The 134872-nt window shown below is 48.2% G+C and overlaps 1 protein-coding gene, 1 long non-coding RNA gene and 1 pseudogene across 7 annotated transcripts; 2 read left to right on the forward strand and 1 right to left on the reverse strand.

The window, feature by feature from the left end:
* The first annotated feature begins 912 nt into the window (after positions 1 to 912).
* Positions 913 to 16719, forward strand: LOC108584754. 4 transcript variants are annotated; one of them, XR_001900274.3, is made up of 3 exons: positions 913 to 2026; positions 4842 to 4974; positions 16538 to 16719. It is a non-coding gene; the product is annotated as an uncharacterized LOC108584754 (long non-coding RNA). The 4 variants fall into 4 exon arrangements; XR_002520655.2 differs by lacking the exon at positions 16538 to 16719 and adding an exon at positions 12701 to 12791; XR_001900273.3 differs by lacking the exon at positions 16538 to 16719 and adding an exon at positions 5678 to 5921.
* Positions 16720 to 19931: 3212 nt separating this feature from the next.
* On the forward strand, positions 19932 to 81597 carry BDH1 (3-hydroxybutyrate dehydrogenase 1). 3 transcript variants are annotated; one of them, XM_031663909.1, is made up of 7 exons: positions 19932 to 20085; positions 46351 to 46476; positions 58475 to 58547; positions 59782 to 59892; positions 71436 to 71577; positions 78680 to 78832; positions 80582 to 81597. In XM_031663909.1, exons 2-7 carry the CDS (start codon positions 46394 to 46396, stop codon positions 81049 to 81051), a joined length of 1032 nt encoding a protein of 343 aa, XP_031519769.1. In that variant the 5' UTR covers positions 19932 to 20085; positions 46351 to 46393; the 3' UTR covers positions 81052 to 81597. The 3 variants fall into 3 exon arrangements, with proteins under 3 accessions (XP_031519769.1, XP_031519770.1, XP_031519768.1); XM_031663910.1 differs by lacking the exon at positions 19932 to 20085 and adding an exon at positions 20140 to 20157; XM_031663908.1 differs by lacking the exon at positions 19932 to 20085 and adding an exon at positions 37228 to 37396.
* LOC101015315 lies at positions 36705 to 38114 on the reverse strand (annotated as a pseudogene).
* Positions 81598 to 134872: the final 53275 nt, after the last annotated feature.

Raw genomic sequence — 134872 nt, forward strand, 5'->3', positions numbered from 1 at the left:
ATCACTAAACAGGAGAGCTGGTCACAGAGCTGGGCTCACTGCTACCCATGGCAATGAAGCCCCTCCGCCCCCAGTCATAGAGGCCAGGCGGTGGCCTTCGGCTTCCAGATGCCAGGAGGTCACAATTACCACAATGACCTGCAGAGTCAGTCATGCAGCCAACCGGGCCCCGCCCACAGGGAGCTGTGGTCCGCAGAGCACAGCATCTCCCGGGGCAGAATAAATGGATAACCTACGCAGGTGCCGCTTAACGTCTCCAGCCAGCAAGAGGCACGAGTGGAGACGTAGGAGGCCCAGAGCCCTCAAACAAACTGACAGTCCCTTGCTCAGTTGTTTGGACCTAAGCCAGTTTTCCGACCTGGAACACAGGGACTGAAGAGGCGGCTGGGTCTCTAAGGAAGAACTCCGCAGCACTGGCAAGAAAAGACTGTAATGATTCCCCCAATCTTTCCCTAGGCGGACCCAAGGCCATGTACTTGGGTGACCATACACGGAAGAGAAAGGAATCCCCAGATGTCTGGAGGGCTACTCGATGTAGTGTCTGAGTTGAAACGGATACCTGGACACCCAAAGCATCATTGTGGTCTCCTTGCTAGACTGAGGGTCTATGGAGGTTAGTCAATCAATGAAACTAGTGGCAGAATGGCCTGGAAGAGGCAGTCATCAGCAAAGAGGACATTTACTCCAGGAGATAAAACATTCAGGGCCAGGCGTGGTGGCTCATGACTGTAATCCCAGCACTTTGGGAGGCCAAGGCGGGTGGATCACAACGTCGGGAGTCTGAGACCAGCCCGGCCAATATGGTGAAACTCCATCTCTACTAAAAATGCAAAAATCAGCCAGGCCTGGTGGCGCACGCCTGTAATCCCAGCTTCTCGGGAGGCTGAGGCAGGAGAATCGCTTGAACCCAGGAAGGGGAGGTTGCAGTGAGCTCCAGCCTGGGTGACAGAGTGAGACTCTGTCTCAAAAACAAACAAACAAAAAACATTCCCCACCTGAGATGGCTGCAGGGGAGCGTAACAGTTCTGTTACGGCAGGAAAGGGAGGAGAATAGAATTTTGTTGTATTTTATTAGTCACCTTTATTTCTACATTTTCTGGGATAAGCTTTCAATATTAGTGTGAACCAGTCATCAGGAGCTTCTCATCCGGTGCGTTTTCCTGGATGCACAGTGCAGATCCGGCAAAAGGACACCCCCTTCGGAAAGGTGAAGGTCAAACCCGACGGAAGCAGCCCACGAGCAGCTAGCTCTTTGCGGAGGTGTGGAAAGTGGCAGGGGAAGAGACAGGCCCTGATGGCAACTCAACAAACACCACCCATGTGCCAGGCACTGTCCCAAGAACCGGGATACAGAGATTAATCCAACCAAACCTCTGGTCTTTGAAGTCCAGAAGCCCCCGGACCAATAATCCATCACTAGCCACGGGGGACTTCTCACTAGGGAAGAGGCCACCTCTGCGGGCCCCTCTCAGAACTGGGGATGTTGGTGTTTACTCATTGCTGGGAAGGGCTGACCTTTGAGTTGTTTTCCCAGTCGCAGAAAGTCCTCTGATCCGCCACCTGCATGGGTGAGATTCGGCCGGGTGAGGGCAGAGCTCCTCCCTGAGCCTGTGGGGCGCTGGGCCTGCTATGTGTAAACCAGCAGAGCGGCTTCTCACCCACTGCCCAGGCTGGCAGCCTTCTAGGGAAATCCGTGAAGAAAACACATTTGGGGGTGTGGCATATTTTCTACTGGCTTCCTGTAGGGTTCCTGCTATCTTGGAAACAAAGACGGAGAACTAACTGGCAGCAACTGGCTGAACAAAATTCCACGGGCCTGGAAAGGCAGCTCTCTGACTTGTGGTTGGGTAGCCCCGTGCCTGGTGCAATGCCTGCAATGTGAGATGCTTCTAGTTGCTGGTGTTGATGGAGGCTAGAGGCTGTTACCAGATGTGTCTGAGAAATTTTACTCAGTGTATTTTTTGGTTATTGTTTTTATTATGAAGTACCAAATGCTCTGACAAATTTGAACAGACAGAAGTGTGAGGTAAGAACTGCCCCATCTATCCCTTCTCTTAGTAACCAGAGGTAGTAACTCTCTTGTAATTCCTTCTAGAAAGTTTCTTAGCAAATGTAAGCATAAACATATATATACACTCACACAGAGCTATAGATAGATATAGGTATGTAGATGTACACACAGTTGGTCGTCGTATACATCAGATCCTTAATTAACTTTTCTCAAAAATATATATTAAAGATCTTTCACACAAGCCTGTCACTCCTGGAAAGAGACCCTCCCGCCTCAACCTCTCGAGTAGCTAGAACTACAGGCACACATCACCACGCCCAGCTATTTTATTTTATTTATTTATTTTTTGAGACAGAGTTTTGCTCTTGTTGCCCAGACTGGAGTGCAATGGCACGATCTCGGCTCACCACAACCTCCGCCTCCCAGATTCAAGCAATTCTCCTGCCTCAGTCTCCCGAGTAGCTGGGATTACAGGCATGTACCACCACACCCAGCTAATTTTGTATTTTTAGTAGAGACAGGGTTTCTCCATGTTGAGGCTGGTCTCAAACTCCTGACCTCAGGTGATCCACCCACCTCGGCCTCCCAAAGTACTGGGATTACAGGCGTGAGCTACAGGGCCCGGCCTATTTTATTTTTTGTAGAGGCACAATCTCTCTGTTACCCAGGCTGGTCTCAAACCCCTAGGCTCAAGCAATCCTCCCACCTGGCCTCCCAAAATGTGGGGATTACAGGCGTGCACTGCACCTGGCCTGTTTGCATGATTTGTAGTTTTTCGCTATGTAATTGTATGACACATGGGTACGCGTTTGTACTGCTGCTTTAACCCTGCAAAGGTTAGGGGTGGGTCACTTCTAAATTTCCAGTCTCTGTCAACCTGCTGGCGAAAAATGGTACATATAACTTTGTGTATTTTAAACAATTAATACAGTTGAGCACCTTTATGTATGTTTCTTAGCCATTTGCATTTTTTCCCATGCACTACCTGTTTATATCCTTTGCTCATTTCTTTCTTTTTAACATTTATTTTTGTTTATTTAGTTTTTTTTGAGACAGAGTCTTGCACTGTCGCCCAGGCTGGAGTGCAGTGGCGCAATCTTGGCTCATTGCAACCTCCACCTCCCAGGTTGACACGATTCTCCTGCCTCAGCCTCCCAAGTAGCTGGGATTACAGGTGCCCGCCACCACGCCCAGCTAATGTTTTTGTATTTTTAGGAGAGACAGGGTTTCACCATGTTGACCAGGCTGATCTTGAACTCCTGACCTCGTGATCCACCTGCCTTGGCCTCCCAAAGTGCTGGGATTACAGGCGTGAGCCACCACGCCCGGCCCAACATTTTTTTATCTTTGTGTATTAAGCGTTCTTCATGTATTAAGTTAATTAGCTCTTCGTCGTTTGTGTTGCAAATATTCTCCTCCCCTCTTTTTGTCATTTATCTCTTGATTTCCTTTAGGATATATCTAAAATATACAAGTATATAAAATATAAATATTCACATACATAAATATATAGTATATATTTATAACATGTAAAAATATTTATAAGTGTAACTATAACACACGTTAAAATTTATTTTTTCCCATATAAATGTTTAAATATTTTCTGCTTTCAAATTTATTCATCGTTTTTCTTCTTTTCTCTTCTTTCTTTCTTCTTCTCCTTTTTACATTTTTATTTATTTATTTTAAAGACAGGTATTGCTCTGTCCCCCAGGCTGGAGTGTAGTGGTGTGCTCGTAGCTCACTGCAATCTCCCAGGCTCAAGTGATCCTCCCACCTCCGCCTCCCACATAACTAGAACCACAGGCCCACGCCACCATGCCCGGCTAGTTTTTGTATTTGTAGAAATGAGACATTGCCATTTTGCCCAGGGTAGCCTTGAACTCCTGGGCTCAAGCAATCCTCCTGCCTTGGCCTCCCAAAGTGCTGGGATTACAGGCATGAGCCACTGTGCCTGGCCAGCTACCTTTCAATTTTTTTGTAGAGACAGCATCTCATTGTGTTACCCAGGCTGATCTCTCAAACTTCCTGGCCTCAAGCAATCCTCTTGCCTCAGCCTCTTCTTTTTTAAAAATAGCAGTTATTTACATGCTACTTATATTTTTTTTTAAAAACCTAATTTTAGCCAATGTGACTTCCTTAAAAAAAAAAAAACTAAACTAACTCAATGAGAGATCATTTTTAAAAGAAAAACACATGCTTTTTTCCAGCACATTTTAGACATATCATTACATATGGACCAGTCAAAAATCAGTTTCAGGGAGAGTAAAAGGAAGACAGAACAGAAAAATATATTTGAAGAAATAATGGCAAAAAAATCCAAATTTGATTAAAACTACAGACCCACAGATACAAGCAGCTCAATGAACCCCAAGCATAAGAAACGTGAAGAAAATGACACCAAGGGACATCATAATCAAATTGCTCAAAATCAATGATCAATAGAAAACCTTAAAAAGAACCAAGGGAACATTTAGGACAAATGTATAGATGAACAAAGATTAAGATGACACCAGATTTCCCATTGGAAAAACACATGAGCAAGAAAACAGTGGAAAGCCTGGTGCATTGGCACACCCCTGTGGTCCCAGCGACTCGGGGGGCTGAGGCGGGAAGATCACTTGAGCCCAGGAGTTGTGGCCAGCCTCGGCAATACATGAAACCCTGTATGTCGAAAAGAAAAGACAAGAAAAGGCAGAAGAAAAGAAAATCCTTAAGCAAAATCCTTAAAGTACAGCAAGAAAAAAAAAATCCTGTTAACTAGAATTCCATAACCAGCTTAAATATCCTTTATAAACGAAGGAGGTGAAATAAAGTCTTTTTTTTCCAGACATGCAAAAGCTGAAAGAATTTATCCCAAGTGGCCACACAAGAAAGGTTAAAGGAAGTCCTTCAGGCAGAAGGAAAGTGATACCAGATGAAAATACGAGTATATACAAAGGAATGAAGGGCAACTTACATGGGTAAGTAGAGAAGTTCTTTTCCTTATTATCTAATGTTGCGTAGGCTTTGTAGCGTAAGTAAATGTAAAAATGGCAGCAGAAAGGTCAAGAGGGGAGGAATTAGATTATTGTATGGTTGGTTTTTTTTTTGAGATGGAGTCTCACTGTGTCACCCAGGCTGGAGTGCGGTGGCGCGATCTCGGCTCACTGCAATCTCCGCCTCCCAGGTTCAAGAGATTCCCCTGCCTCAGCCTCCCGCGTAGCTGGGACTACAGGCGTGCACCCCCACGCCCAGCTAATTTTTTGTATTTTAGTAAGGACAGAGTTTCTCCATGTTGGGTTCTTATACTCTAGTGTACACCATAATATCACTTGAAGATAGACTGGTAAGTTAAAGATAGATGCTATAAATCCTTTCCATTTCCTTTCTGGTAAACTGGACACATGTAGTTTAATGATTACCTATTCCTACTCATAAAAAAAAAAAGTTCTTTTGTAAACAGATCAACATAATGCCGTTTCAGCTGCCCTCCCCACCACAGTCTGTCTGCAGCCACAGATACAGTCCTGTAATAGCTAACTCATAAGGTAAAGGCAGTGTTTACTTACTGACAGTAAAAAGTAAAAATGAGCAACTCATTTTGCTTCAACTTTACTTATTTTTCTCTCCTTCTCTCTCTCTCTGTTTTGTTTTTTCTGTCTCTATTACCTGTGTGGGGAAAAGACAGAATCCTAACTCTCCAGGTTAGCGGCTTCCAGTAGGTAAAATCCTTGCCAAGTTGCCTGAGTTCTGCTTGCAGGGCTGAAAAGAACCTGGAGGAACAGCCCACAAGTTACGGAGGTGGAAGGTTCCAGAGACCAGACCAAAAGATGTGAACTAGGGCCAGGTGCGGTGGTTCACTGTAATCCTCGCACTTTGGGAGGCCAAGGTGGGTGGATCACCTGAGGTCAAGAGTTCGAGACCAGCCTGACCAACATGTTGAAACCCCATCTCTACTAAAAATACAAAATTAGCCAGGCGTGGTGGTGGGCGCCTGTAATCCCAGCTACTTAGGAGGCTGAGGCAGAAGAATCGTTTGAACCCGGGACAGGGAGGTTGCAGTGAGCCAAGATCGTGCCATTGCACCACTCCAGCCTGGGCAAAAAGAGCAAACTCAGTCTCAAAAAAAAAAAAAAAAAAAAAGTGTGAACTGCTTACCGGTGCTGAAGGGAGCACAGCCAGACAGACCAGGCTGAAGGTTTCATTGGAGTTTGTATGTCACGCTCTGGAAATCTGGGTCCTAATTGATACGCCTTCCCGCTCTTGTCAAGCGCATCGGTGATTTCCGCATGCTGTTAAATTCAGAGGTCAATTTTCAGTCCTCATGTTTTGTCATATCAGCAGCACCTGAAGCACCCGATCACTTCTGCTTCTTTGACATACGTTGCTCACCTGGCTTCAGGGCGTTCTTTCTTGGTTCTTCTCTTACCTCTCGGCCTGTTCCTTTTTTGTCTCTTTTGTCAGTTCTCTCTCGTCTCTCAGACTTCTAAATATCAGAGGGCTTCAGGGATCCACTCTAGAGCCACTTCTTTTCTCTCCTACAGTCACTCCCTTGGTGACCCAATCCAGGTCCAAGAATTTATCATTTCTTGCCCAGACCTCTTCCAGACTGAATTCCAGGCTCCATCCCTCCCTTTGGATGTATAAACATCTCAAACTTAACATGTTCAAAACTAAACTCTAATTTTCTACTTAAAATCGGCTCTCAGATTCCAAATTGTCCTCTTCTGGGCACGGAGGTTTACGCCTGTAATCCCAGCACTTTGGGAGGCTGAGGAGGGTGGATCACCTGAGGTCACAAGTTCAAGATCAGCCTGGCCAACATGGTGAAAACCCATCTCTACTAAAAAATACAAAAAAAAAAAACTGGATATGGTGGCGGGAGCCTGTAATCGTAGCTACTCAGGAGGCTGAGGCAAGAGAATCTCTTGAACCCGGGAGGCAGAGTTTGCCATGAGCCGAGATCGCGCCACTGCACTCCAGCCTAGGCAACTGAATGTGACTCCGTTTCAAAAAACAAAAACAATTTTTCCTCTTCTCAGTTAATGGAAATACGTCCTTCCAGTTACTTAGGACAAAATCTTCAGAGTCATCCTTGATGTCTCTCTTTCTCCTTTACCCAGAAAGGATCCAGTAGCAAATCCTGTGGACTTTATCTTCTGAGCGTGTTCAGAATGAGCTACTTCTCACTCCCCTGCTGCCTCCACCCTGGCTTGAGCCACCGTCTGCTCTCTCCCAAGTTATTCCAGTTAGCTCCTAACTGGTCTCCTGCTTCCATCCTTGACCTGCTTCAGCATATTCTCCAACTAGCAGCTAGAGGGATTCTTTTAAAATCAAAGTCAGCTCATATTACTCCTCTGCTCAAAAACTGCCAGTGTGGGAGCAATGGCTCACACCTGTCATCCCAGCACTCTGGGAGGCCCAGGTAGGAGGATCGCTTGAGCCCAGGAGTCTGAGACCAGCCTAGGTACATAGTGAGACCCCATCTCTACAAAAAATAAAATGTTAGCCGGGTGTAGTGGTGCCTGCCTGTAGTCCCTGTTACTCAGGAGGTTGAGGTGGGAGGATGACTTGATCTGGGAGGTCAAGGCTGCAATGAGCCAAGATGGTGCCACTGAAGACATCCTATGTAATCTGGCCTCCACTACCTCTCTGATCATGCCTCCTCCTCCACAGCCTCTCATTTGTGCGCTCCAGCTACCCTGGCTTCCTGGTGCTGTTCTCACTCATGGTGCATGCTCCTTACACAAGCTCCTGCCCTTAGAACTCGCTGTTCTTTCTGCGTGGGACACTATTCTTCCAGCAGAAGCAGAATTACCAATAAACTAATGCAGCATAAACTTCCCACCCTTTACCAACATGGGTCCTCTCAAGGCCTTGTACCTACTTTTGTATTGATAATTTCATATTCTATTTCTTAACGAGGCTCTCGAAGTTGTATCAACATTGGGTCCCACAAATCTTGGATCTATTCCTGTCCCCCAGATATCTGCGTGGCTCACTACTCTATCTCCTTCAAGTCTTTGTTCAAATATTGCCTCTGGACTGAGACTGTTTAAAACTGCACCCCCAGCCCTTCATCTCTAGTAACTTCCTATTGTCCTTTCCTGCTTCGTTTTTATCCTTAGAATTTATTATTACCATTTGCAGTGTTAATCTTGATTTATTTATCTTGTTGATTTTCTGTCTCCCTCATTAGAATTTAAGCTCCACAAATGCACAGATTTGTGTGTTTTTTTTTACAGCTATCCCCAGTGCTTAGACTAATATTTGGCAAATAGTAAGTGCTCAATAAATTTGTGTTGAATGAATGAAGCTCTCCTTTTGGTGTAAGGGAGTGAAATAAAAGAATTGGTATTTGTAGACCCCCCAAAGGGACAGCATGACTTTAGCAGGAGGACAGAGGCAGGAGGAATGGAAAAGGCAGGTGGTTCTGTGTTTGCCAGGGACCTGATACCTAAGTCCTGCTGACAACATTTCGAGGTTGGTGTTTGGTCTGGAGGTGCTGGGGCCAGTGGAATGTGGATATTCTGTAAGGGGCAGATGCCCAGAAGCGGGGGCAGACTTGAGGGCCTGTTGCTGCTGCATCGTCTCTAAGGCACCTCACTGTGAACGGACGCTCCTTTTCCGAGCAGGGCCCCTGATGTCCCTCTGCTTCAGAGATCTCTCCCATGACAAGAAACCCCTCTTCCTCTCCCCAGTACGGCTCAGAACACTTGCAAGGCCTGGGAACACCTGGAAGGAACTGGGTAGAATGAATGCAAAAATGTGACAAAGGGTGAAAAGCATTAGGTTTAAAGAGAAAGATTAGGCTGGTCGTGGTGGCTCATGCCTGTAATTCCAGCACTTTGGGAGGCTGAGGCAGGTGGATCACCTGAGGTCAGGAGTTCGAGATCAGCCTGGCCAACATGGTGAAACCCTGTCTCCACTAAAAATACAAAAATTAGCAGGGTGTGGTGGCGCGCGCCTGTAATCCCAGCTACTAGGGAGGCTGAGGCAGGAGAATCACTTGAACCTGGGAAGAGGAGGTTATAGTGAGCTGAGATCACGCCACTACACTCCAGTCTGGGTGACAGAGTGAGACTCCATCCCCCCCTCAAAAAATAATAAAACAACACACATACAAGAGTAGGTTAGATTAGTCCAAAGACAGTAAAATAAGACATGAGCTGGGAAGTTTAGGACCGATTAGCATGGACTTGGAGACAGGTCAGGATGCATGACTCTGGACAAATGCCACGAGTAGTGCAGGAGTATTCCAAGCTCATTAGTAAATGGTACAGGCTACATCGTTCAGGGGCCAGGTGGCTCGGTAGTGGCAGGAAGCACAGATGCATCTTGCAGAAGAAGCTGCCAAGCCCTGACTCTCCTGCCAGCTGGCCCTGCCACCATAGACGTGGATCTTGGAGAGAGTCACTGCCTTTCCAGAGTAGTCCTTTGGCCTGGGTCTCAAAGACCTTTAAAACCTAGCTTGGGCCTGGCGCAGTGGCTCATGCCTGTAATCCCAGCACTTTGGGAGGCCAAGGCAGGTGGATCACAAGGTCAGGAGTTCAAGACCAGCCTGGCCAGCATGGTGAAACCCCATCTCTACTAAAAATACAAAAAATTAGCCAGGCGTGGTGGCGGGCACCTGTAATCCCAACTACTCGGGAGGCTGAGGCAGAGAATTGCTTGAACCCAGGAGGTGGAGGTTGCAGTGAGCTGAGGTTGCACCACTGCACTCCAGCCTGGTTGACAGAGCGAGACTCCGTCTCAGAAAACAAACAAACAGAAAAGGAAACAAAAATACAGCTTGGAGTATCCAAAGGACTTGAGAGAGAGAGTAGCGGTCAAGAAAGCAGGGTCATAAACACCCTGTAAGGATTGGGGTTGCTACTAAATTCCATTGAGCATTCAGAAGCAAAATGGTGCATTTTAATACAGTAATTCTAATAAAAGAAGAAGTATCCACCACTGTGTGGCACCCGTATTTGTTCAGCCGTAGATTTTAGAGGCAACTTGCAAAGCCTGCTTCTAATTAATTCAAGTCTATTAGATGAAATGTGTTACTGTTCCTGGCCACACTAAGTTGTCACAGTCAGATTAATTTCTCCTAGCAGAGTGGCAAAGCAATTACGACGGCAAATATGGCAAGTCACTCCTCACCAGAGGAAGCTATTGATATTTGAGGGAGTTTTTGTTTGTTTGTTTGTTTGTTTGTTTGTTTGTTTGTTTTTTGAGACAGAGTCTCGCTCTGCCGCCCAGGCTGGAGTGCAGTGGCGTGATCTTGGCTCACTGCAAGCTCCGCCTCCCGGGTTCACGCCATTCTCCTGCCTCAGCCTCCCGAGTAGCCGGGACTACAGGCGCCGCCACCTCGCCCGGCTAGTTTTTTTTGTATTTTTTAGTAGAGACGGGGTTTCACCGTGTCAGCCAGGAGATCGAGTCTCGATCCTCGCTGACACTTGTGATCCGCCCGTCTCGGCCTCCCAAAGTGCTGGGATTACAGGCTTGAGCCACCGCGCCCGGCCGAGGGAGTCTTATTTAACTAAAATGTTCAGCGATAAATTGTTCGATAATAATATTTAATTAGACAATTAACTCAACATGCAGCATAAGTATCAGTTAAATGGAGAGCTCCACCCTGTCACCGGTTTGGTTCACTGCAGTTTCTCCCGAGCACTGGTTCCTGTTGGGAATGGATGCTTGGCTCCTTGTGGCCTTTCTGTCTTGTCTCCAGCTCAGATGCCCAAGATACGCAGCTCTTGGGAACTTGAACAGGCATCAGGCTGGCAAAAAATGATGGGAATCATGGCCAGGTGTGGTGGCTCACACCTGTAATCACAGCGTTTTGGGAGGCTGAGGTAGGCGGATCACTTGAGGTCAGGAGTTTGAAACCAGCCTGACCAACATGCTGAAACCCGTCTCTACTAAAAACACAAAAACAGCCAGGTGTGGTGGCGCACGCCTGTAATCCCAGCTACTTGGTAGGCCAAGGCAAGAGAATCACTTGAACCCGGCAGGTGGAGGTTGCAGTGAGCAGAGACTGTGCCACTGCACTCTGCCTGGGCGACAGATTGAGACTCCATCTCCAAAAAAAAAAAAAAAAAAAAAGGGAATGAGAACTCTGAGAACTCTGAGCAATCTTCAGTCTTACCGAAGCCTGGCTTGTCATTCTGTGAACACAGAGCTGGAGGTCCGGGGGAGAGGTTTAAGGCCACACAGCTAGATAGTGGCAGAAACTGGATGCCACTTTTTGACTTGAGAAGTGTGTAGATCTACTGAATTGTTAATTTTTTTGGTTTTTTTTTTGTTTTTTGAGATGGAGTCTCACTCTGTCTCCCAGGCCAGAGTGCAGTGGTATGATCTCGGCTCACTGCAACCTCCGCCTCCCGAGTTCAAGCGATTCTCCTGCCTTAGCCTCCTGAGTAGCTGGGATTATAGATAGGTGTGTGCCACCATGCCCGGCTAATTTTTGTATTTTCAGTAGAGAGAGAGTTTCACCATGTTGGCCAGGCTGGTCTCGAACTCCTGACCTCAGGTGATCCACCCAGCTCGGCCTTCCAAAGTGCTGGGATGACAGGCGTGAGCCACCATGCCTGGCCGTTCATTTATTCTTAGACTCCAGAGTAGGACTTTTTCACAACTTTGTCCCTGTGATGTGCTGCCCTTGAAGATCCTTTCCCTCAGATAACTGACAGATAGTAACGAACAGCTAGGAAGAGTGGGCTCTACCGTTCTTCAGGGCTTGCCTTTGGCTTTCTGCCCTCAGGACAAGGAAAAAGTGGTGAACACTCGCTTTTTGTCTCACCCAGCCGTAGGGAGCAGAAATGCTAGAGAAATCTCAAAAGCTTGGGTAAAGATGGGCATAGATAGGAGTGGTTGTCCCCAGGAACTTCTCCGCATTAGACTCCTCTTGTGGCATCCCTCAGGTCACTCCATTGCTTTCACCTCCAGAATCACAGGCTGTCTTACCGCATGTGTGAGATTCCCTTCAGTTAGCTCTGAGCCTTTGGCCAAGACTGGGCAAATGTCTTAGCCTGGTTTCAGAACAACTCTGCCCTCCCAGGCCCCATTCAAATGAGGTCTGCACCTGTGCCTGGGTGGAAAGGTAGTGGGGAGCAGTCCCTCCTGAGATCAGCTTGGGGTGGTAGTAGCAATGCAGGGGATACCTAAGGGGAGGGGAACTCTGGAGGTAAGAGTTGGGGCCACCATATTCCCCAAATGTCAAATTTTTTGCTCCTCTGATTACCTTGGAGAATCTTGGTGGATATTTTTTTTGGTGCCTCAGTGAATGGGGGAGGGAGGGAAATGTGGCTTCTAAGAGGCCTCCTATCCTGAGCTCAGGCTCCCTCGTGAGCTTAATATTTTACATCTTTAGATTGGCTCTCTTTCTCATTGGCTCTGATTGGCCTGCCATGGATCAAGGGAACACTAGAATTAATCAGCTGTGGCCAGGAAGGTAGAGTTGTTCCAAAAGAATCATGTACAGAGGGTTGGGGGATGGAGAAGGCCAGGACGCAAGGAAGGGCCATCCCAGAAGAGCAGCCTGATGGGCAGATTAAACATTCCATTATTAAGTTATTTTCCATTTTTTTTCTGTTGCACCGAATACCTATGTATGCTCATCTTTGTGAAGTATGTTACTATTTTTGTAGGCTAGAGTCCTAGAATGGAATTGCTGAGTCAATGGGTATCATGCCGCTAAATTATTTTCAAAAAATATTGCAGTTTTCGCTCTTCCAATGCATCAGCCATCGGAGAGCAGCAGCCATGGCTCTGTACTACCCCATGGCTGAGGGCCTCAGTGAGGGCACAGGTGGATCAGCGATGTGAGCAAGCTCAGGCACACTCACCAAGTTCAGCAGGACATGATCCGAGAGCTCTGTGGCTTTGCCCTGAATGAGCGCCATGCCACGGACTTGCTCAAGGTCTCCAAAGACAAATGGGCCCTCACGTTCATCAAGAAAAGGGTGGGGCCACACATCCGCACCAAGAGGAGGTAAGAGGAGCTGAGTGACGTCCTGGCCACAGTGAGGAAAGCAGCTGCCAAGGATTGAGCTCCCCTTGCTCTGCATAACAAAACCTCTACAGAACCAAACTCGGCGATTTTCACTCCTGCCAGCACCTCGTTTTCTCTCCAGAATGTTTTCTCTCCAGTATTTCTAATCTTCACCAATTTGATTTACAAAAAAATTTGTTTTTTATTTTGCATTTTAAAAATTACGGTTCATCATAATTCCTTAGGTTTATCAGTGATGCTTTTCTTTTTTGTGATTTATCTATCCTTTGTGTATTTTTTCAATTAGATTGTTTCTTCTTATTCATATGTAGAAACACTTTATATTTTGTGAATTTTTGGCTCTTATATTTTCTATATGTTGCAAATGTTTTCTCCCTGGCAATGATTTGGATGGCAGCGCTCTTGCACAGAAGTTTAGGTTTCTGAGTGGTTGAATCTTTTGCTTTTCTTTATGCCTCCTGGATATTGTGTTAGAGTTAGCAAATCCTTTCCAGCCTCAAGATTATAGAAATAGTCTCATATTTTCTCATAGTATTTTTATAGTCTTAGTTTTTATTTTTTGATCTTTAATTCATGTAGAACTTATTAGGTGTATGGTATATAAATGTACAATTGTTTCTACACCATTCAACAATCTTTTTCATTGGTAATGCCACTCTACTTGTGTTTTAAATTTTCATTAATTTGTGGATCTGTTTCTGAACTGCCTATTTGTTTCATTAATCTGCTTTTTCTATACATGTACCAGCACCATGTCATTGTCTTTTTAATTAAAAAATGTTTTATTTAAAAAATGCTTTTACATACTTGTCTAATTAGCTTAGTTTTGTAGTATGTTTTTATCTTATGATGCATTTAAAAATGTTTTCCTGCTTAACTTTGCATATTTATCCATCAAAATCAATTGATCATGTTTCCCTCTGCCACTCCCACCCCCAAGCTGCACTGAATTCTAGATAAATATGGGGGGAAATCCATCTTTTATAGTGTTGCTTTCCTATCTGAAAACATGGTTTATCTCCTTCTTTTTCCTTTTTCTTTCTTTCTTTTTTTTTTGACATGGAGTCTCACTTTGTCGCCCAGGCTGAGTGCAGTTGCATGATCTCGACTTACCACAACCTCTGCCTCCCGGATTCAAGAGACTCTCCTGCCTCAGCCTCGCGAGTAGCTGGGATTATGGGTATGCGCCACCACGCCCGGCTAATTTTCATATTTTTAGTAGAGACAGAATCTCTCCGTGTTGGTCATGGCTGGTCTGGAACTCCCGACCTCGGGTGATCTCCCAAAGTGCTGGGATTACAGGCGTGAGCCACCGTGCCCGGCCCATCTCCTTATTTTTCAATTCATCTTTCATGTCTGTCAGTAATGACATACATTCTTTATGACTCTACATTTTCTTGTTGTCTTTAGGTTTTATTGCTATTGTGACTTTTATGATTTCTTCTACTGTATATTCTGAAAGGGAAAGCTTTTAATTTTTCCCTGCATTTGTTTTGTATTCAACCAACTTACTGAAATCCATTATTATTCTAATAATTTTAGCGCTTACTTTCCTAAATATTCTGGGGTAACAATAGTAGTTAGTACCTGCAATAATGGTGGTTTGACTTCTTTTATTTATACTTCATTTCTTTTTCCTGCCTTTTGTCCTCGCCATTGCAGAGTCTTGATGGGATGTCTCTCTTTGGCACCCTTTGGGATATGACTCTGAACCCTGCCTTCCAGCTGCAGAGTCCCCTCAACTCTGGAGGGAGCTCTATTATTTGTGTGGGGGGTGGGAGCTTATCTCCTGAGCCAGCCTCTGCTTGTCAGAACACACTCTTCCTGCAAGCATGGTTTCCACGCTCCCCTCCTGTGGCAGCCACAGCCTCACATCACGAAGATGATAAGCAGCCATTCAAGGGATGATCTCTAAGGACAGCCTGGCATGCCTGAAAGTCAGCAAACATGAGGGCCCATCATAGCTCACTTCTTTTCCCACTGCCAGTTGGGCCTTGCCTTCTAGCTCAGTCAGCATTGGGAGACTAGGCTGCTCAATCTGGTGGTCTTTTGTTTCCAGCTCTCCCCAGTATCCCTATTGTGCATTCCTCATGCCCCATGCTCTCCTTGGCTTTCCCTAATTGACCCCAACTTGTGTCCTACATCCTTCACCTCCCCAGACCTGACCTAGTGGTTGGGTAGAGGAAGCAGGATGTTGAGACATGGAAGCTAAATTTCTCCTGCACTGGAGGCTGGCAGCAGAACCTGGGGAAGTCGGAGGGGCGAAGAAGCAAGAGAGGTTCCAGCAACCTTTAGTCTGCCTCAAGAAGTCTCCAGCTAGGAGGCAATGCTAAGCCAGGACAACCTAGAGATACCCTGGCTGGCCAGGGCTTCCTAAAAAAGACATGTTGCTAGGTGGTTACGCTGCCTTAAGAGCACACCCATCACTCAGTGAATCTGCTGTGAGTCAAAGGGACGCCCCTGAAGACACATTGCCTGGAGGAGATAAGCCCCCCAGGGTCCCCCACAGCCATTCCCCAGCCTCTTCTCTTCAGCTTCTTCATTTCTACATGCTCCTCCTTCCAGTTTGGCCACTGGCTCAGGCCACAGCTGATGCCCTGTTCACAGCCTGCATCACCCTCCTGAGACAGGGCCTTCTCCAAGTGTTTGCCTTTGGGCAGGTCCCAAGGCTACCACCTGGAGCTGCTGGAGAGGGTAGTCCTGACAGCAACCCCCCGGCGACCCGGTCCTTACTAGCTCCTCCCTGACCTCCTTGTAATGCTGGGTGCAGAGGGATGGACCAGGGCGCTGCATGTAAGTGGTGAACAGGAGGGCGTCTGGGTGACTGAAAGGGGAGAAGGGAGGGGAAAGGATGGGAGACGCTGCAGCAAACATCTCTGAGGAAAATGGGTAATGACAGAGCTGGTAGACAATGGTGAAAGAAGGAAGGATGGCACCGAAAGTAGTCATGCTCCTTTTTATTTCATTGAGATTTTCTTTTTCTCTTTTTGCCAATTAATAATACGTTTTGGTCTGGGGGATGCTTGGGAAGGCCCCATTGTTCAAAATATCTCTTTCAGGAACCTGGAACACCACCATTTGAGACTCACGTCTTTAGGTCTTGAAGGTTTTTTGGTCTTTGAGATGCTTTTATGTAAAGTTAATGCACCTCCAGTGCCCTCTGAACAGAGGCCACTGAACGTGGACTGAGCTTCCCTGGCCGTCCTTATCTCCTGCTGCTCACCCTCCTTCCTGCCCCAGCCTGAAGGAGCAGCTCCTTCCTGGTCAAGAGCTCCATGGCTTCACCTAATTTACGTCACCCTCCCCAAGCTGTAGGGAGAGTTCCCCCACCGTCCCAGAGCTCCATGGCTATGCCTAACTTGCCTCACCAGCCGAAGCTGTCCTGGAAGGGAAGAAGCTGCAGAGTGCCTGTTCCCTTCCTTGGGCTGTGAGCACCTGGACAGCAGGGACTGCAGAGACCTCAGGGGTTGGAGGGGGTGAAAAGCAAGTCTCACATGTCCTGCTTTGGCCTGAGACCAGGCCCCTACCTCTGACCTATGCTGCAGGTCCTGGATAGACCAATTCCACAGCAGAGGAATCTATTTCAATGCTGTATCAGAGTCCTGTCCAGGAAGCAGACCACGCTGAGTGAGTATATCAGTCAGGGTTCCCCAGAGAAACAGAACCAATCTATATACAGTGAGGTGTGTGTGTGTGTGTGTGTGTGTGTGTGTGTGTGTGTATGTGCATATAGAGAAAGACAGAAAGAAAGAGAGAGTTTAAGGAACTGGCTCATGTGACTGTAGAGGCCTTGTCAGAGGCATTTGAACCAGAGCAATGCCATCTTGAATAGGGGCTTGGTAAAATAAGGCTGAGACCTACCGGGCTGCATTCCCAGATGGTTAGGCATTCTAAGTCACAGGATGAGATAGGAGGTCACAAGATACACGTCATAAAGACCTTGCTGATAAAACAGGTTGCAGTAAAGAAAAACAGGTTGCAGTAAAGAAGCCGGTTAGATCCCACCAAAACCAAGATGGCCATGAGAGTGACCTCTGGTGGTCCTCACTGCTACACGCCCACAAGCACCATGACAGTTTACAAATGTCATGGCAACGTCAGGAAGTTACCCTATATAGTCTAAAAAGGGGAGGCATGAATAGTCCACCCTTTGTTTAGCATATCATCAAGAAATCACCAAAAAAAAAAAAGGCGGTGGGGGCAAAACCAGCAGCCCTCAGGGCTGTTCTGCTTATGGAGTAGCCATTTTTAAAAATCATTTACTTTCCTAATGAACTTGCTTTCATTTTACTCTATGGACTTGCCTTGAATTCTTTCTTGCATGATATCCAAGAACCTGCTCCTGGGGCCTGCATTGGGACCCCTTTCCTGTAACAGCATGGTAAGTCCAAAATCTGTAGGGTAGGCTAAGAGGCTGGAGACTCAGGGAGGAGTTACAGTTTGAATCTGAAGGCAATCTGCTTGCAGAATTTCTTGCTTTCCTGGGGAAGTCAGTCTTTTTCCATTAAGGCCTTTAGCTGATTAAACGTTATAGAGGTAACTGCTTTACTCAAATTCCATCAGTCAAATCTCACTCAAAAAACACCTTCACAAAAACATCCAGAATAACGTTTTCATGTAGGATTTTTCTTCTTGGTCACTTTGCAAGCTGGGAATCCCGAGCTGGTGATGCCCTGCCCGGGCCTTACTCAGCCAGGTTGGCATGCCCCAGCTTGCCTGTATTATAGCTCGTATCTACATACGATGGTTCCCGAGCTCTTGTACCACAACCAAGAAGAATGAGGATACGCTGGCCATTGAAGGGTGAGGGGGTGGAGAAGTATTTTATTGAGTGGCAGAACAGTTATCAGCAGAGAGGGGAGGCAGGGGGCAGTTCCCCACCCCCACAGTCGGTTCTCACCTCCCCAAGTGGCTGGGTCTGGGGCTTTTTATGGGCTCAGAATAGGGGTGGGGCAGGCCAATAGGTAGTATTGGAAAAGGCAACACTCAATTGGTTAAAAGACGTTATTCAGAAGAATCAATCAGGAAAGGGTGGGAAAACAGGAATAGAAGTTCTAAGTCTGAGTCATGGATTTCATCTGGGACCAGCAGTCCAGTCTTTCAGCTCTGTTTTTGGTGTGAAGGTGGGGAGAAACCCCAGGGACCCACCCCAACCTGACTATGCATTTGACTGCATCCCATCACTATCAGTTTGACCAAATATCTGGGTACTGGGTCGCCATGAGGAAAGCAGCTGCCAAGAACTGAGCCCCTCCTCTGCATAATAAAACCTTTACAGAAAAAAATTTACAATTTCCACTCCTACCGAGTTGACACATAAAATTAACCATCACCAGTCCACTCCTTGTCAATTTGGGACCCACACATATCTCCTTAAATCATACTTAACCTTCAAAAAAAGACAATAACAAGATTGCAGTTCTGTCTAACATGACACAACTATGCTTCCTACAACTGCATCCTACTGCGCTAATCCTCTTCCCAGAAGAGGGTACAAAGTCCTTAGGTGTGTGAAGGGAAAATCAATCTTGGGGCCCCAAAATCACTAAGCTAAAGGGAAAAGTCAAGCTGGGAACTGCTTAAGGCGAACCTGCTTCCCATTCTATTCAAAGTCACCCCTCTGCTCACTGAGATAAATGCATATTCTGATTGCCCCATTTGGAGAAGCTAATCAGAAACTCAAAAGAATGCAACCATTTGTCTCTTATCTACCTATGACCTGGAAGCCCCTCCCTGCTTCAAGTTATTGCACCTTTCCAGACAGAACCAATGTTCATCTTACATACGTTGATTGATGTCTCTTGTCTCCCTAGAATGTATAAAACCAAGCTGTGCTCTGACCACCTTGGGCACCTGTCCTCAGGATTTCCCGAGGCTGTGTCACAAGTGTGTGTCCTTAACTTTGGTAAAATAAACTTCCTAAATTGACTGAGACTTATCTCATTTTGGGGGTTCACAGGTGATATTTACTCTTCTTGAGATCCTGTAACTTAAACACTATGATGTGAGGTTAGCAATATTAAATTCTATGAGATCAAGTAAGGCATCTTATGTAACACGATAAAGGAATACGAAAGGGAAGAAAACAAAGGTGCTATACACACACTAACATATTCATAACAAAATAAGGCATACACACTCATGACAATTACAGTTCTTGTTTTTATAACTGGTCATGTAGTTGTAGCTGGTATTGATAACTATCTTATTTCACTACTCATTCCATATTCCCTTTGCCCTCAGCAAGCACCTGAGCTGGTCATGGATTGTTGACTGGTGAGGTGACTGGAACCTTCATTCCTAAAGGGTTTGGGTCATTAGTAGTCCTGCCTGGATTGGGTTGTTGTAATTTTCCATTGACTTTAATCACAGGGCATGGGAATACTAAGAGATGTCCTAAAGGATCTCCTGTATTTCAGACATACTCTTCCTTACCACCATTGTGATATTCAAGGCGTATGGCTTTGGCCCTATCTCCTTGAATCTGCCTTCAGATTCAAACTGTAACTCCTCCCTGAGTCCCAGCCTCTTCTTGCAAATGGCCCTATCTAAAGCCACTTGGCTATTTTGAAATCTTTCTCAGGTCCTGATTCTGGCTTATGCTCAGGGCAGTCTCTGAAGATTTCTCATCCTGTTCAGGCCAGTTCCTGTGCTAATTTATGCCCACACATACCTGGCAGGGAGAGCTAAAGATGGAGTCAGCGGGAGCTGCCCTTTGGCATCATTTATTTTTAATATATTCCTAAGCAGCAGCATCTGTCCTTGACCCTTTGCTTGTCAGAGGGCCAAACTCACAGACATTTTAAGCTTAAAACAAGCAGTTACAAAGCTGTTGAACTTTGCCTGTGCAAAGACAAACACAAAAACATCCCAGCCCCGCCCCCCCACCTTTACTTATCACACATATGTGAGAATTTCCATTCTCAGCTAAAGGTAAGCATTGAAAGAATATACAGAAAGCCTGGAAAAGGTTTCCAGGAGTGTCTATACACCCTGTCAACTGAGAATTAAGAGGATCTGGCTGGTCACTTACCTGGAGAGGATCCTGCGTGCTGATAGTGCTGAGGGAACCCTGTAGCACCCACCGGCTAAGGTGAGAGACAGCTGAACTTGAACGTGAGGGCTGTCACTGAGAGCTGTCGGCAGAAGAAAATTCGAGCCATGGGTAAGGATGGTAGAAAGGGAGGAGGTTGGAGAGGAGTGAATAGGCCTTTGGAAAGAGGTGCTGTTAACCCAAAACAGAGAGGCAGCAGCTTTGCAATTAGATTTTCTTTTTGAAATAGTAGGCTCTGTCCCTGGTAGCAATAGGGAGAAATAAAAAATAATATGTATTCATTGGGAAAAGAACTGGAAAGAGAATTAGGCAAAATAAGCATGTGGTTTTGTATCTTGTTTTTTAAAGCAGCTTATTGTAATACATTAGATATTCTTTGAAAAAACCAGAATTTGAAGTTTGGAAAATCAAATCAGTTTTAGGGGTTGAGAATCTCATTACATACTTTTGTCTTTCAAAACGGTTTATTTGTTTATTTAGAAATGTGGTCTTGTCCAGGCTGGCGTGTAGTGGTACAGTCATACCTCACTGCAGCCTCAAACGCCTGGGCTCAAGGGATCCTCCTGCCTCAGTCTCCTGAGTAGCTGGGACTATAGGCAGGCACACCTCACCTTGTTCCCAGACCAAACTTTGGGTTGGGCTGCTTATTCTTGCAGCCCAGTAATGAGATGCAGATGAACTGGGAAAGAAGGGAGTTTATTGTCGTAACTGGGTCCAGGGAGAAGGTCTGGAAAATATCACCAGAACAATTCAAAATTACAAAGTTTTCCAGAGCTTATATACCTTCTAAGCTATATGTCTATGTGTACGTGTGCATTCATCTAAAGACGTAAGTGATTAACTTCTTCTAATCTAACTAAGATCTGAGTCCTGAAGGCCTTCCTCTGGAGCCTTAGTAAATTCACTTCATCTAAATGGGTCTAGGTGCTGGGGCGATTACCCTTATCTTGTGTCCTGCTAAATCACAGAGTTTTGGGGAGTTCCTTTAGTCCCCAGTAAAGCTTGCCTAAGAAGGTCTGGGGAGGTCCTTAAGATCCACAAGAAAACTTGTTTAATCTTAAATGAGTCCTGTTAAGAATTCCTTCATTATTTTGTCATGCTTCAAGGCCCAGGAAAGGCCTAGGCAAAACTCTTGGTGGGCTATTTTTACATTCAAGCCTTTGTATAGGGCACTGACTCTATCAGCTTTTAACACTTAACTTCAGCACTCAGTCAGTGCGGAAACAGTTGTTATGGAGGCCTACCTGTTCAGCCATTATGGAGACCTGGCCTGCCACAATGTTGCCTGGCTAATTTTTAAATTTTTTGCAGAAACAAGGTCTCGCTGTTTTGCCCAGGCTGGTCTTGAACTCCTGGGCTCAAGTGATCCTCCCATCTTGTCCTCTCAAAGTGTTGAGATTACAGGCATGAGCTGCTATGCTTGGCCATCATTCAAAGTTTATATGTGTATTAGTCTATTTTCTTATTGCTGATGAAGACATACCTAAGAATGAGTAATTTATAAAGAAAAAGAGGTTTAATGGACTCACAGTTGCACATGGCTGGAGAGGCCTCACAATTATGGTGGAAGGCAAAAGGCACATCGTACATGGGGAGGCAAGAGAGAGAATGAAACCCAAGTGAAAGGGGTTTCCCCTTATAAAACCATTAGATCTCATGAGACTTATTCACTAGCATGTGAAAACTATGGGGGGAACCACCTCCACAATTCAATTATCTCCCACTGGGTCCCTCCCACATCACATGGGAATTATGGGAGCTAAATTCAAGATGAGATTTGGGTGGGGACACAGCCAAAACATATCAATATAATCAACTAGAACCTATAACTTTTCCTCATTGAAGACATCAGAAATTGCCATCTGTATTGTACTCATTGAATGAAATTTCTGTGTAACAAAGCAATTCATTTCTGTTGGACTATCCACATGAATGATGCCCAGCTGATTATAAAAAATTCTGTACTCCATGCTGAGTTCCTGTAACTCTAGAAAAAGAAAAAAAAAATCTGTACTCCAAATAGCCACAGAAACCGGGATTTTAAAAATCCCTTTCTTCAAAGAAAGAACCTCAGGACAATTGGTGGTGTGCTTAAAGCAAAGCATTTGGAGTAGGACAGACTTGGATGGGATCTGTCTTTGCCAATTCCTGGTTGTATTGTTGTGGGCAAGTTATTTGAACCTGCTAACTGTCAATGTTTTCAGTTGCAAATGGGAATAATCTTAGGCTACTTTTAGAATTGTTGCAAAAGTAAGTGAAATGATGCATAGAGGGCACTTGGCACAGTGGCTGGTACATAGAAATCAACCGTTTATTGCTAAATTGTAGTATTATTGCAAACAGGGAGCCTGCTTTATGATTTATGATTCCACTCTAAGAATATAGCACAATCACTGGGACATCATAAGGACTCGATCAGTGCAAACTGAATGAATGAATAAATTGTATGGGTTGCTGTAGCTTAGGGTAGGATGGGCACAGGTGTTTTTTTTAAAATCAAATATCCTCATATTGTTCCCTTTTCCAAGATCCCAATTCCTCAAAAGAACATTGCTTAAATTTACAGACAACCCATTCCTATGCACAAAAAGCTTGTGCTTAAACAAACACTCATCTTAATGAACTTGTAAGAGTTAAGAGATAGAAAGTGGGTGGGGATGCCTAACACTCCCCATCTTTTCCCCTTGAGGTCAAGCACTTGTTTTACTTGCTCATTCACTGCAAGGAAAAGGCAGCTCCTCCAGTTCTCATTAATCCACAGAATTCAGTATTACAGTCACGTTAAGATCAGTTGTCAAAGGCTCTTTTCAACACACTAGATTCTGAGCACCACAGCTTGTTTTAGAAGCAGCACAGAATAATATACTGGGCTTCTTTCCTTTGCTGTCAATTGTAGAAAAAGCTACTCAATACCTCTAAAATTCTGCAGATTAAGGGTGTGATTTCTAGCAAAAAAACAAAACAAAACAACAACAAAAAAACAACCCACAAAACTTTAATAAAATTCAATTGCATCAAAACAAACAGAGGATTGTGGGGTTTGGGGCAGTAGATAGTGTTTTTATTCTCTACCCCCCAGCAGAACTCAGCAAAGCAGGTTGCACACTGGCTCTGTGAGGACTTGGAGGTGGCGGCCTAACGGCAGGATTTAACCTGTGAGGACTTGGAGGTGGCGGCCCAAGGGCAGGAATTAACACTTAACACTGAGAACTTAATACTGAGGGCAGAGAAGACCAGGGGCATTCAGACCCTGGGCAGGGCCAGATCCAGCAAGGGAAGGGCTAGGAATGATTAAATTCAGCTGGTATTGGAGGAGAGTGAGCTAGGAGGCGAACAGACAGGAGAGAACACCATGGTCTCTCAGGTCAAGGGTCTCTTTTAGGGTATATCATTCTGACTGAGAATCTTTCAGGATACTACCTCTTCTACAAAGCCTGTCCTGAACTCTTATTAGAACTCTGATGACACTTATTTGTCCCTCTTTTAGAAGACTTACAGGACTTCTAATGATTCATTTAGCTTACATACATGCCTCATTTCCCTCCATGAACCCCCAAAATCTCAGACAGGTCTCTCAGTTAATTTAGAAAGTTTATTTTGCAAAGGTTTAGGATGTGCACCTGTAACACAGCCTCAGGAGGTCCTGATGACATGTGCCCAAGGTGGTCAGAGCACAGCTTGATTTTCTACATTTTAGGGAGACATGAGACATCAATCAACATATGTAAAATGAACACTGGTTTGGCCTAGAAAGGTGGGACAACTGGAGTTAAAAGCAGGACAGGGATGGGGCTTCCAGGTCACAGGTAGATGAGAGACAAACAATTGCACTCTTTTGAGTTTCTGATTAGCCTTTCCAAAGGAGGCAATTTGATATGCATTTTTCTCAGTGAGCAGAGGGATGACTTTGAATAGAACGGGGAGGCAGGTTGGCCCTAAGCAGTTCCCAGCTTGACTCTTCCCTTAGCTTAGTGATTTTGGGGGCCCCAAGATTTATGTTCCTTTCACATTTCCCTCCTTTTCTTTTTAAAAATCTCTTGGAGAAAGCATTTTAGGAGAAAATGAGTCTCTCGTCCCAGGTTTCATCTGGTGTCTCATGGCTAGGATGGTTTATTCCTAGATAGGTAGGTCCCAAGTTATTAGGAAAGCTCATATGTAGAAGGTGGTGAAGTCTCTTGTCGTATGAAGAGAAAATAGGGGGAGGAAGGTAGAAAAACAACAACAAATGAAAAAACAATCCTGGAAAATTGTTATAAGCCACATTACTCTGAAGTTTTATACATCAGTAGGCAGGTATGAAAGTCGCTAATGTATGTAAATAAGGTTGCTGTTATTTTCTTCTGAAGTTGTCTAGCTTCAATTTTTGGGGCTTTATGAAAGTACAGCTCAGTTTTCAGTGACTCCAAATTAGGAAAAATGGGGAAAAAAAGAAGAAAAAAAAGTAAAACAAAGTGACAAAAATTACTTTGAAGACTTGGAGCCAAGAAAAATTAGAATTCAGTTCAAACTGTAAAAAATAATAAAAATCAAGAAACATTAGGAAGACTGGAATCTAACAACTGCTGTACTATAGTTTTGAATCATAATGTTTCTCTCTCCAGTTTCCCATTTTTATACAAAAGAAAAATCATGGTAGGGCTGGTTTGCTTTATTACACATGGCCTAATTATTTGTATACAGTGCAGCAAGAATAATTATTTTTTAACATAGGCTTTTAAATTGGCTTTGATGGAACTTTGTTCCATAGAAGGAATCTCAGATAAGACATTTTTTTAAAGCCGAGCCCAGCTATGGATTTGTGCCATCAAGTACCTGTAAGTTGAGTGATCCTTTCCTCTTGAGGTTCCAAGATAAACTTGGGGTTCCTGGGCCTGTCAGAAAGTGACACTCTTTACTTACCAGATGTCAGGAACCCTGTACAGTGGCTGTGTAGACAAAGGTATCAGAGCAGTTTATCCAATGGGCTTTTATTGGCTGCATAAGTCAAGTTTGAATCTTTAAAGGAAAGCACACCATTCCAGTCAAAACCTTAGTAAAATAGCCAGTTTCTCCAATTGTGTCCTGTTACAAATGAAAACAGATTCTTATTGCACTTATACAAATAACTGTATTGGCATAAGTTAAGAATACTCACACATAGTTCCCAAATTTTGGAGAAAGCATGTAGAGAGAAACAAATATGCTCTAAATTTTGTTCATAGGAGTATACTTTACTCAATTGTTAAAAGCTGTAAATAGCTTAATGTCTTCTTGTTTCTGAGAAACAAAACAAAGGATCAGCAACATTTTAAGCAAAAAGTTAAAAAGATTACTTTAGTCTTTTATTAGCTCAGCTCATGCAGTTAACTTTTGTCCTGATATTCATGAATATTTCAGTTCTCCATGAGAGTCCTGAAAGTTTTTTTCTCCATTGTAATGTTCCAATCTCCAAAGTTATTAGAAATCCGCATCTAGGAACACCTGTTAGAGTTCTATAGTTGATTATAAAACCACTTTCTAAGGAGGACCAAAACAAGACAATTGTTTGTGGATGACAAAAGGATTTAGGGCAGCCACAGTCAAAGACACAACTGACAAAGAAACTTACTATCTCTGTGGCAACGATAATTTAACGTAACAATTATAATTATTACTGATAACGTACACGAAGTCATATCAAAATTATAGGAGTTTCCCCTGATTTTGAAACACATACCAATAACATATTTATAAAAATACAGCCCAAAGAAAGCCAAACTCCATTTCATATTTGACAAAGTTTCCTGTATAATTTTTATACCAAATAAGCCAAATTACGTCATTTTGGACTTTAGGAAACCTAATATCTTAAAGGATTCATTTGATCAGAAAAAGACATAATTTATAATTTGATTTTGTAAAGGTTACAAATATCAAAGGTTTAAAACACTTGACATCACAAGTTATTGTGAAATAAGTCAATCATTTGACCAAAGTGATAACTCAAGGATTTTTTAAAAAGGCAAAAACCTTCTCTTTGAGGGAAGAAGGTTCATTTTCAAAACAATAAGCCCTAGTAAAAACAGCAGGAAGCTGGCTGGGGGTGGTGGCTCATGGCTGTAATCCCAGCACTTTGGGAGGCTGAGGCAGGTTGGTCACCTGAGGTTGGGAGTTTGAGACCAGCCTGACCAATATGGAGAAACCCCATCTCTACTAAAAATACGAAATTAGCCAGGCATGGTGGTGCATGCCTGTAATCCCAGCTACTCGGGAGGCTGAGGCAAGAGAATCACTTGAACCTGGGAGGCGGAGGTTGCAGTGAGCGGAGATCGTGCCATTGCACCCTAGCCTGGGCAACAAGAGTGAAACTTTGTCTAAAAACACACACACACACACACACACACACACACACACAAAAAAACACAGCAGGAAGCCAATTAAATTTGTTTTCTAAAATTTTATAAACCATCCATAAAATTTTAATCTTGACCATAAGCTATAACTTCCATAAGCCTTTCATAACATTTATAACCTTTACTTAGGAGTTGGTTAATGCTTCATAAAAACCTTTTAAATTTGATATGAGCTCATATGCTGGTGTTGCATCAGTGTGCCTTTGACATTAATGATTAATTTATAGAGAAACTGAACTTATTTTATCTCTCATCATTGGCCCTTACAGTCTCACATGCCCACCTTTCCTGAGATACTCCCTGGGCCTAGAGAAGTTGAATAACTTGAATTTTTGGCCCTGTGTTTCAGAAGTGCAGTTTATTTTGATTGGCATCTTCTACCAAGACTAAAGATGGAACTTGAATTGCTGTCAGTGTTCAAAATTTAGCAGGACTTGGTATCTGTTTTACACTCAAGAGTTAAAGCCCAGTAACTAAATGTCACAAGTACTTTAAAAGCTCATACAGAGATATATATGGGTGTAACAACCTTAACTTAAAAAAATTTAATCTCAGTTTTTTCCCTAAGCAAACCAAAACTTAATAATAATATGACAACTTGATCACATAGAAGATTTTTAAAAAATAAATCCTCTTATTGTGACTTACACAGACTGTTCATGACATGCTTGGACTTTCTGGTTTGTCCTGAACATCCATCTCTCTTTCTTAAACAACCAGTCATTTTACTCTAGGACTAAATTTAGCATGTAAGACTTTTTCTTATATGAAATTATTTCTCTTTAAGCTTTCTTACCAAAAAAAAACCTCTTTATTTTTATAACTGTCTTTTTTTTTTGAGACAAAGTCTTGCTGTTGCCCAGGCTAGAGTGCAGTGGCAAGATCTCAGTTCACTGCAATCTCTGCCTCCTGGGTTCAAGCAATTCTGCCTCAGCTTTCCAAGTAGCTGTGATTACAGGTGCCCACCAGCATGCCTGGCTAATTTTTGCATTTTTAGTAGAGATAGGATTTTACCATGTTGACCTGGCTGGTCTCAAACTCATGACCTCAAGTGATCTGCCTGCCTCAGCCTCCCAAAGTGCTGGGATTACAAGTGTGAGCCACTGCTCCCAGCCATAACTTTCTCTCTATCTCTTTTATTTCCTGGTTCCTTTTATCTTGTTTTATACATGACCTTTAAATAAGCTTTGAATTAGACAAAAACTGTACATGTTTTTAAAAATGACACACTTTTTTTAAAAAGAATGTTTTCCTACAAATATATTTTTATTGAAAAATACCCGTATAATGAAATATCTGTTACTTAATATAACTTTAGATTCTGAATTATGATGTTTGTCTACAAGTATTTATCCTATTACATTCACCTAATTATTTTATTTTAATTGTTTTAGATTATTTATGAAAACTGTGATAGTCATCATTTAAAGTTATGGAATCATCATTGCAAAATTATAACAGAGACAGTGAAAAAGATTTGACCTAACTGACTCCATCTTGCTTTAAACCTCCAAATTCTCTTTGTTCATTCCTGGGCATAGACTAAACTAACTTTGGGAAGAACTTAGTCTATACTTTAGTTTTGAAACAAAGACTATAAAAAACCTTACTCCCTGTGGACTAGACTGCCTAAAGCCACAAGATTAGAAGTTATGGTTGGTAATTTTTTTTTTTTTTTTTTTTTTTAGATGGAGTCTTGCTATGTCACCCAGGCTGGAGTGCAGTGGCACCATCTCGGCTCACTGCAAGCTCTGCCTCCCGGGTTCATGCCATTCTCCTGCCTCAGCCTCCTGAGTAGCTGGGACTACAGGTGCCCGCCAACACATCCAGCTAATTTTTTTGTATTTTTAGTAGAGACGGAGTTTCACCATGTTAGCCAGGATGGTCTCGATCTCCTGACCTCGTGACCCGCCCATCTCAGCCTCCCAAAGTGCTGGGATTACAGGCATGAGCCACCATGCCTGGCCAAGTTATAGTAATCTTACTAAACTTAAGATGTAGCTATTTTTATTAAACCAGTATCAATGTCTTATTTATTAAAGATTACACAAGCAAAGATCATTCTGTTTTGGGCTAGGTTTATAGTTTTGTAACACCTATGCCAAATTTTGACACCTTATAGTATTCGGCAGGGACAGGTATGAAATTGCTTGATTAGTAAATGCAAACAAAAATGTATGCTGGCAAATTCTTAAGACATTTCTAATATTATTTTACCAATAATTTTAAAGCCAGCTTATTTATTAAAGATTTTACTTAAGTCACATGAACTTGAAAAAACATTTGATGGCCGGGCACGGTGGCTCACGCCTGTAATCCCAGCACTTTTGGAGGCCAAGGTGGGCAGATCACGAGGTCAGGAGATCAAGACTATCCTGGCTAACACAGTGAAACCCTGTCTTTACTAACCATACAAAAAAAGTATCCAAGTGTGGTGGTGGGCACCTTAGTCCCAGCTACTAGGGAGGCTGAGGCAGGAGAATTGTGTGAACCCAGGAGGCGGAGCTTGCAGTGAGCAGAGATGGCGCCACTGCACTCCAGCCTGAGTGACAAATCAAGACTCCGTCTCAAAAAAAAAAAAAGAAAAAGAAAAAGAAAAAGCATTTGACTAGTCTTTTTTTAAATATACATTTGGTTTAAGTGCTTTTATTTTATTTTTCAGCCAATTAATTAGAGCTCTTTTGTGTGTTTTTAGTAGTGAAATATTGTGTACACAACACATAAATATATACACCTATTAGGCATGCCAATAGAAGCACTTTTTTTTGAGACAGAATCTCACTCTGTCACCCAGGCTGGAGTGCAGTGGAGCAATCTTAGCTCACTGCAACCTGCATCTCGCAGGTTCAAGTGATTCTCTTGCCTCAGCCTCCTCAGTAGCTGGGATTACAGGCACGTGCCACCACACCTGGCTAGTTTCTGTATTTTTAGTAGAGACAGGGTTTCACCATGTTGGCCAGACTGGTCTCCAACTCCTGACCTCAGGCGATCTGCCTGCTTCAGCCTCCCAAAGTGCTGGGATTACAGGCGTGAGCCACTCTGCCCACCTGAAATATATCTTATAGGTTCATAAAGACCTCCTTTTTTCCCCCTGCTTTTTTTTTTTCTACCTTACCCTAGGTAGTTGTCAGCTAAATAGCCTTAAAATTGCATATTAAAGGAAACAACTCAGGTAAAAGTCAGACAGCAAAATTTACATCATAAAGTACAAAGTGAAAGTCTGGTGAGCTAGAGGGAAATTAAAATGAATTTAATTAACAATTGAACATAAAATTAGAGACATCTATTATAAAGGCCTTCAAATATATACACACGTACATGTACATACACCCACACACGCAAATTCTATAACTTTTACTCCAGTACTTTAGCCATGAGATAAATACAAATTTGCCAGCTTGCAAGAAAAACCCAAAAAACTGTTAGATCCAAACAGTGGTTTTATCTCAGTAGAAAAATAACAGCAGATTTAAAGCAGGCAGAAAGGAAAATAGAGAAAAAGGGACTAGGAACTCTAGAATTCGCAGGTTGACCTTAGGGCTCTTTTTCCTTAATGCACATTTGCACAAAGACTATATGACTTCCATTTTACTCTGGCAAATAGAGGTGCCATAAAACCAATAAGGTACTCTAAAGGGGGTCATTCTCCTTGTTTTCTCCTCATTCTCGGATTATGCGTTTCCCACTTCTTTTTTTGTCTTAAAAAGAAGAAGTGAGCTGTGGCCTAGGGTTTTTGTGTGGTGGATCGATGTGAGCTGCTTGTGGACAGGACTCCACAGTGTGTCATCACTGAGTTGTTTCCAGCCTCTTATGCATCTCAGTTTCTCTCTTCAGAGGCCTATGACCTCTGAGAGGGCTCAGAATGCCAGGTGATCAGCCCTTATATGTGTTTCCTGGATGACCTATTTTTAAAATTAATTTTTGTTGGGGATTTCCCTGCAGGGCCACTGCATGTTGCAGGGGGTCAACTCCCCAGACACTCCCACGAGGACCCTGGTCACCCAGGGGTGCCTTTCGCTGGGAAGAGCAAATGTCCTTTCTCTTTGGAGCTGAGAAAACTTAGTTTCTCATTTGCCTAGGAAAACAACAGTTCAGTTCCTCACACAAATGCACACAGACAAACCGAACTGATATTAATTTTGGGAGAAAAAGCAATAGAGAAGACCATTTAGAATGTATCTCCGAACTACAATTAGGATCCTTAAACAACAATTTCCTAGGAGAGAAAAGAAAAGAAACCAGCCAAGACCACTTCCTATAAACTGTGCTCAGCCACCCATAACTTTGTAGTTCTTGTCTGCCGTGATATGCTCCAAGGTCAAATCCTCTCACAGTGCAAAGTCATCTCTGGTTCCCCCAGAGCCAAAGAGGTCAGGTCATGCAATACAGGAAAACAGAGCTTAAAACCTAAGAAGAATCTGCCCATGACTCTTGAAACTTCACAAAGAAAACAGAACACTCTCAAAGGGGTGAGTGGCCCCTTTGTTCTGAATTCTTTAAAGGGGTTCAAGTCATTAGAAACCTTCTCTAGATTTTTTTGGTACTGCAGATGGCAAAGGCGGAAGGAGGTATGGGGGGAAGAAAAGTAAATGAAAGAAAGTTGTTTTTTTTTAAGTCAGGAAGCAAACACAGAAACCAGGTGCATGTTTTTATGTTGTTGTTGTTTTGTTTTTTGTTTTCTTTAGCTGCGAGAAATTTCAGCCAGATTAGAGAGGTTTTGTTACCCATAATTTGGAATTCTCACTTAGATTGGGCCAAGTCTGTTAGAGTTGGTCAGAACAAACAACAACAACAAAACCCCAACAATATGATCACTGAGCACTCTCATGGTGAGGAGAAATTCAGACCAGCTGGTTGGTACACTTGAACCAAGACAAAACCCCAGTTTAGCTACTTGCCTAGGGATGGGTCTCAGGCTGAAGACTGCTTTTTGCCATCCTAGAAGCAGGAAAAAAGTCGAATTCATCTTCCCTGCTGGGAGTGAGCTCAAGCTCCCTAAAGGAGTTGTTGGCCTTCTATCATCCTGGGAAGAGGAAATCTTGCCTTCCTTGTTGGAAGAAAATAAAACTCCAAAAAAAAAAAAAAAAAAAAAAAAAAAAAGGTGGGGGGAAGTTGTACAGAAAAATAAACTCTAGATCTTGACCAAATTTGGGGAGATCAAGGATTCTCTGGAGTGGGTGCTCCCAGACCTCAGCAAATTGTCCTATTGGTTTGAGCCGTAAGGTTAGCACATGTTGCTACCATGCACCAATAGATCTGTCAAAGGTCAGGGGCATCTCCACTCAGAATCCCTCCATGGTTACCAAAATGTGAACCCCTCAAATCTGAGACAGGTCTCAGTGAATTTAGAAGGTTTATTTTGCCAAGGTTGAAGATGCACACCCGTGACACAGCCTCAGCAGGTCCTGATGACACGTGCCAAGGTGGTCAGAGCACAGCTTGGTTTCATGCATTTTAGGGAGACATGTGACATCAATCAACATATGTAAAATGAACGTTGATTTGTCCTAGAAAGGTGGGACAACTTGAAGTAAAAGTGGGACAGGGAGGTGGGTTCCAGGTTGCAAGTAGATGAGAGACAAATGGTTGCATTCTTTTGAGTTTCTGATCAGCCTCTCCAAAGGAGGCAATCAGATATGCATTTATCTCAGTGAGCAGGGGGAAAACGGAATAGAATGGGAGGCTGGGTTGCCCTAAGCCGGTCCCAGTTTGACTTTCTCCTTTAGCTTAGTGATGTGGGGGCCCCAAGATATTTTCCTTTCATACCTCAGTTTGAAATGCTTGTTTCTTAGTACCATAAAGAAATAGCACTTGAACACAAATTTAATTTCCTCAGCAAGGCCTTTTTTTTTTTTTTGAGACGGAGTCTTGCTCTGTCTCCCAGGCTGGAGCGCAGTGGCGCAATCTCTGCTTTGCAAGCTCTGCCTCCCGGATTCACACCATTCTCCTGCCTCAGCCTCCCAAGTAGCTGGGACTACAGGCACCCGCCACCATGCCTGGCTAATTTTTTTGTATTTTTAGTAGAGACGGGATTTCACCATATTAGCCAGGAAGGTCTCGATCTCCTGACCTTGTGATCTGCCCGCCATGGCCTCCCAAAGTACTGGGAGTACAGCGTGAGCCACTGCAAGCAAGGTCATTTTTATACTTTCTGCAGAAAGGGTACACTCGCCAGCAGTTTTGCCACGAGCGTACACCGAACAAAGGAGACAGGGTCATTTATAACCTAACGCATCCGCCCTACTGATGTGTCCTGGCTGGAACGGGACACATTCTGTATTTGTCCCAATTGGCTAGTAACTTAGAACTTTTCAAAAGAGGCAAAGGCAGAGGAGAACAAAGGAAGGAGGAATTAATTAAATGCTGGGAAAGGCAAAAACACCTTCAAATGAGGAAGAGGAAGAGGCTATGACCTAATGCTTGCTTGGACCAGTATAAGCACGCCAGGGCAAATATTTAAGCTAAATTGTGGGAGCTAAGAACATATGATTTCTTCATTACAGCAAGAAGATATTTAAGAATGTCAGCACAAGTCTTTGAATAAATTTTGCTTCTAAGAGAAGTTACTATTTATTCCTAATTAGACGGGGAGAAAACTCCTTGAAGAGGAACCTCTACTTTACTTTTCACACCTCCTTGAAAGCAGGGGCTAAGGACTGTTTCCCTCCCAAAACTAGCTTGCTAGTTTGCAACAGTACCCCACTGGGTTGCGGTGAGTGTGCTAAGTGCTGAAGACCCTGGTCTTACGCCTTGTACCTGAACAGAGAGGAGTTGGTTTTATAGTAGGGTGAGGGAGACAGAATCTTGGTGCCTGCTGTGTTGGGAGTGACCTGATTTCCACAGACTGTGTGTGTTCAACCTCACAGCTAAATGTTTCTCCAGTTCCAAAGTCAACAACCAGAATGGCAGAAGGAGGGGAAAGGTTGAAGGTGGGGCTGAGAATGGCTTTGTCTGATCCCTTAACCAAGTCCCAACTCCTCAGCTGGCCCTTTCTCCTGAGAGTCTCTTGCTACTATCTGTGTCAGAGTTTACTACTGATGCCCTAAGGGGCAGGGCCTTTGGGAAATAAAGGAGAAAAAGTGCAAACCAAACAAATAAATTCTTCCTTAGCAGGGTTGGGAAAGATAAGCTGAGATGTCTCTTCTGGGTTAACCATTGGCTTAATCTGGGTTCCCCCAAATAGCAGAGCCTGAGCAAGGACTGGTGTACAGGTAGTTCATTTGGGGAATGAATCCGTTTTGTATGGTTAAAATAAGAGAAGATCAAAGTATGATTTTATGAATCACACAGTTTATTGCCAAAGAGGTCTTTCTTTTTCAGAATTCTTAAAACGGGGGAGAATAATGAGAACAAATCTCACAAGGGATACACTCAACAGACAAGGTATATTAATCACATAACGAGTGAGCTCCAGTTTCATTTAGAATCCAGTTATTAAAGCTCAATTGAGGCTGAGCATGGTGGCTCATGCCTGTAATCCCAGAACTTTGGGAGGCCGAGGCGGGTGGATCATCTGAGGTCAGGAGTTCGAGATCAGCCTGGCCAACGTGGTGAAACCCCATCTCTACTAAAAATACAAAAATTAGCTGGGCGTGGTGGTGGGCACCTGTCCCAGCTACTCGGGAGGCTGGGGCAGGAGAATCGCTTGAACCCGGGAGGTGGAGGTTGCAGTGAGCTGAGATCACGCCATTGCACTCCAGCCTGGACGACAAGAGTGAGGCTCCATCTCAAAAAAAAAAAAACAAAAAACAAGTTCAACTGCCCACTTAAGATGGAAAGCAGGCTTTTGTGGATGCAAAGTCCAATCAGAGTTTGAGGCACAACTTTCTGGGAGAGGTTCTCGGGAGGGACAGCTTGACTAATACAATGGAGATTCATGAAGATACATGAGGTCCCTTGATGCTAGAGAGCGGTGCCAGTGTTGTGAGACGAGGCTTCAAAAATAGCTTCAGGGCCTCCAGAGAGTGGTCTGGCCACATCCTAAGCTCTCCAAGTGTCTGTCAAAATCTTGGCTTTCTATGTGTTTTGGAGTCCAGTGGTTGGTGTCAGTAGCTCACATGTGGGGTCTGATAAGGAGTGACATACCATTCCCCTGAGCAGGGAGAGTTCACTCCATGTTCTAATTACAGTAAAACAATGTCACTCTCACAACAAAGTGAAAGTGTTTGGAGTCATTTAAAGCTACATAATCAAATCCCAAGGAATTGGAGGGGAGGGCTGGGAAGAGTTAAATAGGGAAGGAGGGAAAGAGAACGGCATCCAAGGGTGTATTCGTGAGTTGATCAAGTTGGTCACTACTATGGGCAAACAGAAGGCTATCATTTTAGGAGCTGCATAGAACATATCCTAGAATTGCCCATTGCAAGACTGGAAGAGCAGAGTATTTTTCCAGCAGTTCCTGCCTGCCCTTTGGTCAAAGTTTGTCCCTTGAGGTGTTCCTTTGTACTTCCAGGTTTACTCATGTGTCAGAGTGGGCAGTGGATTCCTGCAAGGGTCCCAGGTTGCAGTCCCAGAGACGCAGGGGAATACCAGGTGCAGCTGAGGCAAGGTGCTCTCAGGTTACACCTGTTCACAGCTGGTTGTCACAGCAAAGTTGGGCTGGGAAGATGTAAGGCCAGACACTGGAGGTGTGTAATACAACCTTAGAAAGGTCAAATGTCCTTTTCTGTCTTATGCAAATAGGACTACAATTCAGTTTAATTCTCAGAGTCAAGATCTATGTTTTTTTTTTCTTGGGGGAAAGATGAATTCTTCATTTAACTGCTTTTCTAGCAAAGCATAATCCTCAAGCTGTAATTTCAGTATAGTGATTTATTTTTAACCCTGTGGTACTGTATGCCTAATGTTCTGAAACACCGTCACTGCAGCAAATCCAAGCTTGAGTCTATCTGTGAAATGGGCACAGAAAACCAAGTGCATCCTCCTTTCATGATTCTCCCAGTCGTCAAGGCTGTATGTGCCAGGAGCTGGGGATGAAGAAGAGAGCCTTAGCCCTCCAGAAGCTCACAGAATGGACGTACAGTCAACAGTTTTGTTTGTTTTTTTGAGACAGTCTCCCACCGTTGCCCAGGCTGGAGTGCAGTGGCACCATCTCAGCTCACTACAACCTCTGCCTCCCAGGCTCAAGCTATTCTTCTGCCTCAGCCTCCCATGTAGCTGGGATTACAGGCATGTGCCACCAGGACTTGTAGGGTTTCACCACATTGGCCAGGCTGGTCTCGAACTCCTGGCCTCAAGTGATCCACCCGCCTCAGCCTCCCACAGTGCTGGGATTATAGGCGTGAGCCAATGCACCCGGTCTACAGTTTTCTTTAAATCTTTGTCAGGCCAGTACTTCCCTCCTCCTGTTTTCATCTTCCTACATTTGTGAGTTTCATTCATTCTCTTTATTCTATTCATTCCTTCTCTGTACTTTACCTAAACATAGTTGTGAATCCCCAAAATCTGAGCCAGGTCAATTTAGGAAGTTTATTTTCCCAAAGTTAAGAACGCACGCAAGTGAGACAGCCTCCAGTCCTGACATGTGCCCAAGGTGGTCAGGGCACAGCTTGGTTTTATACATTTTAGGAAGACATGAGACATCAGTCAACATATGTAAGATGAACATTGGTTCAGTCTGGAAAGGTGGGACAACTCGAAGTGGGGAGGGGGCCTCCAGGTCATAGGTAGATAAGAGACAAACGGTAGCAATCTTTTGAGTTTCTGATTAACTTTTCCAAAGGGGGCAATCAGATATGCATTTATCTCAGTGAGCAGAGGGTGACTTTGAATAGAATGGGAAGCAGGTTGGCCCTAAGCAGTTCCCAGTTTGACTTTTCCCTTTAGCTTAGTGATTTTGGGGCCCCAAGATTTATTTTCCTTTCACATAGCTCCACCACTGATGTGTCCTGGTATCTTCTCTCCTCAGCCTGTTTCTTATCCTGGAAACTGAGTGCTGGCGCAGGGCGATAGCGCGGTGGGGCGGGGTTGGGAGGAAACCCTTATCTGTGGCCAATCGCCCTCCGCTGTTCTATTATTAAAACTCTGGGAAACTGCTATTCTTAAATTATTTTAATTATTTTTAAAGATCCTGAGGAGCAGATTTTTTTTTTTTTTTGGTGAGACGGAGTCTCGCTCTGTCGCCGAGGCTAGAGTGCAATGACGCCATCTCGGTTCACTGGACCCTCCGCCTCCTGGGTTCAAGCGATTCTCCTGCCTAAGCCTCCCGGGTAGCTGGGATTACAGGTGTGCGCCTCCATGCCCAGCTAATTTTTGTAGTTTTAGTAGAGACGGGGTTCCACCATGTTGGCCAGGCTGGTCTCGAACTCCTGACCTCAAGTGATCCACCTGCCTCGGCCTCCCAAAGTGCTAGGATTACAGGCGTGAGCCACCGCCCCCAGCCTTTAAATAAACTTCATCTGATCAAAAGAAATTTAAAAACCAACCAACCCTAGTGAGCTCTAAAGACAGAAACACGCACAGGACCTGGAAAGAGCCTCTTCCTCATTGGCGTTTTCCTCACTTCGGGGAGCCACGCCTTCACCTCCCGGCCTCAGCCCCCGAGGCTGAAACCCTTTCCGCACCTGGCTCCACCTCCCTGACCCCTGCCCCGGCCCGGCTGTCGGGGAGCGAGAAGGCGGCGGGGGATCTGGCGCCCGGCTTAGGGGCGAGACGGCCGCAGCGGGCGCCTGGCACCTTGGGCGTGAGGAAGGCCACGCCCGGCGCCCAGGGCGGAGGAGGAGGCTCGGCGGCCCCCCCCCAGCCACGCCGCCGTGGGCCCCGCCCAGCGTAGCCCCTGCGCGCGCTTAGTGTGTAGGCGCGTCCCGGTGGCGGAGGCCGCAGGCCACAGCAGTGCTGGTGGAGGGGCTTCCAGAGAGAGCCTGCGGCAGCGCCCCCACTCGGCTCTCCCGGCAGGAGCGCCGGCACCTGCGCGGCGCCGGGTGAAGGCGAGCGCCTCGGCGAGCCCTCTGCAGCGGAGCCCCCTGCCCATTTGGTTTTGGGTAAGAGGAGGGGTCCGCGTCTCCGCAGCTCGGGCGGGATGCCCTGCCGCCCTCTACTCGGTTTGGTTCGGCCTCACGTGTTCCTTTAGCCCGGAAGCCGGGATACGGGTGGGGAAGGGGCGAGCCCTGCGGCCGCAGCGGGGTAAGAGTAGGACGGACCGATCTCGCCCAGACCTCAGGGTGTCCTCACTCGCCTCCCTCTCGGCTTCTCGGTCGGCGGTTCCAGCAGTATGATCTGGCATTTATTATTCGGAATAATGTGCCAGGCAGGAGGAGGCCCTAGTTCAAACACGCGGCCCTGCAGCTCCCAGGTGAAATGACTCAGAGTTTCCTGCCGGCGCATCTTACTGAAGGGGACCCAGGCCTCACGAAGGGAAGGAACCGTCCTCTCAAGGTCACGTCGTAGTCCAAGGCCGAGGCCAGACCGAAGCCAGGTGTCCTGCCTTCTAGCCCGGGCTCTAGGCCCTGTCTCCTTCCGGACCGAATCTCCAGGTCCTGTCCGCGTCCCTCCTCCTCCTCCTGCGTCCTCCGCGAGGCTCTGTTCCCGGGGTTCGGAGAGTGCTCCCTCCGCGCTACAGCGCCCTTGGGAAGATTGCTGGACAGCAGGCAGGCCACGGGGCCGGGAAGGAGGAGGAGCCGCGGGGGCAGGCTGGGGATGCCAGAGTGGTGGTGGGCACGGGACTGGCCAGGGCAGGAGCCCAGGCTGGCCTGTCGCACGAGGACTAGGGGGCTTTGTCTGGGCGGTGCCGCCTGAACCAATGGGAAGCGTGGCCCTGGCCGAGCCCCCTCGCTCCCCGCCCTCCGGCCGGGCGTTGGGGAGCGCGGCTCTGGGATTGGCTGCGCCGCGGTCTCGAGCGTTCTCGCGCTCTGCTTCCGTGCTGGAGCGCGCCGGATAGATACCCTGTGGGTGTGAGCGCTCTAATCGGTCCCGAGCGGCCCCGGCGCCTTGGGCGTGCGTCCTGCGGCCTCCAGGCTGCTCCCTTCTGGGGAAGGGTTTGGTGCTGCGCGCAGCGACGAACTCCGCGGTTTTTTTCCCCAGCCAGCCTGGAAATCTGCCTGTAGTCAGCTGATGCAGAGTCACCCTGCAGTTCCTACTTTGAGGAGTTGCAGAAGCACATATTTCTTTATGGAGGGCCGCCTGCAGGCCTCGCGCTGCCAGGATCCTTTGTGACGCTGCAGATGTCCTGGTGAATGTCCTTCTTTCTACAAGAGGCGTTGGAGCCGGGCTCTGCAGAGGGCGTATATATCCCTGGCCGGCAAGGAAGCTGACCCTTGAAATTTGTGAAGCTTTCGTATTCACCCAATACACATTTACAGAGCCTCTGCTTCCTGTTAGGGACCACACAGTAGATATTCGGATGAGCAAGGAGAGAGTGATTCATCATGCGGGTCCTGTCTGTAGGGCGCTCACAGTCCCCGTGGGGATTGGTGGTAGGATGGGGGCTTGTGAATGTTTATAAACAGAAATCCCTCGAATACGACCCTGGCTAGGTAGGTGCTGTTACAAGGCACAGAAGGGAGGAGATTGGGCGAAAGATTTTTGAATTAGGGGATTAGGAAAGGTAGCTTGGGAGAGTTATTTGAACCAGCTGGGACTTGGTCAGATGAGCAAGGCCCGGAAATTGGAAAGTACAGGGCTTGTTGAGGGATGGTGTAGCAAATGGTTTAATGAGTACAGGAGAAAAGTATAGTTGGAGATATGGTTTGGAGGAGCCAGGTGAGGACTCCAGGGCTCAGCTTGTGTACTCGGGTTTGAAATGCAGTAAGCACTTGTGAATAGAAAGCCTCCTTAATCACTCGCACTACTGTCATTTTTTACACCTACACCAAATATCTTGGAAATGGCTTTGATTCTTCCTTCTTTCATATCCTGCCCTCAATCTGTTGGTAAATGGTAGTGGACTCTACCTTCAATATAAAACCAGACTTACCAATTCTAATCACTTCCATGGTTTTCACCGGGGCTGGCAGCCTTTTTTGTACATTTCTAAGGAACACGTTTTCACATCTCACTGGAGTTGTGCAATATACAACCTGCATGACTATACATGGTGGCCCTGGATTACTGCCACAGATCCTAACTGGTCTCCCTGCTTCTGCTCTAGTCCATTTTCAACTTATTAACCCAATGAGAGTTATCTTTTTAAAAATGTAAGTCTGATAATGGCACTCCTCTTCTTAAAACTTTTTTTTTTTTTTTTTTTTTTGAGACAGAGTCTCGCTCTGTTGCCAGGCTGTAGTGCAGTGGCGTGATCTCGGCTCACTGCAACCTCCGCCTCCCAGGTTCAAGCAATTCTCTTGCCTCAGCCTCCTGAGTAGCTGGGACTACAGGTGCGCACCACCACGCCCAGCTAATTTTTGTATTTTTAATAGAGACAGGGTTTTACTATGTTGGCCAGGATGGTCTTGATCTCTTGACCTAGTGTTCGGCCCACCCCGGCCTCCCAAAGTGCTGGGATTACAGGCGTGAGCCACCACACCCGGCCAAAACTCTCTTAATTCATTTAATTATGTACCGGCCAGACATAGTGGCTTACACCTGTAATGTCAGCACTTTGGGAGGCTGAGGTGGGCAGATCATTTGAGGTTAGGAGTTTGAGACCAGCCTGGCCAACATGGTGAAACTCCATCTCTACTAAAAATACAAAAATTAGCCAGGCATGGTGGTGCATGCTTGTAACCCCAGCTACTCAGGAGGATGAGGCAGGAGGATCACTTGAACCCGAGAGGTGGAGGTTGTAGTGAGCCAAGATTGTGGCCCTGCACTCCAGCCTGGGTGACAGAACAAGATTCCATCTCAATAAATAAATATTGTCTGTTGTGTCTGTTGTGTGCAGGGCACTGTTGTACATGTTGTACAATGGTGAACAAAACAGACCAAAATTCCTGTTCTCAAAGAGCTTATATTCTAATGAGACTGAATGACAGCAAACAAGATAAATATGTATAACATATAGAATGCTATAATGTAATAAAGTGCCAAGGAGGAGGAAAAAATGGAAGCAGAGAAGGCGGATAGATAGTCAAGGTTGGGGTGAGACAGACGGGGTGGCCAGAGAATGTCTTAGTAAACATTTTAGTAAAGCACTGTGGATATTGGGGCAAGAGGGTTCTGGGTAAAGGGAACAGTAAGGACAAAGGCCCTAAAGCAGGAGCTGGCTTGCCATATTCCAAAGACAGCAAGAAAGCCACTGTGACCAAAGTACAGTGAACAAGGTAGGAATGAGGCCAGAGAGACAATGGAGACCCAGAACATGGAGGGCCTTGTAGGCGAACTCTAGATTTTGGCTTTTGCTCTGGCAGGAGTTTGGTGAGGCGTGACATGATCGGATTTATGTTTCTGCACGATCCTGCAGGCTGTGTTGAGCGGAATCTGGAGGAACTACAGTGGAGGCAGGCGTCTAGTTGGGAGCCTGTTGCAATAATCCAGGCAAGAAGGGATGAAGGCTTAGACTAGGCTGGTAGTGGAGGATCCTAGATATATTGTGAAGGTGGCATTGATAGGATTTGCTGAGCACCGGGCTGTGGAGTGTGCAGGAAAGAGGAGTCAAGAATGAGGAAGATGTAGAGGAACAAGTCTGCAGGATAATAGCACAGGCCCAGTTTTGGACAGGTTACGTTTGAGATGCCTAGTAAACGTTCAGGTGGAGATGTTGGATGCACAGTTGTCTGAATTCAGGGGAGAAGGTTGGGTTGGAGGTCAACCTTTGGGAGTTGGCGGCATGCGAATCTTATTTAAAGCTATCAGTGCTCGTCATGGTGCTGAGAACAGACCAAGAACAGAGTCCGAGACTCCGTCGTTTAGTGGCCAGCCTTTAACTTGGTAGGCAAGCCCTGTTCTCCTAGTGATAGAGTGCCCGCTTGACCTGGCAGTTGTAATTATGGCAGTTTTGACAGCTCGGGTAACACTATGTCTTGGGGAAGGACAGAAGAGGAGTGGAATGGGGGAAGCACATGTTCCTGTTGTCATTATAAGGTCATTATAAATGAGGCATTCTCAGAATAGAGGTCCAAACTCAAAATGAATACACCTCATACGTTGTTGGTGGGAATGTAAATTAGTACAACCACAACAGAGAATAGTTTGGAGGTTCCTCCAAAAATGAAAAATAGAGCTACTATAGGATCCAGCAGTACCACTGCTAGGTATATACCCAAAAGGAAGGAAATCAGTATATGGAAGAGATATCTGCACTCCCATGTTGGTTCCAGCACTTTTGACAATAGCTAAGATTTGGAAGCAGCCTAACTGTCCATCAACAGATAAATGGATAAAGCAAATGTGGTGCCTATACACAATGGAGTACTATTCAGCCAGCAAAAAAGAATGAGATCCTGTCATTTGCAACAATATGGATGGAACTGGAGGTCATTATGTTAAGTGAAATAAGCCAGGCACAGAAAGACAAGCTTTGCATGTTCTCACTTATTTGTAGGAGCTAAAAATTAAAACAGTTAAACTCATGGCGATATAGTAGAATGATGGTTACCAGAGGCTAGGACGGGTAGTGAGGGTCTGTGAGAAGATGAGATGGTCAATGGGTACAAAAAAGTTAAAAAGCATGAATAAGAACTAGTATTTGTGAGCATAACAGAGTGACTACAGTCAATACTAATTTAATTACACATATAAAAATAACTAAAAGTATAATTGGATTGTTTGTAACGCAAAGGATAAATGCTTGAGGGGGTGGATACCCCGTTTTCCCTGAGGCGATTGTATGCCTGTATCAAAATAGCTCATGTACCCCATAGATATATGCAACTACGATGTACCCACAAAAATAAAAAGTTACAGATAATAATGTTCTGCCTTCAGTGTGTTTTAGCTGCTATTGATTTGGCGGCAAGTAGCAGAAACCTTCAGCTGACTTACATTACACAGAGACTGTAAAGGCACAGCCCGGCTTCCAGAGCTGGGGGGCAGGAGGGCAGCGGCGGCGGCTGCTGTTGCTTTTCTCCCTCCGTCCACCTCCGCCCCTGCTGCCTTCTGCATGAGGCTCTTACCCCCCACCCCCTGCGGATTGGCTTTCTCCCTCTCTTTGTGGCTTCAGGGCCCAGTGGAGTATAGCTGCCATCCTCCAGCAACCCCATGGCATGGCCCTGCGCCGCAGAGCATGGTTCGCATTCTCTCACGGTGCCAGGGGACAGAACAATGTGTTCACCTTAGGTCTGATGTCTCTTCCTGGCTCAGTCCTCCATGACCAAAGCGCGGTCTCTGCAGCTGCAGAGGCCAAATCCTATGGGGGAGGGGCAGGTCTGAGAGGAGGGGCATCAGGTGAGCAGGACAGACCCTGGAAAGGTAGTCACTGCAGAGACTGTATTTGTGGTGTGTTATCGGAGGAGAACAAGCCTAATCTGGTGCCTGGAATGTCTCTCAGGACAGTCAAGGTGTCTGCAGTGGGTGTGCCTAATGTTAGACCCTTGGCTTTTATTGAAGGCCCCTGTGAAACAAGCTATGTGAGTGTCACGTCTGCGTGTATGATACAGTGGTGGTGAGAACATTGTCTACCATATCACTTGAGTTCCTGTGTAATTATTTCTGACTTTTGTTTCAGAATGGTGCTTCTCTGAGGAGTCTTAGGTGTCTTTTTGAATGAGGGCTTGAAAACTTGTCAGGTTTCCCTTTGGCATGACCTCAAGGAAGCTCCCACGTATAGCTGAGCTGGGCTGGAACTTTCAAGCAAGACTCTACGAACTGTTCAGAAGAGGAATGGCCAAACATATATATTTATATATCATATAAATACATATGTATATAAAAATACAATTCTTTGATTATAGTGCATATATATATATATATATGGTCAGGAATCTCAAAACTCAAATGCCCATAGTGTCCAGGCAATTAACAAAGATGACATGGATAGTTTTAACGTAGTAAGTACAAACTGTTTGTATTGAGTTCGAGCATAGCTTAGCTGCCTAGTTACACTGTTTTTTAAAACATCAGGCTGGCCAAACAAATCAGCCAAGTAGAACATGTTTAGGTAGGCTGCCAGTTGTAGGATTTGGGAACCTGACACAGAAACTGGCTGGTCTGAAGCTCCTCAGTGTGGGTTCTCTGCATTGGAGCCTAAACCCTGCCTCAACCCAGCTTGCCCTCCTCAGGGGCAGGACCTTCCCCTCCCACTTGGGAGTGCCAAGGGCCCATGTAGGCCTCATGTCCAGAAACACCTGAGTTCTCTTTCCTGCCTCCTGTGACCCTGTTTGCTGCGGACGCCCTGCCTCTGTTGAGAATGTTAGCACTGGGAGTGCCTGCCCCTTTGAGGGGAGCCCCTGCTGCTGCCTCACAGGAAAGCCCCAGCCATGACCTCTGCAAGATAGTCATGTCAGAATGGAACACAGCAAGCCCAGCAGTGAGGCAAGGACGCACGCACTGTTTTCTTCTTTTCTGGAGTAGGAGTGCTTTCCATGAGTTCCTTGACGGTGGAGAGGGCCCTTGAGAGAAGGCCCAAGTGCTTCTAGCAATAGAAAAATGTCTCCAAGATTCCAGGTTGCTATGTGAGCATTTTGATTTTGTGACAGTATCTTATGAGTTTGGTGCCTGGGAGTCAAGCCCCCTGTGCTCAGTCACCTCCGGGCAACTAATTACCTGACTTTCAAGGCTGAGGAGACTGAGCATCCGCCTCCCACAGCCATTTCTGTTCCCAAACTAAAAGGCAAGAGAATGGTGTGTGAAGTTTGAGAACTTATTATTTACAGAGAATAAGGCCTGGCACAAAACATGAAGGTGGCAGACAGCAACCCTGCAGTCCTGGGAGCCCTGCAGTGGAAATAGCTGCATGTTTCAGAAACACGCACGCAGCAGACCACATCGAGAACAGTGCATTGTCCAAGGGACTCAGCTTTTATGCACTTTTAACTATTTTGACTTTAGTACTTTTAGATATTGCTGACTTCAAGGAAAACAAAATGGAAAGCAGCTGTCTATTTGGAGATCATATTAAAGCATTTTCTGCCACAGGCATTGAGCTAAGGGGTGGAAAGGACTTTAATTATAGATGACTGGATGGGAAGTCTCCCAGTGATGGTGACCTCAGACTCTGGTCCTGGGTCTTGGAGGGAGGAGGTAGAGATGTGTGTGCTCAGCCAGCCTGTCAGTACTTTGATGGCAGGAGGGGTTTCCTCATTAAAAAGTTTTAGCCAGCACGGGCCTGTGCCTTCCATAAAACTATAAAAAGTCAGTCTGGGCTCCATTCTGCTGTTCTCTGCAAGGAACTTTCCATGGAAACTTATTTTGTGGCCACAGGCCAACTTTCCACCCCCAGACTGCCCTGCGGGAACTCACTCAGCTCCCATCCACTCCCCAGGGCCTCAGAGTGCCTCCTCTGCGTCAAGCTCGTTCTAGGCACTGAGGATTTGGTGGTGAACCAGGTGGACAGGGTTCCTGGTGTCACTGAACTTATGATCTGGTAGAGGAAGATAAAGTAAATAAACAAGGTAATTTTGGATTAAGGTAGCTGCTATGAGAGTGATTTTACAGAGAGCAACCTGTGTGTTGAATGGGAGCCACTTTAGTGAGGGAGTCAGAGGACTCAGCATCCAGGATGAGGGCAGAGGAGGACCCAGGATGAAGGCAGAGGAGGACCCAGGACTCTGAGGCAGGAACACTCTAGCGTAGGCGAGGAGCTCTCAGAGTCAGTGCTGGCTACAGCACAGTGAACAAAGAGGAGGGTGGCCCGGTGAGCTAGGGGCCTCCAGGGAGGGAGAGGCCAGCCCCAGTGGGCATGGAAAGTTCTTTAAACACGTAAGTCGCATAGCTTCACTGGAGTTAAATAGGTTTCTGGGCTGCTGTGCTGAGAATGGGGTGTGGCAAATAGGGGCAGGAGTACAAGCGAGAGTTTACTGTAGTTTTGGAAAGATAACACCAGAGAGATTCCTGCCTGCTTTCCTTTCCTGAGGATTAAACAAATTAAACCTCCCTCCAACAGGGCGCATGGCAGTGGTTGCTTAGTCAACACTGCTGACCTCTGGCCCCAGGGGGCTGGCTGTCAGTCAGGTTTGGGGTAGCAGCCAACAGGCAGGGGAGGAGCCTCCCAGGCAGTACCTTGTTCCCGGGAACTGTATGACAGACTACAGCCAGGTAGGCAGAGGAGAGGCTAGAACCCATTCAGCAGGCCGCCTGCCTTCCCTTAGGCCTGGAGGAATCACTGTTAACAGAATCGGAGGGCAACGCATGCCCGTGCTGATCAGCAGTCAATAACGCTGAAGAGTCCTGGCGCCCAGTAGCCTTAAGGTGTTACTAAGAGATTCTTGTTGCAATAAGGTTGCTTTAACCTCAAATGGGGAGGGACGCGGAGGGGGTGTGTGTGTGTGTGTGTGTGTCTGTCAATTACAAGAGTCTCTTATTTGGCAGCTCCAAACTCCGTGCTATAATGAATTACTGATTAATTCAGCCTCAGAGCCAGAGCCCCCTTGTTTGTTGGGATGGGGGAAAGAGGTGGACAGCTGAGTCAGATGCTATGTGGCATGGGGCCAAGCTGCCTGCAGGGGCAGGTGGGCACCACAGGTGGGTGTTTCAGCAGGTTAGAGGAATAGGATTTACTGAGTCAGAATCCCTGGGGGGTGGGTCCCCGAGTCTCCCAGCGGTTGTCAGAATCCCTGAGGGGTTGGGTCCCCGAGTCTCCCAGCGGTTGGGAGTTTGAGGATCACTGATGGGGCCACCCTGCTCACGTTATGAATGGGTGATGACTTGCCCAGGGTTGCCCAGTGCGTTCGGTGGCACAGCTAGAGCCAGAACCCAGGCTTCCAGGCACCCTGGCTCCTGACTCTTTCTATCATGGGGCTGCAGCTTGAGAGAGGACCCAGAGAAGACTGCCTGGTACCAGGACTGGAGCTGGGTGGAACAGATGCAGCCCAGTTTGACTTTCACAACCTGAAAGAAACATGACTACTCCTGATTAAAGGCCTGAAGGCAACAAAGTAATGCTGAGGGTGCGTTTGTGTTTCAGAACCACTGGGAGGAACTGGGCCATTCTACCACCTGTTGCTACCATGCTGGCCACCCGCCTCTCCAGACCCCTGTCACGGCTCCCAGGAAAAACCCTAAGTGCCTGTGATAGAGAAAATGGAGCAAGGTAAGCAACTAGAAGTGGTGGTGGCTTTGAGGGTGACTTTCTGGGCAAGCAGAGCTTTTCACACATGGACGGCATAGGCAGTAATGAGGCCTGATTCTCAAAGATGTCTCTCAATACCTATGTCTCCCAGCAGAGGAAACTCAGAGGTGTCCTAGGAAGACATATTCCCAGGGCACACAGGGCAAAGAAGAATATCTTTTATAACCGCTTTTTTTTTTTTTTTTTTTTTTGACGGAGTCTCACTGTGTCGCCAGGCTGGAGTGTAATGGCGCTATCTTGGCTCACTGCAACCTCCGCCTCCTGGGTTCAAGTGGTTCTCCCAACTCATTCTCCTGAGTAGCTGAGATTACAGGTGCCCGCCACCACGCCCAGCTAATTTTTATATTTTTAGTAGAGATGGGGTTTCATCAGGTTGGCCAGGCTGGTCTTGAACTCCTGACCTCAGGTGATCCACCCGCCTCGGCCTCCTATCCACCCGCCTCGGCCTCCCAAAGTGCTAGGATTCCAGGCATGAGCCACCGTGCCCGGCCATAACCACTTCTTAAAACTCTTTTTATTTTGAAATAACTTTAGACTTACACAAAAGTTGCAAAAATTGTTGGAAAGGGTTTCTGGATCCCCTTCAGCTAACTTCCCTAAATGTTAACATCTTACAAAACCATACTGCAATGATCAAAATCAGGAAATTACCATTGATAGAATACTATTAACTAGTCTGCAGACCTCATTCCAGTGTCGCCAAACAGCGGCTGACGGACCTTTTTCTGGTCCAGGATCGAATCCCGCGTCTCACATGGCACGGAAGTGTTATGTGTTTTTAGTTTCTTCCTACCGGGGACAGGTCCTCAGTCTTTTTCGCTCAAGACCTTGACACTCTGGCTGGTTATGTTGTACAATGTCTCTCAGTTTGGGTTCGTGTGGCAAGAAGCCCGCGGCAGTGAAGTGGTGCTTTTCTCAGCCCATCGTGCCAGGAGGTACATTATTTTATGTGGCTCATCACTTTAGCCACCTGGATAACTGTTCTTTTAAAAATTTATGCATGAAATCAGTTAACTGAAATGTCCCAAGACTTCACTGAATCATGTGTGTGATTTTGAGGCAGCTTTATGTAAGTACAAATTAGACAAGCAGCTGTTCTTCTTTGAGAGCTTCTGGAATTGCCTTTTCCCAGGGCATTCAGTGGGCTCTGCTGCCACAGTTGACTCTTTTGCAGTCTGAGCAAGGAAAAAACAAGAAATGCCTTTTTCTTTCTGTTATATTTGAGGGGAGTGAAATTGAAGGTTAGGTTAAATTCAAAGTCCCAGGAGCTAGAACACTGATATTTTCTAGGCCAATAATATGTTTAGAAGAACATGCATTTAGACTGAGCCTCTGTTGCCCAGGAAATGTGGCAACCTCTTGGCTCAGAGCAACCTCTCCCTTCCGGGTTCAAGCAATTCTCCCGCCTCAGCCTCCCGAGTAGCTGGGACTACAGGCATATGCCATCATGCCCAGATAATTTTTTGCATTTTTAGTAGAGACGGGGTTTTGCCATATTGGCCAGGCTGGTCTCGAACTCCTGACTTCAAGTGATCCTCCTGCCTCAGCCTCCCAAAGTGCTGGGATTCACTGCGCCCGGCCCGGCTTTTAGCAGCATTTGCTTGAATTTATTTCTGAGAGATACAGAGGCATGGCTTGGAGTTGGGGCTCCACCTACCTGAGGACCCCGCGTGAGAAGAGTTTAGAATACTCCGCTGGCACAGGTGGCAGGAGGCCCCTGCCATCAGAGCAGGGACGGAGCTTGGCTTTGTTGAAGGGCTTTTGAAAGAAGGTGACTTGCTGCAATTGTTTTTTCAGTGAGTGATTAATAAAAATGGCAAGATCTGTCTCCATGATGGCTTTTAGAGATTTCTGGTGTGTTTTTTACAGAGGAGAAAATAATCCCACAGGAAGTTAAAATACTTTTACAAAGGTTTTGTTCTCAAATTTAAGGAAAGTGAGGCATTAGTCAAGCTCCTGGCTCACTTGAGGGGAAAGAAAGGTTGTCAAAGGGAATTCGGAATCTTGTGGATGGACTGAGAAGTAACTTGGTTAGGTTGAGGGGTTAGGTTAGGTTGGCCTGGGCGGTGGGTGGACAGCCGCAGAGCTGAGTCAGAGTAGAGTCAATGTCACAGGGTGAAGGCGTGGGCAGCGTGGAGGGGGACCCAGGTGCAAAAGGAGGCTGGCATGGTGGGTAATTACCATGCCTAGGATCCCACAGGACGTCTCAGTGGTGGGGAAAACCTTTGGCCTGATCATTTTGCTTGAATCTCAGTTGGAAAGGGCCTCATAATCTTGCTGATAGCATCCTTAACAAGTGACCTTATAGCCTCTATTTGAATATGTCCAGTGATGGAGAGGTTAGTACCTCTCACAGCAGGCCTCCTATGTTTGGACATCTCTTTCATGCAGTCCTTATTGAGCAGAAATCTTTTCTCCTGTTAATGCCACTCCTTGTTCTCGGGTCTGCCCCTGCATTCACACTGAGCGAGTTATTCCCTTCTCCCCAGGGCACTGTGCCCCCTCAGTACCCACCCACTCACCTACTCTTTTTCCCCCTATGTGGTTTTTCCTTGTTTATCTCTCATGGTTTGCCCACTATCATCCAGGACTGCCTCCTGAATGATCTGCACTTTGCCTGTGCTGCTTCTTAAGATGTGGTGCCTGAACAAAACACCACCACTGTTGACATGCCCAGAGTAGGCGTCACCCAGTACACATGGCTCCGTCCAGATGAAAACCTTCCCAGGAGTGGCTGGGTAAGGCCCCCAACCCCAACACCTGACAACCTGCTGTGCTTACTGGCTCCCCACGGCCCTCCGATTTCAGATTTCTCAGATTTCCAGCTTTGCCAGAAGACTCTGGCATCCCTGGGGCAGGTGCCTTACCCTCACATCTGGGACCTGCCTCCTGGACTTTGGTCACCAGTGCTCAGCTCCCAGGCCAGGTGCAGCGCATGATGCTCCCAGGGTGGCCTGACCTGGGCAGAGGAGAGAAGGGCTCTTGCCTCCCCTATCCTGTTTCTTTCCTGTCCAGCCCAGGCTCACATAGCTTCTTTTGGCTGCCACATCACATGTGTGATTCATGGTCAAACAGGCTAAATTTTTTTCACAGATGCTGCTGCGAGGCCATATTTCTCCCGAGCTGCACCTGTGCCACTGACCTGTGTTCCTCCTAAGCCCCGTCTTGTTAGATTCGAATGGACTCATGGCTCCTCTCAGCGGAAAGCTGGGTTACTGGTTATTGTTGCTGATTCCTGATGGGGACAATAAAAGGTATAGGCACACACACTGGTAAGATAGAGAAGCCAGAATGAAAGCCCTGGCCAGCATAGGGAGCACTCTCAAATGCAGCCTGGACGGCCAGGGCTCTGAGGACAGCAGGCTCTTCCACAGGGCCTTGGGGAGGTGCCAGACTGCACCTCTTCCTCCCTCTCTAATTCTGTTCCTGGGTTAGGGCAAAAATCAGGAAGCTCTCATCTTTTGAATCTCACAGCCACCCCTTTGGGTTCTCCCTTCAGAAAGTGTGTTGACCGGCAGGGTACGGTGGCTCACGCCTGTAATCCCAGCACTTTGGGAGGCTGAGGCAGGTGAATCACCTGAGGTCGGGAATTCGAGACCAACCTGTCAAATATAGAGAAACCCCGTCTCTAATAAAAATACAGAATTAGCCGGGTGTGGTTGTACATGCCTGTAATCCCAGCTACTCGGGAGGCTGAGGCAGGAGAATCGCCTGAACCCGGGAGGAAGAGGTTGCAGTGAGCCGAGATCGCACCATCATACTCCAGCCTGGGCAACAAGGGCAAAACTCCGTCCCAAAAAAAAAGAGAAAGAAAGAAAGTGTGCTGACCATCTTGAGCTTAACTTGTGCCTCCCGGGAGACCGAGACCGGCGTAACTGTTGGTGTTAGTGGCTTGGTTGGCCAGCAGCTTGCTGTCACTGCAGGACCCTCCTGGGCAGAGGAGACCCTCCAGGGAAATACACAGTATTTTATGTGCTGGTTTTGGGCCTAACGCCTCATGGGCATTCTTAGCCCTGGGAGACCAGTGTATCTGGTGGGATTGCTTCACACTAGGAGTAGCAGGAACCCCTAGAAGTCCAGGGCCATTGTGGCCTTGGGGAGCCCAGGCTCCTCGTTTTTTTCTGCTGTGTTATTCTGAAGGCAGCTCAGGATCCCAGGATACTGTGATAGTCCTCCACCTCCAGCCTCAGTCCAGGCAGGAAGAAGCAACGCACCTGCATCGGGAAAGCAAAACTCAGCAATCATGGTCGACCTCTGCTTGCACCCTATTGGCCAGAGGCAGGTCACGTGACCACCAAGTGGGTGGTGGTCTGGAAAGAGTTGGGCACGCTGCTGTCCCGGACAGAATCCAAATGTTGGTTAGTGAGGCAGATGAGAAGAATGGATGCTGGCAGGCAAAGAGCAGTGTCTGTCACAGCTCAGCTGGGCTGTGGCCTCCAGCTGTTCACATAGGGATATTGGGGCTTTGGCAGTCAAGAGGCTCAAAGGGGAACCGTCTGGGGATAGGCCTATTTTTTTTTCTTTTTCTGTAGGGCAGTGGTATTGAACTTTGGTTGTGGGTTAGACTCACCTAGAGAACAGTGAGGGAAAAGTATCTGTGCCTCATCCCTGGGTCAGGAGTGACGCTGGGCAAAAGAATACTTTAAAGAACTTCCCTGTGATTAAAAAAAAATCATTCTATGGAGAATCTCGAACAAATGCAAAAGTGGAAAGCGGTATATTAATCCCTGGAGTACCTATCACCTGGGTTTCCATAATTATCAGCACATGACCAATCTTGTTTCAGCTGCGTCTCCATTTTCCTCCCCCTCCCCATACTAGATTTTTTTCGAAGCAATTTCTGGACGCGGTATTTCATTTGCAAATATTTTAGTATTTATCTCTAAATGATAAGAGCTCATTTTATTAATATAACCACACAACCATGATCACATTTCCAAGTGATTCTGATAAACAGGGGCCCAGAGAACAACTGCTCTGAACCTAGATGAACCAGTTCTTCACCCAGGACCTTTTGTACTGGAATCCCCTGAGGTGAATGACACACACAGATTTCTGGGGCTGCCCCTTCCTACAATCAGAATGTCAATGGGAGGGGCCTGGGAGTTTGCTTTTTAACAGGCCATGAGCCACTGCTCCCGGCCACGAACTTTTTGTTACTTTAAAAAATGTCAGGTGGGTTGGGCATGGTGGCTCACACCTGTAATCCCAGCACTTTGAGAGGCCAAGGCAGGTGGATCACTTGAGGCCAAGAGTTCAAGACCAGCCTGGCCAACATGGTGAAACCCTGTCTCTACTAAAAACACAAATATTAACAGGGCATGGTGGCACATGCCTATAATCCCAGCTACTTGGGAGCCAGAGGCACGAGAATCGATTGAACCCGGGAGGCAGAGGTTGCAGTGAACTGAGGTTGCACCACAGCCCTCCAGTCTGGGTGAAAGAATGAGACGCTGTCTTAAAAAAAAAAGAAAGAAAGAAGGAAAGAAAAAGTTCTAAGGGGGTGGCCTAAGGAGACAGGAATAAATCATCTAGTTCCACTAGGGATGTAACTGCCCAATGGGTTCACCTTGCTCGCTGCCTAGACAGAACTGGTTTATCAAGACAGAGGAATTGCAATAGACGAAGAGTAATTCACGCAGAGGCGGCTGTGCAAGAGACCAGAGTTTTATTATTACTCAACTCAGTCTCTCCAAGCATTCAGGAATTGAGAGTTTTTAAGGATAATTTGGTGGGTGGGAGAAGGCCAGCGAGAGGAGTTGATTGGTTGGGCTGGAGACGCAATCATGGGAAATTGGAGCTGTCCTCTTGCGCTGAGTCAGTTCCTGGGTCGGGGCCACAAGATCAGATGAGCCAGTTTATCCATCCGGGTGGTGCCAGCTGACCCATCAAGGGCAGGGTCTGCAAAATATCTCAAGCACTGACCTTAGGAGCAGTTTAGGGAGGGTCAGAATCTTGTAGCTTCCAGCTGCATGACTGTAAATTATAGTTTATAATTTCTAATCTTGTGCCTAATTTGTTAGTCCTACAAAAACAGTCTAATCCCCAGGCAAGAAGGAGGTTTGTTTTGGGAAAGGGCTGCCATCTTTGTTTTAAACTGTAAACTATAGGCTGGGCGCAGTGGCTCACGCCTGTAATCTCAACACTTTGGAAGGCTGAGGTGGGCAGATCACCTGAGGTCAGGAATTCGAGACCAGCCTGGCCAACATGGCAAAACCCCGTCTCTACTGAAAATACAAAAATTAGCTGGGCGTGGTGGCAAGTGCCTGTAATCCCAACTACTTGGGAAGCTGAAGCAGGAGAATCGCTTGAACCCAGGAGATGGAGGTTGCAGCGAGCCAAGATCGTACTACTGCACTCTATCCTGGGTGACAAGAGTGAAACTCCATCTCAAAAAAATAAAACTATAAACTATAAACTAAGTTCCTCCCAAAGCTAGCTCAGCCCACAGCTAGCTTGGAATGAACAAGGACAGCTTGGAGGTTAGAAGTAAGATGGAGCTGGTTAGGTCGCTCTCTTTCACTGTCTCAGTTTTTTGCAATGGCGGTTTCAATGACAGCTTCTCATTCTTTCTGCAGAGCCACACTGGGGGTCGTGGGAAAGCAGTGATGCTCTTTGGATGGAGTCATTCACGAGCGTCAGGTGTACTGACCACACTATCCTGCTCACTCAAGGCCATCCACACTCAGACTTAAACTCCAAAGAGACTCCTCTGTGGCAGAGCAAAAGGACAAGGGGTTACCTTGGCGGGTTTTCCTAGAGAACCCTCATTTCAGTCTAGTGAATTTAACGTTCTTTAAGAACATATTTTAATAATTTTTTTAAAAGCTTAATATGTTGAATAGGTAATATATTCACATGGTACAAAATTTGAATGGCAGGCCGGGTGCGGGGAGCTCACGCCTGTAATCCCGCACTTTGGGAGACCGAGGCAGACGAATCACTTGAGGTCAGGAGTTCGAGACCAGCCTGGCCAATATGATGAAACCCTGTCTCTACTGAAAATACAAAAATTGGCCGGGCGTGGTGGCTCAAGCCTGTAGTCCCAGATACTCAAGAGGCTGAGGCAGGAGAATTGCTTGAACCTGGGAGGCAGAGTTGCAGTGAGCTAAGATCGTGCCACTGCACTCCAGCCTAGGCAACAAGAGTGAAACTCTGTCTCAAAAACAAAGCAAAACAAAACAAAAAACAAAATTTGAATGCCGTAAAATGGCATACAGAAACGGTAAGTCTATCTCCCATCTCTTTTCCCCCATTACCACCTGCTCATTCACCACTCCCTCCTCCACTTGTCATTACTGGGTTAATATTCATTTAAAAACTAACAGGACCTCTGCTTCTGGGAAGATGGAGTAGATGTACTTTTCTCTATTCTTTCTGTTAAGTACAACTAAAAACCCTGGATATTACATAAACTATAAATAATTTAGTAAATATGTAATATATAAAACGCCTCTTAAAAGGCAGAGAGAAGAAGACAGACCAGCTAAGGACCTCAGGACCCAAGAAACAACACAGTGATGAGTTCTCTAGGTTTTCTTTTTGTTTCTTATGTCCCAGATTTGGAGTTGAAGAAGCCGGCAACCCAGAAATGCTGGTAAACTCAGATGCAAAAAGCCCCCCCAAAAATTTGCTCTCTCTAGCCAAATGACCAGCCTAGTAAGACAGAACACGTGGGTTTGTTCCAGGGATATAAGGATGGTTCGTTATTTGAAAATTAATCTCATTCACCAAATTAATGAACTAAAAGAAGAAAACTTACATGATGCTCTCTATCAATGCAGAAAATGCAAAATTTAGCACACATTTATGATTTTTAAAATCTCAGGAAAAATAGACGTAGAGGGGAAATTTCCTGAACTTGATACAGGGTATACACCATAAGCCCTCAGCTAACATACTTAAGGGTGAGACTGAATGCTTTGCCCCTAAGATGGGAAACAAACCAAGGATATTAGTCTCACCACTTATCCAACATAATGCTGTAATTTCTAGCCAGTGCAATAAGGTAAGAAATGGAAATAAAAGTCATATAGATTGGAAAAGAAGGAATAAGAGTCACTATTTGCAGATTACATGATCGTGTACATAGAAGATCCCAAGACACCCACAAAAAACTCTCTCAGAACTAATAAGTAAGTTTAGCAGGGTTACAGGATACAAGATAACACACAAAAATCAATTGCATTTCTGTATACTGGCAATGAACATATGGATATCAAATTTTAAAACAATACCATTTCGGCCGGATGTGGAAGTTCCTGCCTATAATCCCAGCACTTTGGGAGGATGAGGTGGGAGGATCACTTGAGTCCAGGAGTTCAAGATCAACCTGGGCAACATGGTGAGACCCTGTCTCTGCAAAAAATACAAAAATTAGCTGAGCATGATGGTGCATGCCTGTGGTCCCAGCTACTGGGGAGGCTGGGGTGGGAAGATTGCTTGAATGTGGCAGGCAGAGGTTGCAGTGAGCTGAGATCACGCTACTGCACTCCAGCCTAGGCAACAGAGTGAGACCCTGTCTCAAAAAATAAAATAAAATAAAATAAAACAAAACAATACCATTTGTAGTTGCTCAAAAAAAAGAGAGAAATAGGTGTAACAAACATGTTACACGTAACAAAGCATGTATAGGATTTGTTTTTTGTTTTGTTTTTGTTTGGTTGGCTTTTTTTGAGACAGTTTCACTCTTGTTGCCCAGGCTGTAGTGCGATGGTGTGATTTCGGCTCACTTTGACCTCCGCCTTCTGGGTTCAAGCGATTCTCCTGCCTCAGCCTCCCGAGGAACTGGGATTACAGGCACCCCCCACCACCACCATGCCCGGCTGGTTTTTTGTATTTTTAGTAGAGTCAGGGTTTCACCATGTTGGCCAGGCTGGTCTCGAACTCCTGACCTCAGGTGATCCACCCGCCTCGGCCTCCCAAAGTTCTGGGATTACAGGCATGACCCACCATTCCCGGCTGCTTGTATCAGATTTAAATGCTGAGAACTACACAACACTGATGAAAAAAATCAAAGATCTATGTAAATGGAAACCCCATACTGTACTTAGGAATTGGAAGACTCAACAAAGTAAAGATGCCAACTTTCCCCAAATTGACACACAGGTTTAGCACACTTTCTATAAAAATCCCAGTCATATTTTTTATAGATAAAGACAGGATTACTCTAAAATTTATATGGAAAGGCAAAGGAAATAGAATAGCTAAAAGAATTTTGAAGAAGAAAACTAAAGTAGCAGCACATATATCAATGAATTAGAATAGAAAATCCAGAAATAGGCCCACCCAAATATGCCCAACCAGTTTTTGACAAAAGTGCAAAAGCAATTCAATGGAGGAAAGATAACGTTTTCAAAAAATGGCACTGGAGCAAATGGACACAAAACTTAGACCTAGGTCTGACATCTTATACAAAAATTAATGGATCATAGACTTAAGATGTAAAACATAAAACTATAACACTTTTTTTGTTTTGTTTTGTTTTGTTTTGAGGCAGGGTCTCCCTCTGTCCCCCAGGCCTGGAGTGCAGTGGTGCGATCTCAGCTCATTGCAACCTTCGCCTCCTGGGCTCAGTTGATGCTGCAGCCTCAGCCTTCCAAGTAGCTGGGACTTACAGGTGTGAGCCACCAGGCCTGACTAATTTTCGTATTTTTTGTAGAGATGGGGCTTCGCCATGTTGCCCAGGCTGTTCTCGAACTCCTGAGCTCAAGCAATATGCCCACATCAGCCTCCCAAAGCGCTGGGATTACAGGCGTGAGCCACCGCACCCAGCCAAAACTATAAAACTTTTAGAAAAGAACATAGAAGAAAATCTTTGTGTTCTGGGGGCAAGGAGCTCTGAGACTTGATACCAAAAGCGTGCCCCATAAAAGGAAAAATTAGATTTTATTTAGGGGTTAAGAGTTTAGACTCTGGACTCTCTCAACCCTGGTTTTACTAGTTAGCTCTATCACTAACTACTTGGGCATTTAAAACTCCTCTGTTGTCCCACGTGGTGCATGGGTGATTGTAGATGAGGACACACATCCTGGAGGCAGAAGTAGTTGGTTGGTGGCAGAGTCTGGGTTACAACCCCGGGTCTCCTGATTCCGAGTCCAGGTGAGATACTTTCCCCTGCAGTCCACCCTGTTACAGAGGATGAAAAGGCACGTTATAGACTAGGAGAAAAATTTTGCCTACCACATATGTAACAAAGGACTAACAGGTAGGACAGCTGAAGAACTCTCAACGTTCAACGGGGTAGAAGAACAAACAATTCAATAGAATATGGGCAAAAGACATGAAGAGGCATTTTACCAAACATATGGTGCTATGATCTGAATATTTGTGTTCTCAAATTCCTGTGTTGAAGTCCTAATCCCCAAGGTATTGGTACTAGGAGGTAGGGGCTGTGGGAGGTGATTAGGTCATGAAGGTGGAGCCCTCATGAATGGGATTAGTGTCTTTATAAAAGAGACCTTTGCCATGTGTGAGGTTACAGTGAGAAAACATCTGTCTATGAAGAAAGTGGGCCTTCACCAAATACAGTCTGCTGGCACTTAGCTCTTCAACTCCCCAGCTTCCAGAACTGTAAGGAACACAATTCTGTTGTTTATAAGCCACCCAGTCTATGGTATTTTGTTATAGCAGCCCAGACAGACTAAGACAGGTGACACATAAACATGAAAAGATGTTCAACACTATTAGCCTTTAGGGAAATGCTGATTGAAACCACAGCGAAATATCATGATACAGTTTTCAGCGTGGCTAAACTAGAAAATAGTGACACCACCAAATGCCGGCAAGGATATGGGGAAACTGGGTCGCTCAGACATTGCTACTGGGAGTGTAGAATGCTACAGCCACTTTCATAAACAGTTTGTCAGTTTCTTTAAAAACTAAACCTGCAACTACCATATGACCCAGCAATTGCACCCCAATCATCTATCCAAGAGAAATGAAAACTTAATGTTTGCGCAAAAACCTGTGTAGGAACGTTCAATCAGCTTTATTCATAATATGCCCAAATGGGAAACAACTCAGCCGTCCTTCAGTAGGTAAATAGTTAAGCAAATTGTGATACCGTGTGTCATGGAGCACTACCTAGCAATGAAAAAGGAGCAAATTATTGATACATAACAATCTGGGTGAATCTCCAGAGGATTATGTTGAATGAAAAAAGTCAGCCCCTGAAGGATACATACTGTATGATTCCATTTACATAACATTCTTGAAATGCTAAAATTATAGAGATGGGGAACAGATTTGTGGTGGTTAAAGATGGTGTGGGGTGGGAAGAAAGTAGGTGTGGCTATAAAAGGGCACCATGAAGGATTCTCATGGTGATGGAAATTTCTGTATTTTTATTGTATCCGTGTCAATATCCTGGTTGTGATATGGTAATACAGTTTTGCAAGATGCTACCCTTAGAGGAAATTAGGTAAGATCTGGCATCTCTCTGTATTATTTCTTAATTGCATGCGAATCTACAATTATTTTAAAATAAAAAGTATGATTGAAATAACTATCAGGAAGCTTAGCCTACTGGGAATTAAGGCATCGAAATTGCAGAAGGCTTTAGCAAAGCTATACTACTGCAAGGATAGTTCACACTTGAATTAGCTTGAAACATTACCTATCTATGTCACCTCAGAAAGCAGAAAATGGACCTTTGTTGGAGTGGGACACTGGATGGCCAGGGTTTAGCAGAGCCTGCCCAACAAAAATAGCTTCAAAATTGACTTTATTCTCAGGAAGGCTCTTCCTGGACAGTGGCAAACATAGCCATAGCAAATGCTGGCTCACTTCCTGTCAGCCAGCAGCCCTGGTGGAAGAGGGCCTCTTACTCAGTTGTACAGCAAGCTGTCTCCAGGAGCCGGGGCTGGAGAGACAGCCAGTGTGGCTGAGGGTCTGTCTAGCTGCTTCTGCCCAGGAACAAGGTCTGTCCTTGTACTCACGGCTTCCTTTTCTCTTGCAGACGCCCACTATTGCTTGGTTCTACTTCCTTTATCCCGACTGGCCGTCGGACTTATGCCGGTGCAGTGGAGCCGGTGAGTGGAAGCCCAGCTACCTGGGAGCCAGTTGGATGGTCAGAACCCTTGCCTCTGGGCCCCTGGGCCCTGAGCTACCCTCACAGTGGGGCTTTAGTGTTTCCAGGACACTCGGAGCCACTTTCTCACTTAAACCTCCCCCAAAGCCCCTCATCAGTAATGAGCTCACATACCCCCATCCGTGTGGGAAGGAAGCAGTAATGAGGCACTCCAGCCCCTCCCAGCCAGGAAGGTATCGGTGGAGGCCTAGTGTGGAGCCAGAACTCCCAGCCCCACCCAGCAAGTTAGGGGTTAAGAGTTCAGACTCTGGAGGTCTGGCACAGTGGCTCACGCCTGTAATCCCAGCACTTTGGGAAGTTGAGGTGCATGGATCATCTGAGGTAGGGAGTTTGAGACCAGCCTGGCCAACATGGAGAAACCCCATCTCTACTAAAAACACAAAATTAGCCAGGCGTGGTGGTGCATACCTGTAATCCCAGCTACCCGGGAGGCTGAGGTAGGAGAATCACCTGAACCCGGGAGGTGGAGGTTTTGTGGTGAGCCGAGATCGCGCTGCTGTACTCCAGCCTGGGCAACAACAGCCAAACTCCATGTCAAAAAAAAAAGAACACTTTGGGAGGCCGAGACGGGCGGATCACGAGGTCAGGAGATCGAGACCATCCTGGCTAACACGGTGAAACCCCGTCTCTACTAAAAAATACAAAAAACTAGCCGGGCGAGGTGGCAGGCGCCTGTAGTCCCAGCTACTCAGGAGGCTGAGGCAGGAGAATGGCGGGAACCCGGGAGGCGGAGCTTGCAGTGAGCTGAGATCCGGCCACAGCACTCCAGCCTGGGCGACAGAGCAAGACTCCGTCTCAAAAAAAAAAAAAAAAAGAAGAGTTTAGACTCTGGAATCTCTTAGCCCTGGTTTCAGTTCCAGCTCTATCACTAACTACATTGACCATTTAAACAAAGACCACTGTTTCTCACATGTAGCATGGGGGGTTGTAGATGAGATTCTAAAGGCAGAAGTAATTTTCCCAAGCAACGTTGCTGGTTGGTGGCAGAGTCTGGGTTAGAACCTGGCCTTTCCACTATACCTTGGTGCTTCTCCAGACAGCAAGAACAAGGTAGGGAGGGCCAGGCTGGGGCCACTCAGGAAGCACTAGCTCTCACTGCACAGAGGGTGGAGAGGCCTGGTCACTTTGCCCCTGTACGCCTGGTTCCTAACATGGAATCTGACCTTGTAAAACAGGTTGGCAGCAAAGCTGTCCTGGTCACAGGCTGTGACTCTGGATTTGGGTTCTCGTTGGCCAAGCATCTACATTCAAAAGGCTTCCTTGTGTTTGCTGGCTGCTTGATGAAGGTAAGAGACAGTTATCTTCTTCACCATGGTCTTTTACACAAAGTCATTGTTTTATAGTCTTTTAAAAATTCCTTTCCTAACGACTGGCTCACCTTTGCTTAAACCAGCCTGTCCGTTTTCCACTGGCTTCAGTCCCACTTGTTCTTCATAGCTTTGTCCATCCATCATCCATGCATCCATCCATCCATCCTCTCATCCATCCATCATTTGTCAAATGTTCTGATGTACCTGACACTTTGCTAGGTACGTAGAAGAATGAGATCTTGTCCCTGCCCTGAAGTTGCTCCCTGTCAAGTGGTGAGGAGACAGCCATGCGTAGACACAGCCGAAGAATTAGAGTGAAGAAGATTCTCAGGGGTGTGTGAGAATGTTTGGTGAGACTATATAGAAGGAAGGAATAGATGATGGCAGGCCAGAGGAAGTGACATTTGTTCTGGGCCATGGCAAGTAAATAACGCTGCCATAGGTGGGGACTGGGAGGAGTTACCTGCTGGACAGGAGGACTATCCTGAGCAGAGGCTTGAAAGCATGAGGCTCCTTTGGGACACATTGAGGAGAATTTAAGGGGCATGAAGGGAAGCACTGGGACCTGAGACTGCAAAAGCAAACAGTGGGCAGGTCTCCAGTTAGAGAGTTGTGCGCCCACCACCACCGTCCACTTTCAGAATACTCCGTCACTCGGAATTCTCTCTCTCCACCACTGGGAGTTAGTCTCCACGAACACCTCTAGCCCCGAGCGGCCACTGATTTCTATTTCTGTAGGTTTGCGTTTCCTGGACTTTTCATCTACATGGAATCATACAATACGTGGCCTTTTGTGCCAGGCTTCTTGAACACTTAGTGTAATGTTTTTGAGAGTCATCCATGTTGCAGAATGCATAAGTAGTTCATTCCTTTGTATTGTTGAATGGTATTCTATTGTGTGCCTATACTATATATATATATTTTTTTTTTAATTTAATTTTTTTTTTTTTGAGACAGAGTTTCACTTTGTCACCCAGTCTGGAGTGCAGTGGGTGCAATCTCGGCTCACTGCAACCTCTGCCTCCCAGGTTCAAGTGATTCCCCAGCCTCAGCCTCCCGAGTAGCTGGGACTACAGGCATGAGCCACCAGGCTCACCTAATTTTTGTATTTTTATTAGAGACGGGGTTTCACCATCTTGGCCAGGCTGATCTCAAACTCCTGACATCAGGTGATCCACCTGCCTCAGCCTCCCAAAGTGCTGGGGTTTCAGGCGTGAGCCACTGCACCCAGCCACCTGTACTATACTATATACACACACACACACACACACACACACACACACACACACACACACACATATATATATTTTTTTGAGACAGAATCTCGCTCTGTTGCCCAGGCTGGAGTGGAGTGGAGTGATCTCGGCTCACTGCAAGCTCCGCCTTCCGGGTTCATGCCATTTTCCTGCCTCAGCCTCCCAAGTAGCTGGGACTACAGGTGCCCACCAACACACGCCCGGCTAATTTTTTGTATTTTTAGTAGAGACGGGGTTTCACCGTGTTAGCCAGGATGGTCTCGATCTCCTGACCTGGTGATCCGCCCATCTCGGCCTCCCAAAGTGCTGGGATTACAGGCGTGAGCCACCCTGCCCAGCTATACTATATTTTTAAAACATCCATTCACTAGTTGATGGATGTCTGGATAAAAATGTTTGGATTTTGGGTGATTGTGAATAATGACGCTATGAACTTTCACACACAGGTCTCTCTGTAGATGTGTGTTTTCTACCTAGCTCCTTTTAATGAAATTTAGAAGCCAAGATCTGGGCATCAGGTGGGCTCATCGCCAGTGGGGCTCGGGGCATTGTTCATCCTGCCCCTGTCAGTGGACAGAGCTACAAGATGTATATATCATATCATCACACAGAAGCACACACATGCACACACTCTATCTATGGCATACATATAAAGTCAGTGTAACCTTGTGATTTTATTTATTTATTCATAAAATCATGAGGTTATGTTGATCTACTCCAATTCAACACAAAGCATTCTTCCTTGCTTATCTCATTCCATATTTGTTTCCTCCTTCTCCTGCAGTTAGACCCTAATTCCTATCTCAATATATTTACTCAATTGATTAGTCCTACAATACACACAACGTAGTTTCAGAATCGCTACATTCATACCATTACAGACGGCAAAACTTACTAAGTAGATGTGTCGGCTTGGATCCTCCGAGAAGTCAATGCCAAAATAGGGGTAGATGTGCAAGAGATTGATCAGGGAAATGCCTAGAATGTTTCAAGGGGGAAGGGGCAGAAAAAGGCGGGGAAAGCTTTTGATTGCAATACAGAGTGTGGTAAGAAATCGCAAGGAGGCCGGGCGCGGTGGCGGGCGCCTGTAGTCCCAGCTACTCGGGAGGCTGAGGCGGGAGAATGGCGGGAACCCGGGAGGCGGAGCTTGCAGTGAGCTGAGATCCGGCCACTGCACCCCAGCCTGGGCGACAGAGGGAGACTCCGTCTCAAAAAAAAAAAAAAAAAAAAAAGAAATCGCAAGGAAGGAAGATTAGGGAGGCAGAGCTTCAGACTGCGGTGTCTGTCGTCTGAGAGTCTTGGCTGGGACCCTGGGGAAGCCCCAAGAAAAGGTTGTTTGTTAGAGGAGACCAGTGTTGGCCAGGAATGGTCCTGCGATCCCTCCGTGTGCGGCCATTGGCTGAGGGCAGGCCAGGCACGTGTGGTCGCGGCGTTCACGCCATGGCTGTGAAGTTGCAGGGGTTGCGATGGTGTAGCTGTCAACTGTTCCTGCAGCGGACTTCCCTGAAGGGAGGTCGCAGTGGGGCACCTCCGTGGTTGCCACAGTAGAGCTTATTTAGGATTTCGTTAAAGTGTTTTTTGACTTTAAAGTTATGACTGAAGGTATACAAAGCATTATTATTACTTTTTCTAAGACGGAGTCTTGCTCTGTCGCCCAGCAGGAGCTGGAGTGTAGTGGTACTATCTCGGCTCACTGCAACCTCCGCCTCCCGGGCTCAAGCAATTCTCTTGTCTCAGCCTCCCGAGTAGCTGGGATTACAGGTGCCCACCATCACGCCCAGCTAATTTTTGTATTTTTAATAGAGACAGGGTTTCACCATGTTGGCCAGGCTGGTCTCAAACTCCTGTCCTCAGGAGATCCACTCACCTTGGCCGCCTGAAGTGCTGGGATTACAGGCATGAGCCACCACTCCTGGCCCAAAGCACTATTTTTAAAAGTTACTTGTATTAATTTTTGTTTTTTCTTTATCACTATATTATTTATTTGAAATATAATGCCATTTATTTGTGATCTATTTTCCTTGTTGTTGATTCTTGTTGATATAATTTAATTTCTGAATATGTAAACCATTAACAAGCCTGTAAAGTCAAAAATTATACAAATAGGTAAAATCAAAGTAGCGTGATTCCTTCACCTCCTATCTGTTCCACTCCATTCTTTCATTTTCCCTCATGTTACACAAGTGTTTGCACATTGCATGCACTCTTTGGTTTTTTAAAACATTAACAATGTATCTTGGAAATCAGTTTGTATGACCTCACAGAGTCCGTATGACCCAGCGGAATCCGGGTGGCCTCGTGGAGTCCGGGTGGCCCCGCGGAGTTTGTATGGCCCCGCGGAGTCCGTATGACCCCACAGAGATCTTTCTCACTTTGTTAACAGCTTTGAAGCACACTACTGAGTGGGTGGGTCATAATTTACTTCACCAAAATCTCCTGTAGATAAGCATTTAGGTGCTTTCAATATTTTGCAATTACAAATAATGCCACAATGAATAACCTTGTAGTTTCATTATTATTGGGGGGTTATCCCTTTTTTTTCTTTTTTTTTGAGATGGAGTTTCGCTCTTGTTGCCCAGGCTAGAGTGCAATGGCCCAGTGTGGGCTCACTGCAACCTCCACCTCCCGGGTTCAAGCAATTCTCCTGTCTTAGCCTCCCAAGTAGCTGGGATTACAGGTGTCCACCACCACCCCTGGCTAATTCTTGTATTTTTAATAGAGAGGGGGCTTCACCATGTTGGTCAGGCTGGTCTCGAACTCCTGACTTCAGGCAATCCGCCCGCCTCGGCCCCCCAGAGTGCTGGGATTACAGGCGTGAACCATTGCGTCCAGCCATTGGGGGGCGACCTTTAGAGTAAATTCCTGGGAGTGAGATTGCTCTTATCAGAGGGTAAATAAAATATATTGTCATTTTAAAGATGTTCCCAAATTTTCCATCATAGGGGTCATGTAATTTTACATTCCCTCCCGGAGTGTTTGAGTGCCTATTTCCACACAATTTCACCAACAGAGTATGCATCAAGCTGTTGGTTTTTGCCTCTCTGATAGGTAGGAAATGTACCTCAGTGTTGTTTTTATTGTATTTCTTTTCCGAGCGCGTACCCCTGTTCTTTAAGGACATGACCCAGAAGCTTCCCAGATATCAGCTGTGCTCTCATTCTCTGGGCCAGAACTTAGTCACATGGCCTTACCTGGCTGCAAGGAAGGCTGGAAAATGTAGTGAGTATTCTGAGACAATATGTACCTGGCCTAAAACGTCAGGCGTTCCACTGCTGCAGAAGAAGGATGAAGGGAAGTGTGGGCATTCAGGACAACTTGCTTTCTCTGTTCAGTGGCTGAGACGTTTGTCTTTATTTCAAGGCCGTAGGAACCCAGGGGAGGAATTTTCCATACGATGTTTGATATCTTTGTAATATTTGATACCTGTTCAATGTAAAATTTCAATAATATAAACAAGTACAAGAAATCATTTATATTGACACGCTCTGAACATCCTTCCATCTGGATCAGAGCAGGTTTTTTTGTCCTTTTCATCTTTACTTCTTTTGAATTGTGAAAGCGGTAAAACATATTCATAGTAACTCCAAATAATACAGAAGTACGTTATGTAACAAAGTAAAGTCTTCCCAGTCTCTTGTTCCAAGGCAGCTTAAACGCAGGTGTATACATTATTTGTGACTTTCGCTATTACAGGTTGAGTATCTCTTATCTGAAATGCTTGGGACCAGATGTGTTTTGGATTTTGGATTTTTCCAGATTTCGGAATATTTGCATTATACTCGCTCAGCATCTGTGATCTGAAAATCCAAAATCCAAAGTGCTCCAATGAGTATTTCCCTGGAGCATCATGTCAGCACTCAAAAAGTTTCAGATTTTAGAACATTTCAGATTTGGGATTATTGGATTAGAGATGCTCAACCTGTATTAACAAAGCCTTGGTGAGTCACGTTGCACGTACGTCTTTGCCTCCTTCCACTGGCGGTTCTTGGGAACACTGTGTAGATGTGAAAATGCAAGTTGCAAAGGCGTGCAGGTTTTAGGTTTTGTTCAAATCCCCAAACCGCTCCCCTGAAAGGCTGTCGCACTCCTAACAGTGCTTGAGAGAACCCGTCTGGGGAGGGTTCTGGGGAATGGGTGTGGCATCCCTGGTGCTGGGTTCTTCCGCAGAATGTGGACCTGCTACAGCAGGTCCCAGCAAGAACCATGATGCCATAAAAATGTTTTAAAGTCCCTTGTCCGATGTTAGGCTTCTGTGCCATTGTGCTGGCTTGGCCAGTGACACAGGAAGCTACTCACATTCCACAGCACAGGGCAGAGGCTGCTCAGTGCTGCAGAAGACTCTTCAAAAGGGCCTTGGGTTCTCGTCCCCGATTAACCACTAACCCCGGAAGGGGGCAAACATGTCTCCTCCCTGGGCCTCGGTTTCCTCTTACTTACACCAATAGGATTGGACTGGCGGTTTTAGGTCCTTCCACTCCTGCAACAGTGATTCTAGAATAGGTTGACTGGTATTTTGAAGAAAGTACCAGACAAGCTCATTGGCAGGTTATGTCTGTTGGTATCTACCTCTTGACCTATTCCATCTGCTATCTCAGACCAGTCAGGCAAGTCAGAAAGCAGTTAGCACCACCAGAGACTTTGGATAAGGCACCATGGGGGTTGAAAGGGGGAATTTGTTTCTAGCCTGATTCTGTAGTGTTAGCCCCACGACGGATTCTGGCCACATCTGTACCTAAACAGTCAGTCTGCTCTTGTTCAGAATTAGTGTTCCTCTTCTGTCTCATATCTTATTGCCTTGGGCCAACTCAAGGACTTAGCTCCAGCAGATGTCTGCCACCTCCTACGTCACTGGCTCCACGCTCTCTCCTGGGTCATTTCAGCACATACGCGCGCACGCGCGCACACTCACTCATACACACAGACCTACACCACCATATCCTGTGCGCATTACCTCCCCACATCTCTGCTCCTTGTTGCAGAAAAGCACCCCCAGAGGGGGTACAACACACCTGGATCAGGCTTTGCCCCATCACGCTGTTTATGTACTTATTTATTCAGCAGATGTTTACTGAGCACCTACGATAAGCTGCCAGTGTTCCCTGTTGGAGATACAGCATATAACAACTCAGTGAAAAGTTCCTGCCCTTGTGGAGCTTAGATTCCAAGGGGGGATGATAGACAAGGAATAAGATAAGTAAATTGCTTCTCTGAGGGGTGGTAAAAGCAGTAGAGAAAAATAAAGCAGGAAAAGAAGATACAGCATGAATGTGGTAGATGGGGTGTCAGATTTTCAAGAGGGAGGAAAGATCACACCAAGAAGGTAAATTGGAGCTCCCTCATCCAAAGCAGGTGTGGGAGCGAGTGTCACAGAAATCCAGGGGAAGAGGGACAGCCCAGTACAAAGCCCCAGGAGGGAGTGTGCAGGGTGTGCCTGAGAAACAGCACGAAACCCCTGTGGCTGAAGCAGAATGAGCGGGGAGTAGCGTGAAGTGAGGGGCGCGGGAGCAGATCTTGTATCAGCACAGGGAAGGCTTAATGAGAGGTGGCGTCTCACCACCATCTGGAAGGATGAACGGGAGCTCCCTGTGAAACAGGGGCAGGTGGCATATGAGGCACTGCCAGTAGTTTGAGGTGGCCAAAGCCCAGTGCCCTGTTGAGCTGGGAAAAGAAGGCAGGACCAGACTAGGAAGGTCCCTGAGTGCCTCTGACCTAGCTTTTGTCAAGGATACCAATAGCCCCCATTTTCCCAAATCCATTGGCCACTTCCCAGACCACATCGTGCTCCACCCAGCAGCAGCTTTTGACCAAATAAACCACCCTTGCCCGTAACACTTTGTTTCTTGACTCCATGCTCTCAGGGTTCTTCCCGTCTGCTTGCTAGCTCCTCCTCCTGCCCATCCTGTGAACATTACGGTGCCCAGGCTCGCTCCCCTCTGACGTGTTTCTAACACGTGTGATAAGATGCTGACATATAACGTGGGTCGAGCGTCCTCATATTCTTCCCTGAGGTGCTAAACCACCTTAACATGTATGCTAGAGACCAAAACCTTTTTGCCAGAATCAGCTCATTGGCTGCCTCAGTATTATAAAGAATGGAGGTAGAAGAGGTTGAGTGCCTGGAAAGAGTTGTTAGTGTGCTGATATTTTCCCTCTGATGGCGAGTAAAACGAGGTGGGCTTCATATGAATGCCTTGGAGAGCTTCTGGACTTCTGCAAGTTCTGGAACTCCCCAGAGAGCTTCTTGGCTTACCACGTGTGCCCTGGAGTCTGGAGGCCACAGAATGTGATGCTAATGTCTACCAGAAGAAGTCTAAAGGCCCGAGATTGAGGTAGGAGTGGCTGGTCTGGGAGCAGAGCACAGAGAGCTGGTGGGGAGAGGGCTGTCCTTCTACCCGGGCAGGTAACAGTTGCCTGGCCCTGTGTGGACAATAGAGAGAGCTGCTTGGAGTCACCTTAAGGGCAACCATCCAGTGAGCTGGCTAGGAGGATCCATGTGGCCCCAGCCAGAAGCGGGTATATCACTGAGGCCAGGGGCTGAGGGAGCAGATGCCCGGCTCGGGGACGCACGCTGCCCTGCCTCTGGAGCGGCGGTTGGAGGTCTCCAGGGCAGAATATTTGTGGACTCTGCAGAAGCACCCCAAGAAGGAATAGCTGGCTTTTGTGCACCTGCCGTCTCGGGGCAGCAACAACAGACAACAGCCAGCCTCAGATGACTACAGTCTTGCCCCTAATTTGCTGCCCCTGGATCCAACCTTGGAAGGATCAGAAATTAAGAACAGGAGGGGAGGAGGAGCTAGAAAACGGTGAGAAAGACAACCTCCACCAGCACCTACTTCCCGCAGCCCTCAGGGCTGGGCAGGGGAAAGCTTTACCTTGCATACAAGTTTGGGAGTTTGGGTTTTCAAACCTGGCTGGGCTGGAATTATTTGCTTAAGAGACTGAACAGGATTCTTCATGCCAAAACAAAGAGGCTGTCTGTCCACTGTCTGAGAATGAGTGGAAAAGCTGTAAGACTTGCCTGAAATTTCATCCAGGGCTGGAAAAAAATAGCTTACAGGTGAGGTTGAAAGGGACAGTAAGAGTAAAGAAGTGGGTTTATCAATAAGCCGGTTGCACAGGCACCAACACAGCGGAAACAAAAGCTTGTCCCTGAGCAGCCGGACAGAGGTGGACAGAGACTCCAGAGACCTGCAGAGGGAGCACAGAAACTCTGGGGCCAGGGAGGTGGTGTGGCCCAAGGGGCAGTCTTGGTCTGAGGACAGGTAGACCCTGAAGGCGACGGGCCAACAGAGTCTGCAGCCAGCAGGCTGAGGGTGGTTGGGAAGGTTTCCCTGAATAACTGGGGACACACTGGTAGTTTCTCTCCCTGTTGGCGTGGTTGTCAGGAGCGGGGTGTGGAGGCTGCCCAAAGGCAAATGAGGGTTCCTGGGGGCCTGTCAGGTGAAGACAGGAGGGTGGCGTTGCTCTCCTGCGGAGCCTGAACGCTAAAGCCTGAAGCCATGGGCAGTGGGAGTAATCCCCTAGTTTCCTCTGAAAGAAGACTCTTCACTGTCAAACCGCCAAATTAAGAGTTTACATGGGCAACCTGACTTGGAGTAGAGGGGGGGTTCCCCTGAGGACTGCAGGGACCTTATGATGCTGTCTGGGGCACTGGAGAGGTCTTGTATAGGGGTCTGAGAAGAGATGAATGATAGCAACAGGGTTAACCAAGTCCCAAGAGGAAGGACATTTAGACGCCTCTTGTGCATTTCAGCTAGAATCCCCCTCTCCGAGGTTCAGACCACGTGAGCTCCACTCCAAGGGGCATTTGAAGAGCCACCAGATGGAAGACTGTATTAAAGCAAGACACGTGTTTTCCTGGCACCTGTGTGCCACCTGTGGAAGAGAGGGGTCTGCAGGCATCACATCGTGGCACCCTAGACTTGAAGATGGCATTAGTTCTTTCTCGGTGGAGTCCTCTGTGGGAATGACAGCATGAGCTCCAGGCCCATCTGTCCTGTGCGTCTCATGCCTGTGTCTTGTTTGGGAAGCTCGGCACATCTAGGGGCTTTCAGAGCCAAACTTTAGACCCGCCGAGCCTCCAGCCTGGCTGCCCTGTCCGAAGGCCTCCCTGGTGCCAGGCCCCTGCAGAGACTCCGTGGGTCACGTCACATTGCTTTTTCGAAGGGCCACTGGGGAGGCTCCTTTCAATGGAAAACCAGGCTGTGCAGATGACAGTCGAGGAAAGGAAGGGGTGTTAGGGGAGATCAGCGCGACCTCCTGTCCAGTGCCTGGATTGTCTCTGTACCACATTTCCCACACCCCATCCGCAAGCATGCCCCCAACCCCCAAACATCCCTCCTACCCCCCAACAACCCCCCACCCACACTCATTGCCTAAACACCTCCAGGCAGCCCATGCCATCTCCAGACTGAAGATCACACCTCATTTTGAGCTGAACTTGACTTCTTGGTCCTGGCTCTGTTCTCCGTGGCTGCATGGAACAAGTTGGCTCCCTCAGTCATGTTCCACTCAAGTCTTCTCTCCGGGGTGACTATGTCCAGCACCTCCGGCCCCACTGGGCAGTCCCTTCACCGTTTCCTCCTCTGCCCTCTGAAATTGCATGATGCGATTTCTCCTGTCCTGGGGTTAGGGTTCTTCTGGTTGAAAGCATTCAGAAGGCTCAGCCCTGACATGCGCTGACCGTCCTGGGCTTTCCATCCTTGCCTGCGCCTGGGATGTTTGCTTCGGTAGCAGCTGTGTGTGCCATGGGCAAGCCCTTGGCTGGAGAGTGGGCATTTCTCTACCCCTTTATTCTTGGCAGCTAGTCCAGTCCTCTTACAAAAGGCATCACTAATGCCATGCACCACTCAGGAAAATCACTGCCAATTAAGTCACTGATGACCAACTCTGTTTAATTTTCACATCGAGTGTAGCTCATGCCTATCGTGAAAGAAACCGTGTTACATCAAATAGGATGAAATATGACAATACAACCTGCCTCGTACTTAGCACCGTGCTCAGGACAGTGGACACTCAGGAAATGCTGTCTGCTTAGATGGAAGCCCCCTGGCAGCTCGGCAATGCCCACAGGCAGACCCCTGCCCACCTCACCTCTCCAGCCCTGTGTCCACCACTTCCTTATGTGTCTGCACTGCCTGCTACCGATGGCTTATGGTGGTATCCTCTCATCTCTTCCCCCAGTGCCCCATCCCCATCGGCCCCCTCTTGCGAATGTCCTCAGCTGTCACTGCCTTTGGAAGTTCTCCCCTGCCCATCCCTCCTGTGTCCCTCCCACCTCCCGCAAGTTTCCATACAGCACACAGTCACCGTGTTGCTTATGTACTCTTCACCTGTCTCCTTCCCTAGAACATGACTCTGGGAACGGGCTGAATTATCGATCTTGACCTCCAGTTCCTAGCACGGTGCCGGAGCACGATAGAGGCCCAAGAAATGTTTGCCGAGCGAGTGACGCCTTTCTCGTGTTTAGCAGTACCTGAATCTGTGTGGTGCTTTAGACTCTGACAGGCTTCTTACAAATCCATTTCCTTACTCCATTAGTCTGAGCAGGTCAGGACAGGTGGTGATGTTCCTGTTTTACAGCCAGAAAAAATGGACACCTGTTAGGGGACACCCCTGAGTGCACAGAGCCTGCTCAGTGACTGAGCTGGGATTAGAGGCTGGCTCTGGCCTCTTACCAGTTTGGAGTTGATGGGCCCTTGGCTTAGAACAGAGGTGGCAAACTGGCAGCCTGCTGGTCCTATGTGGCCTGTGGACGTGCTTTGGCCCACACAGTGTTTTGTTTTGTTTTTGTTTTTGTTTTTAATGTGTGTAAGTTGCCAACACTTAAAAGAATTAAGAGATTTCCCAATTACTAGCTTAAAAATGTAAGCATCTGGCAACCCTGGGCTTGCATCCCCACATGGGTAATTCCTGACATGTCCTGTACTCGCCAGGGCCCCCACCTGCCCCACATAAGTTTGCAACCCCTGCTTGGAGAAAGAATCCTGTCGTGAGGCCTTGGGGGCCGGCTCTCCATCCTGTTCATGGTGTGTCTGTGGCATATAGCTCGGTGCTTGATAGGTCATCAGTGCTCAGATTAAAAAGGGCCGCACGCTGGTGGGCCAGGCCTGGCCAGGCCTCCAGAGAATCCCGTGGGCAGTTGCCAACATGCCTGAGGCGTTGGCCGGGACTTGAGGCCAGCTCCTGCCTTGGCAGGGGTCCTCAGGGTCTGCCTCAGGGTGGGAAGGAAGGAGGTAGAAACAGCTCTTCTCTCCTCCCCAGGACAAAGGCCATGATGGGGTCAAGGAGCTGGACAGCCTAAACAGTGACCGATTGAGAACCGTCCAGCTCAACGTCTGCAGCAGTGAAGAGGTGGAGAAAGTGGTGGAGATCGTCCGCTCGAGCCTGAAGGACCCTGAGAAAGGTCGGGCGCCCCTTCGGGCGGCAGGGGTTGTGTATGCGGCCATTCCAAGGGGCGCTTGCTAAACACCACCTTCCATTGGCTGGCACCCTGCCACCGCACTCCTTTCCTTATTGTTTAGAATCTTCCTCCTGCACGATAGGAGGAAGGGGATGACACTAAACACACCCGTGCAATAGGGCAATGGAGAAATACAGGCAGGAGGTGATTTCAGAGTTCATGGAGTGCTAGGTGGCTACGCAGTGATTCAGGTCAGTTCAGCCAACGCCCAGTGATGCCCTCTCTGGCCCAGGAGCTGGGTTGGGTGCCGGGGACACAAAGCTGGTCAAGGCACGGTATGTCCCCAGGACCTCATAGTTCAGCCGAGGGACTGAGTTCAAAATCAGGGAGCCATGCATTGAGAGAGGCAGAGCAGCACAGGAAAGAGGGGTCTGTCCAGCCGTGGGGGTGCAGCGGAAACAGGCCGGCTAAGGCAGATTGTGGCAGAGAGCAGAGATGGTCGTTCCAAGAGGAGGGGAGAGCAGGAACCACAGCTGGGAGCAGCACAGGGAGGGTAGTGGGGGCTGTTTGTCAGGCAGTGGTATTAGCCCAGCCCCTCAATATGAGCCATGGGTCAGGTCACCTGGAGGGGGTGGCGGCAAAGGAGGGTGGGGAGGGAGGTCTTGGATCCCAGGCGAGGGGGCTTGGCCGGTCTCGCGACAGCACTGGGGAGCCACTGAAGGGGTCATCCTGAGGGAGTGGCCTGATCGTTGTGAGACTTGTGAGGCTCCCTCTGAGGACGGCAGTGGCAATGTGCAGCTGGATTGAAAGGGGGAGTTAAGCGTGGGTTTGAGGGTCCGGAGCTAGGGTGCTAGGTGATGGGAAACAGGAAGGATCAGGTGTGAGGAGTATTGAGAAGGCGAAGCTGGCCGGACTTGGTGACTTGGATGTGGGGATGAGGTGAGACGTGAAGTCTCTGTCCTGGACACCTGGTGCCCCGCACGGCAGGAGCAGGTTGGGAGATGGGGAGATACCGAAGCGCCCACCCTCAGGGAATGTCCAGGCTGGAAGAGCCGGTGCCCACGGCAGGAGGTGACACTGGGAGTCGGGCAGATGCACAGAGGGACCCCTGGGAATGTGAGTGTTTGGGGATTAGAGGACGGGGAGAGACAGCTGTCAGAGAGGTTGGATACAGTGCTCCAGAGCTAAACAACAGAAAGTTTGGGGGAGGGGGCAGTACCAGTAGCCAACAGGGTCAAAAGCTACAGAAAGTTTCAGTGGCATAAGGACTAAATATCCTTCCAGTTCAGCCAGTGGAGGGCCTTCGTGGGAGGAGCTCTGCCTCCAACCTCGGGAGTGCCATTCACCTAGAATACAGCAATGGGGGACGGAGCTCCCTGGAGCCGGCCGCCTAGCAGCATCTGGAGAAGCGAATCTCTGACGTTTACCTTTGAGCTCCCTGACAGCCCAGGCAGAAAAGGGATGCCTCATTCAGGCCTCTGCTTTCCCTCAGAATGGGGTGGGGCAGCTCTCAGGAGCTGAGGAAGGAGGAGGAAAGGGCAGGAGTGACCAGATCCCATGCTGGGAGCTCTGCTGAGCCTGTATCAGCCAGACGGATGTGCTGTCTCTCAGAGCAGCTGCCTCAGAGGCTACGCGTGTGGCTATCGGTGACGCTGCTGCTCTGCCTGTCAGTGATGTGCCGCCTCATCAGCCCACCGTCCCTCCCATCCTCCCAACAGGCCATTCACAGGCCCCTCTGTTCTCTGTTCTCACGGAACATCTGTTTAAGAATTAACAGGCAGAGCCAGCGCTCCTGTCCCGTTAAGAAAAGGCAGGATGGGTCCCGCTGGGATGATTACCAGCTCAGAACCTGCAGCCTGCTTCGCCCCTCCCTGGCGGTAAATTCTCCCTCCCACCTTCCCTGGGCAGCTGCTGTATTGCCTTCATAAACTACTGGGCAGGAAAACAGCTGCATCAGCGTCACAAAGCCATTGATTATAGTGTGGGTTTTGTGGTGATTTAAAATGCCCAGGGAAAGGCATCATCACCGGAGACCCGAGCAGAGAACGCACCAGGCAGGGCTGCTCAGGCTGGCGGTCCTTGTCCCCTACCCCCGCCCCCTGCCTCTGGGGCAGAACGACTTCCGCTCTCTGTGCTGGACTGGCCAGGTAGCCGAACCTGCAAGGCAGGGCGGGCCCGGCCCACACAGAGGGGAGGCGTTCACCCCCTGCCCGGGGATCTGAGCTCAAGCCCCAGCCCCAGCCTGATGCACAGACCTTCCCCTGCTGCTTTCTCCACGCGGTGCATTCCTGAGGGTGAGTAAACCACTCACCATGAACTTCCTTAACCAATACTGCATTTTTTTGGGAAAATGATTTGAAGACGTTTAGGTCTGAAAAAACAGCACATCTGTCAGATATGCGGTGGTGTGTCCCCCATCTCCCGCTCTCTCTTTCTTCCCCGTCTCCCTCTCCTCCCTCTCCCTCTCCTCCCTCTCCCTGCTTCCCCTCTGCACTCTGCTGTTTCCTGGCCTCGCCTCTGCAATCCCCCCTCAGGCAATGCCGGCTGTGAACTCCAGGTGGCGCCCTCCTGGAGCGTTCCCACCCGCTGTGGCCGCCACCGACCCACACCCCACGCAGGACATGTCAGAAGGACCCTCTCCCCCTTGCCCCGCCGAGGGGGCACATTTGAATGGCGAGTTTGATGCCCTGCAGCCTGGCTCTGTGGAACAGTTGCTGCCAAAGCCCAGGGAGCCGGCCACGGTGGGGGGCGAGATGAAGAAGATTGTCTGGTGAGAGCCGCAGAGCCATCTGCCACCGGTCCCCATGCCCGCAGGACGCTGAGGGACGGGACATCTGGAGCCTGGGACCAGCCCTCCCTGTCCCCACCCCAGGGGACACCGAGCCAGTGGGCCCGAGAGCTGGCTGTGGGCACGGCCTGATCTTAGCACATCACTTACCAGTCAGTCAACATTTGTTTAGTTAATTAATTAGTTTATGTTTTTGAGACAGAGTCTTGCTCTGCCGCCTGGGCTGGAGTGCAATGGCGCGATCTCGGCTCACTGCAACTTCTGCATCCCAGGTTCAAGCGATTCTCCTGCCTCAGCCTCTCAAGGAGCTGGGATTACAGGCACCTGTCACCACACCCAGCTACTTTTTTTTTTTTTTTTTAAGTAGAGAAGGGGTTTCACGAGGTTGGCCAGGCTGGTCTCAAACTCCTGACCTCAGGTGATCCACCTGCCTTGGCCTCCCAAAGTGCTGGGATTACAGGCGTGAGCCACCATGCCAGACCTGGGCTTCACTTCTTATTAGAAATGTGACCTTGGGCTTGCACCTGCCCCCTGTGTGGGCCTCAGCTTGCTCATCTGTGAAGTGGGAGAGTGATCTGAGAGCTGTCCAGCACTCATGCCTGGATCAGACCACTATAAGAACATGGGAAGAATTTCAACACAAGTTGCTGTCAGGCTGATGGGGCAGCAAAACACACGCAGGGGAGTAAGGGAGAAGCCTGGGAAAGGCCTGGCCTACCATGCTTTGGGATAGAGACCATAGAGCAGGAAGTGACTGATGGGGTCGGCCTGAGGGGGGGGATGGAGACCATAGAGCAGGAAGTGACTGATGAGGGGGGTCAGCCTGAGGGGGGATGGAGACCATAGAGGAAGTGACTGATGAGGGGGTCAGCCTGAGGGGGGATGGAGAGCAGGGACTGATGGGGGGCCAGCCTGGGGGGATGGGGTCTGCCTGGGATGGAGACCAGAGCAGGAATGGAGGGGGGGATGGAGACCATAGGGTGGACTGATGGGGAGGGGCTGGAAGGAGGGATGGAGACCATAGAGGAAGGAAGGGGCCGGAGGGGGGATAGAGACCGGATGGGGGGAGTGGGGCCGGAATGGAGGTGGATGATAATCTCATGAGAGTGAAGTGACTGATGAGGGGGTTGGCCTGAGGGGGGATGGAGACCATAGAGCAGGAAGTGACTGATGGGGGGTATCAGGCTGAGGGGGGATGGGGAGGTCTGCCTGAGGGGGGATGGAGACCATAGAGCAGTGGACTGAGGGGGGGCAATGGAGGGGGGGGGCGGAGACCATAGGAAGGACTGATGGGGAATAGCCTGAGGGGGGGGGATGGGGTCAAGGAGGGGGGATGGAGACCAGAGCAGGTGGACCGGATGGGCCGGAGGGGGGGATGGAGACCATAGGTGGACCGGATGGGGAGGAGGGGATGGAGAGCAGTGGACTGGAATGGCCTGAGGGGATAGACGGCAGTGGACTGATGGAATGGAGTGGATGGAGACCATAGCAGTGGTGGATGGCCTGAGGGGGATGGAGACCATAGAGCAGGAAGTGACTGATGGGGGGTCGGCCTGAGGGTGGGGTGAAGATGAGGTGGAGGAGGAGTGAGACAAGGAGACCCAGGAGGAGGCTTCTCAAGCAGCCGCAGGGAGAGAGGACCCAAGCGAATGCCAGTGGAAACAGGAGGAATAACCGACCCAGCAGAGGAAACCAGCAACAGCCTGGGGCGTGGGGGCTTTGTCCTCAGACAGATCTGGGTCCAAATCCCACCCTCCCCACCTGTTAGCTGGGTGACACTGACCAAAGTGCTTAACCGCTCTGAGCTTCACTTGCCTCGACTGGATATGAGACAATTTAGGATCTATTTTACAGGCTGGTTGTGAGGATCAGGGAAGTTAATGAATGTAAAGGGCTTAATTAGGGGCCTGCCAGCTGTCATGTTGATTTTGATCTGTAATATTAGCAGTACCTGATGACTCATTCGATGGGGGAGGGGTGGAGGAGCTGGAGGACTCAGACGAAAGTAAAATCATTAACGAAGAGGAGGAGCAGGCTTGGGCAGCTTGGAAACTTGATGTGAGGGTGGTGGTTAGGGTGAGTCAGGGACCTGTGGGACATTCAGGTGGAAGTGAGACAGGAGATGGGACGAGGAGAGAGCTGTGACTCCCGAGGAGAACTGGGAGGCCACTGGTGTGGAGGCCATCTTGGGGTTGTTGCAGGAAAATTGCTGTTGCCCAACCAGCGGGAATGCCTCCGTGAGTTTATTCAGAACACTGGCTGAGGACTCCAGGTGGCACCTAGGTCCACCACCTCTCAACACTCCTCAAAGCTGTAATTCAGGGACTGTGTGCCTTCACGGGTCATGTTTCATTAAACTTTTTTGGATAGTAGTGTCAAATGTCATTGTTTTATTTTTAGGTAGAAAAAGGGCTGTCTGCATTTTAAGTCATGGGATATTGTCCCTTATGAATCAAACATGAAACAGCTGGAAAATTCACAAACATGAAGAAGATGAGGACACCTAAGAGTTGCGTCAACTTTGAGAGGAACAGGATTAGGCCAGGACATTGGGAGCCACTTGTGTCTGGGGGCAGGTGAAAGAAAGGTGTCAGGGTGGATGCAGGAGATGCCTGGGGATCACTAATGCTGAGGGGGAAGTGAGCCTCGAGGAGTCCTGGCAGTACTGATATTGTAGCGAGCCTGAGGAGAGTGAAGACTGGGGGTGAGGTCTTGGTGTACCACCCTGGAGACTGTGGAGAGTACAGAGTGAGGACAGCTGAGGGCTGGGACCCAGTGTGGTATGGAAGGGAGATGGAGAGGATAGTGTGTGTGTGTGTGTGTGTGTGTGTGTGTGTGTGTGTGTGTGATGGAGTCTTGCTCTGTCACCCAGGCTGGAGTGCCGTGGCATGATCCCGGCTCATTGCAACCTCTGTCTCCCTGGTTCAAGCGATTCTCCTGCCTCAGCCTCCAGAGTAGCTGGGATTACAGGCGCCGCCACCATGCCCGGCTAATCTTTGTATTACAGGATAGAGTGTGTTCTTGGAAGCCTGGCGTGGAGGGAGGGAGAGCAGGTGGCACAGTGACAGAAGGATCTCCGGGATATGGAAATGTGGCATTTGTAGACACTAATCTAACACACATTTGTGTGTATCGAACTGAAGGGCTGGAGTCATGGGCAATGGAAAAGCTGAAGTTGCGTAAAAGAGAGGGAAGGATCCGTGTCTGTGGTCTCGAAGACGATGTGGAAGTGTCAGCCATGAGAGGTGGGGAGCGGCCAGCTGCTCCTCCTGGGAAGAGAAGAGGGTGAAGACTCAGGGCACGTCTGCAGGGAGACAGTGGGAGCTCTGGGGTCGTTGTGGATGACGCTGATCCTGTCATTAGCATCTGAGTGAGGTCACAGGTGAGACCTAGAGCAGGGAGACACCCACAGGGTTTGGTGGAGAGTGGGAGTGTGAGCTCTTCATGGACACTGTGTTAACCAGCAATTTCCTTTCTCTAATAAATGCCCTTAATTCTCCGTAATTGAAGGAGAAGGCACCAGAGGGCAGTGAATGAAGCTTTAATTTGGGTAACACGGAAGGAAAGCAGCTAGAGACCAATTACTCTGTCATTTACACAAACTCATTTCCATGATTAACTTGGAAAATGAAGCAGCACCGAGTTCCCACAAGCAGGGATGGTCCCAGGACAGGAGCTCTGCTCTGAGGCTGCGCCTTGGGAAGGAGCACGGGGCTTTGGCCACGGGAGACTGAACCCTGAGGGTTTCCACAACAAAGAGGCAGGGCCCAGCTCTGTCCTGAGGCTCTGACCCATCCAGCCTTTGCCCCCCAAAAAACTGAACTCAGAGAGGTCCCTGCAAAACACAGCTGCCTCCGCGTGCCCGCCTCCCCTGTGATTTCCCTGGCTTCTGGCAAGAGAAGAGAAGATGTGAGCGAAAGCTCAGAGGCAGAGATGAGTAAACAGGAACGGGGTGTGAAACTCAGGCTGTGGGGATAGGATAGGGTGGAGTGGAGTGGCAGTGGGAATTTGAGGTGAGGTGAGATTCAAGGCTGGGGGACATGGCAGGCTGGGTCATGGTGGGCCCAGAGAATCGAGCCAGGCAGATGTGACATGAGCACTGGACATTCTAGACGTAAGGGAGGGTGGCAGTTAGCACGTTAGGCCTCTTTACCTCCTGTCACTCCTGAGTGACTCTAGAAAGTTTCTGGAGAGCACTGGGCAAGAGGCTGGGAAGTCACAGGAAAGGAGTGGAAAGGAGGCTGGCCTGCAGGCTGATGGGCAATGCCTGGGGCCAAGCCCCTGTGGTCACCGCACACCTATCCCTCCCCTGTCCAGGGATGTGGGGCCTCGTTAACAACGCCGGCATCTCCACGTTCGGGGAGGTGGAGTTCACCAGCATGGAGACCTACAAGGAGGTGGCAGAAGTGAACCTTTGGGGCACAGTGCGGACGACGAAGTCCTTTCTCCCCCTCATCCGAAGGGCCAAAGGTGAGTGGGAAAGGGAGCTCCCTCCTGCCCCTGAATCGGCCCCACATGTTCATCTTTGCTCAGAATGGACATACCTGTCCCAGCAGCTCCAACGTCCACAACACAGCAAGGGTGGCCCCAGGGGCTGTGCTGGGCCTGGGGTGGTGGTGGGCAGAGGGGCTGTGGCCAGGTAGGGGGAGAGAGGTGTGTGGCTTTCAGGAAGTAGAGCAGGTAAGAGGTCAGTGGTCTATGCAGCAAAAGCTTCAAGATTTTAGCAGCCACCCACTCTGGGAACCTAATCTATAGAGAGAATCACCCTTTGCACAAAGCTGTGTGTATACATCTTTGTATCAATCAGGTGTGGTTAAGTAAAATTTGGCATATTCATTCTATGGTTATTTATACTGTAGTTTAAAAAATGAGATCATTGTGCTATTAGGAAATAATAGTAATAATCAAGATTAGAAATTTGGAAAACCAAGAAAACACCCAAACCATGTGGGTGGCCAAATGTGAGCAAACCTCTTCAGAAGTCATTGACTTGGATTTTTTCCCTGACATAGCAAACAACTGTGGCAAAAAGGGTAAGATCCATATATCTATGGTGAAGTCCTAGCAACAGCCGGCATGAACATGGAGGGCAGCTATAGGATTTTAGATGAAAACCCCAACCCTTCAGTGACTTCAAAGAGTTTTCTGAAACGTGCCTCCACCCAGGATGGGCCGAGTTCCTTCCCGGGTACACACCTAGATGGGCCGAGTTCCTTCCCGGGTACACACCTAGATGGGCCGAGTTCCTTCCCGGTACACACCTGGATGGGCCGAGTTCCTTCCCGGGTACACACCTATAGGGAAAACTGGTCCCAGATCTGCCTGGGCTTCCCCAGCTGGGCCAAATGCTATCCACTTCCAACCCCTCTGTTCCCAGGGCCAGGAGGAGCTGCAGGAGGCCCCTGATGTCCCCAGGTTGGGCCTGTGGCTGAGGGTCTTTGGAGGAAGAGGAGTAGGGGGGTCACCACACTCTCCCAATGCCCAGGACTCTCTCCTCATGTCCTAGCCCTGAAGTCAGGTTCAGAAACCCTGCCCCTGCCCCTGCCTGCTGCTCTGTTTTCCAGGCTGTCCTGGGCTCCACCCAGGCTCCACCCTACCTGGGTGGAATGGAGTTGGGAGTTGATTCTAACAGCACAGGCCCTGTCCTCTTTCAGGGCCATCTGAGGGCTCCCTCCCAGCTGCAGCCCCAGGTACTTCTTCCTCTGCGCTCCAACCCCTATCGCCAGTGTTGCGATCAGTGGATAGACACTTGGCACATCATACTACTGGAGCTGGATTTTAAGCTCCATAAGGGGAAGGGGAAGCTTTTAGGCTGTATTTCTCCCTAACCAGCACCAGACCTTGCCTATAGTGAAAGCTCAGATCCACACAGACAGCTGTCTCGCTTCCCACTTCTCCCCTTGTGTTTTCAACCCAAATTATCACCGCATTGGGCTTGATCTGGTTTTTGAGTCAGTTGTGTGTTGCCCATCACACTGTGCCCTCCTGCTTCTCACTCACTTGTCCTCCCCTGTCCGGCCTGGCACAGCCAGGTTCCCAGGGAAGATCAGAGGTGCCGATGCTGATGCGTGGGTCTGAGCTGGCCTTGCCTCCTGAATGAGAAGGCTCCTGGGTGGGTCAGAAGTGGTTCCAGCCAAGCCTCTGGAGACACGCCTGACTCCTGCCCTCCATGTCATAGGGCAGTGCCGCCTTAGCAGGTATCTCTGTCTCCCTCTGTAGGCCGCGTGGTCAATATCAGCAGCATGCTGGGCCGCATGGCCAACCCGGCCCGCTCGCCGTACTGCATCACCAAGTTTGGGGTAGAGGCTTTCTCAGACTGCCTGCGCTATGAGATGCACTCCCTGGGCGTGAAGGTCAGTGTGGTGGAGCCCGGCAACTTCATCGCTGCCACCAGCCTCTACAGCCCCGAGAGCATTCAGGCCATCGCCAAGAAGATGTGGGACGAGCTGCCTGAGGTTGTGCGCAAGGACTACGGCAAGAAGTACTTTGATGAAAAGATCGCCAAGATGGAGACCTACTGCAGCAGTGGCTCCACAGACACGTCCCCTGTCATCGATGCTGTCACACACGCCCTGACCGCCACCACCCCCTACACCCGCTACCACCCCATGGACTACTACTGGTGGCTGCGAATGCAGATCATTACCCACTTGCCTGGAGCCATCTCCGACATGATCTACATCCGCTGAAGGGTCTCTCTGTGGCCTCTGTCGGGGATCCCTGGTGGAAGGGGGGAGGGGAGGGAGGGAGGAACCCATATAGTCAACTCTTGATTATCCACGTGTGGATTATCCACCATTCCAGGAAGACCCATGACTGGTTTTAACATTAACCAAAGGGAATAACCCAACCTGACTTGTTTGCATAGTGAGTGACTTGGGCCTTCACAAGCAGGGTGTGGAGTGGCAGGCAGGGGCCTCTCAATCTCAGGGCAAACACGGTGAATCTGTCTCTCTGGAGATCATTTCATACAGCGATTTTGAGAAAAGATCTTTATATTAAAAACAGATTTATTATAGAATGGAATCAAAACTCCTTTATATCTTCAAGCCAAATTATCACTTTAAAAAACTATCTCATTTGATCCTTAAGCCAGTCTCATGAATAAAAAGGACAGATTTTTTTCTTTTGTACATGAAGCATTTGCAGCTTAAAGAGGATGCATGAAATAACCCTTTTATCGCTTATAAATAGTGCCAGTCATGTGTTCCTGCCACTGCTGTGGAAACACTTCACATTTTGCATTCCAGGACTGTTTTGGATACATTTGCCCAAGAATCTTCTGACTAACTCTGTGTCCTCATCTGAGCCACACATACCAAGTGCCCACTGGTACCTCTGCATGTCCATGGTGCTGTGTGACTGGCCAGCCAGCAGCCAGTGACTCAGAGCTGGCTGTATGGAGGGGGTGGGAATGTTTATGGAGATTTTTTATTTGTTTATTATTATTATTATTTTTTTTTTCAGACTCTTGCTTAGTCTCCCAGGCTGGAGTGCAATGGCACCATCTCGGCTCACTGCAGCCTCCGCCTCCCTAGTTCAAGCAATTCTCCTGCCTCAGCCTCCCGAGTAGCTGTGGTTATAGGCACCCACCACCACACCTGGCTAATTTTTATATTTTTAGTAGAAACGGGGTTTCACCATGTTGGGTAGGCTGCTGTCGAACTCCTGACTTCAAGTGATCCGCCTACCTTGGCCTCCCAAAGTGCTGGGATTACAGGTATGAGCCACCACTTCTGGCCCTGGAGATTTTTACTTGAGATTTTAACATCCTCTTTTAGGACTCAGGATAGACTTGTGTGGAGGTGCTCTCTGGCTGACAGGATAGGTTGTGTGGAGGTGCTCTCTGGCTGACAGGATAGACGTGTGTGGAGGTGCTCTCTGGCTGACAGGATAGGTTGTGTGGAGGTGCTCTCTGGCTGACAGGATAGGTTGTTACTGGTTTGGGTCTGCTTGGTTTTGCCGTGGCTGGGGCCAGTGTCAATGGGGCAGGCTTGGCAGGAGCAGTGGTGCCATGGCAGGGCACTGTGGCATCTTCTCCCCTAGCAGTGGATTTGGGGTCCCTGCTTGCCTCACATGGTGCTCACATATGCGCGCGTGTGCACACACACACACGGCGCTTACACATATGCGCCAAGCAGACACAATAATAATAATACACGGGCGCTTACACATATGCGCTGCAGTAATAATAATAATACCGGGCGCTTACACATGCTGCAGTACACACACACCGCTACACATATGCGCCACAGACACACACACGGTAAGCATACATATATGCTACAAGACACAGCGACACACGGGCGCTTACACATATAAGGCTGCATAACACACACGGCGCTACACATATGCGCTGCTGCTATTAACACACACACGCAGCTTACACATATGCGCCAGTACACACACACACGGGCGCTTACACATACGTACAAGACACACACACACACGGGCGCTATTAATATATGCGCCACAAGACACACACACACGGGCGCCATAATATATGCGCTGCTTATCATCAATAATAACGGGCGCTTACACATATGCCAGACACACACACGGTAAGACATATATACAGCACACACACACACACACACACACACAGGTCTGCAGAGCTTCAGCCTGGCCTTCATTCCCCCCTTGGCCTTATTTTCAGTTAAGAAGTGATGCCACTTTAGGCAGAGTCTGCATGATCACTTCTGCGGTTTGAGTTTGAAAGCTGCCATCCCTGCAACTGCCCAGGGCCTGTATGTTTGGACCAAAACCAAACACCGCTGTCCTCCAGGTGGCTTTAGGCCTAGGGCAGGGTCCCAAGCGCCAGCCTTACAAATCCGACCATGACTGACATTTCCGCCTCTCCCCGGGCGGGCTGGACCTGCCGGTAGAGGGCGCCCGCGTCCTCCGCAGCCGGCGCCGGCCTCCAACGCCCCAGACTCCCGAGCGGCCCCCGAGCCTGAGGTTTCTCACGGCGTTCGGGATTCTCACCTCGGAAACTGGGAACAAAGCAGCAAGCAGCACCCCTTTAGAAACAGTGTTCTCGCTCTTCCAGCAGCTGCCTGGCCCGAACCTGGGGTCTGGTGCCAGGAGAAGGCAGAAGAACCCGGGCAGCTGGAGTGGGCTGTGGGGTTCAGGCGCTCACACAATGGGCAAATTCAGCTTGCCTCTTGGGCCTTTGTCCCCGCTGTCTTCAGACAGGGGTCCCCTGTCCCAGCTCCCCTAGGAGGAGGGAGGGGAGGCAGGCAGGGATCCAGAGCCCGGAGGGGGACGCTTGGTGGCCATTGCGTTTACATAACAATGGGATGCTTTTGTACCGTGGACCTTGTTCTAGCAGGACCCTTTCGGAATTGCATTTTTACATGTTGGGCGAATTTGTTTTCGTGCTGAAGTTGATTGAAGGAAAACAGATGGAGCCTTGGAGTTGCACGTGTGCATCCCTGCCTGGGAACTAGAGGAAGGGGGGGCCACATACTCTGGGTCCAGATCAACAGACCCGAACGTCAGAGAAGCTGCATATGCATATGTGTCTATTGGAATCTTCTGAGTAAGCCAGAACTGCTGAGCCAGCCTATATAGGCTGTTCTGGTTTTTAATCATTTCCAGAGATTGAAAAGCCCAGACTACTATCCCTCCAAATAACTGCAGCGCTAACTCAAACCTCATATTTACCATTCGCTTCCTGGCAGCTTAGAACCTGCTGGGGCACAGGACCTAGTTTTCATCTTTCAGAGTGGGTGGCCGGGCGCGGTGGCTCACGCCTGTAATCCCAGCACTTTGGGAGGCCGAGGCGAGTGGATCGCCTGAGGGCAGGAGTTCAAGACCAGGCTGGCCAACATGGTGAAACCCTGTCTCTACTAAAAGTACAAAAATTAGCCAGGTGTGGTGGTGTGCGCCTGTAATCCCAGCTACTCGGGAGGCTGAGGCAGGAGAATCGACTGAACCCGGAGGTGGAGGTTGCAGTGAGCCAAGATCATGCCACTGCACTCCAGCCTGGGCGACAGAGTGAGACTGTCTCAAAAAAAAAAAAAAAAAAAGAAAAGAAAAAAAAGATAGGAGGACAAAACAGAGGTGCATATTCCCATTTTATAGATGACATAACTGAGGCCCAAAGAGGGGAAGTGACTCACTCAGTGTCACAGTAAATCCAGGGCAGAACAAAAGTCTCCTGAATGGCACTCTTCACTATCACATTACACTGTGGCTCGCAACAGCCCTGGAAGCGAAGCCAGTTGGGGTCACCAGGCACCTAGACCCTCACTGTTTGTCTGCTGGCAAAGAGCCGCTCCTTCTCGTCAGAGTAAGGGGTAGGGAGGAGGCCTTTGCCTGTGTGGACCATGGTCTGGTGACTCCAGCCAGCACAAACCCTTCCCTTGATGGTTGGAGGCTGGGCAAGGGCTTTTGTGAGATGCTCCTGACAATGTCTTGTTGTTACAGAGCACCTGCTATGCCTAGCATTCCACCTGGGGCCAAGAGGCTGTGTGAGCAGGTGACAGCCACACAGGCTGTCCCCACACAGGTGGCTGGCCCCGCCTGTCACAAGCTGCTAGGGCTGCCCCCTTGCCACCCATGACAGGAGGTCTGACAAAGACTCCCCACTTGTGAGGTCTGTTCACTGCCTGTATTTCGAACAGGGCCTGGCTCTGCAAACCTGTGCGAACCGTTTTGATACAGGAGCCGACATGAGTGAGCAGAGGCTCCCCTGGCTCAGGCAGCCCCAGGCAGGGTTGGTCAGACAGCAGCCAGGCACGGGTACCCAGTGCAGGTCCTGCTACCCAGCACTGCTGCTGCCTCTCACCTGATTCTCACAGCAACCCTGGCAGGTGGGCAGGGTGGGGTTATCTTATTTTACGGAAACAGGCTTCCCCAAGTCTGTCACCAAGTAACGGGGAGAGCTGGGTGTCAAGCCAGATCTAACCTCCAGCCCAGAGCTGGTGATGTGGAAAATCAGGGCAGATGGCACCAGGATCTAAAATAGGGAGGGAAAAAGACCTCAGTTACGTAACAGCGAGGAGACTCTCAGCCTACGCACAGCGGCAGCCACAGGGTCCTGCACTCGAGCCAGCCCCTCCTTCCCTTCCTTTTTGGGCTCTGAGCACTGCCCCCTGCAAGAGAATGTGCTGGAGGAGCCCCAGTATCCTTCCGGCGGGAAGTCTGCTCCGTCAAGGCCGAGGGCAGGCTCTAGAAATGCAGAGACCAAGCAGGCAGAGCCGGATTCTGGAGCTGCCCTCAGAGGGCTCGAAGGTTATATGAGCGCAGCGCTTGAGAAGTGAGTGATGATTTCTGCTCAAAGAGACAGAGCAAGAGGGCTGAGGGCTCTGGTGCTCTGGGGGAGATGAAACAATCCCACAGCATGAGGTCTCTGTGGTGTTTGCGGGCACTAAGGAAGGGTGACCTGTGAGTGGCGCGTTCAGAGGCACAGGGTGGGCAGCTGTTGGGCAAGGGGCCAGGGCTGGGACAGGCTGCCAGGACCCCCACAACCCCAGGGGAGAAAGGCCACTCAGCCATCATCGTGCCTGACTCCCAGGCTCCCGCATGAGGCACCTGCTAGCCAGGGCTTGAAGCCCTCCAGTGACAGGGAGTGCATTACTTCCTAAGAGGCCATTTCCTTGGTTCAGAAACATTTATCCGAAGACTGAGCTGAAATCTACCACCTCACTTAACGTTTTTGGCACCTGGTTATAACCCAGACCTGCACAGAATAATTTAACCCTTCTGATATAGACTTCCAGATATTTGGAAAGGCCAAGTCAGGTTTAAGAGCGCAGGTCTCCCATTTGACAAGATTTCCATCTCCTCGCTATCAGAACAGAAGGTTTCAGCTGTGGTTATCTAATCCCTCTTTCTTGATGACACACACCGGGCCGAATGGTCATTAGAGTCCTCCTCAAGCAGCCAAGCGCTTTGAAACAGGTTTACTACCTTTGGTGAGATGCTGACGCTCCTCACATGCACGTGCCCCTCCCAACTACCCAAGTGAGTTCACGGCAAATCTCTCACCTGGTCCTCATAAACAGCTTATATGTAAGGCAGTACCGTTGTCTGCATTTTACAAATAAGGAAACTGAGCCTCAGGGAGGTGAAGCAATTTGCCCAAAATCACAGAGCCAGGAAACGAGGGAGCCAAGATTCAGACCCTGCAAGATCCAGACCCCACAAGATCCAGACCCCGGCCATCTGGCTTCTCTCTCTTTTTTTTTTTTTTTTTTTTTTGAGATAGAGTCTTGATCTGTCACTCAGGCTGGAGCGCAGTGGTGCGATCTCAGCTCACTGCAACCTCTGCCTCCCAAGTTCAAATGATTCTCCTGCCTCAGCCGCTCGAGTAGCTGGGATCACAGGTGTGCACCACCATGACTGGCTAATTTTTTTTTTTTTTTGTATTTTTAGTAGAGATGGGATTTCTCCATGTTGGCCAGGCTGGTCTCGAACTCCTGATCTCAGGTGATCCACCCGCCTCGACCTCTCAGAGTGCTGGGATTACAGGCATGAGCCACTGCGCCTGGCCCCATCTGACTTCTATACCCGCAGCCCCTTCCTTTACCCTCAGGCTGCCTCAGTCTCACATTGGGGCCCAGAGCTGGGCCGGACTGAGCACAGTCAGAACCTGGCCCTGTGTGTGGTGAAGGAGCGGCCGGCAGGTGGGGAGGAGTACCGCCAGCTTCCTCCTAGTCCACAGTTTTGCATAACAGCCTGGAAAGGGAGGCCCAGGCTTCCCTGTCTTGTTGCACGTGCGTCTGCAGTGTCTGTGCCGTCTCCTAGGGGCCTGGACGTCGATGGAAGGCCTGAGAGTGGAGAGAGCAGGGGTGCGAAGCATTTCCGGGGCTGTGGCTGCGGCCCACCCTGGCCTCAGCAGCTGTGGAGATGTGTAGACGGGGAGAGTGAATGGGGCCAACCTCGGGAGACGCTGGGTCCCAGAAGCGCCATGTGCTGCTCCTTTGGTGAGACTTAATTACTCTATAAAATGTGAGGCTACTCCCACTTATCAAATTACAGATGAGTTTAATTACAGTGCACTGAGTAACCACACTGGGCTCCTTCAGAAATGGCGGCAGGCGGGGCTGCTCTTCTCAGCTTCAGCTGTAGCCACCCCAGTGTCAGGAGGAAGTGCCCGGGTTCCTGGGGCCTGGGAGTGCCACTCAGCTCTGCTGCCAGACAAGAGTGGGTGTGGTGGGCTGCACTGGGTACACTGCTGTACCGGCCACCACCCTCCGGCCACTCTCAGCCAGTGAGTACTCTGCGGGGCCATCTGGCCACGTGTTCTGTGACTGGGTCATTTACTCTGCTGCAGCCTCTTTTTCTCCTGCCTACATTGTGTTCTGGACAAAGGTTTTGGGTCACAGTGTCCGACCAGAGGTGGACAAAGCGGCGTGGGACCTGCCGTAAGAAACAGAGGGAGCGTGGCGCGGGGTGAGAAACCTGTGCTTTATGGAGGCTCGGGGCACCCTCAGGAAGGGGGACCAAGAACAGCAGGCCACTAGGGAGTGGGGAGAGCTCGGGGGCATCACGAGGGGCATCAGACTCTTCCCTGCAGGCCGGCGGGACTGACAGGCTGTCGTTCCAATGGAGGTACAGTGGGACTCCCGGGGCTGTGATGGGCAGGGCGGAGGAGCTGCCGTTGGTCCCAGTGCCGGATTAGTGTCACATTCTGAGGTGTGGCCCTGTGTTGGACAGCAGCTGCTACCTCTCCCTCTGCCCCTTTATTACTTGCATCTCTTTGTGCCAGGCCCTGTCTAGGCACGGGCGTCCAACAGCAGGCAGCTGACTGCCCTCTCAGAGCTCACAGTCTAGCCCAGGGTGACCCAGGGGAACCGTGGCCATGACTTGGGCCAGGAAGTGAGAGGCTCGATTCTGTCACATGTAAATACAAATAGTGGTTTTCAATCTACACACAGTCTGTCTTCTTCCCCGCACAGCCTAGGAGCCCTTCATGGACAGCTGATGCGAGAGGCGTGCGTGGGCAGGGATCTCTGCTTACTTACAGAGTCCCATGACTTTGTCAAAGGAATAATAAACTATGAGGGCCCCTGGAAACCCAGACGCCAACAACCTGAGGCTGCCAAGCAAACAGTGCTGGGACTGCTTGGAGAGTAACCAGGCGGGGGGCTCTGGATATGTGGGACTGGGCACGTGGTGTGGAGGCTGAGGGCAGAATCAGACAAGAGGCTCAGGCGGCACCCAGATGTGGAAAAACGCACAGCACTGCCGGCCCCACGACAAATGGGAGTTTTCAGCCTTAGGACTTATTTTCCGTGCGGTTAAGTGTACAACAAAAGAAAACAGCAGAGCATTAAAAAGAGATAGATAGACTCTTGGTTTTCTGCAGCAGAGAAAGATGGGGCACATCTGGAGGGTCTGTGCTTCTCCTCCCCTCACCCCCTGAGGCCCTCCAATTCCCTCCCCTTCCCGGCCTCCCCGGGCCTTGCAGCTGGCAAAGGCCTCCTGCTGCTGTGTGCTTAGTGACAGTGGGGCTCTGGTCACTGAGGGTTAGTGACAGAGCTGTGTGTCTGGCTTTAGTGCCTGCTGGTCCTCTCCTTGCCTGTGTGGATTGTACCTAGGTGGTCCCTGGGAAAGAGACCCCACAGGCGATGCCCTGTTAGAGAAGAAAGGGACCTCAGAGACCCGGCAGCCAGAGGAATGGGACAAACAGGCCTTGCTGGCAACTGTGTTCTGGTGAGGTCAGGTAGAAAGAGCAGAAGTTTTGGAGCCAGACGCACCTAACTTTGATCCTGCTCTGCAACTTCCTGGTTGCATAATGCTGCCAAGTTATCTACTTTCTCTGAGCCTTCGTTTATTTTTTTGGGGCGGGGTGAGGAGGGTCACTATCACTAACACTAGGGCTGCAGCCGGCAAGCATTGCAAGCCTCGATTTCTTTATATCTATGATGGGGATAGCCATCTGTACCTTGCAGAGTTGTTGTGTAGACAGGCGAGTGGGTAAGTTCTCCAGCACAACGCCTGGCACAGCGGGGGGACACAGTAGGTGCCCCGGCTGGTGCAGTCACAGCCTGAAAAATCCTTTCCCGTCCCCACCCCAGCCTTTCTGAGAAATGCAGATACTGTAGCCCAAGGGTGTTCTAGAGGCACAGACAGAAATGGGGACACATTCCAGGTTGAACCACAGCGGCCAGAGCCCACTTTCCGGCTCATCCTAGAGGCCTAGGGCAGAGGAGGCCACTGCCTTCTGCAGGCCCCCTTCCTGACTGCTAAATGCAGAACAGACTCCACAACCCTGCAACACCACCTCACGGGAAATCCCTGAAGATTTCCTGAGTGGATTAAGAAATGATTAGCCAGAAGGCCTTAAGCCTAAAAGCCTAGACAAGACTCTGTCCCAGACAAAGAAGGGGTTTTCTGTTTTTCTTTTTTCTGGAATACAAACCCTCAAAATCATCTGGGGGATCAGCCCATTCATTCATTCAGCTTAGGGGAGGGGAATGGACCAGTTCTTCCTGCCCTGGCTACCTGTGTTTGGACTATTTATTTATTTATTTATTTGAGACGGAGTCTCGCTCTTGTTGCCCAGGCTGGAGTGCAATGGTGCAATCTCGGCTCACCGCAACCTCCACCTCCTGGGTTCAAGCAATTCTCTGTCTCAGCCTCCCAAGTAGCTGGGATTACAGGTACCCACCACCATGCCTGGCTAATTTTTTGTGTTTTTAGTAGAGATGAAGTTTCACCATCTTGGTCAGGCTGGTCTTGAACCAGATCCTGATCTTGTGAACCACCCACCTCAGCCTCCCAAAATGCCAGCATTACAGGTGTGAGCCACCGCGCCCAGCCTGGACTCTTTCTGTTAGCACTCAGTTTGTCCTGCCCAGGCCCTGGCTTCCTATGTTTTCTCTTTAAGCATTCAGGGTTAAGAGTGATCTATCATCAGGCTCAGGATGTCTATGGTAAGATTTGAGTCCCAGCCTCAAGGAGTTCCCAGTCCTGTGGGGCTGAGGGTGTGAGGGGGTGGAGCAGATAGGATGCACCAACCTGGAGAACTCACTGTCACTCAGGACAGCCTGGGCTATAGTGGATGTACGAGCAAAGTTCATGGCAGCCCAGGAAGGGAGCAGGACATTCTCACTGGGTAGGTTGCAGATGCTCCCTAAAGGAGGTTGTGTTTCAGCTGAGACTTGACAAGTGAAGAGGGTTCTGACAGATAGAAACAGGAGGTGGGGCGCCCGACGGGACATTTCACAGTCAACAGAGCAGGATGAGAATGGCTTAGCATCTCAGGAGGACAGACTCTGAAAGGAAAGTGAATAATTTGGGGAGGTTTGAAGAACTCCAGCCCCTGGGAAGAAAGGGCTGGCAAAAGGTGTCCCCATCCCATGGGGCGCTGCTCAGACAGCTCTGACTCTGTCAGAACCAGATCACTCTAAGTTGGACTGCAAAAGTCATCCAGCCCCTTGGATGCTAAATGCACCGCACATGAATCTCCTGGGAAACTGGTTCAAAAACAGAACGAGTAAGTCCTGAGTGGAGCCCAGGAACCTTATATCTAAGAAGTGACTCCAAGGCACAGCAAGGAAAAGGACGGTCAGAGAACAGGGGATGCCGCGTCCCGAGTTAGTGACAGATCTGGGGCTAGGCCTGGGAGAGGGAGAGCTGGAGCACCCGTGGCTGTGGTTTTGCCTGTGCCCTAGTGGCTACTAGTACTGAAACTCTGGGAGCAGAAAGGGCCTGAGGGCTTGTTTCAGAAGTGCCAGTGTGGGGAGATGCAGGCAAGTTTTCCTCCCCTTCTCAGAGGCCTTTTGGGATAAAAGAAAGCCCAGGAGGGAGGGGAGTCAGGTGCGCTGGGAGCCTGGCAAAGGCCAGATGGCCTGCTCGAGTGTTCTCGTTAACAGGATGAAGAAGGGCGGAGACCCTAGAGCAGATGTATCCTTCCAGTTAAGCACTTGGATTGTGGCACTGGCTGGTGGCCTGGCCTCCACACAATTTGTAGTTGTGTGTCCTGCAGTGGGCAACTACACCAGGCTGTGCCAAACCTGCTAGATTGCTGTGCCCTCTGCCCCTCGGAGCTGCAGCTTTGCTCACTGTCCTCTCCTTGGCCAGGAGGGGGCAGTCAGCTGCCTCTCTAGTATCCCTCCTGCCTTTGGTGTTGAGGCTGGGACGCATCAGGGAGGTGGTTAAACGGGGCAGAGTCTTCTCAGACTCATGGCAAGAGGCCTAAGTTTCAGTTCCAGTTCCATATTCTCAGTTGCAGACTGAGCCACTGGGGGTGGCTGAGGAGAAGCAGCATGCCCCCATTCCCTGCTTTCTAGTGCTCAGGTATGTGGCTTCCAGGTGCCTAGCTAGCCTAGACAAGCTGGGACCTGGGGGCAGAGATTGCTGCATGTTCCTGATACTCATTTTCCCCTTCTATAGGGATAGATCCACCCATGTTCAGCTGAGCACATGGCTGCCATAATAAAGACTACATTTCCCCAGATTCCCTTGCAGCTAGGGGGTAGTCATGTGACTAGGTTCTGGCCAATGGGATGTAAGCAGAAATGGTGGTACAACTGCTTCCAGGAACCTTCGTTAAGGGGAGCTTACATGCATCTCCTTTGGCTCCTTGGGCACTTCGTCTTGCAGCCTGGAACTTGGGATGCTGCCCTCTTGGGCCATAAAGTGAAGACATTTATGACATTGCAACAAGATAGTGTTTGGATCCCAGACACTGAGGAACCACATTCCACCTTTGACCCCTCATTCAGATTTTATGTGAGAAGAAATAAACTTCTATCTTTTTTTTTTTTTTTTTTTTTTTGAGACGGAGTCTCGCTCTGTCGCCCAGGCTGGAGTGCAGTGGCCGGATCTCAGCTCACTGCAAGCTCCGCCTCCCGGGTTCACGCCATTCTCCTGCCTCAGCCTCCCAAGTAGCTGGGACTACAGGCGCCCGCTGCCTTGCCCAGCTAGTTTTTTGTATTTTTTAGTAGAGACGGGGTTTCACCGTGTTAGCCAGGATGGTCTCGATCTCCTGACCTCGTGATCTGCCCGTCTCGGCCTCCCAAAGTGCTGGGATTACAGGCTTGAGCCACCGCGCCCGGCCAAACTTCTATCTCTTCTGCATTATTACAGTTTTGGAATTCTTCCCTCGTATGCAAACCAAATCCTAACTAAACCTCTAGCCCAGCTGGACAGGAGATGAGGAAGCCATTGCATACACATGGGGGCAGGAAGCCTCATCTGATCCTAAGTAATAAGCATTTATTAAGTGCTTCCTACACACCAGGCCTTGGGTTAAGCACGTTAAATGCATTATCCCATTTGATTCTCCCAGGGATACTATAAGGCAAGATTTATAATCCCAATTTTATAGATGATTAAAATGAAGCTGAGCTTTAAATGTCTTTCCTAGTTAGAAAGTGACAGGATTCAGAACCAGACTGTCTCTAACTGCTGGGTGCAAGCACTAACTGTTCCTCAGGCAATGAGGAAGGCTCCTGCCGTGCTGGCCACAGCCCCCCTGACCTCACCTGGGCTACCCTAACCCTCTTTGATTAAAAGGAGAGATTCATGAGGTTGGGACTGAGCCAAAATTGAACACAAAACAGGCCGAGACAATAGGCAACCAGACTCTCATCCTTATTCTCTGAACAAAATCCTTAAATGTGAAATATTTTAGAGGGCGATTTCTCCTCCTTCTCCTTCCTCTTTTATTTTTGAGGTGGAGCCTTGCGCTGTCACCCAGGGCAGAGTGCAGTGGCCCAATCTCAGCTCACTGTAAACTCTGCCTCCGGGGTTCAAGAGACTCGCCTGCCTCAGCCTCCTGAGCAGCTGGCATTACAGGCACATGCCACCATACTTGGCTAATTGTTGTTGTTGTTGTTGTTGTATTTTTAGTAGAGACGGTGTTTCACCATGTTGGCCAGGTTGGTCTCGAACTCCTTACCTCAGGTGATCCACCTGCCTTGGCCTCCCAAAGTGCTGGGATTACAGGTGTGAGCCACCGTGCCTGGCTTAGTTCTTCTTAATGAAAGTGTCTTCTCGGAAGCATCCCCAGTGAGACCACCTCCTGTTTAGTGGCTGAGCTAAGAAGACTCAAAACTCCTTTTCTTCCACCTCCTCCTTCTATCCCCACCTTCCTTTCTCTCTTCCTCTTCCTCCTCCCCTTACTCTTCCCGCCCTTGAGGATCGTGGAGGTTGTACCAGAGGCCCCTCACATAGCATGGCCTGCCACCAAATGGGCTTTTGTTAATCTGTTTAGCTTCAAAGATATCCATGAAGCAGCAATCTCTAAATGTCCAAGAAATAATGGATTCCATCTGGGCAGCCAGGAAACCTTGTTACTACTCCCTCTTCTACTACCCACTGGTCACGTCGTCTAGGCAGCAAATGCCTTATCCTTTCTGGGCCTCACTCTCCTCATCGGAAAACAACAGTAATAACAATAACAGCAATAGCTTTTTTTTTTTTTTTTTTTCTCACAGACAGAGTCTGGCTGTGTTGCCTAGACTGGCCTTGAACTCCTGGGCTCCAGCGATCCTCCCACCTCAGCTTCCCAAGGTAGCTGGGACTACAGGCCTAGGCCACCACACCCAGCTCATCCAGCAAACAACCTGTTGAGCCATCCAGACTCACTGTGTTCTAAACACTTCACAAGCGTTTATTCCCCCATCCTTAGGAGGACCCTATGAGGGAAGTACTGTTACTATTAGGGGTAGGGAACCTGAGACAGGGAGGTTGCTAAGTGGCCCAAGGTCAGGTGTGCACCATGAAGTCAAAATAAGACTTGAAAGAGGACGTGGCAGCTATGTTTAGTAACATCCTTGGGTTAAATGACCTCTCAGGCAAAGTCTCAATGCAGTAAAGACAAAGTGGGGGTGCTTGGGTGGAATGGGGGTGGGGGTCTAAACCCTCGCCCTTCCTCCCCCAACCCGCCCTTAGGGGAGGGGCTCTCCAAGCGCCGCTCCACGTGGAACATTCCGAGAATCCTCAGGGCCTGGGGCCGCTGAGGTGTGGGAGGGCGGGGAGAGAGCGTGCGCCCTGCGCAGCGAGGTCGTGGTGCCCGGCACCTGCCACCTGTGACTGGGGTAAAGGGCTTGATCAGAACCTGTCTGCCAGTTTCCCTGCGCAACGATTAACCACCGCCCCCTCCATTAGCTGTGTGTTTTCCAAGTGAGGAAAACCCCGACCCAGGAGAGCTGGGGCCTTGCGCTCATCGCGGGCGGGTCGTGCGGCCCCCTCGGCCACACCCCGCCCTCCCCGGGCACCCGCCCCAGGCCCAGACGCTCCGCGCGGCTCCGCCACTCAGCCGCTCCCTGGAAGCCCCGGCCGCCCGGGCCTCCTCCCGGCTCTCTCCAGCCCTGTCCCTTCCCGGCCCCCGCGGCCGTGCAGCTGGCCGACCCTCCCGCAGCTCCGCGCTTAGGGACCTGGGCCCTGGTCGCCGAGGGTCAGTGGTGGCCCCAGCGTCCGGCCGGCCGCCCCCATCGGTCGTTCCCTCGCCTGTGCGGATCGTGCCTGCGTTTATGCACCTGCCCCGAGTGAACGCGGTGGAGGCATCCGGGGGTCTGACGCCCAGCCCTCAGCTGTCGGCGGAAAGAAGAGCCAAACAGTCACTCTCTCTGGCTCGTGGCTCATTCAGGTCCTGTGGCCGCCGCTGAGGCACCTGGGGCCCTTTGTGTGGATGGGTTAGTCTCCTGCTCCGCCGGCCACTGGCAAAGCCTGGCCACCAGTGCTCTGGGCAGACTGGAGGTGGGCCAGGGCTGGCGCAGCTGGAAGGAATGTCCGTTTGTCCTGTTCTGCTTGACCTGCTTCCGCTTTATTTCAGAAAGGGGCTCAGTGCCTCAGACACACTCTGCCAAACGCCTCCATTTTCAAAGGAGACCATGAGTTTCCTGCTTGCCCAGTAAGATTTGTTTATTGCAACTGTGTCAGTGAATTGTCCCTGTTTACCTACCCGCCAGACCCTATGTGAGCCTCCATCCTCTGGCTGTGTGAAACCCCTCCGTGAAGGAGCCTTTCCATTTTTCTCTGAAGCCGCACCTGTGCTGAGGGTTAGGCCTGTGTTTGAAGTGGGTTTGCTTATTTGTTTTAACCACTGGTTTCTTGCATGCCTTTGGTCACATTCCATCCCCTCTTTGAGCTTCATTTCCCCATCTGTGTAATGTGTCAGCGGTACTTCCTAAAGTCCCAGTGTTTCTTCAGTGGTATCTAGCCATCTAGCCTGGGCATGGTGGCACCTGTAGTCCAGCTAGTGAGGAGGCTGCGGTGGGCCCAGGAGTTTGAGGCTGTAGTAAACTGTGATCTCACACTGCACTCCAGCCTGGACCGCAGAGAGAAACCCTGCCTGGACCGCAGAGAGAAACCTTGTCTCAAAAAAAAAAAAAAGAAGAAAGAAAGAAAGAAAAAGTATCTGACAAAGAAGAGTTCTGCTAAAAATGTTTAAGTTTGAGACCCACTGGCCTAGATGACTTCACGCCTGGGCCAAGAATGTGTCTGCTTAGGTCTCTGAAAACTTTTCTCCTGGTTTCATCACTGTGATGCCGCTGAATCTGACACGTCTTCTCTCAGAGCCGCTAGGCTGAGCCCAGCACGGCGGAACCGGGTGCATCATGAGGCAGAGGACCTGCCGCCCCGGGACAGCCCAGATAGAGATGAGAGTGAAATCACTCTGCAGAGTTTTCCTGCCTCCTGGAGTGGAGGACATTTCCGTTACCATCCCCTCTCGCAGGTCCCCTGTCCAGGCCTCCTCTGTCCTGACTTCTTCTAGAGAAGAATGGAAATCCTTCCAGCGTAACAATGCCCACCTGCACCTGCTCTCATCTGACCCAGCAACCCCATAGTGGAATTGCTTCCCCCCACCCCTTCTTTTTGGAAACAGTCTCACTGTGTCACCAGGCTGGAGTGCAGTGGCGCAATCTCGGCTCACTGCAACCTCCGTCTCCTGGGTTCAAGCAATTCTCCTGCCTCAGCCTCCTGAGTAGCCACGCCTAGCTAATTTTTTTGTATTTTTAGTAGAGGTGGGGTTTCACTGTGTTAGCCAGGATGGTCTCGATTCCTGACCTTGTGATCTGCCCTCCTCGGCCTCCTTAAGTGCTGGGATTGCAGGCATGAGCCACCGCGCCCGGCCTCCCCTCTTTTACAGATGAGAAAAAGGCTCAGAGAGATAAAGGGACTTGGACCAGGTGACAAAGCAAGTGTTTGGCAGCATCGTGTGAGCATCCTGGCATCCTGATAACGTAAGGAGAATAGGGACTCCCACCAGCTGGGAAAATGGATCTGATGTGGTAGGAAGGAAAGAGGGTGACTGAGCTAATCCACCCTCTCAAACCTGCTGCAACAGCCAAAACAGGCACGAAAGGGTGGGAGGTGACTTCCTGGGGTTCCCTGGGGTCCTCTGAGTACTTCCTAGGGATCCTGAGTCAGGACACTGTAAGAGATGGGTAGAGGGTCCTGGCAGTACCAGGCCAGATGCAGGAGGGCCCTGATGCAGTGACTCCTCATACCCCGCCCTCATCCAGTACACATACACAGACACACACACACACACAGACACACACACACACACACACACGCCACTGTGAGGGTCCTCGTCCTTGGCACCTTCCTGGACACAGGAGCATGAAGAAAACAGGCTGTGTGAGCAGAAGTGCTCTCCCTGCCAGCCAGCCCATAAGGCTCTGACAGTCTCCCCCGAGCTTTGCTGGCAGCCTCTTAGCTTCCTCTACTGTTTCCAAGATGGGCCCAGCATGTCCTCAAGGGACCCTGGGTGGAAATTAGTATTCTAATCACACCTCCAGTGTCAGTAATCCCTTCTGCTTGGGCAGTACTTGGGAGTTTTCAAAGTACATTCACATCAGAGGCCGGCAAGGTAGGCAGGACAGATATCAGAGAGCAGGCTTATCCCCATCTCATAAACTGGACAAAACTGCGACTCAGGGGCGGCTTGTCCAAGGTCACAGCACATCACTGGGAGACTCAGAACTGGAACCTGGGCTGAGGGCCCTGCTGTTTCCATTTCTGGCTTTGTCTATGGGGTTTCCAGCTCCACTAAGGCCACAGCAGCCTTTCTGGCCAAGATAAGCAGCGGGTATCTATCCCTATTTTCAGCATTTTCCCATGACAAGCAGCCCATCTTAGAAAAGGGAGGGGGTGGCTCACATCTGTAATCCCAGCACTTTGGGAGGCTGAGGTGGGCGGATCATGAGGTCAGGAGTTTGAGACCAGCTTGGCCAATGTGGTGAAACCCTGTCTCTACTAAAAGTCAAAAAATTAGACGGACATGGTGGCACATACCTGTATTCCCAGCTACTCAGGAGCCTGAGGCAGGACAATCATTGGAACCCGGGAGGCAGACGTTGCAGTGAGCCGAGATCGTGCCATTGCACTCCAGCCTGGGTGACAGAGCGAGACTCCATCTCAAAAAAAAAAAAAAAAAAAAGGAAAGGGAGGGAGCCCTGTAAGCGGACAAAAATCATGCATCTGACACTCTCCGTGCCCCAGCTGAGCCCCGGCCAACCTAGGAAAGTGGGTGTCGGGAAGCCTGAGGTCAGTGTTCAGCTCAGCAATCAATTCTCTGGGGGGCTTTGGTCAGGAGGAAATTTCTTTTTGAGTCTGTTTCTTCTTCTGTAAGATGAGATGAAGGATGAAAATCACTATATTTAAACAACTCACATGAGAATCGCTTGAAAAGTTTGTACAAAACCCAGATCCTGGGGTTACACAGCAGGCCGAGAGGATCAGCTCTGAGCTTGGGGAAATCCGTGGGAACCCACGGTGTGAAGTAGTTTCCTGGGTGACTCTGAGGTCCACTGACATCTGAGACCACAAGACCCGATGGTCCCAGGGGCCTTCCCTGCTCTGACGTCCGATTGTTTGAGGTGTGGGAAGTGTGGCGAGTGCACTCTGGCTCTGATGATTTCCTCCCGTGTTTTCGTCTTTGTAGTGGACTCAGGGTCATGGAAGTGGAAAAATACCTTGAACAGATACTAGAGTGCAGTCTGTTCAGGAAAAGCGCGACAAGTACCAGAAGACCCGGGAGGGCTGGGGTTTACATTCCCACAAGGCGGTGAGCCAGCTGTGGGTTCTTGGGCTTCCGAGTGAAAGGTGCTTCCCAGGCCCCAGTCTGGGGTGTACCAGGTGTCCCGCCCACGGACATGTCTCAACAATAGAATAATTTCTCTGGTGTGGCCTCCACCCAAGTCCCTCTAAAGACTCTTCCTGGCTCCCAATGGTCACCTTCCCCCTGCCCCATTCCTAAGGAGCCCCTAACTTTCAGGCTGCCAAGGCGGCCCTGTCCACTCTTGGAGTGTCTGCATGCGTGGCGCCCACGTGCTTGGCTATGTGGAGAAGCCAAACGTCACTTCCCTGCTGGCCCCAGACTAAACCAGTTATGGTTCTTGGCTGTAAACAAGAAAAACTCATTTTGGCTGACTTAACGGAAAAGGAATTTATTTAAGGATATTGGGTAGCATTGAGACCCACCACGAAGGCTGGAGAACCAGGTTTGAAAGACAAATCCGGCCGCCTCCCAGAAAGACGCATGCTGTGGGAATTTCCCTAAAACTAAAAAGGTGCTGTGTGTCCCATGAAATGGCAAAGGCCTCTCACATGTGGGTGCAGCAACCTGGAGGAGCCTACACCCCAGAGAAACGTTGGTGATTTTTGCTGTGGCTGTTGCCAACAACTGCGTTTTCCTGTTCCTCCCTCCAGGTTTCAAATTCCATATGCATCTGATCTGGGAAGGGCTCTGCCAGGAACCACCTCCTTTGCTCCACTCCATTAATCCCTCCTGACACTATAATCATGTTTCCCATGCAGCCGGTGGAGCTGCCAGCTCCTGGCCTCTGATCCCAGACAAACCCTTTTCCGCTGCAGCCTCCACCACTCACACACAAACATCCTATCCCGTGTCTCCCTAGCCCATCCCACTTTCCTGGAAAAGGGACATTTGATCTCCAGAACCATTCACTGGGATCACATTTTTTTCTATAATAATTTTTCTCTCTAATTCCATCAATCAACAAATATTTACCAGGCACCTGCTATGTGCCAGTTACTATGCCAGGGCTGAGGGGTAAAAAAAAAACGCTATCTTCATGGAGCTTAGAGTATCATGAGGACACAGAGATTGATCAAAGAATCAATTATCTTATTATCAACTCTCAATACTATGAAAGAAATGATCACGAAAACCTTGAATCTTTAGTAGGGAGATCTGATCTGGTCTGGGAAGTTTCCTTGGGAAGGTGACATTTGAGTTAAGATGTGGAGGATGAATGAGAGTCGGTGGGAGGAAGGGAAAGGGAGGAAGGAAGGCTGGAAGAAAGGAAGGGTGGGCATTCTACACAGAGGGAAAGTATGAGAAAGGGTTCTGAGTAGACCTGTCTTCTCTGCGAAATCAAAGAAAGCAGGGTAGCTGGAGCTCACACTGTGGGTGAGAGGGATGGTGGTGCTGCCCCAGGCTGGGGAGGTAGGCAGGGGCTAGACCAGCAGGGCATCAGGCATTGCACTCCAGCCTGGGTGACAGAGCGAGACTCCATCTCAAAAATAAAAAAAAAAAAAGGAAAGGGAGGGGGCCCTGTAAGTGGACAAAAATCATGCAACTGACACTCTCCATGCCCCAGCCAAGCCCTGGCCAACCTAGGAAAGTGAGTGTCAGGAAGCCTGAGGTCCAGGCTTGCACACACATGATGGATTTTAGTTTTTACCAAAGAGCAACAAAGAACTTTGTTAAAAATAATGTCAGGAGGAGTTGGGGCCTGCAGTGTGAACAGATTGGAGACAGCAAAAGTGGATTAGGGGGCCTGTGAGGAGTCCAGGTGAGAGATAATAAATACTGTCTTGGACTAGTGGCTATATAATAGGGCCAAGAGAGCAGAGTCAAGACATAGTTCGGAAGTGAAATTGACAGAACTTGATGATAAGCAGAATATGGAGTGAGGTAGGGGTGAAGGAGACTGTGTCCAAGGTGACTCTGAGGTTTGTGGTGGATGGTGTTAGAGGAACACTCATTCCCCGCTCCTCATATTTCCTGATGGAGGGTCTTCTGTTGGAGTAACAGCCCCTTGCTCCTTACATGATGGTGTGTTAGGGAGGAGGATCTGGGCTGGGGCGGCTCAGCGCCTTCTGGGTTTTCGAATCACCCCTGTTTGCCACAGACAGATGTGATCTCTCTGCTCTCTGGACCACACAGTGAGCTTGGTGGGGCCGGCTGTATCCACCCCATCCCCCTGAGAAGCCTGCAATGTGGGAGGCAGTGTCAGCGAAGGGTGGCATAGCCAGTCTGATCGGGACCTGGAAACAGAAAAGAAGGCGTCATTTTCTCTAGACCCTCCCAGCACCTAGAGGAGTTATTTACTAAGGCAGGGAACACGGGAGGAAAAGCAGGCTTTGAGAGAGAATAACCATGAATTCAACTTTGGAACCCTTTTCTGGCCACTTTGATATCTTAACTTTGACTTAAATATCCCATGAAATCAGTATATTTGCCCATGTACACGTTTTTTAAAAAATTAAAAGGGGCATTAACTAATCAAAGTGAGAATTTTCTAAAATTTTGCTTTGGTAGGTCAGCCTGGACTTACAAATCCAAGCCAGATGGAGTCTCCTCAGAGAGTCAGTGACCTGGCTGCATCCTGGGGGATACTAACAGTAATAACTACCATCATCAGGCACTTAACACACGCCCCGTACTGTGCTAAGATGATCACGTGTAATCTTTGCAGTACCCTACGAGAGACACTTTTATTATTCCTACTTTTCAGATGGAGAAACTGAGGCCCAGAGAGGTTAAATGACCTCTCAGCAAGGCCCAGAGAGGTTAAATGACCTCAGCTAATGAGAGGCGAATCTAGGATTCCAGAGCTCTTGCTCTTAAATGCTATGCTGAAAGAGAGGATGTGCTGGAAGATTTTTGACCGCTTGTGTGAAAAGTAAGAAGCACAATTGTGGCCTTTTTAGCTTTTTTTTTTTATAGATGGAATTTCCCTGTGTTGCCCAGGCTGGCAGCATAGCGGTCCTCCCCACCTCAGCCTACTGAGTAGCTGGGATAAGGTGCGTGCCATCATGCCCCACCAGCACACTTGTGTTTTGTGCTCTTGGCTGAGAGATTCTTAGGACCCACTAGCCCTATTCGTCTCTTTGTTCCTCTCCCCAATCCGCGTGTGTCCTGTGAGCCTTCGCAGCAGCCACCTGATCTCAGAGTTCTCTTCTTCCCTCTCTTCAGGCACTTTGCAGACATCCTCCTCCACTCATCTAACATGGAGACAACCTGTCTGGTAAAGCCTCTCAAATCCAGCCAGAATCATCTGGAAGAGGTTAGCAGGCCGGCAGGAAGGCCAGCCTGAAATGGACTTAGCTGGGATTCTGCCTGGGGCCCTCACATTAGCTGTGCAATGCAGCCTCTGCCCAGAGTGCAAAACAGAATATGCTTCTGGAGCTGCTCGTGACATCACCTCGCTGTGGCCGCCACACTGTCCCCATTTGCTTTGGAAAGTAATGCCATTATGAAATATGGTATCCCCTGTAGTTCTGCATCGGAAGCAGAGAGGGCACACACGGACTCCCTCCCCATTCCAGCAGGCATGGTCTCAATGCCCCTGCACCTGGGCCTCTGGCCAGGGGCCTCCATAGCTGCCTGCAGGAGTGAGTACACTGCAGTTGAGCACCTGGCCGTAGCCCTCCACCCTTACCCTGTGCGTCCCTAAAGCCTCCTGTGTCAAATGAAGTCATCATTATCCCCACCTCGTGAGCCGTCACAAGAATAAATAATTTAATATATGCAAGATGCTTGGCACCGAGTGTTATAAAACTCGATGACGATGATAGTTTGCTTCATCATCGTCATCGTCATCACAACCACCACCATTCAGTACATGGTTTCCCGCCTTTGCACTTTTAAAGAAGGAAAACCAACTGCCATGTGTAATATGATTTATTTACTACTTCGTTGAAACCAACTTTAAATAAACTCACTTTTAAAACACAGCCTTGGCTGGGCACGGTGGCTCACGCCTATAATCCCAACACTTTGGGAGACCGAGGTGGGTGGATCACTTGAGACCAGGAGTTTGAGACCAGTCTGATCAACATGGTGAAACCCCGTCTCTACTAAAAATACAAAAAATTAACTGGGCGTGGTGGCACACACTTATAATCCCAGCTACTCGGGAGGCTGAGGCAGCAGAATTGCTTGAAACCAGGAGGCAGAGATTGCAGTGAGCCGAGGTCGTGCCACTGCACTCCAGCCTGGGTGACAGAGCAAGACTGTCTCGGGAAAAAAAAAAAAAAAAAGCCTCTTCCTAATTAACAATATCCTTGAAATCATAGGTTTAATGGTTCTAGTTGTATTGTTAAAAGCTCATTACAGTAAATACATGCCTATTAGCATTATCATTTAGCCTTGCAGCACGAGGTCACCTTGTGCTGACTGGTGGTCCTCACACCTCTCTTTGAAGCCCACCTGTGCAGGCCAAGGCCTTGCACATCTCTGGGTCTCCTCATCTGTAAAACAGGTGCAGCGTGATGATGATACTGCCCCAGGACTGTTGTCACATACTGTGGGATGCTGGTTTTGACCATGCTTTGTAAACTGCAATTTGTCAGTGGAGTTGATATCATAGGGTCTCACACGCCCGCCTCATTCCAGATGTCCTGGGATGTTCGTTCTCTAGAAGCTCTAGCAGCTCACCCAGGTTTGCAAAAGGAACAGCTTATAATGAGCCCTCTCCTCTCCCATCCCACTTCTCCTGGGAATTTGTGGGGCTGTCACTCAGGCATGTTTTTTTCCTCTCGTGTTTCCTCTCCTTGGGCTGGAACAGCCCCCAAAGCCTATTTTAATCCTTTGTCCCCATTTGGCATCCAGCCTTCCTCTTATCTTGACTTCACTGAGGGTGTTAGGTCCATTTGCTGTACTCAGGAGGTGGCACCCCCAAACCGAGGCCCTCCAGCATAGCCTCCAGCCTGGCTGGGCAAACTGCTCCAGGCTTCAGAAAGCAGAAACTCCCAGAGTTTTCTGTCCCCTGGCTGTGGGCTCTCCTCTTGCTTGCTTGCCTGCCCACCTAAATCACAGGTCCAGGAACATCTTTTCTCTGGACCTAACCAGCAGAGGCTCACATTCTGCTTCTTCCTTCCGCGTGGTAATTCATTAGGCATTCCCTCGGATCCGAGCTTCTCTTCCTCTCTCCCCATGAGCCAACAGGGTAAAATCTCCAAGAGAGGCCTTGGGGCACCTTCTGCTCCAAAAGGAGAAGACCGCAGCCTGGTGGGGCTATGATGTGGGCAGAGGAGAGGCTGGGAGTAAATTCCGGGGCTGGTGCCTGGAATACTTTGCATTTCTCTGACCCTGCCCTGCCTAACCGGCACCCAGAGCTTCACAAATGCCCATTTAGAAGGCCGCACACTGCTAGTGTGGTGAGGTCCTTGTGACTGGCTGGCCCCCATCAGACACAGGAAAAGTAGAGGCAGCTGGGGACAAACTTTAGAAAACTGATGACAACATGATTCCTTTTGTTTTATGAGAGAAAGGAAAAATGCACATAAAACAAACCCAGAATGTCCACCTGAAGAGTGGAAGGGAACAGTGGTTTTCAGTTTATAATACAACTGTACTCTTAGCCTATCCATGCACCATTGCATCCAGAAGGATGTACAAAACAGCCCTCCAAGATTGACTTGTGTGGGCCAGGCGCGGTGGCTCATGCCTGTAATCCCAGCACTTTGGGGGGCCGAGACGGGCGGATCGCTTGAGGTCAGGGGTTTGAGACCAGCCTGGCCAACATGGTGAAACCCTGTTGCTACCCAAAATACAAAAATTAGCCAGGTGTGGTGGCACACACCTGTAATCCAGCTACTCGGGAGGCTGAGGCAAGAGAATCGCTTGAACCAGGAGGCGGAGGTTGCGGTGAGCTGAGATCACACCACTGCACTCCAGCCTGGGCGACAGAGCGAGATTCTGTCTCAAAAAAAAGATTGCGTTGTGTCTTCCCAGTCAGAGTATGTGAAGGTCGGGGGTCCAATCGAGGAATCCCTGGGCCCTCCTCAGCCCTAGGTCCTTCCAGCTTGGCCTGAGGGCCTCCTTTCACTCCGCACCCACACCCCAATTCCTGCCCCTTTGGACTTCTTCAACCTACTGCTCCCACTCCCAGGCCATGCCTTGGGTCCTCAGGCTCTAAGACAGGTCAGGCTTTTGGTCACATTGGGTTCTGCTTTATCTGAGCAGGGACTGTGCTGGGGGCTGGTGGGAGAAGCAGGCCGGTGGATTTTATAAGGCATGTTAACCTTGCTCTCTGTCCAGCTGGCCTCCCCTTGGTGCAGTTCCTATACACGGAGATTCTTACAGAATTGCTACCCTCCCTCTCCTTTGAGCTGGCCTAGCTTTGGCTTATTATCGGCCCCAGGAAAGGGCAGGGGACTGGGGTGTGGGTTAGAGGGACATAAAAGTTCATTCTGCCTTATACGCTTCATTTTCTCACAGCATGTATTTCATTGTACTACTGGCAACTGTCATGTCTTATAAATGAGGTTCATAAATAGTTGTTCCAGCTTATGGAATTCTGGAGAAAAAAGCTGCCAGAACAGTGATAGGGTGCACTTCCCACAACATTAGACAAACTGAAGGTATCTGTGAGTGTCAGCCCGCATCATGACAGCCTCATGTGGTGGGATAGTTAGAAGGTGATGCAGGGACATTCAACAGCAGATATTATAACGACAGTAAGATAAGAGTTACTACAATCAAACTACCGCCTAGCTACTCGGCCCCGGGTTGGACGGTGACGATTCAAAATTAAAAGACGTGGTCTCTGCTCAGGGGCTCCCTGTCTAGGCCACTTTGACGCAGAAGAATTTGAAATGACCCTTCAAATCCACTCTTCTGTCACCACTGACCTCAACTGACGGGCATCAGCATGCCATCAGACGGGTACACGTATGACGAACGATCAGGCACCTGACCTTTTATTCCTTCTTCATGTCGTGCCTAAATTTGGTGCGCACAGTACATGCCTGCAAGCCTTTTACGTTTTCATCCACATCAGTATTCGTTTCTGCTTCTCAGTCACATTCGCAAAAATGAGAAGGAAGTGTGCTTATTCGTTTAGATTTGCCATGAGCAGGGAATCTGCCCAGCCGCACACCTGGATCATATTTTGCTAATGATGTTGATGTCGACGTTGACCAAAGCTTGATAATTCAGTAACTATGTAATGTGTCTTATTTTTAAAGGAAAGCTTGGCTGGATCCCAACTAAAGCCACAGACAGAATTCAGAAGAAGTTTAAGAAAATAGTAAAAGAAAAAGGTTTGCAAACCCACCAGATGAGAGAACAGTGCTCCTCCTGGCAGTCTCATCTGCCTCTGGTAATGTTCAGGTCACCCCGTGAATGACACAATGTTCCTGTGGGCCTCATCCCATCTGCTTCTGTTTGTCATGGCCCAGGGCCCATCAGTCCCTCAATGCTGCCCTTCCTGCCTCCCAGGCAGGTCTGGGTTTCCGTGAGTCACTCTCACAGCAGCCGTGACCCGTGCAACATCTCAGAGTTTCTCAGCACAACAATTCATCATGTGCCTCGATGTTCATCCAGCAACATCAGGAGGAAACTGCCGGATATTGTTCTATGCCGAGTCGAAAGCTGTCCTGCAAAACAACAGTGCAATTGAAGAGTGAAAGTTGCTTCCAAAGCTAAAGCCAAACAAATGCAATCTTGAGATATTTTGTGGGTCGAATTAAATGTTTTGTTTGTTTGTTTTTGAGACAGGGTCTCACTCTGTAGCCCAAACAGGAGTGCAGTGGCGGGATCGCCACTCACTGCAATGTCTGCCTCCTGGGCTCAAGCGGTTCTCCCACCTCAGCCTTTCAAGTGGCTGGGACTACAGGCACATGCCACCACACCTGGCTAATTTTTGTATATTTTGTAAAGATGAGGTTTCACTGTGTTAGCCAGGATGGTATCGATCTCTTGACCTTGTGATCCGCCCACCTCAGCCTCCCAAAGTGCTGGGATTACAGGCATGAGCCACCGCACCCAGTGAGAATTCCTTTCTTTCACATCCACGTCTTTCTCTCTCTCACACATGCCCCATACTAGCCATCCTAGGCAAATCTAACATCATCAGCAAAATATGATCCAGGTGTGTGGCTCAGCAGATCCTTGCACAAGACAAATCTAAAGGATTTTGCCATGTTGCCCAGGTTTGTCTCAAACTCCTGGGCTCAAGCAATCTGCCCTCCCCGGCCTCCTAAAGTTCTGGGATTATAGGCACGAGCCACCATGCCATGCCTGGATGCTTTGGTATCAGAGACATCACTGATACCCTGGGAGTCCCTCATAGAGGGCTTCTCTACTCCAGAGACCAGCGCTGATAGTCAGCTGGTGTGTGCAAGATAAAAACAAATCCATCCTTCCCGCTTCCTTGAACCCCTCTCTCATCTGTGGAAGCTCTGAGGGAAGGGACTGGTTTGGCTTCCACTTGGATAGAACGGGCGGCAGTCACATGGCCCATTCAGTGATAGAAGAGCTCTAGATCCATTTTTTTTTTTTTTTTGAGACGGGAGTTCTCATGTCGCCCAGGCTGGAGTGCAGTGGGCGCCGAGTCTCGCTCACTGCAAGCTCCGGCCCGGTTCACGCCATATTCTCCTGCCTCAGCCTCCCGGTAGCTGAGACTACAGGCTACCACCACCGCCTGGCTAGTTTTTTGTATTTTTAGTAGTATCGGGTTTCACTGTGGTCTCGATCTCTCCTGACCTTGGGATCCGCCTACTGCCTCCCAAAGTGCTGGGGTTACAGGCGCGAGCCGCCCGCCTCGCCAGATCCATTTTTTATTCTACGACCTCTGGTAGCTTCACAACTTCCTTTGAAGTTTGCCTGCTCATGTCCCTGTCTCTGGCCTGAGATACTCCAGCTAAACAATGCAATGAGAACTATTGGGCAGTCTTTGTATCTCTGTGTACCTGAAAGGTGTGCCCTCCTTGGCCAGGAACTAGAAACACCAGCATGTGGGAGCTGGGATGGGCTAGGACCACCTTCTCTGAAGATGTTGCAAATGTAAGGCAAGGAGGTTGAAAACCAAATGTATAGGACGCCAAGCAGAGATGAGCGTGAAAGCGAAAAGAAAAGAAAGGTGACGGAGACTGATGCATAACAGAATCAGGAGAATGACGCTGGTTCCCAAGACCGGTTATTATACCACTGGTTCTCATCGGGGCCAAAGGCCCTCTGTGGGATTGTGAAGATTTGCAAATGTGTCCGATAACCTGAGTATTTTCTTTGTCTTTGATTGTGTTTCAATTTGAGAAACAGAGAGGAAGGAGGATGGCTAGTATGGGGCATGTGTGAGAGACAGAAAGATGTGGATGTGAAAGAAAGGACTTCTCACTGGGTACGGTGGCTCACGCCTGTAATCCCAGCTACTCGGGAGGCTGAGGCGGGCGGATCACAAGGTCAAGAGATCGATACCATCCTGGCCAACATGGTGAAACCTCATCTCTACTAAAAATACAAAAATTAGCTGGGCGTGGTAGCACGTGCCTGTAGTACCAGCTACTCGGGAGGTTGAGGTAGGAGAATCACTTGAACCCGGAAGGCAGAGCTTGCAGTGAGCCGAGATCATGCCACTGCACTCCAGCCTGGGCGACAGAGCAAGACTCCATCTCAAAAAAAAAAAAGGAAGGAATTTCCCAACTAATATCTGAGATTTGCCAACAACCAGAAAAACATATTAGTTAAGCACTACCCCGGGCCACCTAATTCCAGGTCCTTAGAAATCCTGTGGGACAGTTTTAACCTGACAGCCTCCTATTCACCCAGACATGTATTTCACATTCCTCAGTTTCTAGCCAAGGAAGGGAAGGATGAGGAGCCGGTGGAGCTGCAGAGAGCCTGGACCAACAATCAGAGGAGCGTGAGTTTCATGCTGGCTCAGACACCGGCAGTATGATCTGTCTTTCACTTGGTCTGTCTTGGAGCCCCTGGACATGCCGAAAATAATCTTTTACAGCTTTCGAGTGCTTTGCTGGTGGCAGTAGCTGAGGGAATGGAAATTTGGAGAGCAAAAACCAAACCACAGCAATCTGTTGGCCGTAGCAAGCCACACGGCAGACCGCCCTCAATGCCATTCGAGTCATCATTTATCACTGACTCCTCTTTGCGGGTCACCTGCTGACTGTGGCCTGCCACTTCAGCAAAGCTGGTGGGAACAGGTGCTCTAATGTGCTGACAGCATCAGAGAGTAACACTTGAATTGAGAAAACTGGGGTTTGGGGGGGAAATACTCTAGTTATAGGTTCGTATTTCTGCTTCTCCACTTAGATTACAAGGCTCTCTAGGGCAAGGACTATGCTTTTGAAGCCCCAAGGCCTAGCAGAGGGCTTGGCCCATGGAAATGCTCAATAAATGCTTGTGAATGAGAGACAAGGAGGGAAAGAGGGAGTGGGTTCTTTCCAAGGTCACACTGCAGACGTCCCCCAACAGTGGAGGCCGCTGTCCCCCTCAGCATCCAGCTCTAGTCGATGTTCTCCGGCGGGTCAGGCTGGTTACGTCTATTTCCCAGAAAGTGTCACTGATACCATCAGACCCCAAGGCATCTGCTGTTCCACAGCAGCCTCCCCTGGTCTGTGATGTGGACGATATCAGAGGAGCCAAGATTGTCTTTGTCTCAACTCTCTTGCCGGGGGTGCTAAGCCTGGGGTATCCACTCAGGCTAGGAATGGGTGGTCTAATGTGCTGAGAGCATCACAGAGCAGATTCAAGATCCTCTTGAATTGAGCGGATCTGAGAGTATCAGGGCTGGGATGCTGGCCTTTTACAGATAAGAAAACTGGGACTCAGGGTCTGGGGCTGGCGGGACCCAGGGGTGGGGCATGGCCCCACAGGGAGGGGAGCCCAGGAGAGTCAAGGGCGAAGCTCTCAGGGTACAGGCAGGATCGAGCCTAACAGACCACCCTAGCAAGGCATTCATGCAATGGGGTGGCAGGATTCTGGAAAAGTCCATGAGAAAGGACCTGGGAAGCTGAGGGCCAGAGAGCACAGGGGACCCGCTCAATCTCATCCAGTGTCAGGGGCAGAGACAGATGAGAGGCAGGATCTGGTCTCTTCACAGGAGGGAGTGGCTGGATTGGAAGAGAGAGAAGAAGAGGGAACCCATGTAAATCCCCGAGGCAATGGAGCCTCACTCCAAGTATGTTGGGAGTAGGGACAGAGGGTACTGGGGAGCTGTTAAGAGAGCCGAGCCCATCTGGATCATTCTGCGTTGTCCTAGACCCTGCTCCACTTTCTGCGGGCTCTGGGAATTCACCTCTGCTCTGCCTTTTGCACAGTCCCCACTCTGAGAATGGGGAGGGGCCCAGAGTCGGGTATGACCCTCTTCAAAGCAACCTCCAGCGTCAGGGCCCTGTCAGTGATGAGACTTTCAGCAACATCCAGACACTTACTTGGTATCCCTTGTGTCCTCAGTTAGTGCCGGACCCAAGCTTGGTCCCTGCCCCAGTGGTCTCATGATCTTGTTGGGGAAGTAGGGGGACATTTGAGGCACCCAGTACAAGGCACGCCAAGGCAGGCATGGCTCCTGGTATAACCAGTGGGTTGTTAGAAGAAGCAGAGAAGAGCCTCATGGGCACGCTGGCATCTTGGAGGAGATGAGGCTGGAACTGGAGTTTGAGCATTACGTGCTGGGTTAGGAGTTTCGAGTAAAACCACTGCAGTAAGAATACACATGGTTTCTCACAGGGGTAGAGGGAAGGGAAGTTGTTAGGGCAGCCTCAGAGTCATCAGGTAAAAGCCTGTGTTTTGTTTTTTTTTTCTTTGAGATGGAGTTTTGCTCCTGTCTCCCAGGCTGGAGTGCAATGGCACGATCTCAGCTCACTGCAACCTCTGCCTCCTGGGTTCAGGTGATTCGCCTGCCTCAGCCTCCCTAGTAGCTGGGATTACAGGTGCCAGCCACCACGCCTGACTAATTTTTGTAGTTTTAGTAGAGACAGGGTTTCACCATGTTGATCAGCCTGGTCTCAAACTCCTGACCTCAGGTGATCCACCCCCCTTGGCCTCCCAAAGTGCTGGGATTACAGGCATGAGCTACCGTGCCTAGCCGGGCCTGTGTTTTTTAAACATTTTTTAATCAGCACAGTAATCCTTTGATGAAGGAATCTCTACTCAGAATGTGTCAACCTGCTGAAAGCAGAATTGCTCTATCCTCTCAGCTTCCCTCTTACCCCCGTGTTACACCTCAGCCCTGCGGGCGCCTCAAAAAATGAAAGGAACTTTACAGCAGGACTAGTTCAACCTCGTTATTGGACCAGAGGGGAAACTGAGGCATAGAGAGCCGAAGGGACAAGCTCAAGTTCAGGGTTTTTTCCACCAGTCCTTGCTGCTTCCTGAATGAGGCGAGAGTGGAGCTACTTTCAGCAGGTGAAGGGATGTAGCTTCCACAAGATGGAGAACCTTGGAATGTGTTTGGACAAGGACATTCTTGCTGTCATTCCAGTTTGACGGACCAGCTAGTGCTGCAATCTCTTGATGTTTCCTTTTTTTTTTTTTTTTTTTTTTTGAGACAGAGTCTTGCTCTGTTGCCCAGGCTGGACTGCAATGGCACAATCTCAGCTCACTGCAACCCCCACCTCCCAGATTCAAGAGATTCTCCTGCCTCAGCCTCCCGAGTAGCTGGGATTACAGGCATGCCCCACCACACCTGGCCAATTTTTGCATTTTTAGTAGAGACGGGGTTCACCATGTTGGTCAGGCTGCTCTCGAACTCCTGTCCTTAGGTGATCCACCTGCCTCGGCCTCCCGAAGTGCTGGGATTACAGGCGTGAGCCACTGCGCCTGGCCTATGTTTCAATTCTTTCATCGAGAAGACTAGTATATTCAAATGACCTGAGAAATAGCTCTAGCGACGCAAGGTTAGAAAAACTGGTGGGGATGGTGGTTTGGGATAAAGAGGGACATGTCATTCGGTTAAGTTTTGGTAAATAGCTGAACCGACAGTGAGTAAGTTCCATGGAAGAATCAGTGCTTCCTTCAGCTGCAGCCTACAGTGTGCCCATTCATTCTCTGGGCAAACGATGTGACTTTAATGAGGAACTCAAAAATAACCTTCAAAGCCCTGCCTTGAGCTCACAACTAATGCAAGGAACTGATCAACATCTGTGGAAGCTACGCAAGACCTTCTGCCTCTGTCTTTCCTGGGGTTTATCTTGGCCAGGGCTCCTTCTAGTCGGTTTCTGCCAGTTTTTGTGACAAATCTTAGTTTCAGTGACCTTGAGAAGGCTAACTGGGACTTGGGGTGAGGTGAAACATCTAAGAGAGGCAGCACATGCATTGACTCTTTCTTGCTTATTCTTTCATACACGCAAACCGAGAAATGCTATTGGATAAAATCAGTCACTGACGTCTCAGAGTCAAACTGCCCTGCCACAGTTGACCAGGAGAGCTGCTCTCCCGAGCCTTGATTCCCCTAGCACCACACACCACAGTTCGTACAGATGCATTCTCTCATTTGAGTCTCACAAACATGCTGTGGGGCAGAGCAGTTAGGCGTTGTTCCCATTTGAGAGATGGGTCAGAGAGAGAAGGAGGCTTGCCCAAGATTGTGTTGCTAGTTAGCATGTCTTCAAATACTCATTTGTTTACACTTCTTTATGAATGATATTTGTTATTAGAGCATGGAGCCAGAGCTGCAGACTTGCTCCCTAGCACCCTTTTGGCTCCATCAGGCTCTTTCACCTAAGGATGTAAATAAAAATGGATTTTCCACTGGAAACAGGTCAAATGACTTAATACGGCCATAGAGAATTCAGAGTAAGCTGGTAAATCCTAAGTGAGTCATGCTTCATTTGAATAATAAACCAGACAAACGCCCAGGCCTGCAGCAGAAAGAAATAGGATTATACAGTTAGAGGGAATTCGTTTATTGAGACCAACGGCGTTTAGACATTTCTAAGGCATGAAAACCATTCTTTCTTTTCTTTTCTTTTCTTTCTTTTTTCTTTTTTTAGTCTTGCTCTTCTTGCCCAGGCTGGAGTGCAATGGCACGATCTCGGCTCACTGCAACCTCCGCCTCCCGGGTTCAAGTGATTCTCCTGCCTCAGCCTCCCCAGTAGCTGGGATTACAGGTGTATATCACCATGCCTGGCTAATTTTTTGTGTCTTTAGTAGAGACGAGGTTTCACCATGTTGGCCAGCCTGGTCTCAAACTCCTGATCTCAGGTGATCCACCAACCTTGGTCTCCCAAAGTGCTGGGATTACAGGCATGAGTCACCGCACCTGGCCAGACATTCTTAAGATGAAGTCTTGCCAGGCAGTTGAATGGAAAACCCTATCGAAGCAGCTTTTCTGAAGAACACGAGGCCCCACTTGGCATCTGTGGGAAACCCTCTCAGTTACAGATGAGAAAACAGGCCAGGAGGCCCGGGGGGGATCTGAGCTGGGGCTGGAACCCCAAGGCAGTGTCACTCCCGTTGGAGGCTCCTCACGAAGAATCAGCTGATGGTCCCAACTCACTTTTTGCCCATGTTTTCCTCTGTTCCCCATATTTCTAAATATATCTTATCCTTTCTATCTCCTTTGCTCAAGTTACTTCCTCTTCTCAGAATGCATTTTCACCTATGAAACTTGCATTTCCCCTCCAGACCCAGATCAAGGAGATCTCCCTCTCCCACTCTGCACCTTCCTTGCCATGAAGCTCTCCCTAAGGGTCATAGCTAGAGAGACTTACAGTCCCATTTCTGAGTTTCATTAGAACTTTTGGCGACACTCAGGACGTTCTGCTTTGTCTTGGAGTCATTTGAGACTTAATTTCACCCCCTGAGATTTCATCCTTCTTGGGTTCTGTGATACGGTCCTCATCACAGGGTCTTTTTTTGTAGTGTGCGTGTGTGTGTGCGTGTGTGTATGCGCGTGTGGGTGCGTGTGTGTGTGTGCGTGCGTGTGTATGGGTATGTGTGCGTGTGTGTGTGCATGTGTGCGTGTGCATGTGTGCGTGCATATGTGTGTGTGTTTAATGGAATCTATGTACAGTATCACTTTCCTTTCTGAATACCCAAGTTCTGGAGTCAGCCGAGCTTGGGTCCCCATCCTGGCCCCGTCATTTCCTAGGAAAGTCACGTCATTTCTCAGAGTTTTTGTATCTTCAGCCATTACACATGCCCACTCTTCTGTGAAGAGCCAGAGACAGGGTATCGTCAGGGGCATTTATAAACTACAGGCTGCCTTGATGGCTAGCGTATCGAGATCAGTAGGAAAAATTTTAAATTCAGTTCTAAGATCCTAAAAAATTGTGCAATGCCAAATAACTGGTTAATTTGGATGTTCTCTTTCCAGTGTGTTGCTAGGCTTTATACAGTCTCAGGCTTCCTTCTGCCTGTGTGTTCAGCCCCAAGTTCTTATATTTGCTACTCTGGAAGTTAGCTCACTGTATTCTTACTGACTGAAACTGTCCCTTCATTTCTAAAATGGTTTTTGAGATCTACTATGCTACATTATTATGGGTTGAGTTGTATCCCCCCAAAAGATATGTCAAAGCCCTAACTCTTGGTACCTGTGAATTTGACTTATTTGGAAATACAGTCTTTGCCAATGTAATCAAGATGAGGTGATGCTGGAGCAGGGTGGGCCTGACTCCAATATGACTGAGCGTCCTCATAAGAAGAGGAGAAGAGACAGAGTCATCGATGCAGAGGGAGGACTGCCATGTGAAGATGGAGGCAGAGGTGGGAGTGAGGAAGAGACAGAGTCATCGATGCAGAGGGAGGACTGCCAAGTGAAGATGGAGGCAGAGGTGGGAGTGAGGAAGAGACAGAGTCATCGATGCAGAGGGAGGACTGCCATGTGAAGATGGAGCAGAGGTGGGAGTGAGGCTGCCACAAGCCAAGGAAAGCCTGCAGTTACCAGAAGCTAGACAAGACAAGGAAGCCTCCTCCCCTAGAGGCTTCAGAGAGGGCGTGGCTCCACCAACACCCTGATTTCTGACGTCTAACCTCTAAAACTGCAATAAATAAATTTTTTTTAGTTAAAATTCCTGAGCCCAGGAGATCCGCCTGCCTCAGCCTCCTGAGTAGCTGGGACTACAGATGCGTGCCATCCTGCCTGGCTGAAGTTTCTGTTGTCTTAAGCCACCTAGTTCGTGGTACTTTGTTACTGTGGCCCTAGGAAATGAACACACATGCAAACTGGGAAATTAGCAGAGAATAAGACATGATCTGCCCTCATAAAACTTACACGGTCTGCCCTCATCAAATGAGGGAGGCGTGATGACAAACACAAATGAATAAGTATTAAAATGGCTGATTCTGCCAAGTATACTGATGACATTGAACAGGGTCATGTAACATTTCAGTTCTTACCTGAAGGAAGAGAAGCCCATTGTGGGAGATGCAGACAGCAGCCAGATCGCCTAGGGTCTTGGGATGCTGTATGGGAAAATGGTTGTCACAGAGCCAGGGTGGCCACGGACAGACCGAACTGAATTATTCAAATGGATGCTGGTGGCTTGGAAGCACATGGCAGCAATGGAGAAGGAGTGAAGTGGACAGATTTGAGATACCTTGTGATGGTCGAGCCAGAAGATCCTGCTGATACGTTGGCCGTGGAGACGTGAGAAAGAGAGGAATCGAGGAGGAGTCTAGGTTTTTGGCTTAAGCCGAAACCATTTACTTTACTGAAATGGGTCACATTAGTGGGGGCTTATGTCGGGGATGAGAGGGAAGGAATCAAGAGTTCTGTTAGGGTTGAGATGCCTGTTAGATATCTTTTTGAAGATGCCAAGCAAGCCACTGGCTATGTGAGTCCAAAAGTCAAAGTCCGGTGTCCTTCACCCCGTCTGGTGACGAGATCTTTCCAAATATCAAGGCCTGCAGTGAGATTGGAGAGAGTTTCTTTCTTCCTACTGGAATATTTCTTTCTCCAGCGTTAGAGCTGGGTAGGTGCCCCCTGGGAGTCCCTGGATAAGTGCTAATGTCAAGAAACTTGCTAAGTAGCACTGAAGTTTTCAAATTTCTTCACAAAGTATATTGTGCTTGCTTCCACAGCTCCCTGCAGCGTCTTCAGAGCGGTGTCTAGCTGCATCCGCAGAGCTGGGTCTCCTGAGGCTTCCAGGACAAGCCGGGTGGAAGGATGGGGAGAGCTGTAGGTGACCCTGGACAGTATTCCCAGGACTCCAGGCTCCCAGCTGTTTGGCCAATTAAAGGAGAAACCTTTTGCTTTGTACAGACCCACTTTCCACACAAAGAGCTTGGGTGGGGGGTGGGGGAAAGAGCCAGCAACGCCTGCACTCTGGGCTGGCCGAGTCTCACGTGAGGGTGCTGACTCAGAAGCAGCAGTTGCTTGCCCTGGGAGCCTGCAGTCGTTGGCACAATCAAAGATCAATTAAAACATGCCATTCTGGTTTGCTCACCCTATGCCAGCCTCTCCAGGCACTTCCCCTCACTTTCAGCTCCTCCCAGAGTTCTTTGCTGCCTAATTAACTAGGAGCCCGATAGCCTGAGCAGGAGGCAAGCTGTACAGGGCTGAGGAGCACTGCACCAGGAGCCTACGCCCCAGGACCCGCTTTGACTCCACTGTAACTACTCCTGGGACCGTCAGCAAATCATTAAACTCCCTGGGCCTTGGGTGCCTCAACTAGGAAACGGGTGGTTATTGTCCACCTTCCTGTCAGCTGTTTTGGGGAATAATCTTGAGAGTGAAGAATGTATGGCCGGGCGCGGTGGCTCACGCCTGTAATCCCAGCACTTTGGGAGGCCAAGGCGGGCAGATCATGAAGTCAAGAGATCGAGACCATCCTGCCTAACATGGTGAAACCCCGTCTCTACTAAAAATACGAAACTGAACTGGGCGTGGTGGCGGGAGCCTGTAGTCCCAGCTACTCAGGAGGCTGAGGCAGGAGAATTGCTTGAACCCAGGAGGCGGAGGTTGCAATGAGCTGAGATCACGCCACTGCACTCCAGCCTGGGCGACAGAGCAAGACTCCATCTCGAAAAAAAAAAAAAAAATGTACGTAGCCACACTCTGTAGATTGTAAATTCCTGTTTAAATTTAATGGATTCTTTGATAGGTAACACATGCAATATGACAAAACACATTTTAACCCATATTAAAAGCAATTCTAAAAACGTATTCCTTCTTTTTTAGTTGCAAAAGTGTTCGGGGGGAATAAGTCAACAATCCACAAACTTACAAAGTTTCTCACAGCTGACACCATTTCTCCTTGGCCCAGTGGCCCAGAGCGGGAGCTCTAACAGGGTGCACCGGAATGACTGCAGTGGTGCATTCCAGGAGCCTCTAAGGAAAGGTTGCCAGGTTAAGCAAATAAAAACATGGGATGGGCCAGGTGCAGTGGCTCACGCCTGTAATTGCAGCACTTTGGGAGGCTGAGATGGGAGGATTGCTTGAGTCCAAGAGTTTGAGACCAGCCTGGGCAAAATAATGAGACTTTGTCTCTACAAAAAATAAACAAAATTAGCCAGGTATAGTAGTGCAAACCTGTAGTCCCAGCTACTCAGGAGGCTAAGGTGGGAGGATCCCTTGAGCCTGGGAGGTTGAGGCTATAGTGAGCCATGCACCACTGACCCCCAGCCTGGGCGACAGAGGGAGACCCTGTCTCAAAAACAAACAAACAAACAAACAAAAAACAGGATATCCACTTAAAATGAATTTCAGATAAACAATGAATAATTTTTTGTATGAGTATGTCCCAAATATTGCATGGGATATGTGTACACTACTTTCATTGTTTCCCCGAAATTCAAACTTAACTGGTGTCTTCTGTTTCATCCGGCAGCTCTGCAGGATGCCTGGGCAGCACGAAGCAGGAGACTCGGCCGCTTGAATCCCCAGTATGCCTCACAAAGGTCTCCAGGAGAGAGCCCCGCCTTCAGGGGAGGGTCTCCTCGCACTTCAAGCTCTTTGGATTAAGAAATGGTTTATTGGCTGGGCGCGGTGGCTCATGCCTATAATCCCAGCACTTTGGGAGGCCAAGGTGGATGAATCACTTGAGGTCAGGAGTTCAAGACTGGTCTGGCCAACATGGTGAAACCCTGTCTCTACTAAAAATACAAAATGTATCTGGGCATGGTGACGTGTACCTGTAGTCCCAGCTACTCAGGAGGCTGAGGCAGGAGAATCACTTAAACCTGGGAGGCAGAGGTTCAGTGAGCCAAGATCTTGCCACTCTACTCCCGCCTGGGTGACAGGCGAGACTCTATCTCAAAAAAAAAAAAAAAAAAAAGTCTATCTTTAATAACTCAATGAAATCGTCTATCTTTAATAACTCCACACATATATTTGATGACCGCCGATGTGCGGAAGAGCATTGTCTAAATGTGTAAGATGACAGGTCCGGCCACCAGAGACTTGAACCTCAGAGAGGTTTAAGAAAGGAGATCTTCTCCCTTTAATGGAAGAAGAGGACACCAAACTCACAGGAGACAACCAGATAGATGGTTAGGGTGAGGAGGGTGTTCTCTGAGCGGGGAGGATGAGGAGAAAACCAGGTTCAGGGGGTCCTCATCCCACAGCACAGCCCCCTCCCCACTCACTGGGCACTCGGCACTCAGTCCTAATGTTTGTCTTGTCCTTACACAGTTCTTCCCGGCAAGGTCCACACGCTGGAGCCAGCAATGGGCTTTGGATGCAGGCTTTTCAGTGAGGGAAAGGGAAGCAATGAGAGAATCACCTGAGACGGTGCCCCTCGGAGAGCGGCAGATTCACACTCTCCACTGTGACCTGTCATTAGCAACCCCAGACGTGCACACAAAGGAGAAGGAAAGAAAATCGTCTGCTGACCCTGTCATGTTCTGAATTCAGTAGACACTTGTCTGGGCCCATAGAGTCTCCCTCCTCCCCTTCTTTCCACTCTTCCTGCCTTTCCCCTTTGTTTCCTGACCGACTTCCATGAGCGGGGCCTTTTACCCGACTGACTAAGGGAAACTGGCCAGAGTCCCACTCGCAGGATGCTTACACTCAGAGGCAGGTAAGTTAGGAAGGAAAAGGACTGAGGATCGAGAGATCATGTCCAATTCGAGAACCTAGAAAGGCTTCCTGGAGGAGCTAGCATTTTGTTCTGAGTCTTGAATACATAGTATTTGTACATGTAGAGACAGGGGAGAAGGAGGGCACACCCACACAGAGGAAGAGGGAGGGCAAGGAACAGGGTTGGGGAAGGCCAGAACACACGAATGTATTGGTGGTCAGAATGAGTGCCAACTCCCCTGAGGTTGGCTTCAAGATTCAAACCAGGGGTCCAAGGAAAAGGGAAGTGAGGTTTGCATTGTCCGGGGATACTCAGAGAAACATTCTGGCCACTTGTTTACCTCTTTTTCTCGTTTCCTTCTGAAAAAGAAGAACATTCAGTAGGCACTTGTCTGGGCCTTTTTCTTCTGAAAAAGAAGGAAAAGAGCACATTTTCTCTGTTGGAGGCTCATTTATAATTCAGGCAACCTCCTTCAGAGGGAGCAGGTGTTTCTCTGGGATGAAACACCTTGGGAAGCAGAATGTACAAGTAGAAAAAAAGCATGTCACAGCACAGCCAGGCAGAGAAAAGCTTGGGTCGAGGCAAGGGCAGAAGGAAGAGGAGGCATGAGAAGACAAGGTAGCAAAAGACAGCAGCATCCCTTCCCACCCCAACATGCTCGTGCTCTCCCTCTCTCTTTTCCTCTCTCTACAAATCTGGATTGACATTACCCCCTTCAACCCCAGGGTCCATAATTCCATCATTAGAATGCCTTTCTTTGAGTCTTAATAGCTCCTCCATCAAGACTAACTCCTCTCCCACGTTTTTTTTTTTTTTGGTTTTTTTGTTTTTGTTTTTTTTGAGACAGAGTCTCACTCTGTTGCCCAGACTGGAGTGCAGTGGCGCGATCTCGGCTCACTGCAACCTCTGCCTCCCGGGTTCAAGCGATTCTCCTGCCTCAGCCTCCCAAGTAGCTGGGATTACAGGCGTGCACTACCACATCCAGCTAACTTTGTATTTTTTGTAGAGACAAGGTTTCTCCATGTGGGCCAGGCTGGTTTCAAACTCCTGACCTCAGGTGATCCATGCGACTCGGCCTCCCAAAGTGCTGGGATTACAGGTGTGATCCACCACCTCTGGCCAGTGCCACACTTTTAAACCATCAGGTCTCGTGAGCACTCACTCACTATCATGAGAACAGCAAGGGGGAAATCTGCCCCCATGATCCAAGCACCTCCCTCCAGGTCCCTCCCCTCACATGTTAGAATTCGACATGAGATTTGGGTGGGGACGCAGAGTCGAACCGTATCACAGGCCAACAGGGAAGCCTCATGAACGGTGGTGAATGACGTGGCCTCGAGGCCAGACACTGTCGGGTTGGGCTCAGGTGAAGTTTGTTGGCGTCTGCATGGCGTTGTCACAGGAGTGAAGGTGGGACTGAAACAAGCAGCCTTTGGAGAGGCCAAAGAGTACCTGGAGGTGCCTAAGAGGCGTCTGGTTCAAGGGCAGTCCTGCATCTTATCATAAGCAGCTGTCCCCTTAGTTACCAGTTAGCTGTTCAGCCCATGCCTGCCTGCTGCAAACCACCGAAAGCAGGAGCCGGACACACATGGAACCTGGCCGTGGGTGGAGATGTTGGGAGGCAGTGGGGGCTTCAGGCGAGCTCGCTTCCCCACCCTCTGGCCTGGGTGGAGGTGTAGCTGTAGCACGACCCGCCGGAAAGCCCACTGGGACCTGCTCATGCTTAACTGGGAGGCAGAACCCCCAGAGGGCCTCAGGGAGCAAATATAATCCCAAGCAAAGGCAAGGCATTAAAGGAGTCCCCAGGACCCCGCCTTATTAATGGCCTCCCCAAGGTGGGGAAGATCAATAGCTGTTTAGAAAGGGCTTCAAGGAAGAAATGAGTTTAGATTTTTTTTTTTTAAAAAAAGGAGGAATTACAAATACTTGCTCTCCATGAGAATGAAAGGCTGAGGCAGAATTTCCCCCTAGATTAATAGTGTTTCTATAAACTGTGGATGGACACGTGCCAAGGAGGAGCATCTGTAAATAGAAATTAGTGACTAGATTGATTCTTTAATTTAATTTTCTCTTACCTACCCAGAGATCCCAAATTCCAAAAGAGAAAATACACTGTTTTCTAAAACAGATTAGTACCTTCCATCCCAAAGCACTCAGGAAATGAAAAAGGCTTTTAAAGCTTTAGAGGACAAATTTGAAATGCCACATACTTTTATCTTGGCAGTGAAAGTAAACACAAGCCGGGATTCCGTTTGAGTGGTACAGGTACCGTGTTTATCTCGTATTTTCTCCAGGAATTCTGAGCTCTGCTGGATGTAAACACTTTCTGCTTTCCCCCAAGAGAAAAGGTGGTCAGCATTATTGGCCCAGTTTGGCAGCCAAGGAAGCAAGGCAAATGATGGGGAGTGATTTGTCCAAAAGAACACAGTGACAGTGTTAGACATAACTTCTCTCCACTGTCTGTCTTCTTGGCGAAGTTGCAGTTTCAGAATAGAAATTACTGTAAAAACCCTGGATGGGCTGACCATGGTGGCTCACACCTGTAATCCCAGCACTTCGGGAGGCTGAGGGAGGCGGATCACCTGAGGTCAGGGGTTCAAGACCAGCCTGGCCAATGTGGCGAAACCTCGTCTCTGCTACAAATACAAAAATTAGCCAGGTGTGGTGGTGGGCGCCTGTAATCCCAGCTACTCGGGAGGCTGAGGCAGGAGAATTACTTGAACCCAGGAGGTGGAGGTTGCAGTGAGCAGAGATCATGCCGCTATACTCCAGCCTGGGCAACAGAGTGAGATTCTGTCTAAAAAAAAAAAAAAAAAAACCCTGGGTTAAGCACCACCCACTGGAAAGGGGGAAAAAGAGTGGCGCCCTAGGTCACAGAGGGCCATTCCTTCAGGGCCTGGAAATGTGTTTTTTTCTTTCACTTGCTTTGCCCCCTCACCCTGCAGGACCAAAGCTGGCACCCCTCTGTGGCTGACAGGCCAGCACTCTACTCATCGTGCAAGGGCTCCCCCGGCCTCCGGTCACTACCTTTGTTCAGAATCAGGGTGTTGGCCTTTGCCCCAATGACCTGGTGTGGCTTGTGTCATGACCTAGTGATACTTGAGTTCAATTCTCCTTTGTTGAGAGTCTTCTATGTGCTAAGTCCTGAGGCTACACTTGGCAGAGGCAGATGACAGAACCATCTGGTGCTGACTTCAGTGACTGTGGCCCTGGGGGCCCGTGGCTGTATGTTATTAGTGGTTTGGGCACGGGGCAGTCAGCATAGTATGGAGGAGAGATGTCCTAGCTTTGGTTCAAACCCCAGCTTTGCCACTCACAGACGCTGGTGTTGAGGTGGAAGAAGCAAGTTTTTGAGCCTGGCTGAACTTGGGTCTCCCGACCTGTAAAATGAAGGTAAAGGTCTCAGCTTCACGGTGGCGGGGACCAGGGTTGAATTGTATCGTATATGTGAATGCCTGGCACATAGGAGGCACACCATAGTTCTGGTCATTGTCTGATTGGTTTAGTTCTGAGTCTCTGCATGATCCTTGTGCATTAGACTAAGAGCTATGCTTCCCTTGGTTCTGTTTGTCACTCTGGCCTAGGCTTGTAGCTGGCAGGGAGGGCCACAGGTGGAAAATTCCAGGCATTCTGGAGCATGCCTCGAAGCACACGCACTGTTCCCACAGGAAAATCAGGAAGCTTCCAGACTACAGGGCCCAGGCCTCCCATGTGCAAAGTGGGGTGAGGTGGTGTTTGAGCACATTTGTTTTGCTTTGTGGATTTCTTTGGAAATCGGAAAGGGCAGAGGCTATTGCTAAGGAGACAATGTTTTCTATCTCTGTCCTCCCCATCTGATGTTGTCTATTAGATTTGGGGCTGGGGGAAAGGGATCAGGTCTCCAGAAACTCTAGGTCGGCTTCCTGATTTCATAACTGGCTAGGATAAATTCCTTTAGAAAAAAAAAATTGTCAGGGGGAGGAGAACCCACAGGGTTTGTGGAAAAGCAGCATGGCCCTCTGCGCCCTATCCCCATTGCTTCCCACTGCTTCAGCAGTTGCTGTTCAGATGCCAGCACAGCTGAACTTGACCTTGACCTTGACAGAGAAGCCCCACCTCCTCTCCCATACCCACTTCCCATACGGCTGCTTGAACGGAAGGGTGCTGCGCTGCACTGTTTGTGCCCATGCATGGGCCACACACAGCCCATGTCACAGGTGCGTGCAGTATGTGCAGGAGAAGAGTCTGAGTGTGTTTGTGTTGGACTGGCCACTGGATGATATCTATGGGCATTTTGTTTCATCAGAAGTCACAAAAATACTCTCTTCCTCACATAGGATGAATTGTGTCCACACAAATTCATAAGCTAAAGCCCTAATCCCTGGTACCCAAGAATGTGACTATATTTGGAGCTAGGGGTGTAAAGGAGCTGATTAAGTTAAAACGAGGCTGTTAGGGTGGGCCCTAACCCAATCTGACTGCTGTCCTTATAAGAAGAGGAAATTCGGGCACACAAAGAAACAGCAGGGGTGCACACACACCAAGGACAGGCCACATGAGGACCCTCGAGAAGGCGGCCCTCTGCAAGCCAAGTAGAGAGGCCTCAGAAGAAACCAAACGTGCCAACATCCTGATCTCAGACTTCTAGCCTTCAGAACTGTGAGAAAATAAATTTCTGTTGTTTAAGCTATCCAATTTGTGGCACTTTGTTTTGACAGCCTCAGCTGCCAAATACACTTTCCATTTATGTACAAGTTTTTTTGTGTGGTTTTTTTTTTTTTTTTAATTGGGAGTCCTTTTCTTGAGTTCAAGAGATATATTCGAAGGGGGCTAGTTTTATTGAGTAAGGTTTATTGCAAACCACCCCATGAAGCTCTTGGCCAATTTAGAAAAAGATACAAATAAAGCCCATGCCCACTAATGTTGGTATCTTTGCACTGCAGGTCCTAAACTGTAGAGATAATCAGAGAAGATGGATCTATTTGTACTGACACGAAAGGTTGTGCATTTATGAGATTTGTCCTGCCAAGCAGTGCCAGGAAAAATGAGAGATTATGATAGCAAGTTATTCGTCTTAAAAATTGATTTATAAACATCATTAGAGAACTTGACATTTATCTCACTGAAAATATTCTTTCTTTATTTAATAAGAAATATGTTTCTGCCAGTTGTAATTCTAGTTAACCTAATACAATATGTGCTGGGCTTTACTTTTTCCTTCAGTTGTTGATAATTCGATAAACCTTTATTGCATCTGCAGTTCTTTCTGAGGCTAGAAGATTCTAGAATTTCTGACAATAACTTTCTTTTGAAGAGCACTCTCAAAGAAGACTCATAACAGCCCTGTGAGGCAGTACATGTATCATTACTAATAACTAGCACTTGTATAGCACTTTATCTTTCACAGAGCACATTTATACACACCATTTCATTTAATTGCCCAAGAGGGTAAATGCAGAGAAATTAAATGAATCAGTCAGATACATAGCAATTTTTCACGCTGAGCTTGGATTACAATGCAAGCTAGAGCTTTTTCCACAACACATCATTTTTCTTCACAAATAGAGGTTTTTAAAAATAGTTAATTAAAATGGTGAATTTTATATTTAGATTACTTTTTAATTGATACATAATAATTGTACATATTTGTGAGGTACCTGTGATATTTTGATACATGCATGAGATGTGTAATGATCAAATCAGGGTAAGTGGGATGGCCATCGCCTCAATGATTTATCATTTCCTTGTGTCAGGAACGTTCCAATTCTTGTAACTATTTTGGGGTATGTAATAAGCATTGTTAGTCACCCTACTATGCTACTGAACTATAGAACCTATTCCTTCTAGCTAGCTGCATGTTTGCACCCATTAACCAACGTCTCTTCATCCAGGCTTAGAGTTTCTGTTGTTCCACAGTTACCCAGCGGGAGGAACTGAGTGGGAGACAAATGGGTCTTAATGAAGGGGTATCATTGGTCAGCAATGGTTCAACTGCAACCCTGAAACTGAATCACATCCCATAGTAATCCTAGAAACTCTTCATGTGCGTGATTGTACAGTCCAAAAAACTATTATTTTGTGGGTGTCAACTATGCAAATAAATATCTCCACCTTCTTATCTTTTTAAGTAATCTGTTGTAATTCAGTATCAGAGCTGTCAGAAAACTGATTAAGTTTGACTTCTCTTTGCCCCTAAATGAAGGAGTCAATTGCCCAGATTGAAGCCTAGGGACAGAAGGAAGAGGCGACGGAGGAATCACAGGCAGACTGTCAGTCGCTCTGGGAAGGGACAGTCATGAGCCATCAGTGGCTGCTGCTGCTGCTGCTGCTGTTTGCATTGGCAGACTCAGTCTTCGTTTCCACCCAGGACTTTGTCTAAGGACGCGCTGTCTCTGCTCCCCGTTCTCACCTTCATCCAGCGCAACCCTGGGTTGCCAGATTTGTCCTCGTCCTGTGTCTTGTTGCTTCATTGCCTCTTCTCCAGCACACTTCAAGAGAAGGGAGCCGGCTAGAGAGGAAGGCTCAGCCTGGCTTTGAGTCGCGGCCAGAACGGACTGAGACCCAGAGGGCCTTGTTTGCACGTTGGGTTAATGACCTCCACTGGTCTAAAGGTTCCATAACTTATGGCTACTCATCCTTCCAGGCCCTGTTAGATGCCACCTCTTCTGTGAGGACTCCCCCTGATGCAACATAAAACTAATCTCTCCGTCATCTGTAGCCCCAGAGCACTTTCTTGGGTCCTTCCTCGGAGCACTCCTCCCCACTAGCTTATATTTTGGTTATCTATGTACCCATTTTATCATCCCAATAGACTGAGAGGAGGACTTATTCAGTGCAACCAACCCCAATGCCCAACCAAAAATGCCCAGTGGCGAGAGTGTGAAACTAAATGGAATTCACGTGCCCAAAAACATCAGGGTCAGAGGTACTCCTTAGCCAAACAGGAGTGCACTGCTTCCTTGAGTGGATGGGAATGTAAATGCTTCATCCACAAGAGCTGGATGCGTTTTTCCTGATGGGAGGTGCCTAATTCAAGCCAGCTGCCCCTAAACCATCTTCCTCCTCCTACTCCCCAGCTGCATCTTTATTTTCTTAATCCTTTTTTCCCTCTTGGGCAGGTTTCAGTGGCTCTCATCACCCATCCTACACCCTCCTCCTCCTCTCAGCCTTGGTCCACAAACCCTGGACTAAACTCCAAACACAAAGTGGCCTTCACAGTGTTGACTCATTGACTTCCAAATTCCCGCCGGGGCCCGTGAGGGGCTTACCGAGCAGTCGGGGCAGCAAAGACTTGGGTAGACTGAGACCTGTTAATGAAGCCTGCTGCTCTGTGAACATCTTAGAAACGTTGCTACTGATGGGACACTCTTGAACACATGTTTCAGTTAGGGGCCAGGCATGATCGCTCATACCTGTAATTCCAGGAATTTGGGGGGCCGAGGAGGGTGGATCCCCTGAGATCAGGAATTCAGGACCAGCCTGGGCAACGCAGTGAAAACCCGTGTCTACTAAAAATACAAAAGTTAGCCAGGCGTGGTGGCGGGCACGGTAATCCCAGTTACTCAGGAGGCTGAGGCAGGAGATTCGCTGGAACTCAGGAGGTGGAAGTGGCAGAGATCACACCACTGCACTCCAGCCTGGGCGACAGAGCGAGACTCCATCTCAAAAAACAACAACAACAAAAAAATCAGTTCATAATTTTTAAGGATGGTGGAAGAGAACTCACAACAATCAATGTCAGCTGCTAAATACCGTTTATCCATGTAGATATTTGCCATAACTGATTTCTCCATAGTCCTTGGGTTCTCTAAAGGTGTTAAATAAACAGTGATGCTGGAACATACTCTAAATCTGAACAGTGCCGCTCCCAGGACCCGGTTCCCCACCCAGATCCGACCCCCTGAGTTCTTCTCTCTCCTCACACTCTAAGCTCTCGATAGCTTCTTTGTTTTGTGGAAGGTTTCCTTGAAACTGCAGGTTGAGCTGCTGTGTTCTTGACGCATAGGCAGACAGCAGGCTGTGCACAATTCTTCCCGGGCAATTCATTCTGAGCAAGAGTGATCTTTTTTGAAGCTTGAGAATATCAATATGTGGCTGCTTTGCTAAAGTGCTTTCTGTCTCTCACAGTCAGAGAAATCTGCTTGCCTTGAGCTAGCCTCAAGTTTCTTGTTAAGAGCTAATTTTAGAGCTAATTTGGGTTCCATTAGTATATGGTTCTGTTGCAAATCTGACATTAACATTGGCGGCTTGATGAGTAACCAAGGGAGGAAAAGCCTTTTACCCTGACTGCAGCAGTGCAGGCACATATGGTGTCATTTTTCAAGGAACAGATTTTTGTCTTTCAGGCCATTTCAGAGCTGTTTCCCTCTGAAATTACCAGCTCTAATTTAATGCAGAACATGCCTGGATGTCACTGCAGAGATCTAGTTAAACTGAGAGAGCTGGCAGGTCCCACAAGTTTGCAAAAACAGTGTTCATTGGCACAGTGTAATACCTCCCAAACCCAAGCTCACAGGCTGGGAATCAGCCACCAGCAAGTGTGGGGGTCGGCTCCTGGGGTCTCCGAGCCTCTTCTGAGTCAGTGCTACCCAGAATCCCAGTCTTGGGTTGATGAGGAGGGACAGAGCCTTCCTTCCCTCCCTCTCTGCCTCTGCCCTTAGAATGAGCAGGATTTCGTGATTCTCTTCCTGCGGCTGGGACTCTGCGTCCACAGACGCTTGTAAGGGGAGGCTAAGGCATTTCCCATTTCACCCCATGACCAGCTGCCCACATGCTTGGGGCCAGATGGCTTTAACCGAGATCCGTGATTCCAACTGTGGCTGTGGCAGGGAGGACAGGAGACCTGCTTGCTAATCTGAACTGGTCACTGGCTGGAGGACCTGTTTCCTGAGCCTCCACTTTCTCACCTGTGAAAAGAGAGAATTCTGAGAGTCTCTAATATCTCAGCTTAATAGCCCGTAACAGTAACTCGCATTTATCTAACTTTTTACATTTTTCTGAGAACTTTAATTTGTGTTCTGTCCTGTGATCATGACAACATCCAGTGAGGCAGGCATTCCTGTCTTCACTTGGGAAGTTCTGAGTCAGAGAGGTGAGGAAACTTGCCCAGGCTCACACAGCTGGTAAGAGGCAGAGATAGACTAGAACCTCGTTGGCCTCACTCCCAGTTCAAGGCTCTTAGAATCAACAGATGGTAGCAGAAACTAAGCTTTGAACACTGCATTCCGTGACCAGGGGTCATCTTGGAGAGCAGACAGCCGTGCCCCACAGGCCTCCAACGGTTTAAATTTTTCCAAGGTGAAAAGACTGCACGACGATCTGGGAAATTATATTCTTTCTGTGGGTCATGCAGTGTCAGGAATGAGCACCCCAGAAGAGGCTGAAAGATAGTAGGAAAAGTACGGGAACTGGTTCCAGTCTTGCCTCTGTCTCAAGTCGCTGTGTGACCTTGAACAAGTCACTTGGCCTCTCTGAGCCTTAGTTCCTAAAAGAGGCAAGTGGATAAGCTATTCTCCAAAGTAAGTTCCCTGTGGAGAGGTCTATGGTTCTATGGCAACAGAACCAAATAACACAGCAGCAAGTGTAAGGTCTTTATTCCGAGAGCAGCCTCCATGCCCAAGATTCAAATTCTGAAAAAGGAAAATGCTCCAAGAAGTTAAAAAGTGAAGTTGTTCTAAACAGCAACCAAAGCAAGTTACTCCTGTAAGTGACCAGCCAAATCCTAAAACAGGGGTCACAAACTGAAATCCTACAGAAGCCAGGCAGGGTAAGAATCAGAGAGGCAGCCACAGCATAGGACAATGGAGCATGGTGGGGACTGAAGCAAACTGGCAAATGCTGCCTGACTTCCAAAGGGACAGTGACCACCCAACTCCAGCCAAATGTTGTGGGGCGGGAATGTAGATACAGGGTCAACAAGCTTCCAACTTTTCAAGAGCATTGAGAATCCGAATATTCATGGGAAATATCCTAATTTTTAAACATTGGAAACAAACCCAAAGACTCAAAAACCCTTTCATGCCAGACAGAATGTGTCTGCCAGCCATATGCCGCCCAAGTGTGCTAACATCTTCTCGGGTGGTTTGTGTCTATCTTCGCCTTAAACAATTTCAGGGAGCCTGTTTCCTGGCCTTCCTTGGGAGCATGCTGCAGTGGTGACCTGCTTGAACCCTTGCAAGTCAACAATACTTTACATCACACAAATCCCATTTTCCTGTCCGTGGCCTTTGAGGCTGGACCCCTGAGAGGGGCCAGCATGCACACCCGGTTCCCGCTCTGCCTGCCTGAAAATAACCTTCTCCAGAGAGACAAACAGCAGTGGGAGGGGAAAAGGACGATTTGGCCTTGCTAGGAGGGTAAAACAGATGAGGTTATTTTTTTCTGCCATCATGTCTGCTTTATTGGATCACATAACCGTTTTTATTGTTCATTTAGGTACAAATTAATTGCTATACAAATGAACAGAAACGCAGATGAATCCCTCACCATGACTTGAGCCTCAAACGGCAATTACTTGGCTTTGTAAAATCTAATAGAGCAGGTATCAGTGAGTTGTGGCATCTTCTCAGGCCTAATCTGTGTTAATGGGAAGAGGGATGTCCCTGGAGATTCCTTAACCACCTGAGTAAACCTGGGGTAGGTGTTTCACAGATTCCAGGGCCCCTGTGTCTGCCTCGCTTCCTCTTTCCAAGCACAACTGAATAAAGGTATTAGATGATTTGACAGTATTCTCATGGACTGTTTTTTTCTCCCCCTGAAGGATTTTTTTTTTTTTTATCACACTCCTGTGATTCTGTACTTATTTTTTCTCTTCAGAGCCACATGTAAGACATCAGACCTGGCAGGCACTTTAGAGAGACCCGGGTCCTTCTGCCACCAGGCAGCATCCCCAGTCCCCCAGCCTGGGTGTGAGAGCCCTGCCAGGTGCTCCCAAGTACTGGCTCCTTTAGGGGCCTGATCATGCTGGGCTGGAACTGTCTAGTTATTTGACTGTGTCTTCAGTCAAATGGACTATAAACATCTCAAAACAGCCCAAATGGACTATAAACATCTCAAAAGCAGAGACAACATCTTCCCCACTTTATTGCCCTCTGCTCAGGGCATGGTGGCAGTGGTGCAAGGGTAGTGGTGTAAGCAGCAATGCTCAGAAACTAAATTTAAAAGCTGGCTGCGCCGGGCGCGGTGGTTCACGCCTGTAATCCCAGCACTTTGGGAGGCCGAGGTGGGTGGATCACAAGGTCAGGAGTTCGAGACCAGCCTGGTCAATATGGTGAAACCCCATCTCTACTAAAAATATAAAAAATTAGCCCGGTGTGGTAGCTCACATCTGTAATCCCAGCTGCTCGGGAGGCTGAGGCAGGAAAATTGCTCGAACCCAGGAGGTGGAGGTTGTAGTGAGCCAAGATCACACCACTGCACTCCAGCCTGGGCGATAGAGTGAGACTCCATCTCAAAAAAAAAAAAAAAAAAAAAAAAAAAAAAAGAAAGAAAAGAAAAAGAAAAAGAAAAGAAAAAATCTGGCCAAGCCCCTCACTTTATCTGTACTGGTAGCACCCCAGTGAATCCTCCCACAGATATCACACAAGTAATTTCCTCCTTTGAGCCACAGACTTTTATAATTTCCTGCCTAATTTTGTCATCTTCCATCTAATAGTAAAAGCCAAAATATCCATCTAGAAATATTTTCTTAGTTTCCATTTGCCAAATCAATTCCATCTCTCTTAGAAAAAAAATATAGTTACTTTTTGATCAAATGAAAAGATATTGTGTAACTAATGAAATTGTACGGTATAAAAAAAATCTTTTTAAGAAGAAAGAAAGTTCCTTAATGAAAAGCAGTCAATTCTAGACTCTAGATTAAATCAAAAAAATATTTTTTTCCTTGCCCTTGGAATAGTTGTACTGAAAACTGTTTTGAAGCTTCTATGATAAGATTTTAGATTCTCATCACAAAAAACTGAAGGTATTGTATTACTAGTTTTCTCTAAACTTTATAGCCATTCAAGAGCCTGTTATAATTCAGAGAATTTTTGACTCACTTGCAGGAAATGTTCTTAGTCTACATATTTTACATTCCAATATAAAAGTCCTTAACTTTTTATCAGAAGTGGTTTAAAGCATCAAAAGTAAGCTGGTCATAATGACTTTCTTGTTTTTCTTGATTTCCTTATACAGGTTAGCTACATGGTTGTATTCAATGGGCTTTTTCTGTTTTTAAGCCTGTGAACTGCACAGAGCCTAGTACAGTGCCTTATATGCAATCCATGTTGGTTGAATGAACGCATGAGTGAATGAATAAATGTCTCTTGAAAAAAGATAAAATGTTATCCTAGAGAGTTCTTCCTTTGATGATGTTGGTAGAACCCACAGATTTAGACTAGAATGTCAAAGGTAAAACTACCCAGAAATATATAATCTGGTTCAGTGTTTTTTCACTTTTCAGATTTAGAGATTGAGGTTCAGAGAACCCCCAGATCACCTGAAATCCTCATTGGGAATTTCAGGAAATTGTACCAAATATGAACCCAAAGGTAAACACGGGTTTCCATGGCCACCGAACAGGGGCTCGTTCATTGCTTTCTGTTTTCTTTACCTTCGTGAAATTCTCATGAACTAACTGGGATTCAGAAGTGCGTAAAATGACGAGTTCCTGAAAGCTCTTAAATACTTCCCGGCTCTCTTCATCACTAGTTACTACGGAGTAGAGTTTGGTATTTGGTGGCTCCGAGACCCCCCAAGGGCTCCATTACTAATTCAGGGGGAGTGGAAAGAGCTCTGAGCCCCGCGTCAGAGGTTGGGGTCCTGGCTTCAGCTATGCCAGCCAGAGATCCTGAGACAAACCAGCTGCCCACGACCCGTCCTCATCCATAAATGGAAGTGGTAACCTCTGTTCTGCCTTCCTCAATGTTTCGGAAATGGTAACGCACGCAAATACAAGGAGTTAAGATTGTCCCTAGGGGTGGATCAAGCAAGCACATGCCATGGGGGCTGGGGGTGGCAACCCTGGGGTGCTGGGCTTCCCTGCTCAAGAACTAGGAAATATGAACGTTAACCTTCTGAGAGTCAAACCAGTGGTTCCCAACTTTTTCCAGTGTAAATCCTCCTTTTTTTCCTTTTATTTTTTATTTTTTAGACAGGGTCTCACTCCGTTGCCCAGACTGGAGTGCAGTGGTGTGATCTTGGCTCACTGCAAAGTCTGTCTACTGGGTTCAAGCCATCCTTTCACCTCATCTCCCAGGTAGCTGGGATTACAAGCGGCCACCACCACGCCTGGATAATTTTTGTAATTTTTGTAGAGATGGGGTTTTACCGTGTTGCCCAGGCTGGTCTTGATCTCTTGAGCTCAAGTGAGACTCACACCTTGGCCTCCCAAAGTGCTGGGATTACAGGTACAAGCCACTGCACCTGGCCTAAATCCTGCTTTTAGCCTCAAAATATTTTCCAGACCCATTTCCACATGATCATATTTATACTTTTAGTATTTATGACCAAGAAATACATATTGACAACAGACTATTAGGAATTATGACCATTCTTTACATTGTTTTACTTTATTAATTAGCATATCATATGTATACTTTTGACAAACAGTGGTGCTAGATTAGAGTGAACTATGTTTGTTCACAGATGCTCTAGACACTCATGGATTAGGTGGCTTCTCAAAATCACGCCCTCTGCTCTCAGATCCGGGAATTCCTGTATTAAACTATAAAATATAAATATAATAAATGGATAAGAGCCAAGCAATGCAACCATTTTAGGTGGACTCTGGCTCCAGGTGGAAGTCAGGTGGACATTAACACATCCAGAGCAAGAAGGTTAGTCACAAGAAGCTTGATTACCAGCAGAAACTTAGAAGAGGTAGTACCACCCAGGTGAACACTGGCAGTGCCCTCCCAGTAGAGCCCAAGTCCTGGCAGACCTGGGTTCATTAGACGGCATGTGACTCATGTAACTAACTCCTTACGCTCCACTCCTGGCTCCGCTGAGCATTCCTGTTGCCAGCACAGAGCAGCCAGACATCTGAAGGTTGTATTTTATTGCAGATGGATGTCCTGGCTTTAGATCCTAGAACCATCCTAAGAAGATGAGTAAGGTAAAGTGCACATTTTTTTGAGATTAAAAAAATATACCCAAGTGGTGGATGACAGGGTAGGTCTCTGAGTGTGCCCCTGAGGCCTCTGAGTAGCCTCGGAGTGATCACCCTACTGGTCCCCACTGGGGTACATCTTTGTGAGCTACCATGAACCATGGTTTCTCAACCTTAGCACTCTAGACATTTTGGTTCAGATAATTTTGCTGTGAAGGGCTGTTTTGTGTATTATAGGACACTGAGCAGAATCTCTTGGCCGCTATTGACTAGATGCCAGTAGTATCCCACTCCCCAACCCAATTATGTCAACCAAAAAGGTCTCCATACATTACCACATGTTCCCGGGGCGAAGGGGAATGCCCCCGCCCCAGTTGAGAACCACCATCATGACCCATCCCCATCAAATATCTACAGGATGCGGCCACATGAGGTTCCTCTCAAAGACCAAACCATTTCTGGATGCTCAATACATTAAATTTATATACAGTGTCACCTTTGTCCAAAAGATGCTAGAATTCTTGAAAAATCAATTTCAAGGAGCTTGTAGTTAATTTAGAAATACGACCAGGCTCCACTTCACTATAATACAAAGGAAATAGGGATTCTGGCTACTGAGTGAATAGAAACTTGCTTTGATGACCTGGTGATTCAAGGGCCATCCTTCTGAACATCAATTGTTCTGTCGCAAGCGTGTAATGGCGTTGGACCGCACTGGCTATGTGTGGATTCCAGGGGAGTTTCTAGAAGCTGCTGGTATTTTGTTGTTTTAAAAAATAAATCCTTGATTTGTTTTTGATTTCTTATTAACCTCTTCTTCCTAAAAATAGTACAAAAAAAGTCCAGTCACATAAGAAACTAAATTACTTTGTGCTCAAGAATTCAGGGGTTTTTTTGGCTGAAATTGGTCTAGCATTTTCCTTTTGAGGTAAAATAGACATCTAAATTTACCAAGTTTACTATTTTTAAGGGTACCATTCAGTGGTAATACATTTATATACATTTTTATGTATTAAATGGTAATACATTTATATATATATATATTTTTTTTTTTTTCCCCTTCATCCTCCCCCTCCCTCTACCCTTCCCTGCCTCTGGTAACCACCATTCTCTTTTCTACCTTCATGAGATCTGCTTTTTGAGCTCCCACAGTTCTACTGTTTTATAAAGGATTCTGCCATTGGAAACCCCTTGGTTTGAGGACAGCATTCCCCCCACAGTCAGGTCTCTCAGGAGCGTAGTGTCCATCACGGCTCCAATTATACAGAGACGTGTACACCTGGTTCGGATCCGGGTGAGGCTGTCCCTCCTGACCACATCCCTCCTGACCTCACCCCTCCTGACCTCCTCCCTCCTGACCTCACCCCTCCTTCCTGATTTTACTCTCTTCTCTGGACTACATACCGCCTTGACTCTCTTCCTCTCCTTCCTTCCTGGATTACACTGGGCCTTGACTCTCTTCCTCTTCCTTTCTTGATTGTCATATCCTTACAATTGCATTCCTCTTCCTCGATTCCTTCACTTTCCTGGACTACATTCCTTCCTGGATTACATTCTCCTTCCTTGGACTGCATTCCTTCCTGATTCTCATTCTCTTCTGGACTACATTCTCTCCTTTTCCTTACTTACACTTTCTTGACTTTTACCTTCTCTGCTGCATTCTTTGGGATTCTTCCTTACTTTCTTCTGGATTTATTCTGCATTTTCATTATTCTTCTTGGATTGCATTCTTTTCTGGTTTATTCTTCTTGATTTTCATTTTCTTGGATTTATTCTTCTTGACTTATTCTTTCTTGGATTGTATTCTTCTTGGACGGCTACTTCTTCCATTTCCATATTTCAAGTTTTGGACTGTGACATTCTTCTTCTTTCCTTTTGATCAAATATTCTTTCTGGATTTCATATATTCCTTTTCCTGGATTTTCACTTTTCCTGGATTTTATTCTTCTAGATTTCACTTTTCCTGGACTGCATTCTCTTTCCTTTTGATTTCAAGATTTTCATTCTTTTCGGACTAAGATTCTTTCTAGATTGCATTTCCTTTCCTTTTGGATTTCATTTATTCTTATCATATCATTTTGGACTTTTATCTCTTCTTCTTGACGGCATTTTCCTTTCTGGATTTTCAATTTTGATTGCATTCTTCCTTGATTTTACTTTCTGATTGTGATTCTTTCTTGGATTTCATTTTTCTTTTGATTGTGATTCTTTCTGATTGCATTCTTTCCTTTTGGATTTATCTCTTTTCTGATTTTACTTTTCTTGGATTGTTATACTTGCCTTTTGGATTGATTCTTTCCTTTTGGATTAATAGGTATTCTTTCTGGATTTTACTTTCTTCTTGGATTGTGATTCTTTTGGATTTTTACCTTTGGATTGCATTTCTTCTTGATTCATATTCTTCTGGATTTATCTCTTTCCTTTTGATCGTGATTCTTTCTTGACTTACTTTCTTCTGGATTACATACTCGCTGGATTGCATTCTTTCTTTCTTGGATTATATTCTTTTTCTGATTTCATTTTTCTTGGATTGCATTAGGAATTTTCTTGATGGAACTTTCTTTTGATAAAGAAAC

Source organism: Papio anubis, chromosome 2 (genome assembly GCF_008728515.1).
Source record: "Papio anubis isolate 15944 chromosome 2, Panubis1.0, whole genome shotgun sequence".
Lineage (NCBI taxonomy): Eukaryota > Metazoa > Chordata > Mammalia > Primates > Cercopithecidae > Papio > Papio anubis.

Coding starts and splice junctions, on each gene's coding strand:
- BDH1 (XM_031663909.1), top strand. CDS start 46,394: ATGCTGGCCACCCGCCTCTCCAGACCCCTGTCACGGCTCCCAGGAAAA. Junction 46,477..58,474: donor GATAGAGAAAATGGAGCAAG/GTAAGCAACTAG, acceptor TTTCTCTTGCAG/ACGCCCACTATTGCTTGGTT. Junction 71,578..78,679: donor CCTGAAGGACCCTGAGAAAG/GTCGGGCGCCCC, acceptor TCCCCTGTCCAG/GGATGTGGGGCCTCGTTAAC.